We start from the raw sequence: 144179 nt of genomic DNA on the forward strand, positions 1-144179 counted from the left end.
TTTACCGCAGGTGTGTGGTTGAAATGGCAGAACCATGTGTCCAGCTTAAACTATCTCATCCCTTTATTAGGGGCTGACAAACAGATTTTCCCTTGTTACTTAGGCCACAGCTCTTAAGCGACGCGAGCAGGAATGAATGACAAGGACGGCGCGCTGTGCGGCGCTAGGGTAGAAATGCACACTGTCCTGCTGTAAAATATTGCAGGACGGTGTGACAGCGATAGTGCACCGTCCTTGTCATTCTTGCCTGTCAGCGTCGCGTAAGCGATATAGTCCCACTAACTATATGACACGAACAGTCACTACCCTAAATTATGTACTCCTAGAAAGTGTTCCTCATAGCACTAGCATTCTGAGAAGCATGGTATTGGCCAGGGCGCTGTATCTGTTGCTTATCAGAAGTTGTTTTTCGTACCGCGTCGAGCTTGTTGCCTCCGTATATTACTAGAACACCGTGCGAGAGGCTCGAGCGCTGCGCTGAACCTTGCTATCCCATTCAGTGCGTCGTATTCGGACGAAACCACCACTCTTTTTTTTCTTTAAGTTGCACTCAGAAACAATTGCTGTTAAAACCTTGCTAATTTAGTGAACGTGCACTCTGCCTTCGCCAACAAACTGGCGATTGGGGCCATGTGTCGAGGACAAAGAGGAACGTTTTCGAGAGTATAAAAAAGAGAGCCAGACTAGAGCGGAAAGTAGCGTTCTCCACAAGCAGAAAGTTACCTCTCAAGAAAGGGGTTAGGCAAGGAGACACAATCTCTCCAATGCTATTCCCTGCATGCTTGGAAGAAGTATTCCAACTATTAAACAGAGAAGGCTTAGGATGAACGATCAGCGCGAATATCTCAGCAACCTTAGGTTTGCAGATGACACTGTCCAGTTAGCAACCCTGCGGAAGAATTACAACAAATGATTAAGGACCTTAACGGAGAAAGCGTAAGAGTGGGGCTGAAGATTATTATGCAGAAGACAAAGATAATTTTCACATAGCCTGGCGAGGTAACAAGAATTTAGGATCGCCAGTGAGCCTCTAGAATTTGTAAACGAAGAAGTTTATATAGGTCAATTACTCACAGGGGACCCTGGTTGTGAGAAGGCAATTTACAGAAGAATCAAAATGGGTTGGAGTTCATAGGGCTTGCATTGCCAGATCCTACCGCTATATTGAAAAAACTAGGTGCACAATGATTGCATTCTACCTTTACTAACATATGCAGCAGAAGCTCGAGAACAATTTAAGGAACACGCAAAGAACAATAGAAGGAAAAATGTTGAGTGTAACGTTAAAAGACAGGAAAAGAGCTGTAGATCAGAGAGCAAAGGGGTTAGCCGATATCCTAATTGACATTAAGAGAAAAGTTGGAGCTGCGCAGGCAACGTAATGCTTAGGATGAAAAACCGATCGACCATCAGAGTTACCGAAGGGTGCCAAGAGAAGGGAAGTCCAGGGCGCCAGGAAAATAGGTGGGCGATGAAATTATGAAATTCGCAGGTGCTATAGTTGGAATCACTCGGTGCTTGCCAGAGATCGCCGGGAGAGGCCGTCGTCCTGCAGCAGGCATAAATTTAGGCTGATGATGGTTGGAAAAAGTAGTATCCACCAGGTTGGCTACCCTATAAGTGCGAAAGGGCGGAAAGGAAGATAAGAAGGAGAGAAGGAGGAGAGCTATTGGGCGCGCACCCACATATAGACGGTCATTCACGTATCTGTGCACTCGCGATGAATGTTCACTCACAAATGCTCGTATGGTCCAGTTGTCTTCAAAAAAGTGCATCAGTGCCTTGGTGGCCTTGTGCACACTAGTGGTCTGTGGCCTTCATCCCAGGATCTTAGGTGCCGCGAACCCTTTATCGTCTAAGCAGCTCAGACTAATATCCAGAATACGTAGTTCAGATTCATAAGTTGAAAAATGGCACAGAATGTGTTTTAGTCTCATTACGTCGGCAAGAGTTGCATACTGCACTGTTGGCCATACTGATAAGGAATGAATTAGCGTTCGTTAATATGATGCCCTACCAGAGGCGGTGAACTACATTTATTCCACCAAGTTTCATAAAAGGGTCCATTCAATACAACTGCGAGTTGGGAAAATCCACCGAATTACAATGTCGAAGTGTAATGCTATACGTTCAAGTGTATAAGTGCAGTGCCAGTGTAAATATATTTGTTTTTCTTTTTAACCACATTCTTCGGCGAACGCTTAAAAAGCACGATTGCATCATTTCATGCTCAACAAGGGCCGGCGTAATGCATAATTTTGTTTCCCATGCTGCATTCCCTTCTTACCATCCGCCGTTCCCAGCAGACTAATTCCAGTAGTAACAGGGGGTCGGGGACGCCAATCGGATCACTGATCAATCGTTGGAAGCAGCAGCATTGGAATGTGATCGCTACACCATCCCTGCTCAGGGGCGTTATAAAATTAAGCTATATCACTCTGTTTCTATTTCAATTCAGCCATTAGCACCTCAGGACCAGGCCAAAATGTTTGGGAAACGCCTGTTTCAGCTGTCGGTCACACGATGTCACGAAAGCTGCGGAAACTTCTCTTTTTATAGAACGTGTACACACCGATTATGCACGATCATGGCGAGAAGTGAAAAAAAAAAAGGTATTTGCTCTGTTACGCCTATTTCACCGTTAGCCTTCAGCTACTGGTTTAAATTTTTTTCGCGCTGTGCCCCCTAAGCCTGTCGGTCACGCGAAGTCATATAAACGCAAGTACGTCCTCTGTCAAAAGGATGTAGACGCAGTAAAGATGTAACAATATGCCGAACAAAGCTTACTTTTGCGGAATAGCAGGACGCGGTCCCATTCTGAAAGCCGTAGATTTTTCGTGCATTTCCAGCGCTTTAACGAAATAGGAAAAATTAAGAGATTAGGAAAAACGCAGAAACAGGTAGGACGCTGTCCTTGCGTCTTGCTTCTTCTCTTAATTTGTTCTATTTATTTAGAGCACGGAAAGTGCATGCAATTTTAATTTTCCAACTAGCCCAGCTGTCCGCTGTGAGTTGAAGACGCCTGCTTACCGCTCGCTCTAGCGCTCGCTACTCTTAGCTGTGGGCGAGGATGATTTATTTGAGTATATTTTAAAAAATATATATACGTGACGGTATAACGTTCTCGAGCTCTTTCAGCAGTTTTTTGCGACATTTTTAACTTTCCGTTGCCCGTCGCCACAATGTCTGGCCTGCCAGAGCAAGCGAAGGAAGGGGAAGTGCACCAATCGCAGACACTGGCACCACTATGCTTGCCCGTTATCGAGTTTCACGGGTTTTATCGAGTTTCAGCGCCAACGAAACCTTATCCACTTCTTCGCAGTCTAGACCTCTTGTCAACCAATTAGATTTAAAAATGAACTGTCGAGGTAGGCAATGCTCCGCGCTTTTAAAGCTAAACAAAAGTGGCCTCATATAAAAAAGAAACATCTCATTCGGCGGTTCAAACCACGGTGCGGGTCAATACATGATGTTTGCGTAGGCTGTTACGTAACTTTCACGCGCGAGACTAGAACAAAAATTATAATGGAATAGTTTTACGTTACACGGCCCCAGGATTCTACTGTGCATGTTATGTTAGTGCATGTTATTATGTAGAACATGTCATTCGGACACCGTTGGTCTTCCGAATAACATGTTCATTCCGCTCGGTTTATACAGCCCCTCGGGATCTACAGTGTAATCGCAATTCAGAAAGACAGCAATCTACAAAACTTCTGTATTTTGTATTTTAGCGAGACGGCAGCTATGCACGTATAGCGTCTGCTGCGTAGAAGCAGGATGCACTTATTAGACTCATGTTTGTCTTCATCTGAGTTTTAAGCCGGTATATGTAGCAATGTTATGTTTGTGTAGGATTTCCTTCATTTTCTGCTCTTTATATGTTAAGACGAGAACGGCTGGGTAGTCGTGGTAGAGCATCCGTATGCCTGTCGTGGTGATGTTGTTTCGAACTCGGCTAAAGGCGAGAAATTTTTCGCGTATTTATGCTGTCGACGCATTTTAAAACGACGCTACTAGGTAGCCCGATTTATCTATTATAACTGTTGTAGTGATTTTGTTCAAGGAGAATAAAAATTCAATTCAATTCAATTCAATTCGAACCAACCACAAATACACACAATACGTCCACTATAAGGGTGGTAACACTGTGAATCAAAGGATTACGCCATTACAACTTTATTTAGGCTGTTACATTTCACGCCTTGGCAGTAGAATGGAATTTGCAGGTGGTGAACATATAGCAGGTTATCTCATCCATTGCTTAAGTAGAAGAATGAGACGGTGCTTTATTTGAGCATTTTCAAAGCATTTATTTACATATATTTTCCTTGTCTTGTACACAGTCATTTCACAAAGCTTGAAAATATGTTTGTGTGACGACTGTAATGTTTGTAAACGTGCATTTCTCACAGAATTCTCATGATAACTTCCACATATTGGTTTGAAGACAATCGTTAATGTACTTGTGAAATAACAGACTACAGAAGCCGGAAAAGAAATTAAATCGCTTCCACCCAGCTGCGCGGCCGCATGATCGCTCATTGGTCATTGACGGATGCGATACAGCTTCCATTGCGACATTTCTGGAAACTTCGTTGACCGCTTAATTGATAAGCGCAGCTGAATGAAAGTGATTTTTGCAAGAACAAGGAGTTGTTCACTCTATGACACCCCACTGAATATGCTTGCTATTACACAGTTGTCGATAAAGCGCAGTGATAAAGAACAAGACAACTTCTTGGTGAGTGACTAAATTTCTCATTTCTGTGGACGCAGCTAAATGCAGACGTAGGAACCTTGCTATGGTAAGTAATAATAATAATAATAATAATAATAATAATAATAATAATAATAATAATAATAATAATAATAATAATAATAATAATAATAATAATTGGATTATTATTGGATAGTGGTATATTATTATTAAATAACATTCCACAAAATTAGCTTTTCTGGAATGCTTATCAATGTTTTAAAAATATCTTCCGTATTATATCTATATGGAAACTGTTTGTCATCGCCAGGGGGCCTCAACGGCGGTGAAGGATGAGGTAATGCAATTTCTTAGTAAGAGAATTTTCTTTTTCAGTGTAGGACATGTTTGCTTTTACCGCTCTGTTGGAACGTTTTAGCCACAGGGAAATTGTACAATACCAAAGAAGAAATAAATACCCCTGTTGATGAGAATGTCGATATCACTTCTCACATTATTATCGCATATGTATTTTTCGGCAAACTACGCAATGTAGACTATGGCCGGTACAATGAAAGCATTACTTTTGCTCGACTCAGTTACTTGCTGCCCGTCAACCCTTCATGCCCGGGCGATCCAAGTGCTGAAGCAAGCGGAGCCCCACTCGAGCGACTGTCGAAGTGCGCGAAAGTAAAACAAAAATGAATCTGTACAGAGACATTACAGTACGATAGCCGAAGGCTTGTATGGTGTGTCAACGTACCTTGCTAATATGTTTTCGTAAAATATTTTAGGTCATTTTGAGCATGCCGCTGGTCCCGTGAAGCTCACGAACGCTTTCAGGAGACATTTTAAAGAGAATCGTCTGTTTGAACCAGCAGAGCCATATGTGGATGGCGCGTACTGCACTAAGGCAATAGAATACTTGGACACGCTTTTCACTTTCATCACGTGCTGATTGTTAGAGGCTGTGGGCGGCAGCTGATATCTCTCGTCAATCAGTTGAAAATACTGCGCCATAATGGGACGATGCACTTCTACTGTGGAACCAGCACTATTAACCATATATCGGCGTATTTTCCAATACGCTCTGCGGAAAAGTATTGAATTAGGTTTAAATGGCAGTTTATAGTTATTGTCCTTATTTTTTGCTACATCTGATGTACACACATATCGATAGGAGCGCTGCAAGCAGCATTAAACCGGGATTAGAATTATGAGAGAGGAAATAAATAAACAAAACTGCAAATTAAACTGGGAAGCGAGTCACTCCTGTGATTTATGTTAAAAAATATCTTGCACGCGGGCATTAACGCCGAAAGTCTGGTGCGCTTCAATTAATTATAGGCGAAATGGCATTGAGCACATGTCATTAAACATCAAAGCTCAGCAAATCGTTAAGCACGAAAGGAAGTATTCACTTGATATAAAGTGAAGTTAAAACACGCATTTTATTGACAAGGACGCGAAAGCACGAAAACATTTCACCTTCATTGTAAACATCACTATCTCCCTAAACTTCATACTGCGCAGCGCTACAACCATGAAGAATGGACGCTAAATCATTACGATGAGGTGGCACTGGAATGACAAGGCGCAACAGGGACGAATTCCTGAATCTTAAACAGTTGATAAAGCATCACGCTACAGGAGCATAACATGCAGAGTCCTGAAGCCTGTCACTATCAGAGACGATATACTTTTACCCGCGCCATGCCAAGCACAAAGTGCAATGTCTGCACGGAGGGACTTAGGGCGTTAACAGCTGTAACGTGACTCCTCGCGGCAACTTTAAACACCCATTTTGAAAAATCAGCGGAACGTCGCGCACGAGTTCATGGCAACTCTCATTTCTCTTATTTTGTGTCGTAAACCTCCATGCTCATGCATATGAATGAAGCATGTGTTCATCACAATACCATCCGAAATGTTAACCCATGGGATTATTGAAAACCGTGTTTCATATAATCGGCAGCTGGGCATCGCCAATGTTGAAGACAACCGGCCTGTTTCTAGAGGGATGTCACACTCGTTCAGCAGTTGAGAATGACGAAGTGGTTCATCAATTACAGAGCCCAGCATAGCCCTATTCGGAAAGGTGAACGGCACTAGTTCGACCAATGCGTTAAAAATATCAGCTCATTGCGTTTTAGCCAGCGGACTGATAATACTTTTGAATAAGATAATTTGATTAGTAAGAAAATACTAGCGAAATTAATCACGCAGAGGTTCTTATCGCGAAATCAAAGGCTAAGCCATGATTTATAGTTATGCGGGAAAATCTGTCAGCAGCTGAGCTTAAAGCACACGTGGGTGAAACAATACCAGAGAACAGAAGGAAATTGCTCTCTGACAAAAGCTTGACCACATTTCATTCGCATGTGTACAGTGCATAGTCTGCATTAGATAGAAAGAATACAGCCGTAGGATTGTTGAAATGCGTCTCAACGAAGTGAAAAAGAACAATAAGAAGCATTTGACGGGTCTTTATGAAAGAATCTTGGCTATGAGCATGGGTGGACAATCTGGTGCTTTCAGTTCTGCCGTAATATTAGAAGCTGTTGCCAGAAATTGCTTTTGATCACATGCTTCCATTTCGAATAATTTCGGTTTCTACGATGCCATCAACCCGTAGTGAGTGACACTGGACCACTGCCAGCAAAATTTTCAGCATTGTACTGCCTATCCCTAATGTGTCCTGTTGCACGGGACAAGAAATCATGAAACGTAATCAACAAACCTGTTATTGTTTCTAGGTTTCAATTCATTGGGCCAGTCTTTCTTGTTCGGTAGAAAAACTTTACTCTTGGTAATTGATCGAGCAAAGTATGTGTATTCTTATCCTTTCGTTGAAATCTTTTTCGGCGATGTTCACATGAATAACAGATTTCTTCTATTTGCGCAAAGCAATTTACTCTGAAGTTCTAAACGGAGCAAGGCAAAGCAGATCTTATTTTAGCTATATGTAGCAATTTTGGTGGTTTAGGCGTGGAGTATATTAGTAAAAATGTAAAACACTGCGGGAGCTTGACACAAACTACCACGGCACCACGAGTATTGTGCACTAGCAATCTCAAGAAGACGAGGTGTTCCCCCCCTGAGAGCACCACCATAGCGATGTCTTTCTGTTTCTCCATTGTCTGTATGCGCTGTTGAATCCTCCTCACTGATTACCAGCTCTTTTTACTTCTTTCTCGTCATTCTTTTTCTTGTTCTTATTTGTTTATTGTTCACGAAAAGTGCTTGGAGCAAAAACAAGACAACTTTTTTTATCTAATGCTGTCTTTAGTTTGCTTCTTGCTTGTGATCGCGCACCTTGCGGCAACGCAGTCAGACGGTACTGTTGCTAGTTCCACGAGGCCCACATCTCTTTCTCGTATCTCTCTTGAGAGAGAGTGTCCTCTCGTTCTTACAGTTGACATAACAAGAACAGTGTCACAAACACGTCCTGGTCAGATTTGGAGATAAATTGGTCGAAAACAGGCGTGTTGAAGCTCAGAAGTCAGGGTTCGCGATCCCGCCACCAGCTGCCCTAGACGGCGTCGTCTTTTCCCGTCGGCCCAAAGGCACCGTTGCTGAAGCGGTGCGCCGGACCTAGGTAGCCGGCATGCGGAGCAACCGTGGACGTTGTCGAGGCGAAGCTGATGCAGCTCGATCGGGGCGCCCGTCCCTTGTAGAGCCGCCCCGTGTCCCCGTGCGTCGCTGTTCCCGCTCCCACACTGGAGATGGCGCACGACGACGGCCGGCGGCAAGCGACGCGGTAGTTGAGCCCCTGTCGCTTCTGCTCGGCACACAGGGCGCGAGCCGTCCGCCAGCGCTGGAAGTGGTGACGGATAGTGCTTCGTACCTGCAGAGAAGCGGAGCAAACTTGAAGCGCGTTCTGCGAGTTATCGCGGAGAGTATTAGGTTCAGTTATCACATTGGGGGGTCTTACGTGCCAAAACCACTTTCTGATTATGAGGCACGCCGTAGTGGATGACTCCGGAAATTTCGACCACCTAAGGTTCTTTAACGTGCACCTAAATCTAAGCACACGGGTGTTTTCCCATTTCGCCTCCATCGAAATGCGGCCGCCGTGGCCGGGATTCGATGCGAAATGCGGCCGCCGTGGCCGGGATTCGATCCCGCGACCTCGTGCTCAGTAGCCCAACACCATAGCCACTGAGCAACCACGGCAGGTAGAGTATTAGGTACCGAGAAAAGCTTTCTTTATATGGCAGAAGACGCCGACTAGTTTTGCGATGGTCATAGGCTTAGGTCAATAGGCAATAGGTCATAAGGCAATAGGTCATCAGACCTATTTTATTTTATTGTGACAGCAATTATATGTACACTCCAGGCGCATTTCTGCCGTCGCCGTCACCTTGAGGTTTCGTATAAAGTCCAAGAGCGATAAAATCGTCGCAGAGTGCCGTATGCTGCATGTTTCCGTGAAAGCGTGCGAGGGTGAGTCGGCGATCGCAGCTCAGTGTAGGGCAGGCAAGGGAGAGGAGCGGGGCGGAAGCGCACCGCTTCCGTTGCGCGCAAGGCTCCGCAGTGAGATTAGGGAGGGGGGGCCCGTGTTTTACTCAGGGCGGAGGGGGTGGCTTTACAATTTCTATAGTAAGTACAGCGGGATGTGGCATTTCCTGAGGCACAATTCGTTGGCGGGCTAGTTTGTGCGAATCCATAACAAGCCCGCCAATGCATTGTGCTGAACCATCTTGCTTCTGCTGTGGGCCCCGAGTTTCGTATGTCTGTGTCATGTTCGGAACTTTCTGTTCTAAGCGCCTTGTCCTGTCGTCTTTCTTGTGTCCGCTGTTTTGCGCTAAACATTGTAGTTATGGAATCCCTGAGGCGTCAGACGTTTGTGCGCGTGCGCGAGTAATAGAGGGTGCGATAGAGAAAATGTGGGGGCTTCTGCTCCATAGATATCGGACTCTGCCTAGGCACTACGGTGGAGAAGTTTCTTTGCTCGTGTTGTGCGCGTTTGTCCCGAGGCGTGCCGGCATTGCGGATAGGGACACAGTTTCTTTACGTTCGGATGCTGGCTGCCGGTGCGGTGCAACAGGTGCAGCAGTGAGCACTGACGGCTTCGCCTGCTTTACCGCACCGCCAGCCACGCACCTGCCCTATGGACATGCGAATGCTGCTGGCCTTGCCTCGACGCCAGTAGAACTACTTATGTCGCAATTTTTTTCTTTGGTCCCTTTTCCCTAATTAGTATCTAAATAAAGACAATATTACATCTGTAATATGGGCATTGCCATTTCTTTGACGGTGGGGTGGCCGGGCGAGTGCGGTTGCACTTGTCGGTGGTGTAGCAAACGCCCGGTAAAGGAAGCTGTCCTGAAGGGGTGTGCAAGGAGCTGCCCTGAGATTATACCTCGACTACAGAAGCATGATGGGCGGTCATGATATAAATTGATCGCGTTTCTCTTTTTTGTATCGTTCCATCCGAGTTTCGCTTCTTTCTCACTGTCATGACATGTCGTATGTTAAGTGCGCTGTCTCTTTTGTTGCACCCTTAGATTTGCGTAAGAAAAAGAGATTGCGTACGAATGGCGCAGCTCAGTGGATTGCGCGTCTTATAAAGCGTGTAGTTGTATTAATACAAGTATGGCGAAATGGGCTTGTTGGTACACCTTGAATGACGGTAGTTGAGCGCTTTGTAAGGACGAGGGCAAAATGTGGAAACACACGGGCTCTGCTCACAGAAATGAAGTTTAATTCCTTGACAGAGCCGAACAAAATTGCCTTTGAATATACGTGGCCGTTTACGTGAGCTACGTTGCCAACGGGGAGCAAGATGACGTTATAGAGCGTACAATCAAGTGGAATGGAATTTAGTTACACATGCGCATAGAATTCAGTTCTTTGTCGGGCAACGCTAGGGAAGTCTTGCTGAGTGAGCAGATTGACTACCTCTGTGCCTTTTATATCAGCAAGATTTCCTTAGCGTTGTCCGGCAAAGAACTGAAATATTTACGCATCTGTAGCTAAATTTCATTCTTGTTGTTTGTACGCTCCATCTGGTTATCTCGTCGCCCGGTGTCAACGTGGTTCACGAGGTTGGTGAGGTGCGTTCGAAGGCACTTTTGCTGGGCTCTGTCAAGGAATTAAACTTCATTATTGGGAGTGGCGCCCATGTGCCGCCTTTATTCCTTGTCTTTTCTAAGCGCTCAATACCGTCATTAAGATAGGCACGTTGAAAGCGAATTTTCTCTCGGTATTCCAAATTTACTTAGGTCATTTTTGTAACCGTCGCAATGTAATAAGAATTTGGCCGAGGCATTTGCTTACGTTTATTTTGTTTGCTACCTACGCTGAACCTTACTACACACAGTGAAGTAGCTTTTAGCAAGACAATGAAACCAACATGCGGGCTTTGGGATCTTATGTAAAGGCATCTTGCAAATCATGCCTATTATTGATGGTACTCGGCATTCATGATCAAATTATGGTTGTTTTGTAACTTACCTCGCCATTAAAGAAGCAATAAAGAACTGCAACAGTGAAGCCCTGCAAAAGAAAAAAATATAACCACCGTACATTTTAACAGCAACAATCACATTGCAGCGAGTGATATGTGCATGCTAATGCCAAAATTATGTGTTAAGGACATTGAATATTTATTACACAAATAAATATTTTTGCATACAAACCTTTATGGCAACTCATATCAATCCGAAATACGGAAAGTAATTAATCAATCGGTCATTATAACCTAGAAAGCTATCAAAGAAGCTCCGAAAATACAGTAGAAAAAAAGGCGCGGTAGAGAAATCTTGAATCAATTTGAAGAACAAAAACGTCTAAAGAAACTTTTTAAGAGTTCCTGAAGAACAAAGCTTCGTAGCCGATGGCTCGCTGGTCGTATTTACCAGTTGCCATAACGCTGGCATCATCTAGAGATTTACTTTTGTAAACATGTTAATTGTTGTGCTGTGACTTAACTTCCAAAAGAAAGAAAGAAGAACCGGCTGTGAGCAGCGCCGTAGTGCAGCTGCCAATTACATTTGTCTACCCGGTATTCATTCTCGTACCAACCTCTCAGCTAAGGACTCGGTGGGTGATACGTGTACGCAAGCCGGCGCTTATTGCCTTGAGTTTGAAGAACACGAGTGCGTGAACGCGAAGTTCAATTACTGACCGGTTTAACTCTACAAGGGATGCAATAGAAGGTAGGAAATAATTCATCCTGTAAGAAATCAGTAATAGTTTACGCACCGGGAAACGATGCCATCCCTCTAAGCAGTACAACTATTCGCGATATTTCCTATTCCGCTAAGAAGCGCTACCCTAACTGCATGCCTAAGCTAACACTCAAGGTACGTTGGAGTACTACTTGCCTGAGTAGAGAGGAGTGTGATCTGCAAGTAGGTGAAGACAATCTTGGCAGTTTTGTGAGACGGAGTCCAGATCACCAATAGATATGTTACTCCGAGCAGCGGAGTCAAGACAAGCAGAGCCTTCGCGGCTTTTCTGCAACAAATTTCCAAGAATTGTCACGTAAAGTACGCAATGGTCTCAGATGAGAGCCAGACATTTCGCAGGGAAACGGTTTAGGCCGCTGTACTTTTCAAAACTGGTTGTAATCCGAATGACTTCTTTTTTACAACGCTTGATTAAATTAACCCTAAATTAAGAGCTGGTATCGCCTGTCACTTATGCAGGGACAAGGATATGCACGCTTGTTTTACTTTTACAAAGAAAATTTGAACTGATCTTTTAAAGACTGCATGTGGAACTTGTTGATCGAGGGTAGAATTTTTTTTTTTAATGCACCGTCTATTTTGCTTACAGGAGACGCCTTCATTAGATGTCCTTCTTTTGAGCAAGGCATCGTCGCATGGCAAAACCGCGCGTCCCTGATCCAACTTCTAGTTTCCGCCAAAGGGTAGTAAAGCGCACCAATCAGCAGTTCGGGCACAGCTCCCATGTCGCAATTACATTTGTCTACACCTGTGCCCAAGGTTAGCAACTCTCGCACTTTCTGCAAGATCTCTGCCGAATAAAGTGTAATAAACGCGCGTGACGCGTCTTATGACAGGGTTATTGGCTTTCTCCTTTGGTCAAAAATAGCAGAAATCTTTCTGAAAATCTAGACGACTTATGGAACAACCCGCCCGGACATAAGTTAATAGAGGTGAATATATCTGAAAAGCGGTTTTTACAATAGTTCTTTATGGTTTTGATAGATGTTGATATTTTATTTTTTTCTCGAGAGAGAGTACCGAATGCACGATGCGAAACCTGAATATACCGCTGCTTCTCTTTCCCCATGAGCGTAGAAAGCTCGTGGAGAGAATAACAAACGTTACATGCAAAACTAGTTTGTTACGGGGGGGATAACCACGTGGAAAATTTTGTTACCTGTATTGTTGCGTTTCAATTGTCGTTGTGGCTCGCAGCTTTGTAATTAATACCCACATTATTTCTCCCATGAAGAACATGTTAACCTGAAAGCAGAAAGAAGAAGTGCATGTAGGTTATGCTTAGCCGCGCACAACGTTTAGACCATAAAATTTAGTGTTTCCTAATTGACAATTACTAGAATCACTGCGAACAGGTTTAATGCGATTACAGCCACAATGCGAACAGTTACACCTGGTGGTTCCTCGAAACAACGAAATTGTGTTTGATACACCGCTCAGTAAAAGGTGCTGCCGCCTAGAAAGGGGAGTGAGCGCTTTCATTTTAAATAACGCTTGGCATCTCTGACAGAACACAGCTTTTAAAATTGAAATCTCTGACAAGGACGTGCGGAGGATCCAAAAACATAGTTGTGGATCGTCTGCCGGCCACTAAAGGTGTTGGAATACGGGATAAAAGAGAAAAAAATCTCGTTAAAGCCAATGCATGGCGCAGTTATATTGAACAGTGCAGTGCACTCGTTCATGAGCCACATGTCCATGTCTCGTCTCCGCATTCCGGGTTGAGTTTAGGGTTGCAATAATATATTGCTTTTTTACAATCTACATGCTCCGAAAACTAGTGCTGTCGTGCGGAACTATTACAGAAAACAGACTTACTCAGGACGCTAAATTTTTGTGCGTATTTTAAGTAAGCATAAAATACACCAATATAGGCCTCCCATTGAAAGGAGCGCACGACCTTCTAAATTTTTTGTCGAATCTTCAATCTCAACTGAATCGCTCATGTACATGAAGATATCGCTGCTCGTCTTGAAGCTCTTGCAATTTAACGGATTTCGGCGCCTGTAGCTAATTTTGATGGTTCCCAAAGCTGGAAGGTTTTCAGGGTGTTCAATACTTATTGTATATAGTATACAGTGAGATCATTTTCACGTTCTACGGAACTTTTAAAAATCGCCTGTTGCAGATAGCATAATTCTTGTCCTTGAGCTAAATTATTCGGTGAGGCGGACATTATTAGCACGACAAATCGAAACACCTATATTGAACTATTAGTTGACACTCACTAATTAGCTTTTGAATTTGATTACCTTGCGGCACATATTGGAAGTTACGAATTGTAGTCGGAGAGCTTGCAAGAGGTATCCTATCGCAATGAATTTCTAGGATGACACCAGTTTCGAGATATTATTTCCCAAAGTGTGGATGTTTCAGTTACTTCAGTTACAAGGACGTTTCAGTTACTTTTGTGCTTCAATGCATACAGGAGTGTTTTCTCAAAATTTTAAGTTGAACAACGGTTCATTATATGGCATGTTGGATGTCTCATATCTCCAAACCAGCGACATTCTTGAATTTCATGCTAAGTGGATACGTCTTGCAAGCGCACCGGCTACAATTCACAAATTGCAATATGTGCTGTAACGTAACTATTTCAAAATATAACGAGTAATTTTTTGTTAATTAGCTAAGCATCTGTTTAAGTTTCTCGAGCAAAAATGTCCGCCTCTCTGGATAATCTAGCTGGAGGATTAGAATTATCGTATCTGCAACAGACGGTTTTAAATATTCCGTAAACTTACGAATGATCACCCTGTATTTAAGCCTTGCTCTGTATTTTGCATTCGTGTGGGTGCTGATATATTTATATTTAATTTCAAGAAGAAACAGATCATCAACTGGCAAACCTGATAAGAAGACTGAAGAAGTACTTGAGCATAATAAAAAGATTATCGACCGACATCTACGAAACTTCCCTTACGTAAGAGTATTTCCTCAATTGACGGCGTTCAGGTTCCTGTTATTAGAGATATCGATGTGCACGTAAATGATATGATCACCGTGCCAATTGCCAGTCGCGTAAAAGTTGTTTTGTAAATAACGGCCTTGAGGATTTGCGTGATCTTTCAAACCTATTATACTAATGTGCTCTCATTTTCAGACCTCAACGATTGAATTAAGTGCTTTTGCAATGTGGTATTTTCGCCGTCATCCTTCTGTGCCTAGACAGAGGTACCTATCGGTACAGAAATCTTACAATAACTTCAATACAACATGCGTACAAGCGGACATCTTGGTCGTTCTGCTTGGCGCGCTTTTGTTCGTTCTTTCCTCTTCCGTCCCTTTCTTCCTATCTACCGTTTCTATGTTTCTGTCTGTTCTTATCTGAAGAGTAGGCAGGCATTGCGACCCTTCCGGTGGTAGTTACAAGCCTTCTCCTCGCTGTCCTTTTACTGACAGGCATATATATATATATATATATATATATATATATATATATGGTTTTTAAACAAATAATAGTAATATTAAAAATTTGAAATTGGGCTTAGTACTGTCCAATAAAACTGCGGTGATTGAAGCTGAGACGGCGAAGCACCGTGTCCACAAGGCACAAATTCCTCAATGCCGTAATCTTGCTAATTTAGACATATGACCCTATTTCCCCTAAGTTCGAAATATAGCATCCCGACTGCGTGACATTAAAATCAAGTACTGCTTGTCAAAAATCTACTGCCTGTAGCATGGAGAGTTTGAAATAGACCCACTTCACTTACACAGCAGCATCCTGCTGTGTACTATATTGATGACGTTGAGAACTCAGGCTATGCGAGCGGCCAATCCTACCTAGCATGTGCTTTGGTTTGTGCCAAATATGAGGCGTCTACTGCACACCTACCAGTCAGCTTCACTTCATCCACTATCTCAGCGTGAACAGGCTGTCACAAACTAAAAAAATAAAGTTCAAGTGAACACTCTGGTGGGCCTGTTCGTACTGCATAACCTGAGGCAAAGCGCAAAATAAACACGAGCACAATAGAAGCTCTGTGTCTTCGTTTTCTTCTCTTGTCCTCGTGTTTTTTTGCGCTTTGCCTCAAGCTAAAAAAATAATTCTGGAAGGCTTGAGCGCTAGCAGTGTAAACAAATCTTTCAATGAATATCATGCAGCCGCCTACATATCGGCAGACTATGTTTTCTTTTTATTTATGTGATAGTGTACATGGAAAGTTTCAAGTTTCAAGTTTTATTGCTTCATTCATTAGTAGTACATATATGCAGTAGAAGTTATACAGAAAGAGGTCCCACAGTTATAAACTGCAGCGGGACCTCTTGTTCTTAGTTACATAGTAATACATAAATAAAAAGGCGTCAGTTGCGGTTATAAACAAAGAATGGATTACACAATTTATACAGTGTTAAAGTAATAAAACCTATGGCAACACATCACAACATAAAAGAAATTACATAATAAGCAACATAAACCTACTTCAAAGAATAGATGCAGTTTACAGGGTATTAATATAAGCTCTCAGTGAACGTTGGTATGACGATAATGTAGGTGAGGATTTCACGTGAGTAGGTAAATTATTCCACATTTTTACACTAGCAAAACCAACAGTTAGCTTGCCATAGTTGCTGCGTGATTTTGGAAGTAAAAGGTTATTTTGTAAAGAGAACCTGGTAGTGTTAGGATTAGCAAGACTATTCCTGCCAATGACATAATGTAATTGTGGGTTTTGAAGAAGGCGGTAAATGACGATGCTGTGGTTGTACCAGATAATTTTATTTATAGTGAGGATACTTAACTCAGTGAAGATGGGGGTAACATGAGCGTTATAAGGAGCTGAAGCGATGATACGGACAGCGTTATTTTGGATGTGCTGCAAGGGAGCTATATGACAGCGATATGTAAGACCCCAAGAACTGATACAGTAATTTAAATGGCTATAAATGAAGGCATAATACAATGTTAGGAGAGTGTGCTTTTGAAAGTACTGTCTGGCCTTTAAAAGCACCCTGATACCATAGGCAGCTTTCTTTTTTATGAAGCTGACATGCAAATTAAACTTTAGAAAAGGGTCTAATTGAACACCTAAAAATGAGCATTCATTAGATGGTAATATTGGGTGAGAAGCGATGTATAGTGGTAGAAGGTTATGTCGAGGTTTACTGTGTGAACTAAAAACCACAAACTTTGTTTTCTGAGGGTTAATTAGCAATTTATTTTTTTTGCACCAACTACTGACATTATTTAGTTCATCATTTAAAAGCTCGGTTAGCGTAAAGATGTCGTTATGTGAGGTGTAAATAGTGGTGTCGTCCGCGTACAAAAGACATTCTGTAGAAGTTAGGCAGTTGGGGAAATCATTAATGAAGATTAGAAATAAGAGGGGACCGAGTATGGACCCCTGTGGAACGCCAGTGTTAATTATTTTTGTGTCAGACAGCACTCCTGAAATGCAAACCTGTTGCTGTCTGTCGTATAAATAGCTCCGCAGTAGTTCCAAAGATGGACCTGTTATGCCATATGCGCTGAGTTTAGTAAAGAGAATGTTGTGATTAATGGAATCGAATGCCTTCGAGTAATCGATAAATACAGATCCTACGAATCTGCCTCCATCAATTTCCGTTTTTATCTTGTCAGTGAGGGTGATTAAAGCTAGGTTAGTAGAATATCCAGCACGAAAACCAAACTGTCTTGGTGTTAATAATTGGAACTTGTCCAAGTAATTAGATATGCGCTGTGCTAATAGTTTTTCTATCACTTTACTGAAACACGGCAAGATAGATATGGGCCTGTAGTTTGCTAGTAAGGTGATGTCTCCTTTTTTGTGCACAGGAATTATTTTTGACTTTTTCAAGTCCCTAGGAAAAACGGCAGTTTTAAAGATTAAATTGACAACGTGACTGCAAGCTTCACATATGCTGTCAACAATTTCTTTGATATGATACGAGCATATGGAATCTAAACCAGGACTGCTATTTTTAAGATTTATAATTGTTGCTCGAACTTCACTGGGTGTAGTTGGGAACAGATAAAATGATTGTTGTGTCAAGCGTGGCATGTGAGTGTCATTGCCCCCAGGGATATCAGGCACAGTACCAAAAAAGTTGCTGAATGCGCATGCAATATCTTCAGGGTTTGTAAGTGTGCAGTCTTTTTCTTGAATTTTCGTTATTCTATTCCTAGTAGGATTCTTATTCAGAAACGCATTAAGTATCTGCCATTGTTTTCGGGAATCGTTCCCGGTTTCATTTATTACATTTTCATAGTAAGTTTTCTTTGCTTGTTTAAGTAGATATGTCAGTAAGGTGCAAAACTTCTTGTACCGAAGCTTAAGGGATTGGTTAAATGGTCTATGTTTGCATTTACGATACAGGTTTTCTTTCTTGCGCATGCTCTTCAAAACCAATGGCAGCCAGAAATATCTTTTATTTTTTTCTGTTTTTCAAGAGAAACGATACACAAGTGGCTGCTCAAGCCCCACAGTATTTAAAGAAACGCGCAATGTTCACAAAGAGTAAAAAAAAAAAAGAATGAGTGTACGGCGTTGGAAAAATCCGCCGTAATTTGATTTACGGTTTCACGACTTACCAAAAGGACAATGGCGACAGGACAGATAAAGACACAATCGTAAATGTCTTTCAACTGCCAGACGCAGCTGCAAAAAGAACAATTGGGAAATTGCGGATGTGAAAAGGATAAGAGAGGCTCAACGATGTAAGCCGCAAGACATGCAGAAAATAATGAAAGGGCAACATTCCTCTTTGCAAAACATGGTGCAGAGTCAGCAGTCGCATTTATCTTTTCCTTAGGAGGCAGAAGCAACAGCTGCAATTACTTTGCTCAAAATTTCAAGAAGGAAACGAGCTGCAAAGATTTATTGCTAGCATTCTGCGTCACACAACGCGCCTTAATATTGGGTTCTAGTGGACTCAGGAAAAGCAAGACGCTTTTTGTTCTCGAAGAACTAAGGAAGGTCTGTCCCGAGGACAAATACGGCTTGAAATGAGGAAGGAAGTGAGAGAAAATCAGCGTTATTATTTTTCAGAAGATAGGAAAAAATCTGTGGTGGACGTCTTTGAGAAGCCGTTCGCAGGAGAACAAAAGGAAAGATGCCGCAACCTCCCGTATTTAACGAAATCCCGGCAGGCATAGTTCTAGTGCTTTTATTTATTTTCCTTGTGTTTTCTCTTTCTTTCTTTCTTTCTTTCTTTACCACACTGACCTGACATAATAGGCACTTGAGGTTGCTTAATCATTGGCTTAGCTACTCATTTGTCTTTACCTTAAAGTACTGGGACATATCTGCCTTGTTTTTAAACGCTACCGTACATCTGCCAGACAGAAAAGTCGTGCTAAAGCTTGTAAAAGATAATGCGCCAATTATGTCGTTCGTCAGATTTTTTTTTACCGGCACTTCACCTGAAAAAAGGAAAACACTAACACGAATGCACTAGAATGCATTCACAATTTAAAAAAAAAGTGTCACTGATTTCGTTTAATTCGTTGCGTAGCGTGACGCTCGCCCCGGTCTATCGTCTTCCACTTATTTTTAACGTAGGACCTTCTTTAGAGGAGCTTTTGCTCCACGTAAACATACAAAGTTCAGTTTGGACTAATAATATTTAAACGGACATGCGAGCTATCAAAAGGTAGTTTACATAGGCGCCTCCTGGCATCGTGGTAGACGCATTTGCACGGAACCTGAACCTGAGCGGCGGTAAAAAGGTAACGTTTACGAACTTTCTAGATGTTGAAATGGGAAGTCTGCGTCTATACCAGAAGTAAAAAAAAAAGAATGCTATTTCCTGAGGCACATTCGTTGCCGTGAATTTTATGGCAGAGCTCGCGTTTTACATCTCAGGCTTTCTCACTCGGAGTAGCTCATGTGGCATTCTCAGGAGGAATCCCCCAGCAGAAAAGTGCGCCCTCGGGTGACGTAACTCGTCACATTGTCCTTTGTTCATTGCGCCAGAGGAGAGCGAGCATGTAACTTTTATCAACTGTGTCCTCCTTTCAGGCTGGTGCGAATTTCGAAAGAGAGCTACTTCACCGTAGTGCGCGTACTTGAGCCTCTAAGCCTAACTAAAGAATACGTGACCAAGGCCAAATTTATCGACACATTTGTGAAAAGGAAGCACTGCTGAAAAGTAGCGCAAAATTTACTTCCCTCTGGGTACGACCACCTTCAAGTAAGCAAGAGTAGAATCTGAAGAGAAAGCTTTAACGGTTGAGTAAAAATTTAAATGTGTTCGTCAAGTAGCCCGAATAATCTGTGCAAGCCACAGTTGCATTGTTGGCTGAGTGCTTTAAACATAATTTGTGAAACTTTACCTTGGGAGAGAGGTATTTTGTATGTTAATGAAGCTGAGTGTGAATACGAATTGCTTGCAACAGCTTCACAATGCAAAAAAGTAGAAAATTCGGGCAGCATATAATTTACGACGAAGGTTGACATTGATGGAATTAGCATTGAAGTAATGTAGCGGCACTTCCTACTACAACTTCAGAGACCCGTTATGTATGACACGTTGTAGACGGCCCGGTCACTCTCTCGTACTTCACAGTGAACATGCCGTGCCATCTAGCGACACCGACTCCATGTCCTCGCGTGCAGCGTGGGTGAATATGTATTCGGGCAAGATTGCCTGAATACCGTATAGATTAGTCTAAGAGTCACATTATATTTTTTTAACAATTCTGACGAAGGGCGGTCAGTACAAAGAAACAAACCTTTTGGTCAAAATGTTACCGCCGCAGCCGGCTACTTCGGCATGCCCCGGATCCTTGGACGTAGCATTGTATCCAAGGTCAACACGTAGCTCTCGCCATCTAGTAGCGGCACCCGGAAGTGCGCAACGCGCAAGAATTCGCTCATGCGCACGCGTGGCACTGTGGCATCGACCTTGCTTCTCCGTCGGAAATATTTTTTTTTTCAAATTTGGGGATCTTTCTTCAAGTTGGGGGTGCGGCCCTTACACGAGTCTATACAATATATGTGACGCGGATTCGATTCCGCCATGCAATCGAAATATTTTATAATTTTTAATTATTTAGGAGCGGTACATAACCATAGCACGTAACCAGTGGCACATATCAAGTGACCCAACATGGCGTCAAACGTGTTCTTTGATGAGCGGTACATGTCAAATCGCACATACCCAGTAAGCCAAGTTACGTGAGAGAGTTCATTGAAGAGCGGCACGAACCCGAAGACACACACCCCCAAGTGGCCCGACAGTTATCTTTGGACTTTGTTCCCTCAGCCCATCAGCCCGATGACGTATTTATTAGACCATGGACTACCGCGTGATGCAACTTGGCAGAAACATGGTTAGGTAGAATGCCTGTTGAAAGTGCACGCTTTGCCTAAACAATGCTCGTCGCATTAACATTCTATAGAGCCGTATCTAGAGCCTGATTTGATGGCACGGGCCAAGCCAATCCTAGCACACTCCGCACATGTGTGTGAACATAGTTTACAGCGGAGCTGCTACCATCAAAAATTGCATTCACAACTTCCTTAAATGTATGAAACAAAGCGCATTGCGCCACCTATAGTACAACGGGAAGGCGATATGTCAGTGCTAGAACGACACATTTTACGCGTGTTGTATTTCTCATGTATGTTAATTTTTGTGCGACAATTTCTCATAAAAGCAGCTTAGCGTCTCTGTGCACGTGCAATGAAGTTTACACGTACGAACAAAAGGGAAACCTTGATTATGTACATGTCTGCCTGGTGTCCTTTTTATACAGAGCTTTCTTTCTTAGCTGCACCATAATTTTAGAAATTGCCTATTGTAGATCGCACGATTTTAGCCCTTAATATAAATTACTCGATGGGGCGTCCAATGCTTTTACGAGAAATCAAAATCTTTATTTGAATAATTAACCTAACTATACTAATTAATTTTGATGAAATATCCTACGGCACATATTGTAATCTACGAAGTCTAGTTAATGCGATCGCAAGGCCTATCCACTTGGTACGAATTCTGTGAACTGCACCGGTTTCGACATATTAATTCTAAACCTATCCGACGAAACATATTGGTGTTAGTTACGGTTGTGCTTCGAACTGACTGGAACGACAGTGAATTTCATCAGACTTTTTCAAAATGAATATATCGATACTGCTGCAGTCCTGAAAATTCATTTCCAAGTCGATACGCCTTTCGAACTCGGCGACTATGATTCGTTTATTGAAATATTTGCCTTAAGGAAATTATTTAGAAAGTGCGTGCATTACCGGTATTTTGTTATTATGAAGGTAATGATTTCAATTTCCCGTAGTAATTAGTAAATTAGTAGTTAGTAGTAGTCAATTAATTTATATTAAGGGTTGGAATTGGGCTATTTGCCACAGGCAATTTTTTTAAAATAAGCTGCAGCTAAAAAAACCCAATTATGGGTTTCTTGCACACACAGTCAGCGGAGCAAATTAGTAATAAGAAAGTAGAGTGAAACCTTACCGCATAACGCATTTTGTACCACTAGAAAATTATTTTCTGTTGTAGATATTACCAAATGCCTCTTTATTTCAGAAAGACAAGTTTCATGAAAGAATCATTAATTCGATGCTGTCCTCTGTGCATATCACATCATTACAGTAATGTTTCCATTTCCATATCCACAGTGTCTTTAATAAATATTATCAGCAGCTGTACGTCGTATAGTCTTGCAACTTGCGTGAAACAATTTCACAAATATTCTGCCTTTAAATAAGGAAGTGAAACGTTGCTCCTGCTTTACGGTCATATTTATTCAGTTTTCTCTAAAAATGGTTACTTACAAGCCGTCGAAGAGGGCAGGATCATTGCGATTGGCACTGAAGTAAGCTTTTGTAATCGCCCAAATGGTCACCACTAAGGCTGGTAGCCCTGCGCAGAAATATGCATGACAGTGAATGACATTCTGTGAAGTGGCGCACTTGGTTTTTGTTATAACGGTCGCACCAATTTAAATGAATTTAAATTCAGTGTTATGCAGCTGTTAGAATTACATCAACCAGCAACAGACATCAACGCAAGGTAAAGTCTTACGTTCTATAAGCGATAATGCAAGAACATTTTAAAGCCTCAGAAACTTTATCTGTCTTCTGTCAATGAACCCACCAGTAAAATAAATGAACTTCTGGAATCATACAGCCCACGCGCCGTGGCTCCGGGGCTCAATTCACAAAACTTTACATTCGTAGGTGCTGTTTGCCATTTGCCAGCCACCGCCGCCAATAATAAGTAAAACATGACGATTGGCCGGCGTTTATTCTTTGGAACAGTTTTTGTGCAATAAAAGAGCTTTATTTGAGCAAACCATTTTTAATGCCTACGCCATAGTCCATCGCAACTCAGGGTGACGAAGGCACTGCTACAGTTTTAAGGACAAACTTGTGCACTCAAATGGCTGTCACCTGAATTGGTGTTCTGCTTCAAGTGACACTGCCCAGTGATCGTCTGTTTGTGCTCCATCATTTCATTATCTTACTTTCTCCTTGTCCGTTATCTCTCCCCTGCCTCGTTCACTAGCGCAGATTGGAAAACCAGCTGTTCCCTTTCTAACTTCCACGGCTTTCCCCGTTTCTGTCACTCTATCATTATCGCTTGCGTAAGTACTTTTTTTTGTTTAGATTAGGCCAGATTCGTGGGAAACGTTATGGAATTGACCTTGAATAACTTATATGTATCTGTATTTTGCTTAGACTATCAAGCTCACATTGAAAAACCATTCCTTGCAGAATTTTAGTCGACGTTTTCGGTTTCTGTTCAGCTATAAACACACATATATGCATTAGTTCTGGCTGCGCAATTTTAAATACTCTGTTTCTAATATAGCCCCAACATAGTGCTCACTTAGAATTGATAAAACGCTCTCCTTATTGCAGCTCGTATTATAGACCAGTATACTGTTCTGACATGCTGCCACACAGACGGTCAAAAATGAAAGGCAATGCTAGCGCTCATTATGCTAGAGGATCATTAAACAGAAGGTAGCCATTGTATTCCGCGCCGTGAATGGCTAGTAACAATAAGGCATGACTCCTTCAATCTTGTTGCAACAATTAATTTGCCTTCTTTTTCATGATCTGTTAGAGTGATGCAACGTTTGCAAATATTTTCCAAATATGGGATGCAACTTGTTATCTCCGCTATGAACACATTTGCATAAATTACTAGACTTTACCTGACATTACCTGATAACTTAATTCGGCGTCGTTTTTTGGGCTTGCTTTCTACAAAGGCTGTCTAGCTTATTAGGCACTCAGAAGAGATCAGTGTCATTCCAGCGCGCTAATTACGGTCGGCTATGCAAACAAACGAGAGATGCACAGGCTGAAAGGATCTGAACTTGACTTACAAGCGCATACATAGACAACAGGTTTTGGTTCGTTTGAAGTTGAGTGCTTAATTGCTCATGTCGGCTTAGAGTTTTGGAATGAGAAGGGGGGGGGGGGGGAGGGCTTTTGTCTTGGTACCTTGGTTGTATACGCTTGCTGTTCAAAATAAAAATTCTGTTTGAAGTCAGCGCTTGTCTTCGTCGTTCTCTCTGTCCATTTATGCGCTGTAAATCAAGTTTGCAATGTAATACCAACTAGCCCTTGCTCAAACTCTGAACTTGAGCTTGGTGGTATGGCTTCACTATGGGGAAAAGCTCGAAATAAACTAAACGCAAGAAGAAACAACAACAAAACGAGTCAGTGCTTGTCCTGTTCGTCTTTCCTGACCTTCTTTTTTCGCGCTGCTTTCCCGCAATGAAGTGCATAATGACTGTGTCATTCGTTTTTTGGTCATAATCAGCACGACCCTAAGCGCGGCTGGTGCATCCTGTTTGCCTGCTTTAGCTGAACGTTTGCAACCCGCACAAGCTTAGGAGGGTAGCAGCATCATGCAGGCAAATGGCCTGTTTCACGAAGCCGATGCTAATGTGGTAGCAGCGTGATTTTTCAGTGTATTTAATAAAATACCATAACACAACTCAACCACATAAAGCGAATAGATAATTAAACCAGGGAGCGCATAGAAGTTTGATGTAGTTCTTATTTGAGATGTACAAATCATATATTCCAGGGAAACGAAACCGGGAGAAAAAAACATTTTGCTGCCAGTTAGAACCGATCCCACAACCTCCGCATTTCAGAAATACCCTTTGCAAGATAAATACAGAGACGCAATCTCTGCAGTACCTAAGAAGTGTACAAGTAAGAAAATTTAAGCAGTCGTCCCGACACATAATTGATTTCCTCAAACTTTGACTTGTTGAGGCCGTTCAGCGGGGTTTCTGTCCATGTTATCTTTGTCTAGATTACCAAAGACTGTAGCTAAACACAAGCCATTACAGCTGTATACGCTTATACGTTGTTTTAGGTTTGCAATAGAACTCTATGCAGTGAAATCTGAAACATTTTCAAATATATCGAGAGCGGTACCTACATCGCTGCTAATTCAAAACTCCACAATTTTATAAATGCACATTTTCATACATAGAACAAGAAAATTAATCTGCGGCGTGAAATGACTTGCTGAGGAGCTGGTTGGTTCGTGCGTGACATTGTAAGAAAATGAAAAATGCAAACAGACAGGACGCAGCCGCTTGTCCTCTGATTATTACTTTTCCTTTGGGGTGCGTGCACGTGCGTGCGTGCATGCGTGCACTCGTAATTTCTTACGGTCAGTCTGTGGCAGTGATTAGGGGAGATGATCGCCTATACCAACTTAAAATGCAATGTCCTAGAATGCGACGCCGAGGAATCTTTGCGTTCCTAGAAAACCATGCTTTGGGCGATTTTCAATGGTTGGAATGTTGATGACTGCAGCAACAGCCCTCACCCCATCCGACGAAAGCGTAAACGTGTATCCTCACTAGTTCCACAGAGAATGTCTTGACGACGAGTATGTATAAGTAGAGGCCTTCGACGAACATCCAGAAAAAGTTTGTGCCCATGAGGTAAGTGAGAACGATATAGAGGAAACACGCCCCCTGCAAAGACACAAAACACAACGCATTTGAAAAGTGCGGTTGCAGGCAATAGCACTTTAAAATACTCTTCAATTACAAGGGGCTCGGGGCTTGCCTATCAAGATAAGGGTATTTATAGATAACGGCCACGAGAATCCTCCTGTTCCCTTTCAATCTAAGGGCATGGCTAAATATATCTAGCGCAAAAAGAAATTGTGACTAATATAACAATTTACCGCTTTTAAAGAGATTTGAATATAGTTTTGTTATGACGTTGAATTGCTTAAGCTATACTGTGCCGGTTACAGCTGCCTTAAAGTTGAAGGTAATCTTTAAATGCTGAACAAGATTATTTCAAGTTTGAAGTGATGACTACGATAAGAACTCGCATTTATAACTTTCCTTGCTTCCTCTGTACGAATAGTTCTGCAAGGCGGTAGATTGCCTATTGAGTAACAGTTTTCCTGCATTCCAATGGCTCTTGAAATACGCTTAAAAAGCAATAATATGAAATATTGAAATAGATTCTTTCTTCTTCCCTGAATTTTCGCCCTAGCAACAGCATGCGGCGAAAATCCTCGTACAATGCCATCTGTGCCGTCCGAAAAAGCTAGACATGTGTCAGTAGAAGCAAGGCTGGCACGTTATTACTGCCGTGGCCACGCAAATAAGATCAACCTTCGAGGTCATTAAAAAAAACCGAAATTTGTGCTTGATTGTTGTCTTCAGTCGTTTTTATTGCCTTGGCATATCATGTGTGAATTGTATTCCTCCCTATGTAATGCCTTTAGGGGCCTTTAGGGTATTCAAAATAAATAAATAAATAAAATAAATGGTCATTCTTTATTACTGCGCAGGCATGAAGAAGGCAAGAAAAAACTGAACACGGCAATGGATGTGTAGATCCATCTAGGCATGACGGGTCATACAAAAGACACGCAACGCGAAACGAAACTATAGTCGGTCGAAGGGCTCCGAAAAACGGCGCCGTTTGATCCACCGCTTTGCTTGGACAGTATCATCGGCCATGAGAGCCGCCCGTCTACATTACTGATTCTTGCCGCTGTGAGTTTCTTTAGATGCACTGACAATCACTCCGGAAGGAGTTCACCGGACTGCACAAAAGCCTCGTTTCCATTGTTTCTGTTATAAGTTGAAATTTCGTCTGGCCGTTCAGCCTCTGGCACTTTACCGTTCTGTAGACAGGAGATGGTATGGACTGCAGTGTCGCCGTTGTCATCCACACAATCGATACCAGAAAGTAGGTCACCATGAGGTTCACGTGAATGGTATTTCTTAAGCACCGCAGGTCCCTGAAAAGTAGTGTAGAACTCTCACATCACCACCCATTATAATAGACGAATGTATACGAGAAAATTCCCTTCCTTTACTATACTAGATCTGCTTATCAAAGTAGAACCCTTACCTTTTCAAAACAGACATTCACGATTATATTCCCGCTAAATGTCTCTCAATTACAACTGTTAGTGCAGCTACAAAAGCAACAGTATTATTTCTGGTAGCATGGCGTGTGGTCTCTTACACCACAGTTGTGTTGGGTGGAAGCAACTACACTCTACCAGCATTTTATTACGTTTTCGTTTCGTTATAGAGAGATTACTTACTTGTAATAAAGAAATATCCAGAGGGCAATGGTTAAAGCGAAGAGAGACACCCCGTAACCAATATAGTACAATGTTGTCTCGTCCACCTAAGAAAAAGGAAGGCAAATTCACCGCAGGAAACACGGCACAATACACCATATACGACGACTACGTGTCGCGTTCAGACTAAGGCAGTTGTGACAAAAGTAGGTTTTTAATAACTGACAGGATGAATCATCAAGGCAACATTGCACAATCTAATTACTTAGCAACCGACTTCAGTATGTTTCACTTGACAGCTACGCGTGCTTTCAGCTGGCCAAGACGACGAGCGCAGTGATTTCATTGATGCGGTCTAACGTGCCCACACAACGCATCACTTTTGAGAGATCCCGTAGTGGGCTCCTGATTACTCAGCTAAGACGAAGTACAGCGCAGCGACAGGACACGGACACAATGAAACACGAGCGATAGATGGGGCTTCCTTCACTCTGTCCTTGTCCCGGTGTTGCTCTACAGTTCACCCCAGTTCAATATGGCTGACCAACAAGCTCGCATCGCCACCTCCGTCAGCAACCAAGTTATGCTGAACTTGCATTCTTCAACGTGCACCCAAGCGAGGTACTTGAGTGACTTCGCATTCCTACGCAGTCTGAAGCCAAAGCCACGCTCTCTTCATCAACAGTAGAGCGTCAAAAGCCACTGAGCAACCACGGGTCATGAGCTTAGTAATTAGTGGCCGCTGAGATGGTTGAATCGTTAAATCGCAGCACTAAATATGGACGGCTGTATCGAGATTGCGCCAACTGTACAACCTGACAAACCGTTTTAGGATTTGGACCGAGTTCGGAAGACCGTGTCAACTGGTGTCCCTCCGTCGAAGCAAATTTCGCGCTGACGATGTCATGCCGACCCGCTAATGCATACACACAGCACTACAAGTACACCTTTAGATCTTTTTGGAGTCATCGACGCTATGCTTGAGAATATTGGGAACAATGTAAGCACTACGCTATGCATCCCACCACAAGCATTTTCGTGAGAAATGACTCACTGATTAAGGCGCGCACTAGCCCAATTTATCGAGAAAAGAATATAGCATATATTGTGCGCCCCACCAACCAAGCTGCCAGCCAAGCTGTTCATAGAAAGACAAAGCTTTAAAGAATGGTACAAGATACAATCATAAGAACTGCGGTGTTCGGGTCGTTAGAGGTGTGACGGTCGAAGAACGTACGTCTTAAAATTTTATCTTGCACCGTGTTTTTAAATTTTTGTTTGTTTGTCATTGGTTAACGTTAATTGGGACATCCTATATGTCGTACGTATAGATTTTAATTTATAAGCTAGGAAACATTGAAAAACGAACACAAAAATTAAGGTATATTAAAAATGCTAAGCCATGCAATGAGTTTATAAAGCGTACCGGACAAATAACTGACTATTGTAACACTCCGGCATGCTAAGCTACGGTATCGCAGTACAAATATTTGGCAAATGTTGCCTTATACATCTGAGTAAAAACTTCAAGCGCATTCAAAGATTTAGCAAAGGTATGTGTGCCGATGTGTCCTAGATATAAAAGGTGGAGGTGAAAAACTACAAAAGGAACAATCAATTTATCGGTGGCGCTGACAAAGTAGGCAACAAATTGCTTTTGCAGTTGAATAAGGCCAACACCAAATTTCACTAAACCGATCTAGCCAACAAATTATTTTTGAAAAACTACCTAAACTACATTGCTAATGTGAAAAAGCTTTGCAGGCTGCCCATATTCTAAAGTTCTCGCAGCAGCCAATTGTGATATCGTAAACACTATAGCCAAGGCTGCCGCCCAATGGCTAGCAGTACTTACGAACTAGAAGCTTTGTGACTTCATTACCTCACCGAAAGAGGCCCAATGTATGGTGTGGACAATCAATCTATGTAATCTTGAGCTCGGACTTAAACAGTTCGATAAAACTTCTTTAGCTCCTAATTTTATCATTTGTGAAATATATGTGCATTTCCGCCTATTTTATTCAATTAAACGTCGCTGTAACGACCCCCAAGGGATCTTTAACAGCGGGTATAAGTAAGTAACTAAAGCCTAAGAAATTCGTGGTACACTGCATGTAATAAATAAGCGGTGTTACGCTGTAGAGAAAAAAAAATGGCTAATTCAGCACCCCTTAGTTCCCGTGATTATAAACCCTTATCGTTTAGATGAAGCAATAAATCTTTTGTAAACCATAATCGAAAGTTGTGTGCACTAAACGCCGCGACAAAAACGAAGTAAATCGAAATAAAGCCTTGCTTTTAGAGGATAGAGTATCTGTAATATAGGGTACTCAGTGTCATTCGCGATGCATAGAACGGATGACAAACGGTACGACAGAAGGTTCCGAAGTAGAGAACCTTGATGACACGTACTCAACAGCCCTCAAGCTTCGCTAAGGTCAGTTATGAAATATTATGAAACACTTACTACTGCATCCGAACTGCTACAACAGTAATGAAAAGGCGCCGGTGATATTGCGCTCGTTTTAGTGTTCACAGACGGAGTCGTGCAGGATTCTTCCTGACGCACAGAACTCCTTACAAGCGCTTTGCTTGTCGAGAAATCGCGCGACTGGCAACCCAGGCGTGAGTGTTATTCATTTGCGCTGCCAGTTTCCCGCCAACTCGCCCTAGTGCCAAGTACAACATTTTGGAGAAACACAGTGCTAAAACGCAAGTTTCTCTGCGGGGATGTTTCGTCGGTTGTGCTGCTTCTGATTTCGCCATTCCGCAGCGACTAAAAGCCGTATCGCAGAAAGCGTTCGAAAGAAAGATCGATGACGCTCGAGGAGGGATCCAAAACAAACTGTTGTGATTGAAAGTGCACCACTGACTTTTTTTTCCTCTCTGGACCTATTGTGGCGTCTTCCGAATTCCGCATGCGTGATTGGTCATGTGAGCACAAGCACTGAAGGCTAGATTAGTTTCTCGCACCTTGACGCTGACGGAAACGTGGACTGTAACCCGCCGCCGTCAACATGCTGAACGCAATCAGGGCTATAGGACTTAGGTATCTTACGCAAATGTTTCGTACTGATAACTATGTTGAAACGTTACCGCGAAGGACATACCAAGCGTTGTCGGATCTCTTTGCGGTAATAATGTTCTTGGCACGGGATAAAATTTTCTTTTGTTAGAAAAAGAGGCATTCTAGTCAGAATACGTGGTAGCCAACGAACCCTGGAATAACAGAGCTTGGACAGCACACACACTGTCAGCGACACCTTTGCCGTCAGCACCAGTATTAGAAGCACGACTCACCTCTCTCTCGACATCGACGAGTGGCTTGCAGCCAGAGTAGTCCGACCTGTCTGCCCACGTTCCGTTCTCGAGGCACGTCCTCGTTGCGTTGTCTGTGTAAAACATGCAGAAATAGTACTTCTTGTGGGGGCGTCAGCCATGACAGCAGAGGAAATACACCAATTCATATATTTGAAATAAGTGTCCGAAAACATTTGTGTATTTTTCTTCGTTTTTTTGTTTTTGCTGGAATCACAGGTTGATTTTTTTTTTCTGTTTCATAACCTTCAAAGGGCACTGAAACGTAGAATAACATCAGGATTCGCGTCACGCTTATACTTTGAGCCGAAATAAATGCCTATCTGATTTGCAGTTATGTAGCGCAGTCCAGGAGTTAGCGTCACTGTGTTGGGCAAAACAAAGCTCCCTCGTCTTGCTAAATGACGGAATAGGTAGTTTCCCACTGAATTCCATCACTATTTAGTTAAATGACATTGAAATTTGTAGATGTGACAGTGTCATTGCCGAACACTCTATGCCGGCACATTTATTGCATGCAGCGAAATCGAAATATCTGCTTTGGATCGATAATAGAAAACTCATTCAGACCATTGTTGTGACACCTAGTCCGCTTAATGTATGCGCAACAAGAAGGTAAACGATCAAGACTAAAAGAACAGGCTATTAGCCTTTTCAAATGATCAAAACAAAGTGATCACCTTCGCTCATTTTATATAAAAATGAAATCGAGGTTGTCCTAAACAAAGTGCGGAAATCTTCGTATAAGGTCACTAGTATATTACATTTGCCCACGCAGCTCTTCTGGTCTTCCATCAATATTTCGTACGCGTGATCATTTATGAAAAAATTCACTGATTGAATACCGCTAAAAACAAATAGCCACAAAGGAGAATTTGAAAGGACAAACATGGCTACGGCAAAGTAGTGTTCAGGTTGTAACATTAGCGCAGTTCCCACCTCCACTTAAGCGCCTTCATTGATGATTAATTATTTATTCTTATTTTTGTACACGTTGCACTATACATATAAAGTATACATATAAAGTTTCATAAAATATAGATTTGTCCCTGACCAGAGAGCTTAAAGATGAAAAAAAAGAAAGGTTAGGAAATTAACTAGGATACTGTGCAAAGTTGAGGATGTTTTATCGCCTGACATGAATTGAAAGCATGCCCCACAAAAGGAGCACAGCATGAGCGAAAGTCCTACAGCCATAAGACGACGACTGGCACCAAATCTCTTCAAAATGTGGAATTACAATGCTTACATAAAGAGGAAAGATTATTCTCTTATCAAGGATAAAACATAGAAGAGAGACAAAAATATACAGTCATGATAGCAATGACGCCTAATTCTAGCAAAGGAGCTGTAGTTTGACAATGAAAGGACAGCGCTATATCAGTCAAAAATAGCCAACATAGCCAAACTCATTAACGCACGTAGGTGGAAAACTACTCTGTTTTGGAATCATGAGCACCACACCACGACACACTAGGTTTGGCGGATGGTACAGTGTCGGGAGATTGAGGTGCAATTCCTGAGTTTTTCATTGTTTCCATGGACAAAACTGCACTGTTGTGCGAGAAAATTATCAGAGCAAGTGGGGCTATGAAAACAATCGGGAAAAAAAGAACAGGATAACAAGGAGTATTGCGTCTCTCTTGCCAGCCTCCATGTTTAACTGCGAAGTGTAAGGGCTTGTTTGCGTTCCAGCACATGCTTCCATCTTATGACGCTAACGTGCTAACGAGCATGTGATGACCCACGCTAAATCATGGTAACACGTGCTTCTACTTTCTTATCCGTGAAACTTGGGAATTTTGCTCACGCAAGCAGGCGCCTATATCAAAGACTAGATGAAACAACAAAAAGTTGAATAGCTAATGCAGTTACAATAGATAGTCATGCAGTACTCTATAACAAAATAACAAAACACTAACAGAGCATGTCCGAAGGTTAGGAATGCAAATAGAGCAAAAAAAAAAGCTGTAAGTGTACAAGAGCAACACAAGCACGAACATTTCATGGGAACACAGAAAACATCTTAAGGTACCACATCGCCTGGCTATCACATGTGCCAACAGCCAGCCCTTGCATTATCCCTATTTGTTTTGCCAGCCGAGAGATATGCAATAAGGCTGCATTGAGGACCAGCTGCAGTACTTAGTTTGTCATTTAAAATATAATAGTACAATACACGCTGTCGGCTTTCACAGTTGCGAAGTCTCCAGCAGGCTGTACATGTTGTAAGGGCACGGTATATACGTGCGCGTACTTAACAAGTGACTTATCTTTCATGTAACGGGAAAATGCTTTTTTTTTTTCAAATCTACCCTGTTGTTCAATGGGACGAATGCGCTGCTGGTGAAAAATCACTGCTAACCCGATCTTTCTGCTTTGTATGCCTGCAGGCGTCTCATTTGTGATGTCCGTGGCTCAAACACGTTGATTTCCGCGAGCACATCCTGCTAGAAAAGCAAAGTGATGACGTAACTTTTGATTTCCGAGAACTATGCGTCCAAACATGCGCCTCATGTGCTACAGGTGCAGGTAGATCTTTTCAATGCAAAGCTTTATAATGATTGTGCCAACAGAGGCCCTCTGTGCTCTACAAGTAATGGCGGTATTTAGATCGCACAGTATCTTAACGTACATTTACATAGCAAAGAGTAAAATAAAATACTAACCTGATTGTGATTCATAACGCAGCCAAACCTTGACATTGTATACCGATTGTTCCTAGCACTAAGATTATTCTCTTCTATGTTTTCGCTTTCTTCTGAACGCTGTACATGGTGACGTAAATGAAGATTGCCGCTTCGTGAAGCCGAAATGCTTCTATTGGCGGAAAAGTGCAACAAAGGAGCGCCTTTCCTTTCTTTTTCTCTTTATCTTTCTTTCTTTCTTTACTTTCTTTGTTTTCTACAGTGCCAGAACTGGACAAGCATGGTATGAGCACATCGCTACACTTCAGGGAGCAGTGATACGTCAGATGCTCCAGTTCCGCGAAACGGTCCACGAAATTGAGCCAGAGAACTCACAGATGGGAACTCGCGAAACCCACTCCGCACTTTTAGAGGGCGATGAACCGTACAGGAGAGGCCCACGCATAGCAGGCGGAAATAAATACTCATATCCTCTAGGTTGTCGATTCTGTTTTATCAGGTCTGCGTCAACTGTCTCGGCTACGCTAACACAAAGTTATCCGAAATGGTATGGCTATTTTTTTTTTCTTTTCGCTCCTTTCCCATAATCGGCAATAAGTATTTTGACACCTTTTCTTTTCGTTGAGTTAGTTTAGCTCCTGGTTCTTTCGAGTAATTCGTGCTTTTTCCAAGAAGATTCATAGAACAGTCGAGCGCAGCTGTGCATATAGCGCGTACAACTGATGTCACGGCGATCACAATCGTTTACCCACTAAGGTTGTACCTTCGATTGCGTGTAGTACATCACCCGGGCTCATTTCTGTGTTCACTTCGTTTCTGTTCATTGTCGGGCTTATTAGTGTGACATAAGTTATATAGACACTCCATATAATCGGATACTCAATGTAAATTTTCGCCGGCGTCATCGGCATCGCCATGTTATGCCGTAATTAAGGACGGTGGCTTCGTGCGGCGGCGCCTTTTCGCGCGTACAAGTTGAGGGAGGGGAGTGGGGAGACGTGCGCGCGCGTGGAGGGGAGGAGGCCGGGGTAGCGCGCTTCCTCGCCGCTGGTGCCGCTCTTCATCCCTCCAGGGTTCTGACAGCGTGTCATCGATTGCAATGTGTTCACGTTTGCCTGTGCGCTCGTGCCATAATTTCTTAGTTTAGTGAGTAAGCCAATGTTTATAGCACTTATATATATAATTTGTTATCTCAACCAATGCTTCGCCTTTCGAACGAAACTGCAACGTTTTAATGAATCAATTCGAAAAAGCCTTGCTTTCAGTTCTTGTGCGATTTCATAGCGTGCAGTGTTCTGATGCATCAATCGTCATCGAAGCCGTAAAAGGCGACATCTCTAACGTACCCTTTGTGATGAGATAAACGAATTTGCGCTGCTTTCGGGAGTGTATAGATGAGTAACGAGACAACAGTTCTTAAGGTCAGATGGGCGCCCGGTCCGCATTTCACTCGCCCATTCATTATGAGCCGAATCACACTTTGTAGTGTTGCTCAGCAATAAAATTATGCCAAAACAAAATAGCCAAGATGTCAGAAAAAAATAACACATTAAACATCTCTTTGCTACAGACATTTATAGCGTAGATTTTTGCTGCTTACATAATACGAAATTGTGGTCCGTTATACATGGAGAGCCCATTACGTATCTCTGCATGTTATCGGAAAGTACCACATCTTTCTTGTCACTGGTCGCAGCAGCTGACCAAAGTGGCATTAGTAGCGCGGCGACGTGATAACCAATGACGAATAACGAACGCAATAAAACACAAAATACATCGTACCAAAATGCGGCTCTTGGACACTTTCATGGAGAACCTTACCAGCACCGTGAAAGCCAAGATGATGATTGATATGACTCGTTGGTGTTCATTCATGATTTCGTTTCCTTTTATGTTTCTTTATTTTATTTATTCGGGCTGTACACAGCGCAAGAAGAATTGATAACACGCTAACACCTGTAAACCAGCTATTGAATTCAAATATAATTGGACTGTGTTTCATCTTCGAATTTAGCTTTATAGCCACGAAGCATAACAAATAGTTAGAACGACAGACAGCTGAACTAGTTGGTAAGGATTCATGATGCAAAAAAGAGAGGTGAGGCGTGCAGGCAGGACACAAGAGTAGAGAAGTGGACAACACGAACGCCGACTATCAACTGAAGGTAGCACTGAGGCGAAAAAAGAAAGAAGACACAAAACTCGTCTACGCAAGCTCTGGAATTGTGTCACCGCGTGCCAGTCGGGCACATGTGTCGGTCTACTTGAGAGATAACTGTTAATGCACTTAATCTCTTCCTTATGTAAAGTAATCGAAGGCTGACTCACGCATGGACTTCCACCATTATAGATATGCCATGCCTCTACCATAAGACGCGTATCTTCATTCTTATGCCTGTACAATATCGCGCATTCACCTAACTCTGGCGTGCAGTTACAATCCAAGTTATCTCTCAATCCAAGTTATCTCTCAAGTAGACCGGCACATGTTCCCGACTGACACGCGGTGATACATTTCCAGAGCTTGCGCAGACGAGTATTGTGTCTTCTTTCTTTTTTCGCCTCAGTGCTACCTTCAGTTGATAGTCGGCGTTCGTGTTGTCCACTTCTCTACTCTTGTGTCCTGTCTGCACGCCTCACCTCTCTTTTTTGCATAATAACAATACTCTCAACTTTTATAACAAGAAAATAGTGTTTTCGAGATGTACATACCAAATTAAGAAAGATCCCATTGTCCTGCTCAACTGGAGAGAACAGGGCCACACTCCTATGATTATTTAGATATTCTCCGACATGTTGCACGTAGTGCCCAGTCTCCTAACTTCTGGGTTTCTTTTTTTCACTTCCCAAACATTTGTGAACAGAAAAGCAATAAAGCCCGTATTCACAAAAAGCTTTCTCGCTGAAATTTTTCGCCAAAGCACATTTACTTCAATATTGACGCTGTACATGTATTATTAACAAAGGCAGCCAGCCAATAGCAAACAGCACTCAAGGGGGACATGACACGGTCACCCAACAGGTTGCGGTTTTCCGAGAGAAATTGTAGTAGAGGGTCTATTATGCCTATACACGTGTACAAACTGGGTAGTAAAAGCACATTTCTGTACAAAATAATATCTCGATATCGCCGGCTCTAAGCCCCGCCCTCCGGCGCCCACCGCCATATTGCCAAGCCACGTGCGACGTCTTCTGTTGCATGGAAGCTGAATCATCGCCTGCTACAAAATTAGCCACCGCACCACGTGAGGTCGGAGCATAGCTGCTGTTTGTTGCCGTATTTGCACCAGATATCGCCTACGATGTCGTCTACACCGTCAATTTCGCGTGATGAAACAAGTGACGAATCTTTGCGCAGCAGAAATAGCGGTGGCGTAGAGTACTCCGCGCATTTTGACTTCGACCTCATTGCCACCAGCTCAGGTGACGAAACATGGCCTCCGAGATTTGCGCGCGCAAATCTAGGAGGTCATGGACGAACACAGCGTAGTAAACTTGGTCAACACAGATGGCGACATTGGTGTTGCGCGAAATGCTGCTGGTGCCTTTCAGCACTGTTAATGAGTGCAGCACTGCTTAGTCAGCCATCCATGGGGGACAAAATCTGGTGCTACTTTGTGCAATTCAAATTGTTAAGCGCGTAGATTGTTTGCTGGCCTGCATTCCATGCATCCATGTGTCTCGGATCTGTACTCAAGAAAACTACGATCTTGTTAAGCTGTCGCGTTTTCCCACCAGTTATTTTAATTGTTTCCTCTGTAAATGTCCGCGCGCGTGTGCCCGCGGAGCAATGATTTTGCACGATGTACACTTTGACTGAAAGTTTACTTGACCTCACTTTTGTGCACCCAATATTGGTAAAAAAAAAATAGCAAGGCTAATTTTTGCCTGCCTGCCAGATGGGTCGTTGCGCCAGCGCCGTCAGCTTCGCGTCTCGCCGCAGCCTCAGCATTTTCACGGGTATCCCAAACTCGGTGAGCAGGCTCAAATCGTCGTTGTAGATGTCTGGGGTGAAGCGTTCCGAGAGCAAGCAAAAATAAAACGTCAGATGAGCGCCAGTACTTCCTTCCCGCATTCATCTCCCAAGCCTTACGTTTGACAGGCTCCTTGGGGAATCTGAAGTACGATACGGCGCACTCCCCTATCTCTATCTCTATCTAATTATGAGGAAAAACGTAGAGGACGGCTCGGGATTCATATTTATTACAGGGGGCTCTGTAACGCGCTCCCAATGCATGGTACAAGGGCATTTTCTCAATTCACCCCCACAAAATTGTACTCACTTGAAATGATAGTAATCAGTGTCAGTGGGCAGAAAGGAATGACTAAAATATTTGTTCTACCGATATAGGCGCATACAGACTAATAAAAAGCCTTCCGAATGGGCGTGCTGGAGGAGAAATCTCAATCAATCAATCAATCAATCAATCAATCAATCAATCAATCAATCAATCAATCAATCAATCAATCAATCAATCAATCAATCAATCAATCAATCAATCAATCAACCTTTTTTCCCTTGGAATAAAGTTGATTAGGCAAGTCAGGAAAATTGTGACGCCCGTAACGAAACAAGCAAACTCGACTGATCCGTTTGTGCGCAAACACATAGGGACATGTGTTGGCATTGCGCCGCCATTGCAGCGCGACCACCGCTCCCGAGAATGCGGCCGCCGGGGCTTCGTGCTGAGCAACAGAACGCCATACACAGTGATCCGCCGCGGAGGATATGCACTGTTACGAGACAGTCATAAGTTGCAGGAAATACTAGAAAACACATCTTTTGCAGAGACAAACATCCTTGGGCCATGCCTGTCCCACGCATTGCAGCCTCCCAAAGCGATGCGGGCCGTCTTATACAGTTTATGAAACCAACTGGCCACAGCAACCAGTCGTGGGCCTAATGGACAACCGCCCTCATTCGCATTGCTAGCGCATCTCTCCCTCCCTCTACTACCTTTTGATCGCTCAATCCGATTCCCCTCCGTAAATTGGCGAGCAGGACGCAAGTATGGTTGATCTCCTAGCATTTCCTTCCTTATTTTCCTCCCTCCTGCATACATCACACGTAATGTTGTAGCCATGGCTGTTCCGGGGTAGTATTCGTCGGAGCCACGTTTTCATAAGATAAATAAAGTATATTTCACTTCGACCAGCCTAATGAGAAAAAAAGTTTCGGCAATAAAGGAGAATATTGTGGTGTAAACGAAAGGCTGGCCGGCGTTTCGACTAGTGGGTTTTTCTTAAGTGGCTTTGTCGAAGATACGCCCGACTATTGAAACTTGAACGAGCCTTTCGCAGGCACCTTATTCTTCTTTGTAATTTTATACCGCACTCTGCTACTTGATCTGCCAGCCCCCTCGATTGTGGTGGCGAATAATGTGTTAGACCGAGTTGCGTTTTGCTATGGCATAAAATATCAGACACCGCATAGAAAAGGACATCGCGCTTACTCGACGTGTCGTAGAAGAGGTCGTTGAGGAACGAGAAACAGGGCAGTGTGGCCACAGCTCCAGCGTTCGTCACTGGCCAGCAGGACAGGCCATCCCACGTGCGGTGACAGGTGAGAGGTCCCCCGTTGTCGTCTGCGGAAGCAGGAACAGCCGCGTCTTTGTTGAAGTCGCTAGGACTTGGTAACCTCCAAAGAACAAGCGTGCGACATGTGCATCATATTTAGGTCCTCGGTTTGTCATATGCACAAAGACTTCGTGGCGTGCCATTACGTTGTGCGAGCTCCGCAGATGCGCGTGGCGATGGCTGATGAAACTAAGGTTACCTAAGCCAAGACTAGCCACACGTAAAACAGTCCAAGAAAGTACGAGAGAAGTGTTTTAGAATTATGTTTTCCAACTCGCCCGGATCATCTTTGTTGTGCAGTTCACGGATGGTTACTCGGCATCTCTTGCTTGGGCTTGGGAAAGTCCACTGAGTAACCTCAGTGGACTTTCGGCTATAATAGCGCTTTGGATTCTCGCAATATCTGAAACAAGAAATCCACTTATCTTGTCGACAGAGGAGTGGTCGGTCGGAAAACTTCCATTCTTTCGCACTGCTACACGATATGACTGAAGGCGACTTCACCAGGGGGCTGACAAACGCGAAAGAGGAGTAGCCAGATATGCAAGCTAGTGCCGCCAGCGTGCATACAGGCTACATCACGGTGCGTATTCAGCAGCACGTTGTTACTGTGGAATTTTCCGTACGAGCAGGCGCAAGCGAATAGCGATGTTAGACATATTACAAGCGGAAGTCGCGGGCCAAATGTAAACAGTTACTGCGAGCGAACAGCTTTCTGAATTCGGCCGTCGAACTGTAATGTTGAGCCAAGTCCTTGCGTGCTTCTTAGGAACCTTTAGCTGTTCGCGAACGCGTTACTATAGCTCGCAGTTTAAGAAAGGTTGGCAACAGCTCTGTGAAAGACGAGGTTTACCAGCTGCGGCTGTCGCACGCAATGTTTTCTCTGCAGTAGTAAAGAATAACACTGCCCCAATCATCCTTTAGTAGGACAGCGACCAATCATCTCTCAAACACAACAAATCATGATGAAGAACCCCCGTTGGAAGCGCGTCGTCTTCGTCAATCTGTAATGCATTGCCCACCGTTGTTACTAGCAACACTGTGTGCCATTCTTTCAGTCTCTTGTTCTCTCTTTCAGCAGAACGCAACATTATATAAGTTTCCGAATACCTGCTCTACAGCTGTAGCCCGACTCCGAAATACGAGAGCGCTTTGCAGAGATAATAGCAGGAGATTATAAATGACGAGGCGAGACAGATTGGACAGGAGCTATGTGAGCTTATCCCTCGGAACTTCGAATAAAAAGAAGGCGACAAGAAGGTTTCGTTTGATCCGGCACGGCACACTGGAACTTCTTCCATGACCTTGTTTTATTCATGCCTCTTTCGCGCATCACTCCTTTCTTTTTGGATGCCTCCCTACAGCTCGTTGGGTGCCCAGCCTAATAACTTGTTCGGGCGATTGCGCCTTACAATTGTATGCAGTGGAGAATCTCGCAACCTTTTCCTAGCCGGACTTTCGGCGTCTCGCCTTACTTGGCTATTTCGTGTATCGGCTTGCTTCCTCAGCAAGCAACTCATTTCGGCCAAAGCGTGGTTGACCTCGGGCTGCTGATCTGCTTCCAGAAACAGTTGGGAACCGCATTACAGAGACGGCCTATGTTGCAGCACGGATGGTAAAAAGGGATGACGCTACTCGTCACGCGCACGGCGGTACGGTCATTGTGGCAACACAACCGCGGGCACTCTTGAATCACGCAGTCGTCGAGAGAATGCGCGAATGTCAATTTGGTGACAGAAAAACGATGCCCATTGATTAGGTTCTAAAGGACGATCAGAATATTCGCTTATTGGCTACAGTTTGCTCGCAGACTCTAGGGAGCGTTAAGCAACCTTTTTCAAGCCACACGAGAGTAAACGCTCCAACATGCAGCATTCAATAGTGAAGAGGAAAATATGCTTATTGACTTGGATTGAACTGATATAATGATCAAGTAAAATATGCTTATCTTTCCTTGAAAGAAGTTAGTTTTACAGAGGAGCTTGACAATATACATAATGGCCATGAAATGTCCCATCATCATTAAGGCATACTGCAACGAAATTCAACTTTATCTAAACTATAAGTAAATGAGCACAGTATACGCTATCTAAGTAATCTTTGCGAAGTTACATAACCGTTAGTTGTCTGATTTTCTTATCAACAGCCTTTAATAGCGCCTAAGCAAACGACGGAGGAGAAGATGGAACGAGGAGAAGATGAAATACCTGTCGATTCAATCAAAGATGGAGGAGACATAATGCTTGAAAAACTGGCGTCTCTTTATACGAACTGTCTATCGACTGCAAGGGTCAGAGATAACTGGAACAGGCTGGCTTCAGGAAGGGATACTCTACAATGGATCGCATCCATGTGATCAATCAGGTTATCGCTAAATCCGCAGGGTAGAATAACCCTCTCTATATGGCTTTCATAGATTGCGAAAAGGCATTTGACTCAGTAGAAATACCAGCAGTCAAAGAGGCATTACGTAATCTAGGAGTACATAACGGTTACGTAAATACATTGGAAAATATCTAGACAGGTTCTACAGCTACCTTAATTCTACACAAGAAAAGCAGGAAGATACCTATAAAGAAAGGGGTCAGACAGAGAGACACAATTTCTCCAATGGTATTCACTGCAGGCTTCGAAGAAGTATTCAAGCTATTAAACTGGGAAGGCTTCGGTGTAAGGATCGACGGCGGATATCTCAGCAACCTTCGGTTTGCCGATGACTATTCTATTCGGCAACAATGCAGACGAATAGCAACAAATGATTGAGGACCTTAACAGAGAGAGTGAAAGAGTGGGGTTGAAGATTAATATGCAGAAGACAAAGGTAATGATAAATATCCGGACAAAAGAACAAGAGTTCCGGATCGTCAGTCGGTCTCTAAAGTCCGTGAAGGAGTACGTTTACCTAGCTCAGTTAATCACAGGGAACCCCGATCATGAGAAGGAAATTCACAGAAGAAGAAAAATTGGGTTGGATTGCATACGGCAGACAATGCCCGCTCCTGACTGGGAGCTTACCATTATCACTGAAAAGGAAGGTGCACAATCAGTGAATTTTACCAGTGCTGACATATGTGGCAGAGACTTGGAGAGTGACAAAGAAGCTTGAGAACATGTTAAGAACTAGGCAAAGAGCGATAGAACGAAGATTGCTAGCCTAACGTTAAGAGACAGAAAGAGAGCTGTTTGGATCAGAGAGCGAACAGGTATGGACGATATCCTAATTGACATCAAGAGGAAAAACTGGAGCTGGGCAGGTCATGTAATGCGCCGGTTGGATAACCGTTGGACCATTAGGGTTACAGAATGGATACCACGAGAAGGAAAACGCAATCGATGACGACAAAAGACTAGGTGGAATGATGAAATTAGGAAATTCGCGGGCGCTAGTTGGAATTGGTTGGCGCAGGACAGGGGTTCTCGGAGATCGCAGGGAGAGGCCTTCGTCCTGTGAGGGAGAAAACAGGCTGATGACGATGATGACCATGATAAAGCAAACGACATCTGCACCTAGTAGTAAAAGGCTATGACGTAGTTGCGAGAACATCGCATCCAAAATGTTTCAGCGTGCCTCGGGCAGCCACAAACTCCGTCTAATCTCGCAAGTGATGCAGATATTTGCTAATCTCGAGGTCCAAGCTGAGATCTTAATACCGAACAGCGTCTAATGCCGGAGTCATGATCTCAATCTTTCATCACTCCTTGCCAGCAGAATTGGCGGCATACTTCTTTTCCAGCTTTCCTATTAAGAATGCCCACTTTTGCGAGCACATTCCAGCGCATAAATTGGTTATTCAAACGAAAAGTTTTACTCGTAGGCTGTTCTGTATCCTCGCTAGCCTTGTATAGGCTTATTATGCCACCCAAGATCTTGTTGTGGTGTGCCTCTACCCCTAAAAACAAAGGTATAAAAGTAAAGTTTCGACGAACCCAGAAGATAGGCTTGGGACTCATTGAGGGCCGCAATGTAGCAGCGTATCTGCGCGAGGGATAAATTGGCCAAGTAGCTTTCGTCGAAAGGCGCATCCGGCTGCCCTGAGCCGTGGTGTTCAATCGTGAAATTCTCGATGGCAGCAACCAGTGAGTCCAGTGCCGCGCTGTGTTCGCTCTCGGTCCAGGAGGCGCCGCCAGCGTTTCCGCTTCCGCCTTCCATCGTCCGCTCGGCAAACTCGTTACGTCTTGCTCGGTGTTGCTACTGGTACGAAGCACCTGCGTGGAGTAGAAATGAAAGCTGTCAGGCGACAAACACCTGCATGCATGAGCAATGTTCACCGAACTTAGACTATAAAAAAAACTTTTATAATCTACAACGTTTCGCCGAAGCACATTCCCATCACTCCTGATTTTGAGCACATTGTTACGAAGCACCGTCGGAGACGAAACTGCAGACAGCAGCGAAAATGACGACGCTCGCTAATTCCGCGACGACTGTCTTCCATCTTGTATGCCGTTGAACGCATTGCAGATAGCCTCTCAATATATTTTAAGCGGCTCTGCTCCCCGTGGCGATGTATTTAAGCGAATCAGGCCGGCTAATCAAAACAGTGCGAACAGCTTTGTCAATTCTGCTCGTGCTGCTCGTGGTCACGAAATACGCGTGTTTCGGACGATGCCAGTAACAGAAAAAGCTTTTTCTCGGAAACAATAATGCAGTGTTTCTCTCAAGTTCCCGTGAATTATTCTCAGTGGTGCAACTGGTGTAGAGACACGTAGCAGGCCGACAAGACGTGTTTGCCTATTTATTACGGCTTCTCATTGCACGCTGATTGAAATTTAGGACAGTATTCCTGATTTACAAACTAAAACTATTACATTTCTCACAGCTACCCAGCGACATGCAAAAATTGATTGACTGAAGTAGATAATACATGTAGCAGGTACTAGTGACCGTGGAAACAGTAATGCACTTTTTTCTGAAGTAGTAAAACCAGCTGGCGTGTATAAAATTGTACATGTGGACGAGCTCAGCACCTAGGAACCTAACGGCTCTACTTGTTTTATCTAACACAATAGAACATATATAAGGGGCATAAATAATGCACTGCTCAGTCATTTACCCGCTAACAGCGGTATTGCGTCAGTGCAATTATCTTTTAAAAAGTGAACTCTACCGCATAAATACTTTTACATAGCTAACAGTACAATATTCACAGCATTTAAACGTGACCACAAACACACAGTAGCTCGATCGTTGCTGTGGTGGACCCGTTGTTATTCATCCACCGATTCCTTCAATCCCATTTTTCAGTTTTCCTTACTGCTCATGTTCCCCAGAACCGCCAACTACCTTGTACATAAGAATATTTTATGTTTGGTGTCACGCTGAGTGCTCGCTTGTAAAGAAAAAATACAAGTGTGTTTACTTGTGCCAATGTATACTGAAGCGCTGGTAAAAAATTTAAATCAGTATGATTTTCCGCTCTGGCCTACATCGTCCGAATCGACAGTGCGCATCAAAAGCGGTATTCCTGTTTTCTTTTGGATTGACTTTGAATTCCTGCAAAATAATAATACTGATGATGAAAGCCTGATCAATTGGTGAAATGCATTAGTCTGCTTTTGTGCAGGCGCACTTGAGCATTACAAATAAGAAACAGCCGAAACAGAAGTAAATGTACAAGAGTTGAAAGAATGTGTGATAGCAAAGATACAAGACAGACTTCCGTCCCAAACACATTTAGCTCAGTCGCTATATGCCCATGCTCATGCGAACGCAATATTGTCTTGTGTTTGTCGAGCAGCGGAAGCATAGTAAAGAGTTCAGTATTGTGCCAAATATATCCCCGTTTAGGTCACGCTATCGAAAGAAAACAATTTTTTTTTTCGGGAGCGTAAATGCGCTACATATTGACTAACTGGAAAGACTACTTTGACGTACGACCACCAAGAGAATTTACCTATTACATGCCAAGTCGGGAGGAAGTTTAGGTTCATCAGAAATTAGGTGATGCGAAAGCTTTTGCGTCTGGCTGTGCGTGATACACTCCGCTAATAAAGAGCAGTGCCCACGTCACATGAGTCCAAAAAATTGCATAAGATGCTACATAGTTACGGGAAATATTGCCACATTTGACGCGGGAAACAATTGGCGCGTTGTTCGCGACGGACACTGCCAATCCATTTTTCTTACTTCTGGTGTCGCGGTGCTGATCAGGAGCCAGTAAATCAGCTTTGAACGAAAACTTCGTTTCATTAAGCAACGATGCTTCTCAGTGACTCTTCTCTTCACAGCACCATAATGCAGTGTTAGTGTTTGAATTTACGAGCATGAACAACATAAGACGGTAATCGCTGTTTGTAGATACCATAATTTTTGCGAGTGCACTCAGCACGCTAGAACACATGCTATGGGAATGCCAGGGACTAATACGGGACGCTGAGAGCGAGACCTCCATCGACAGCCTCCGCGCGAGATGACCGGCCGTGCTGCTCAGCTCGAACCTGGCAGACCAACTCTGGGCAGTCCATCGGGCCATGGAAGCCGCCTAGAGGCAAGAACTCCTGGCCGTAACCTCGGCGGGTGCCCCAGACCCTAACTCGCCGGACGCGAATCGTTCTCATTCGAAAGTTTTCTCGCTAGCTCGCTCGCTCGCTCGCTCGCTCACTCACTCACTCACTCACTCACTCACTCACTCACTCACTCACTCACTCACTCACTCACTCACTCACTCACTCACTCACTCACTCACTCACTCACACACTCACTCACTCACTCACTCACTCACTCACTCACTCACTCACTCACTCACTCACTCACTCACTCACTCACTCACTCACTCACTCACTCACTCACTCACTCACTCACTCACTCACTCACTCACTCACTCACTCACCACCTTGTTTCTAAGGAAGCAAAGAAGTAAGAAATAAATTTCTTACTTCTAAAGAAGAAATAAATTTTCAGCGGCTTGTCATGGATCCTATCTGAAATAATTGCAAAATAACAACAGAGGAAACAGGAAAATAAAATTAGAAAAACAAAAATACGTAAGAAACTTTGGTGGCGAGTTAACCATACAACTTGACGATCGATATTTCTACCCGAAACACAATACGCAAGGCACTGATGCTAAAGTCGAATCATCGAACAAAACGCAAAACACTGCCTCAAAAATGTTTCAAGAAATCGAATTCTTGTATGTTTCATATCTCGGTGGTATATTGTCCGGTCTCAGTGGTTCTAGGTATCCGACGCGCTTCTATTTTGTATTTCGCAAGACGCATTTTACTCCGCACATAAAGAAGATCAGGCAGTGTGTTCGTGAGTGGTCACGCATCTTATATTCTATGGAATTAATTGCCTCTGAAGGTGAGCCCTAGTCACTGAATATTCACGTGATGCTTTCCGTAACGCATCATTAAATTCTGGATATGGCGACACAAGCTTCGAAACCGGATTTAGTTTCTTTTTACTATTCGGCGCGCACAGGTAGCAAACTGATGATAGACTTCACTGTATACATATCAATATATTATGAAACTTGATGGCCTGGAGCAGAGGTACAACACCGGGCGGCTAATCTGAAGGTCGTAAGCTCGAATCCTCGGCCAGTTCACGACATTTCCAGGCTTGGAGAAGCACCTGACGCCCACAAAAAGATTGCTGATAGCCCAGGGCAATGGACTTGTCCAGGGGACACCAAACAGGAAGGCCTACTAAGATTCAGCACAGGCACACCCTCACCATAACATAAATTGGACTCACTGCCGCAATATTTAGCCACAACCTCGCTGATTATGCCCTCAGTCCCCAGCGGCTGCGGAGGATCAGACCAAGGTGGCGGTCAGACATTCGACGCGGGAGAGGGTGCTAAGAATATCTGGACCTGGACAGGTCGCTACTGGAAACAGAACCTGGGAACGTCTAACACGCGAACCCGCTCGAGTACGGCTAGCTTCGCAGCGCTTATTCAGCAAATATCAGACATTTCCTGGGATAATATTGGCCTTAGTGAGGTTAGAGTAACTGGTGAGGTCTATGCAGTCCTGACAAACGGCCACATCCTCCGCTATAGATGTATTAGGGATAAAAAAGAGAATACGGGGTAGGACCTCTAATGCATAGGGATAAAACGGGAAAAATTCATGAATTCCACAGCATAACAGAGAGCGTAGCAGTCGTAGTAATAAAGCTGAATAGGAGCTATAGAATAAAGGTTGTACAAGCTATGCTCCAACACCCACCCACAATGATGAAGAAATGGAACAATTTTTTAAAGGTGTTGAATTAGCGATGAGGAAAGAGAAAACCTAGTATAGTGCAGTCACGGATGACAAAGAAAAAGTGAGGGAAAAGAGGCTGGGCAGCAAGTAATTGGCAATTACGGCGTAGAGTTTACGAACAATAGAGGAGAGACGTTGGTAGAATTCATAGAAAGGAATGGGCTCCGCATATTGAATACCTGCTTTAGAAAGCGCAATTGCAACCAGTGCACCGCGAAAAGCCCTAATGGAGAAACAAGGAATTAAATAGATTTTATGTTCTCCGGTGATCCTAGCATACTGCGGGATGTAGAAGTAGTGGATAGAGCAAATTGTAGGGACCATAGGTTAGTGAGGTCTAGGATTCACCACAATATAAAGAGAAAAAGAGTAAAATTAATCAAGAAGAAACAGGCCAACCTAGACACAGTAAGAGCAAAAGCAGAAGAATTCAGGCTGGAGCTCGCAAGCAAATATGCGGCTTTAGAACGGGAAGATAAAGATGTCATAGAGGAAATGAATAAAACCACAACTACGCTGATTTTAGAATCTACAAATGAAGTGGGAGGTTAAGCAACAAGGCAACCAGGAGGTAAGCTCTCTCGAGTAACAAAGGACCTAATAAAAGAACGACATAGCATGAAAGTGTCTAATTCAACAGATCAGACTGAATTCGCGCAACTGTCAGAATTCATCAAGAAGGAGAAAGTAAGGGATATTTGAAATTATAACTTGAGGAAGACTGTGGAACTAGTAAAGAATGGTCGCATCATGAGATCAGTGCGAAGAACACTTGTCATAGGACAAGCTAAGATGTATGCAGTGAAATGTTTGCACGGTAATGTCATCAGCGCCTTTGATGATATAGTAAACGCAGCACGGGAATTCTACGCTGACCGGCACAGTACCCAGAGCAGCCATGCTACCTCCATTGGAAGTTGTGATGAACGTGATACAGAGGCTCCTTATTTAACTAGTGATGAAGTTAGAAGGGCCTTGCAAGACATATCCCGTGGAACAGCGACAGGAAAAGATATGGAATAGCACTCGGTTTAATCAAAAATGGATGTGATATCCTTGAAAAGCTTGCGACCCTTTATACGTAATGCTTCACGACTTCAAGTGTACCAGAGAGCTGGAAGAATGTCAACATTATACTAATCTATAAAAACGGAGACATTAGAGAATTAAAGAATTATGGGCCAGTAAGCTTGCTTTCGGTATTGTGTAATGTATTTGCCAAGACAATTTCCACTAAAATCAGGGCAAGAGACATGACTTCAATCTACTATGAGAAGAGGCTGACTTCAAGAAGGGATATTTTACAATGCATCACAGCCTTTTCACCAATAAAGCAGTTGAGATATGTGCACAGTACAATAAACCTGTATATTTGGCTTTCATAGATTTTGATAAAGAATTTCATTCAGTAGAGATACGAGAATTCATAGAGACATGGCGTAATCAAGGTGTAAAGGAGGCATAAGCGAATTTCATGGGAAATATCTACATAGATTCCACAGCTACCTTGCTTCTCCACAAGGAAAGAAGAACGTTACCTATCAAGAATGAGGCTAGGCAAGTAGACGCAATCTCATGAGTACTATTCAATGGATACTTAGAAGGATTCAATCTATTATACTGATAAAAATTAGGAGGGAAGATCAACTCCAAATATCTCAGCAACCTTTCCTTTGCAAATGAAATTGTCCTGCTCAGTGATACTGGGGTTAAATTGCAATGAATGATTGAGGACCTTAACCGAGAAAGTGTAAGAGTGACGTTGAAGAATTATATGCAGAATATAAATATAATGTTGAATAGTCTTGAAAACGAACATGAATTCAGGATTAGCAGTCAGCCTCTAGAGTCTATACGTTTATTTAGATCACTTCCAGGCGACAATGATTATGAGAAGGAAATTTGCAGAAGAAAAAAATTGGTTGAAGCGCATATGGTCGGCCATTAGAAATTCCTGACTTGGAGCTTACCATTGCCGTTAAAACAAAAAGTGCACAATAATTACGCTCTACCGGTGCTAAAATATGGTGCAAACACTTTTGGAGCTGGACAAATATCTATAACAATTTAACGACCACTCAAACGGAGATGGAATGAAAAATGTCAGCGGTAACGTTAAGAGACGGGAAGACAGCGATATGGATCGGAAACCAAAACGGTATAGTCGATATTCTAGCTGACGTTAAGCAAAAAAAAAAAAAAGCTGGGTAGGCCATGTAAACCGTAGGGTAGATAACCGGTGGACTATTGGAGTCACAGAAGGGGATACAAGGGAAGGGAAACGCCATGGAGAACGGTCGAAAACTAGGTAGGACGAACAGATAGAATCAGCCAGTGCAAGGAAGGGTTAATTGGAGATCGCAGGCAGAGGCCATCTTCCTGCAGTGGCCTTAAAAAATATAGGCTGCTGTTGCTGCTACTGCTGATGGTGACATATTAAGAATATTCTTCTGCTGTAATCAAACTTGCAACACTCTATGAAAATTTGAACGAAATTGCAGCCATGTGGCCCGTCCAACTAGACATAGCTACGACAATTCCGTTAAAATAGTTTCTTAATGTGTTTCCTTCAAGTATTAGGTGATGTGTCAAAATCATTCAAGAAGTGTTCACTGACGCAGACCATACAACGGACGACGGAACCTTAACGATTTTGAACACCGCTTAAAGGAATGAAGGCAACGCAAAGTTGAAGATCTAATCACAAAATAACTTTTGCACTCTCCGATCAGGGCATCTTTAATATCACTGGTATTTGGGCAAGATTGAAACTTAACGCAGATGAGGGAATGCTCGCGATGATCCACACGCGAGTAGTTGCAGTAAGTATGACGCTGCAGTCCACAGTGTTTCTCAACTATCGGTGATGATGTTTCTTGAGCGATGTGATTTTCATGTCGGACATCAGTTATGAGAATAATAAATGCAAAAAAGGGGAAAATGGGTCATGTTGGCTGGAGCTTCTGGTCTGCTACTTCACACGGCGGCAAAACCACGAGAACGAAGTAAAGGCGGCTATGACTGCAGTACAGGAAATAATTAAAACGCAACAAGAAAAACACACTGATTTGGAAAACCACAGCCGCCGTTCGAATTTGGTAGTTTTTGGAAATTCTGAGGATCCGAATTAAACAGAAGCAGTACTGCCGGATAAGGTTGCCCGGGATGTCTTTCAAGATGAGTTAGGAATTACCTCTACATCTTTGGCACGAATTGACAGACTTGGGGAAGCACCCACACAAAGGCCAGTCATTGCATTCTTACAGGATTATTCTGAAAAACAAGCTCTCTTGAAGAACGCACGGAAATTTAAGGGAACAGGCATATCGTTGTGAAACCGTTATTGTACAGACACGCTGCGCAAGCGCCATCTGCTTTGGAGCAGTGCGAAAGAAGAAAAATACATCGGCAGGAAAGTTAGGCTTATTCATGATAAGATTCGCGTTGACGACGACTTGTTCTTTTGGGATGACGTACTGCAGACGCGGAAACTCATTGCGAAGAAAAAAGACAGCGCAGAATTGCGACCAAACTACACCGACTAGCAGTCACAGTCGCAGCAGTTTCGGCTGCTTTCACTAAATGCCCAAAGTAAAGTCAACAAAATAGAGAAACTGGAAGATATCTTACTAGTATACGATCGTCATGTGTGCGTTATATGTGAAACTTGGTTGTACGACGGGGTGCATGATGATGAAATCGTTTCGCCAAACCGCCAGCTGTTTAGAAAAGATAGGTCCTCCCGAGGTGGTGCGGCGCAGTTATTGCAAAGAATAGTGGTGTTGTAAGGTAACTAGATCAGATAGATAATCATGAAAGTTTGTTTTTGAGTGTCTCTGTTTGGGGTGTGCTATTCATATCATGTTCTATATATCGGACACCAAATCCTGATGATCACTTTATGCAGAAATTAGATGATCACCTTTTGAAATATAGAGGGAAAAGCTTATTAATTACTGGTGATTTTAATCTCCCAGAAATAGAATGGCGAAATTGGAGTTATGGACAGTCTTTCCTCTGACTTACTCATTGATATCATGCTAACTTTCAGTCTTCAGCAGGTTGGCAATGTATGTACTCGGGGAGGGAATATTCTTGACCTCTGATTCCTCAGTGAAGTTTTTGGTAAAGGAACCGTCGAAATTGAAACTGGCATTTCCGACCATGAACTGATTTCTTTTTCGTCATCGATCGTGAATAATGTCAGACTAACCCGAAACAAAAATTCAGATTAGGGATTAGGCTAAAGCAGATGATGAATGGATTATTGATTACTTGGACCTGCACCTTAACATTGTCCAGGATGATGTCTAGCTTTCATGGCAAATGTTCAGGGACACTGTTACTTATTGTATTGAAAGATTTGTCCCATTGAAGGCGGTCAAGAAACCTCCATCAAACACTTGGATCAACAGAGATATCCAAACTAGGCGGAAGCTGAAAAGAATGAAACGAAAACAAAAAAAAAATGAGTTCACATGTCAAAGAAATAAAAAATGAATTACTGCGAAAAGTTAAAGCTGCGCGAGAAAGATTCTTCCGTCATAGCCTTGCTGATTTTATTTCAAATGCTCCAAAGAAGTTTTGGCGCTATTTAGGTCAATCAAAAGAGGCAGCACATAAAATAAACATCAATGGTAAAATTATTGAAGACGCCCACATAATTGCTGAGCATTTTAATGATTACTTCGGTAGTGTGTTCTCTCACCTAGATGAATTCGAACGATGAAATACAAATGGGTCTGTCCTACGTGATATTACGATTTCCCGAGAAGGTGTCTTGGAAATGCTCCTTAATATCAACGTTAGGAAACCTGCAGGCCCTGAAAAGCTTTCGAATGCGTTTTTACGAAGGTATGCGGGACAGATATGTGTATTCTTAACAGATTTTTTCAAGTTATCCTTACATTTAGCAGACATACCATCAGACTGGCGTAAGGCAAGAGTTGTCCCAGTTCATAAAAAAGGCGATCACCTCACAAGGTCAAATTATCGCCCTGTTTCTATTACAAGCACATGCAGCAAATTATTAGAGCACATTGTCGCAGGCTTTATTCGTGAGTATTTGACAGGTCACAATGTCATATCTCCACTACAGCATGGGTACAGAAAGGGATTATCGACTTCAACTCATCTTGTGTCAGTTGTTCATGAAATCTCTGAAGTACTTGACTGGTCCGGACAAATGACATCATCTTTTTAGATTTTAGCAAAGCGTTCGATCAGGTACCCTAGGGAAAATTAATCTACAAGCTCGAGTGCATTGGTCTTCCATCAGATATTATATCATGGATCCAAGCCTATCTCCGACACACGCAGCAGTTCGTAGATGTTAATAAATGTTCCTCAAGTGTCCGTCAGGTAACTTCGGGCGTACCGCAAGGCAGCGTATAAGGACCCCTTTTATTTTTTTATCTATATTAATGATATAATAGAGGAAATCCCCGATCATGTGCGTGTTAATTCATTTGCGGATGACTGTGTCATTTAGTAAAGCAATGAAGGGACCTAGTTGGAGAACGTTCATGGTTGTATTTAAAAGAATAGCTTCACAAGACGATCACGCATGCTTGCAGAAGTCAGTTATTGCAATTTACAATTGGTGTAAACTTTGAGTCATGGACTTAAATGTACATAAACAGTCTTGCTGCGAGTAACACGAGAAAAGGAACCTACTATATTCTCTTATGTTCTAAACGATTCAAAAATAACTGATGTTGAACAATACAAACACTTAGGCGTCACATTCACTAACAGATTCTCCTGGTCAGACCATATTTCCCTTACATGTTCAGCAGCTTTGCGCAAATTATGGTTCTTGAAAAGGAAACTTAGAAAGGCACCGGTAAACGTCAATATGTTAGCATATAACACATTCGTGCGATCGAAACTTGAATACGCAGTGGTTATATGGGATCCTCATATCAAAAAGGACATCGTGAATTTGGAACGTGTACAAAGGAAGGCCGTTAGATTTATCTTTGGAAAATATAAAAGAGAGGATTCCCCGTCCTTACTAATGCTTAGAAATAAAATCACTTCACTAGATCACAGGCGTAAAGCTAGTCGTCTCCAGCTTTTGCATAACATCAAAAATGGAAAAATCGGGCTTCAGATGCCTCATGATGTAACGCCTCCTAATGCACGAAAAACAAGGCATAGGCCCAACTTTTCCCTAAAGCCATTATTTGCTAAAACAAAATCTCACATGAATAGTTTTTGTCCGCGTACTATAAACGAATGGAATTCTCTCCCTATTGATGTACTTCAATCAGGGAACTTCACAAATGCGTTGGAAAACTATTCGTCGCCGCTCCAATTTATCATCTCTGCTAGGCGTCATGTGTAAATAAGCACACATCAGCCGTAACAGTACGTTTCAAGCAAGATTTTGAAGCCCTTTGCAGCGTCTAATTTATGCAGGGCAAGTAATCCTTACAATGCTATTTCATCCTTTCGAGACAAAAACTGTCCCAAACGAGTACAAATTTTATTGTCAGGAAATGTATTTTGTTTGCCCTTGCTTAAAACGATGAGCGCTATCCATGGTGCATATATTCTGCACAGCTGCTGCAAATAATAAATATCTCACTATATCGAATCAGATACTTGACTTATAATTTACATCGCTGGTAAACTTAAAGCGACATATCCCCATGTTTCACTCAACTTTAGATTTCTATAATGCCTAGAATGACGTTTCCTGCACCAATCCAATTCTTGTGGTTTGTTCCCTCTTTGCGGCTGGCGGTACATTTTTGATGGTTTTATAAATTTGGGGTGGAGGCTAACAGCTTCTGTTTGCTTCCGCACATTATTGCTTCAAAACAGAAATAAAAATGAGTGCTAAATGCATTTGGGAAGCACGACCCATGAAGGAGATATATTGCTACCTTAATCGAGCAGCTGCTTGCTTGATTTGTGATAAATTAAGGTACCATGTGCGGAAACATAGATTGTAAAATTTCAATGCAGAGAAAAGCTCATGTGTCTCAATAACGTATCGGCTGCGTATAGGAACTTTCTAAGGGAAAGCGAATTACAGAGTTAGCAGACTTTAAATACAATGGATGGATGGATGGATGCAAAACTTTAATGAAGGTCCTGACGTACGCGACTCAGCGCGCTGCGGGCCGCTCCCGCGTAGGGACAGTCAGGCCATGCCCGACCACCGCATCGTGGGCCCTCTGGACAGCCCATTGTTGCGCCCCGGCATCGGGGCTCTTAATAGCGAAGAGCCACTTGTCCTCATTGATTTGTTCTGTGCCTCGTAACGAGGGGCAACGCCAGAGCATATGGTCTAGACTAGCGATGTTATTGCAGTGCCTGCAAGAACCAGTGGCATAGGTGTCGGGATAAAGCTTGTGGAATAGAGCTGGGCTGGGATACGAGCCTGTTTGCAATAATCTGAGGGTCAATGCCTGCGCTCTATTTAACTTCTTGTGTGGAAGGGGAAAGTCTCTCCTGCCGAGATAAAGGTGATTAAATGCAATGGGCTACTCTTATTAAACTATCAGACCATGAGTAATGAGTACACACAACCATCACTTCGAGCAAACATTGATGCTGCAGTAACCACCTTCATACGCAAACCCATTAATCGTAGATGGCGGTTGTATATCTCCCGTTACTTTCTTGCCGTCCGCTGAGGTGCGCGCTTCGCTGTCAGCCCCGCTTGCTTCATTCGCATGGAGCTGACCGAACGAGTGCTTTCGCTTCGGCAGCGCTGAGCTTTCGATGGTCGTGCAAAGACCTGCCAAGTTCGCACAACGCGTCTCATACGTCATGCACGTGGTCTGTCGTACTTCCTCAAAGTGGTATAGATGTGCTACTAAAACTGTTAGGAAATCGCGAAGGAAGCAAGCCAACTGCAAGAACGCCCTGTCCGGGTATCCGATGCGTTACATCCTCCTCTCCTCTACATTTTCTCCGTTAGCTTCTCAAGGGAGTACTAGTGCTAAATTGTCTGACTTTTTTTGTCTCCTTCTTAGATAGCTTCCAGCTCTGTAATCGCGGCATGACACCTCCATTCCTTGAACGGGCAACAAATGAAGATTTAGACCATATTTATTTCGAAGGCTTCAAAATGTGTGCATAATGTAGCGCACTTTCTTGGTGTAGGATTTGGTATGCTTGTGCTCAAGCAGAAGTCATGAAGTCATGGTAGTCACGTGGTACTGTTGAGGCAGGGGTCGGCTAAATTATTGAAACCGCATTATGATTGTCTTGTAAAAAGCGCAAAGTGAAAGCAGAAATAATGGCATACATAGCGTGTATCCAGCTTTCGACGACATGGTCATTCTGTGGCTTAGGCTCGGTGCACTACATTGATTTTGGCGCTCGTCCAACGTTCGCCCTACCTCGGGACCACTACCTGGTATTCTTGAGACGTGAGGAAACACCCTGCATTCAAATGTTACAACAAGAAGCCGTGCTTCACTTAATGCAGGTTTCGAACAGGTCGCCAAGAATGGGATATATTTAGGGAATTCTCGCTCATTCGAGCATTTCTGAAACTATCGAGCAGTTGTGGATTTAGAACAATGTAGTAAAATGAAATGTGCGATACGAAAAATTGTGTTAGTAATTCTTTAGAGTGGCTTGCGTTCCTTATCCATACTGTTCATACTGTGCAGAATGAATATATTTAATCTAACACCTCCCATCCAAGCATTACGGTTTCATTTATGTAAAAATTAAGAGGGTGCTTTGCTGTACAAAATTATGTATTATCATTTTCAAAAACTGAATACTCCAAGCTAGCCCAAATTTCCAGAACATGTCGCATCTTCTCGATAAAGCCATAAATTTATAGCCGAATATTTAACGCGAAAAAATGAATAGCACAGTACCTGATTGGGCTGGTTCAAGAAGCATTCTTTTTTCTCGAGGAAAAGCCTTACTTAGTGTACAATTCATACGGAAGAAAGCAGTGCCACAGAGCAGAGCGCTTCCTTTCAGAGCGCTCTGTCCTATCGCATTCCTTCCTTCCGTATGACTTGCTCGCTAAATCTTTTCCTCGAGAAAAATGAAACAAAGAAAGAAAACGTATTCAAAGCATTGATCGATATATAATAGTTTAACTAATGTGTGATGCCATAACGATACCCCTTCCATACCTGCTTTCACTAGGGCGCAGAATAAGCCGCCTCAGAAAGGAGATAATCTACAACACATAAATTTTCAATATCGCTTAATAATAGCCAAGTCGCCGTCAACAAAGCATCTTTCTCTCTTTATTTATTCAATTGTTGCTGTCTCCTCTTGCCATAGAGAACTTGCAAGAAGCCCCAATCACGATGCAGGAGCAACAGCAGTCAGGGAAGGTGCAATACAAACTACAACCCGCGTAGAGGACAGCGCTACCAGTGCGCTACTGGGCCTGAATGCAGCAGATCCACTGAGCAAAAGCAATATATTCTGCAATGACACAGTGTCGGCGTTGGTCTGGCTGGACAAAGCACCACTGGTATGTGCATACTGCGTCAGTTCAGCTCTCCATTCATATACAGCTGAGTGAGCCAGTGCGATCACGGTGGCGAATCACGTGGCTGTTCAGAAGGCATAGCTCCGTTCGAAGTGCATTATAGACGCAAAAGGCTCAGTTTGCTTTCTTATAGTTTTAGTAACGGTGACTCTGGCTGAACGTGCGGTCACGCCCGTTCGGCATGGTTCCTTCAAAAACTCCGGTTTGGCTGCGGTACAAAGAAGGTGGAAAAACCTTGGTTTGCTTCGGTTCCGGTTCAGCCTAAAATAACGGATAAACTCTGGCTTTCGATTTAGTTTAGGTTGCAAAAAGAACAAGCGACATTTAGCACAATGAACTTACCATTCATCTCGTTATCACCACGCATAATCTTTTGGTGGGAGATCCATGCCACAGATTATTCAAAAAGACGTGCAACAACTGGCACTATACCCTATACCCGACTTACACCTTACATCCTCAGTATATCCACGTGTGTACAGACGGACCACGGCATAATAATGTCGTCGCGTCGGCATTCGTCCTACTACATTTGGCATTGTAGCAAACATTCAATCTATCCCGAGTGATATCTTGCGCCTTCGCTGACCGTTTTGCTTTACTATTGGCAGTGCGCGGCACAAGATCATAGAGAATGCGCAACAATTTGTTATTTTAGTGATTGCCAAGCCGCACTCGCCTCACTAAAATGCATACACAAAATTTTTTTTTAAATTCTTATTTATTGTACTAAACGCTGACAGTGCTCGCAAAAGCAACTGCGAAGAGTGAAGTTACAGCGTTTCAGCGGAAAGCAGGTTACTTCAATACTCTTGGAAACAGGGAAGCGGATGCAGGTGCGAATCGGGCGCACAATAACGAAGAATGGTCAAGCTTTCCTTTTTGACGTTGGGAAGTCCGCTCGCTCCTCAAATAATTATGCAGTAGTCTCAACAGAAATACCTTCTTTGATGAACAGTCTAAATGTTCCAATTTATATTTGTTGCGAAATTGTCAAGTTACCCATTGCGCGAGAAAGCCGGAGTCTGTCGTCTGTAGTAACGAAACGGCACCTAAATTCGTATTGCCATTGGCCACAACGCCACGTCACGAGCTGCGCCTCGACGGAGCGGAGCAGGCGATAGGGAACACCTACTACTTCTGCATTAGCGTGAAGGGATTGTCACGACGCCACGTCACCCTCGCTCTCGCTCTCGGCACGAGCGCTCATCGACGGAGCAGAGCCAACGCCTCCCAGGTAGCAGGCCTGTGCACACTGTTTTATGACGTCATGCTACCTGGACAGAAATTTCCGCTGTCAAGTGCGGCTTGGCGAAAGCGGGAATGTCAAAATCAACACGGCTTACTCGGAAACATTCATATTAGGTTTTATGGCATGGCGTAGTGGATTGAAGTGCGCATGCATTGTGCTATCTAGGCGGCGTTGGCAGAGCGGGCGAAAGGCAACAGCTGCTGTGTTAGCGCGCCAGGTATTCTGTGAGGGGAGACGGCATCCCGCGTCGGGGGCGTGCGGCTTTGCTGTATGTGTTGACTCGGGCAGCACGTACCGCTATGGTGCATTACTCGCAGCGCAAAAGTCGAAGGGCCACTCATTCCTGTTACATTTGAAATTAAGGCTTTCGCATTCATAACTGATAAGAAGTACTTAGGTGTCCTCCGACATGTTTTTATATACCGTAGTATAAAATCGGCATTTCCGCGAAAGATCACACACAACAGGAAATTTGACACATTACTGTACCGCCGGCGACTTGGTACAGCATACACACGGCACTTTACGGGCAGGACTAAATGTGCCTCTAGGCCGCAGTACTGGTGTGGCCACCCAGACGCAGATGTGCAGCACCTCCTTCTCGATTGCCCATGCCGCGAAACTGCAAGACTAAATTTGAAGGAAGATTTAATGCTATTAGATCGACGATCACTCACCCTAATATAATATTGAGCCCATGGCCAGCAGCAGGTCTTCAGAGAACCGCGCTTACCGCTTTAAAAGGTTTGTTAGTAAACACCACTATCTTAGGTCCATGTTAAATTTTAGTTTCCGCTGAAAGATACATGTAGGATGTAAGTCTGTGCTTGTAGGCTCGCTATAAGATTATGTAACATATTACGTATGGTTACAGTTACGGTCTGCGCACTCGTCTGCGAAAGTCAACATTTTTAAATCTGAAATTGAACTTCGATATGTTCCAGGGCAATACCAAGCACAGATGTTTACATATCCATGATTATATACATGATGAGCTTCTGTGGCGCAACAGACTCATGTACAGAATATTTCTGACTGACTGTTTTCGTGATTCTTCTTGGTGCATATTGGTAAAGTTCTCAGACAATATTTTTCTTTGCCAAGCTACAAGGAGTAGCCGATGCCACCTAAAGGCACCAACCTCTCCTACTACATAATGTCAAAACAAAGAATTGGGGTACATAGATGGAGTTTCTCAGACATTTGGCTTGCTTTCCTGAACGTGACGTTGTCACTGACGCTATACAGTTGCGAGTTGGCGCTGCCTAGACAAATCATGCTACACCATAATGCACCTACATCCACGAGCAGTGTTTCTTCATAGATGTAATACTCGCTGCGGAATCGAAGAGAACATCGAATATTTATTGTGCCATTGTCATCGATTTCAGTCGGAAAGACAAACATTACCTATGGTATTGCGACGACATGACGAACGGCCGTTGTCTGTGCAGCTGCTACTTGAAGACCGTGCCCATTGCTCATCGGTCCAGAAAGCTATGAAGGCACTTTCGTCTTTCTTGAGGGCGACTCGCCTAGTGAACGCCTTTGACTCGCTCAGGCCCACCGCGCGCGTGCGCGAGCTTACCGCTGGCTTTCCTCCTCTCCTTCTTTCTGTCTCATATTTCTATTCCCTCTTTCCTGTCCCTCAGAGTAGGGCTGCCAACCAGACGCATTTCTGGTTATCATCCCTGCCTGCTCTTTTTATTTCCTCCTGCATGTGAAACATTCTGACCTGCCGCGATGCCATTGAGAATGCACCGCCATCTGGCCCCACTTTATTCAACTGCCCGAATCACAGCCACGGATCCCGCTTTGCCTGTCCTGTCTAGTCTAACCTTGATCAGCGGAAGACCAGCAGCAGCAACTCGGGTTGCACATCCAGCGAGGACTTGACGCGTGCCAGGAACACGCCCTGGAATGAGTGTGTTGCATCCTTGGCGACACGTACGTGTAGAGCTCTTCTTATCAATAACGTCATTGGGCTAGTAGAGCAGCTCTTTACCCTTTAAGGAGCTCTAAGCTAGTCCACTCGATTTATCTGTTAGCGCCTTTATCACTCACCTGCTGAAGGAAAAATAAGAGGAGATATCTGCTACAAACGGAACATGCTTTCCCTCCATGATCTGTGTCACGCAAGGCAGGCTGACCCACCGCCGTCAAAGCGAGACATTCTATCAATGTCTCGCGTTTCTTTGTTTTTTTCATTCAGCTGCCCCTAATTCTCTCATCGATATCAGCAAATATTCGCAGCCCTAGCCGTAGACGAAAAGAAAGCACGAGATAAGTAAAACAAAAAGACGAGTTGAATACGAGAACACAGAAAACGATAGGAACACCACTGTGCGGGTATGTGCTGAGAATATTTCAGCCAATTCTTTGCCAACAGCACTTTCTCTGATAAGTGATGCTCGAAGGCACATTTCAGCAAGCGGGGCAATGGGCTTACAAGCGTTTACGTCTACATTAGTGGGTCCACCGTAAACGTTACCTGCCTATTCATCACGCGAGTGCCGTAGTGGGTACTTTGCGCGCGGGTGCAACTTTTTTCGTAAATAAATGGAGAATTTCTCCAGCATAAGCACTTCGAGTGGCAAAGACGGTAATCGACGTCGGAGAAGGTTCCCCGCGGTGAGCTCAAAGATGAGTATGGAGTGCTATGTGCTTGCATCTCAGCCGCCGGGAAGAGCGACCAAGCGATGCCTGAATCCCATCCCGTGGTGCTTAATCGACTGCTTCTAATATCCTCAAGGTATGTAAGCGTTCTCAGGTTCCCGGAATTCTGTCTCCGAATGAATCGAAGCGGTGTAGCGCAAGATGACGAGCTCGATCAGCGAAAGTTTGAAATATCGCAGTATAGCATCTGACGCTGCATATTTTCTGGACAGCGTTCTGAATTTTCTCTGTGATGACTACCTCTCCGAAAAACAAGATATGTCTAAAATTGACTTGTTTTTTTTTATTCCATGGCTTTGACAGATGACACTTTCTCTTTATATTATTTATTTTTTTCTTGCTATCGCTCCGCGCCAATAACAGAAAGGCGCCTCTTATGCTACTACTTGTAGCATATATATATATATATATATATATATATATATATATATATATATATATATATATATATATATATATATATGTGTGTGTGTGTGTGTGTGTGTGTGTGTGCGTGTGTGTGTGTGTGTGTGTGTGTGTGTGTGTGACTAATAAAAAGTCATGCCCCTGCCTTTCCTTTCTCATCTTCTAGTTCATTACATAGCGAGGATCTTGAATAATGCAGCTTTGACGCTTTCTGGTAGCCCGTGTGGCTTTATTGACCAGCTGCCTTCACCCATGAAGTTCTCGTAGACGTGTCACGTGTGGCAAAAAGGGTGATCCACATCCGCGACCTAAGGCCGTGAGTGGTGGGGCTGGCTATAATACTCCCAGGATGAGTTCTAGACGATAAGCATAAATGCCCCAGAAAAGAGATGGGAAAACGGCGCCGTTATAGCTTAGTTGATAAGAGCGTCGCAGGCGTAATACAAAGACGTGGGTTGGCGTCCCACCTGTGCCATGTTATTTTTTCATCCGCTTTCATTTCCATTTATTCATCATTCCTTCAATTAATTTAACTGCAGGTAATTTCCCCTATGCTGTTCTTGGTGTCATCGCTTGTTGACTTATAATACGACTAAAAAAATCTGGCCCCCTCGGTTTCCTTCTCGTTTATATATATGTGTGTGTGTGTTCAGGTTGTCCACGCTAACTTTAGCCAACGTATAAAATTATGCGAATGCCATGAAGCTAGACAGTACCAAGGTGATGTTTTTTGCCGTCGCTTAGAGATAGTGAAATTATGTTTTTTTTTTATTTTGTCTAGTAAGATAATTAGTCTTAAATAATTCATCAACTTATCAAATAATGAAGTTAGAGATAATGTGTCAATAAGAAAATGGTAAAGCGACATGAAAAACTCCATATACAGCTTTCTGTTGCTCAATACATGCTACATAAAAATGTTTTTTCCGAGCGTGAAAGAAGCTTGAAAATGCACGGAAAGCTACCGCGGGACTGGCCGCTCGAGGCACTTTGCGTGTATTCGCTGGCTTCTTTCACGCTCGAAAAAACACTTTTATGTAGCTCGTGTTGAGCTACAGAAAGCTGTATCGGTAGTTATTCATGTCGCTCCAGAATCATCTCATTTACACTTTTCATGCAACTATAATATTTGAGAATTTGAATAAATAATTAAGACTATTTATCTAATCAGGCTGAATGAAAAAATAATAATTTTAGTATTTCCAAGCAACGGCAAACAAAATTACCCTGCTTCAATCCGGCTACGTGGCATTCGAATAATTTTAAACTCAGGCTAAAGTTAGCTAGGGCATCTTGTGTATCCTGCAAGCAAATGTGTACATTTACAGGCAAGCTATAGGCTAACATATTATGTCGTTTACAGATCGCGAAATATTGTCTCTGCAAAAACTAATCCAGCCAAAAATTTTATACTTGGTTATCTGTTCTGAGAACTTTATTGCTATGAATAGATAATCAGACCATCAATTAACCGCACTTTTTTCTTACAGTGCAGTTCCTTCTGCACATGTCTATATAGCTCAGTGATAAAAGAAGCGACTGAGTTGTCTGTCGCAAAATAAACAGCCATAATGGCAATCTTGTCTTTAAGTCTCACTTGAACAAGGTTCCTGAATGGTGCAGTAAATGGTTAATAAAGCTTAAGATGATAATGCGCAAGTACAAAGCATTCGCTAGAAACACACTTACCTCAACAACTTTACAATATACAAAAGGTTTGGAGTTGGACTGGAGCGTGTGGCTCCATAAATATATATCGGTGTTTATATTTCGTATTGCCGTCACGGAACAGACAAATTGACTACGTAATGAGTAACTTATACTTGACCCTTTCTGTCGTAATTTTTCACTAGCTCTACAGCGGTTAAAGTTGTTTTTATATCGAACACGGGTCCTTCCGAAGCTAGAATATGCGTGTGTAGCTTGTGATCCGTCTCACTGAACTGCCGCCAAATTCAAACAATTTCTTCAGCGTAAACGGGCCCGTTTTATTATTTCCGTAGGATTGCAGCACCGCGAGTATTTCACAAAGGAAATTGATTGTCAACATTTTTATACTTTCAAACGTAGGACAATATCTCAATAAATCGCAGCTTAATTTATTTCAAAACGCTTTCGATCACAATTCATTGAACCAGCCACTGATTTCCCTGCATGTTACGTCTCATGCCTTGCCGATCACAGTAGCAAAGTAGCTGCTCTTCGTTGTTGCAATTTCATGCTCCTGTATTCTTTTGTGCCAAGAACCCATGTTTAGTGGAACCATCGATGTTCCATCTTTTATCGCCCCCATAGCCGATTCGTGGTCATTAAAGACCACTGTAGCCAATTATCTTTCGAGATGACTTCCATTTCCTTCTTTTCTTGATGCCCCGAATAAGCGTTGGTCCGTGGTTCAAATCCTGGACGAGAACGAAATGTTTCACAACTCTGAAGCTTTGTTTCTGAGAAACCAATATGGGTTTCTTTGCAGGTTTGCGCTGAATTCGGGTGGACTACAATTTTCCCTTTGAGCGCACTTACTCAAGCTTGCGAGATTTCACAGAACAGTTTGCCATAATCAGTGCCCCTGTACATCGATTTGCCGATTAATTCACCGTTTCGATGTGATATGCCAACCTCCTGGTTAGCTCTGGTTGTAGAGCGAGCGCAATGGTTCATTGGAGAGCGACATATAACCAGTGGGCGTGAAGGAGGCCCATTGAATAGCTGCACATACCCAGTATCACATACACCGTTACCGAAATTGGGGCGAAGGTTGGTTCCGAACCTATTCCCCTAACACCGCAGCCAGATGCTCTGCCCGTTAAACCGTGGACTTCCCAGTGACTCTAGTTGGCATGCAAGAGAGGTTAGTGGAGGAGAAACATACAAAGTAATATATGGCTAACTCGGTGTAATTCTAAAAAAAGATGCTGATCGGAATTAAAAGATGCCTACAATATATCTGGTCCTGGGCAGAAGCGAACCTGTGTCATACATATTTGGAGAATCTTGTCCGGATATATATTAACAAGTGCGACATGCGGGGGCATTGTGACGCAGCCACCAGGTGGCGCTGTATGTTCAGTGGGAAGCGCGCGACAGGGGTCCCACTATAGGCGTGCCTCCTGCATGACGCGTTTCGTCGTTGGCAAGAAAGAGTGCCGCTACATTGCTCCAATTCTAACCACATAGACGTCGACATCCACCGTGAGATGAGTTCTGCAGGAATTCTTTTTCTTGTCTCTGCTGTGCTCTTTCAAATCATAACTGATTGTTTTTAAGCCATGTCCCCACCTCTATGCGCCTCGAATGTGTCGTAATAAATAAATAAATACAATACGTTGGCGATTTGTCACCAGTTGTCAAAAGCAAGCAAAACAAAATTTCTACACGTCTACCAGAGAGCCTTGAGGCCTGCATTAGCGTAAAAGAGAGCCACTGGAGCAGCCCTCCACAAGTGGACACGACAGAAGCTATTCTGCCATATTATTGTTCAGGTGGCTCATAAGGGTTTCTCAACAAGTGCCTCGTGCAAATTTTAGACCAGCTTTTTTTTAAATCGCGTATACTTTGCCGTCGTCAGTGTTTCTTTCTACACTTTTCACTTAGCGGTGAGGTTATGTATCAAACCTGCCTGTGTTATACGAAACGGCGGTGAAACTTAGCCAGTATAAAGCAGAAGAGAGTGCATACTCACTCAAGCCATAGGTAAAAAATATATTATGTATACTTTAAGCAATATAGAAAGCACAGCGTCTGATATTATATATCACACTTATAGATGGTTCGTTTTTTTCCATAAACGTAATGACCGCTGCTTTTTTTTTTTATACATCGCCAAATGTTAGGTTAGATTTCACGCCGTTACCAGGCGTCATTGAGGCAAGTCTTGCGGCGCTTCTGTGCAAAATATTTTGCCGTTTCTTTCGGTAGCACAACACAATTCACGAAATTACTTAAGGTAAGTATGTTCAAGGATTGTTTTTAATTTAACTTAGACCCACAAAATTACTTCTCTTTTGAATCATTGTCTGATTTTAATTGTACTTTTCGCCACAAATTTATTGCCTTAAAGTTGTATTTTATGTCTCCTTTAGGCTCTACTTTTTGACTTTTGCTTCGTTGCATGCTGTAATACGCAGTCGTCGAGTGAAGGTGTACAACCTACCTAGCAAACAATAGTACACCCTAGCTATAACAGACAAAGGCTGTTAATACCACACTTACTCGAGGCCCGTCCTTATTGAACTCATGAAATAAAATGGTGCCTTGTCTTGTTTCTCGAGAGACGTAATGAACGCCATTTTGTCAGCTCAATCAAACGATCTTTGTGCTCCTAATCCCCGCTGGTGCGATGCCCTCGGCAAATGTACAGGTATCGAAATAAATAAATAAATAAATAAATAAATAAATAAGACAGAACAGTGAAAAAAGGAATAAATAAGGTACGTACGTACAAAACAAATAACAGCAAGGTTTGCTCGAAGTTGATCGCCCGGTGAAAAACGGACACGTTATGGCTTTGCAGCACTGTTTTGTTAGCAAGAGAGAAGTGGTTCTTGAAGGGATAAGGAAAGGTTGACGCTGTTTTCTGCAGCCCTTGCGGGAGCACGGCTCATGACGAGTGTACGTTGTTTGCTAACAACATGCTCTCTCTCTCTAAAAGCAACCTACTGCTTGGATTTCGTCACACCGCCAAAAAAGAAAAAAACTTGGTATTCGACGAAGCAAGAGCAATCCACTGAAAGCGAGCGCTGGAGTGACGCGCAAATGCACCGTTGTTCCCCGTCGGCCCGTCCAGATCGACCGCATCGCTTACGCGCCTGCTAGAGACGCTTTGCCCTGACGTCACCCCAACTGCACCTTTTCAATTTTTATTGTGCTTCTCGTGCGTTTTTTTTTCCTGAGTAGTGAGACAGCATGCGTAAGGAAGGCCCTTTAGTTGTCCTCGTGGTTTGCTGCTGTCGAGCGCATCTCTCTACTGGGTTTTCTTTCGGACAGCTTACAGTATAGTCAACAGCAGCAATACGTATATCATAGTACATAGTGTTCCGAAATAACTCGAGTTGGTTGTTGCAGATGTGCACCGCAGGTTCATGCTTTAATCTTCTTTTTTTTATGTCAGTCAGCAGGAGAAAGACGAGTCAACGGCTCTTACACATGGATCTTTTTATCAGGGAGTCAGATGCAGCAGGAAATGGAGAGATACGTGTTACAGTTCTACAAGTTCGCTGGCAAGCGCCAGAAGATCTTCTAGTGGAGCTTTCTCACCATGAGCGAATGCTTTGAAACCATTCACGAGCGGGCCGACGTCATCCAAATAAAATAAAAGAATGAAAAACAAGAATCTAAGCCTGAATTCCTAGTCCTTTTTTTTATGTGCAACTCGTGCAGAAAAAAAAAGTGAAAGAAAAAGAAGGGGCTCGGAGTAGTTCATTACGTAGTCGGTGCTCATGCCTTCTTCTCCGACCAAATTCCATCATATATATGTTTATATATATATATATATATCCTGTTAGATACGGGACCTTTTTCTGAGCCCCCTTCGAGTTCCCCAGACCACATCGAATCGCACCACAGCTAATTGAGAAGCGCAGAAGCACGGATGCCACATTCCAGAGGCGCGCACGGGCAAACAAGTTGAAGGCCCCCACTTCGTACGCCGCCGGTTGGGCTATTCAATGCTTGACTCTTCCAGAAAGCGAGGGGATAGCCCGGCACTGTTCCAGGTAACGTGAGTCCCGAAGCAAGACGGCTGTGTTGTACCGGGAAGGCCTGGCAGCGTCGCACCGGCCGCCTTTGAAGAGGGCCCTCGGACAATTGGGGCCCAAGCGTCGTCCCCGTTCTCTCGTTGTGACGACGCATTGCAAGTCAGCAAGGCAAGACCGCAAGGAGCCGCCGGGTGTGACACCATCGCACGGGCGCCTTCCATTGGCTGAAAATGGCGTCATCTGAGCGGGCTCTCCCATTGGCCAAACATGACGCGTCTTCCAGACATCGAAGGGCTTAAAAGAGAGACCGGGAGCAGCAAGAAGAGCATTCTGGAGCATTCCTAGAGCATCCCTTAATTCATCTCTCTCGAACTTCTTGCGACGGCCCGCAGCGTCCGAGTTGCTGCCGGCCAGTAATGACTGTACGACTGTTCATTGACGCTCACTTTAAATAATGTAAATAAACCTCCCAAGTGTTTCATCCTGACGTCCGTCCTCAACTCCTACAACAGGCGCCAGCGGTAGGATTTCCTCCAACTCCTACAATCCTCAGACATTTATTGCATGTCGCATAGGGAATATATGAGAGTTACAACTTTCGAAAAAAAGGAAACATTTTGGACTAGTGTTTATTATTTTCTTATGTATGACAGAAGACGTTTGAACCAGATAATGTAGCAACTACATCGTTCGCCAGAAAGTGCGAGAACATAGCGATAGACCAATATTAATACACAAAACTCATAAGAGTGAGTTCCCGCTAAATTTCGAAACAACTCATGAGCTATGCCTTCATAATAAAAAACTCAGCGCATTCAGCAGCCTAAATGCTGTTCGTATGTGTGATGAAAATGAGGCTAAGGTGAAGGCATATTTTACAAGCTCTTAGTTGACGCAATCAGCTAGACAACAAGACATTGTTATTGCCACGCGACATAAAAGGTACGTTGTGAACAGGACTATCACAATAACTACAAACAGCAGACAGAGTATCGGTTCCCTAGTTTGTTGAAAGGTTACTCCCTGTTGTCAAAAAGCAGATAAGGTCACTGAACGTTCCGTTCATACACACTGGTGTGCTCCTGCACTCGGCGCTCTGAAGAATGATGTACACTCTAAACAACAAATTTGTCGTTGTCTCTCACGCAATGTGCCAAAGCTTAAGAAAAACAATCCCTTTTTTTTTTTACTAGGATCCAAGACAATAAAATCCAATTGCAGATTGTGTTTGAAGAATTTTCTATTATATTAAAAAATACTTTAACGAAAGTGGGCATGTGTATTTCATAGTGCAAAACGGTCTCGCGATTTCTAATAATTGGCATCTTCAATAATTTGAGCACCGTGATGATGCAGAGTGGCAATAAGGCGAAGGAGAACTATGAGGTAGACTCAACGCAGCTGAAGGAAACGCAGAACACTCGAAAGAGTGAGTACGGTCCGAGACAGTGGGCGTCGGGTCGGCGGGTAGGGTCTCTCTTATACTGAGCATAAGTCGCGAGCACATGGATGCGGTAGAAGCGTATCGAATTAATTTATCGTATGGCATAGTCACATGCCACCGTTTGCATGAACGCGCATTTCAGGTCCATCAAACTAACGCCACCAAGTGTCCTATATAAAGGTTAGCGCTCTCATTTCCAGTAAGGCTGCTTTTGTTGTAGCATGGTGAAACGCACCGAAAATACTGGCAGGGTGATGGGCTGCACTCCTCAAGTCCTTCTGCAATTCTGCAACCATATTGCATCAGAATAATAAAATTTCTCAACATATTAGCAGTGTTTGCCATGTCCAGTGGTAGCCGAGCACAGCCGTCTCGTCTCGACTTCTGTTGCCTCAAAGCGGACACGGCTACGGTAATGAGGCGGATCAAGTAACTCACGATGTTAATGTCCTTTTATAAACACAAGGTCGACACTCTTTCAACGCGCGTGATGTACTCACGAGTGAAAATAAAGTGCGCGTAGTCTGCTTCGTAAGCTGTCATTTTTGTTTTAATGTTCCGTGGTGCAGCAGCGGCCACACGAGTTGATTGACCGGTTGTCATCCCGCAGCGATTACATTTCCATTATTCCCGTTACGATTCCTTTCTGTTTACATGCGCCGCTGAAATGCGCATTCTACAGTAAAATCAAACCGAACGAGGTGGACGGCACTGAGGGCAGAACGGCGCAGCAACCGTCCTGGTGCCCATCGAAGCTAAATAGCCATAGGTATCGTCAGTAGGCCTTGATTTCACGGAAGGGTTTGATAGCAAAGTAACATCCGCGTACGGGGTTATCGGGGGTGCCAGCGAAACAACACTCTTCGTGTGTGTGGAGATGGCTGTCAATTCTTGCTTCACGACTTTGCGCCAGTAGAAAGCTGGGTACGGACGCCGGCAGCAGGATAACGCGTCATTTATTGTACTTGAAACGATTCGCGGATGATAGTGCGGACGAAAGCGCGTAGACTATAATGAGGGAGTATCTGATGACCACTGCTGCTCTTTCCAAGACGAAGAAGTGGCAGGTCGTCTAGGAGCTTACACGTTGAAGCGATGTCTTGAATAGTAGCCGGATTTTGCACGATCAAGCACAGGATAGAGGCATTGTCCTTTAAGATGTGTCGAAGGCATTCGGTTTCCGTCATGCTAGGGCCCGCACAGTGGCACAGAGCGAACACATCACCTATGCATGAGGAGGTGTAAGACCCATGCGGATGTTGGAGGCGCATGTAGAGCTTTCGCATGGCGACTTCAGCGTGGCCAGATTCTGTGTGCCCGTAAACCGTTTGCACGAAGTCAGGTGGTCGCAGTTGTCGAGCCATTCAACAACATTGTCCCGACCGAGTGCCGCAAAAACAGATAAATCGCGTTGATGGCTCATCACAGTCTAAGAAGGTATGCAGGTGGAGGCGTGGTGTTGAAGAGCTTGAGCCACCAGAAGAAGTTGTTTGAGCTGTCCATCATTGTAGGAGTAGCTGGGACCAGGCGGTGATCACGATTTAGCTCTCCAGAGGGGGGGGAGCGTGAGACGATATCAAAATCTTGATGTACCTCCGCCACTTACAACGCGAAAACCTACCGGGGTTGCATGTGCTTTTTATTTAAAAAATGCAAACATGACAGCTCATGTGGAAAAAAAAAACAATATCAGGGTTGATGATGGCTACATTTTCATGAAAACAATGGAGTGCGTTTCAAGTTCATTTTATTTCCAACAGGTTGGAGGAAGGCAAGAAATAAAAGCTGCAAATAGAGCTCGCAAAAGACCATGACTCCTACGGTTACAAGTTAGGGCAGCTCGTTCTTGCGCCTTCTTGCAACAGTTCAGAACAACCCGCCGTGGTTGCTCCGTGGATATGGTGTTAGGCTGCTGAGCACGAGGTCGCGGGATCGAATCCCGGCCACGGCGGCCGCATTTCGACGGGGGCGAAATGCGAAAACACCCGTGTACTTAGGTTTAGGTGCACGTTAAAGAACCCCAGGTGGTCGAAATTTCCGGAGTCCTCCACTACGGCGTGCCTCATAATCAGAAAGTGGTTTTCGCACGTAAAACCCCATAATTTAATTTTTAAAGTTCAGAACAGCCGTCCTTCGCTTTCTTCGCCCAGCACACCAGAAACACCTCTGGAGTCTTTTTTGTATCGCGTCCTATTTCCGGCGCTTTATAGGTCACTTCGACAACATAGCGTCACCACTGCAGAAGCTGTTCGTCTCAGGCACTCCTTTCACTTTGACTGACGATAGTCAGTCTGCTTTCCATGTCCTCGGGCGTGCCTTATACATCCAAGCCCATTATATGTCATTTTTGTGTATGCAGGCCTACCCTTTTGCAAACTGATACTACTCGTCACGGGAACGGTGCCATACTTCTGCAACTTGACAACATTTGCCGAGAGAGGGTGGTTGCGTAGGCCAGTCGCACACTAAAAGCATACTCGATAACAGAGTAGGAATGTCTTGCTGTAGTTTGGGCCGTACAAAAATCCCGGCCTTATCTTTTTTATTGGCCGTAGTTTCTGGCCATCACGTGCTATGCTGGTTATCGCTTAAACTTTGTCTGGACGCCTAGCGTGCTGGGTGCTCCTGTGGCAAGCATTTGATTTTGATGTGACCTGCAGGTCCGGCAAGAAATTTCGAGATGATCACGCTCTAGCTCGAGACCCGCTTCCACTATATACAAGCGAATTCCTGCACTGTGCTTCACAGGGCCATGACACTGCGTCTTCACTGACGTTGCCAACACTAGCGCCTGTCAACACGTTTCCCCGAAATCGCTACACTCAGTTCGCCTCTTATCAGTGTTCTGACTCATACTGCGAGAGAATTATACAACGTCTATGCGGAACCTGACGTTCGCTTAAAGCCACGCTTCGTCGCCAACTGAACCCGCTCAAGCTCAGGAGCCATGTATCGCGCTATTACATTTACCATTCTGACGAACACCGTCGGCTTCCGGTGCTTCTTCGTTGGCAGCGCACACAGGTTCTCGAAGCCTTCCACCCTGTGCTGACCACTTAGGCTTTCACAAATCCTACAGCCGGATCAAAAGCCGTTCTACTTGTCTAGCTTTTTTTTTCTTTGTGGCTAAATACGTCACGTCTTGCCCGCTGGGTGAACTATGGAAACGGCGAACAGCGCCTCCTGCTGGCTTACTACAACACATCCCATATTCGGAGGTGCCTTTCGAGATCAGTGGAATATACCTCTTGGGACCACTTCCTATAAGGCCGACAAGACATCGATCGATAGTGGCTGCTGTCAACAACCTTACACGCTACGCGGAGACCGCTCCTCCACGCTCTTGCTCTGCGTCAGACGTGGTCGATTTTTAACTGGATGCTACTGTGTTGCACCATGGAGCTCCCCGCGTCCTGTTGAGTGAGTGAGGCAAGTTTTTTGTCGACAGTAGTAGAAGACGTTAACGAGACCTGTCGCGCAGAGCTCATGAGACGACGTTAGCTTACCCGCACGAACTAATGGCCTGACAGAGCGATTTCATCGCACACTAGCTAACATGATATCTATATCTGTCAGGCCATACCACAACAACTGGATCACAATTCTTCTGTTAGTCATGTTTGCTCATAATATTAATGTCCAACCAACTACTGGTTGCTTCCCTTTTCTACCTCATATGCGACCATTGGCAGACATTTACCCTCGTCACCTCTTCCTTCAGAGAACCCACTAGCTCCTCGCAATTTGTGTTTGGACAGTTCGTCTCAAGTCTTGACGAATGTCAATAACGTGCACAATTCAAGACAGAAGTCAGCCAACAAACAGCGCAAACCACGTTACGACAGCTTTCACAGCGAGGTTGCTTTTCGTCCCGGGAATGTGGTGCTGCTCTGGATACCCATTGGTATCCCTCGCTTTTGTGGGAAATTTGTGTCGCGTTTTCTAGGCTTGTACATCATTACAGAACAAACCTTCCCTGCCAACTATCATTTCACTCCCGCTGCAGCTTCTTTTGACCGGCGTTGCCGTGGTTGCGAGACTGTTCACGTTTCGCGTCTCAAACTGCTCGTTCGGCGTTTCGTGTCAGTGTAAGTTACGGCAGGGCTGCCCGCTTCAGCGCACGGGGGAAATTAGTGTGAGCGCTGCGTTTGAATTTTATCTTCCTTGTCTGTGTATACTCATCATCACCACTCGGAGCTGTAATAGTGGGCGGCTCGCTCATCAAAAAAATAAAAATTGCCGCGATTCAACGCAGTTACACCAAGTTTGTTGATTGATAGCACGGTTTTGTTTGCTTTGGGAAAGCACACCGACGCTGCTCGGCGCCGTCAGCAACTACCGCGTCTGCATTGCACTACGAGACAACACACAGGCAGTGCTCGGTGCGGCAGCAGCACCGAGCGCATTGACCTTCATGCTGCGTCTTGCTTCAGCGCGAACTAAGCGTCGAAGGCACAGTGCATACGAAGTTACCAGCACCTGGCGCACTTTGTACACTAGGCAGACCTGTTTCGAGATACTGGTGCCCACACCGCGTACGCAGCAGCCGCCGGTAGTGGTACGCTAAGTCCCACTTTCACCTTGGCTGAGCTTGAATGTCCGATTCACGGAACCAGGTGTTTTCTGGGTTTGTATATAGATACAGTAAGATGTGAAGCACAACTTCGCGGTCATCTTTGGTTTACCCACAAGTTTTTACCCACCATCTTACTTCAAGGGCAGAGGCGCCCTTCTCCGACTTACGCCTCCCTCCATTTTATTTTATTTTCCCACTGGCCTATTTGTCTTACACACATGGTACTCCACCTTGCTCTTGTCCTGCATGGTTGCCAATAAGGCTGCTGTAAAACTGTCAAAGCGCCTACAAAGTGTCAATCACTGTCACCAATGTCGCTTTCAGTTTGATGTAAGGGAGAACTCCGGGCATGCTGTCTGCTGACTTCACTATGAGTGCCGAAGTGCCATTATACAGCGAAGCTTTCTTTGCCTCTTCCTTCTATTTTCCCACTGCTGCCGCTGCTGTTTGGCACAACAAATCGGGGGATGGTTCAGAGCGTGTACATACATGGAAGGAGCGTGTTAGAGAAGGAAAGAGACGCAAGAAGCTCGTTTGGACCGCATCGCGTTGAATGTGCGCAATGCCCTCTGGAGCTGGCTGGCCGTTGCCAAAGTCGCCACTTCATCATCATCTTCATCATCAGCCTGGTTACGCCCACTGCAGGGCAAAGGCCTCTCCCATACTTCTCCAACAACCCCGGTCATGTACTAATTGCGGCCATGCTGACCCTGCAAACTTCTTAATCTCATCCGCCCGCCTAACTTTCTGCCACCCCCTGCTACGCTTCCCTTTCCTTGGGATCCAGTCCGTAACCCTTAATGACCATCGGTTATCATCCCTCCTCATTACATGTCCTGCCCATGCCCATTTCTTTTTCTTGATTTCAACTAAGATGTCATTAACTCGCGTTTGTTCCCTCACCCAATCTGCTCTTTTCTTATCCCTTAACGTTACACCTATCATTCTTCTTTCCATAGCTCGTTGCGTCGTCCTCAATTTGAGTAGAACCCTTTTCGTGAGCCTCCAGGTTTCTGCCCCGTAGGTGAGTACTGGTAAGACACAGCTATGACACACTTTTCTCTTGAGGGATAATGGCAACCTGCTGTTCATGATCTGAGAATGCCTGCCAAACGCACCCCAGCCCATTCTTATTCTTCTGACTATTTCCGTCTCATGATCCGGATCCGCCGTCACTACCTGCCCTAAGTAGATGTATTCCCTTACGACTTCCAGTGCCTCGCTGCCTATTGTAAATTGCTGTTCTCTTCCGAGACTGTTAAACATTACTTTAGTTTTCTGCAGATTAATTTTTAGACCCACTCTTCTGCTTTGCCTCTCCAGGTCAGTGAGCATGCATTGCAATTGGTCCCCTGAGTTACTAAGCAAGGCAATATCATCAGCGAATCGCAAGTTACTAAGGTATTCTCCATTAATTTTTATCCCCAATTCTTCCCAATCCAGGTCTCTGAATACCTCCTGTAAACACGCTGTGAATAGCATCGGAGAGATCGTATCTCCCTGCCTGACGCCTTTCTTTATTGGGATTTTGTTGCTTTCTTTATGGAGGACTACGGTGGCTGTGGAGCCGCTCTAGATATCTTTCAGTATTTTTACATACGGCTCGTCTACACCCTGATTCCGTAATGCCTCCATGACTGCAGAGGTTTCGACAGAATCAAACGCTTTCTCGTAATCAATGAAAGCTATATATAAGGGTTGGTTATATTCCGCACATTTCTCTATCACCTGATTGATAGTGTGAATATGATCTATTGTTGAGTAGCCTTTACGGAATCCTGCCTGGTCCTTTGCTTGACAGAAGTCTAAGGTGTTCCTGATTCTATTTGCGATTACCTTAGTAAATATTTTGTAGGCAACGGACAGTAAGCTGATCGGTCCATAATTTTTCAAGTCTTTGGCGTCCCCTTTCTTATGGATTAGGATTATGTTAGCGTTCTTCCAAGATTCCGGTACGCTCGACGTCATGAGGCAATGCGTATACAGGGTTGCCAGTTTCTCTAGAGAAATCTGCCCACCATCCTTCAACAAATCTGCTGTTACCTGATCCTCCCCAGCTGCCTTCCCCCTTTGCATATCTCCCAAGGCTTCCTTTACTTCTTCCGGCATTACCTTTGGGACTTCGAATTCCTCTAGACTATTTTCTCTTCCATTATCGTCGTGGGTGCCACTGGTACTGTATAAATCTCTATAGAACTCCTGAGCCACTTGAACTATCTCATCCATATTAGTAATGATATTGCCGGCTTTGTCTCTTAACGCATACATCTGATTCTTGCCAATTCCTAGTTTCTTCTTCACTGTTTTTAGGCTTCCTCCGTTCCTGAGAGCATGTTCAATTCTATCCATATTATACTTCCTTATGTCAGCTGTCTTACGCTTGTTGATTAATTTCGAAAGTTCTGCCAGTTCTATTCTAGCTGTAGGGTTAGAGGCTTTCATACATTGGCGTTTCTTGATCAGATCTTTCGTCTCCTGCGATAGTTTACTGGTATCCTGCCTAACCGAGTTACCACCGACTTCCATTGCACACTTCTTAATCATGCCCACAAGGTTGTCGTTCATTGCTTCAACACTAAGGTCCTCTTCCTGAGTTAAAGCCGAATACCTGTTCTGTAGTTTGATCGGGAATTCCTCTATTTTCCCTCTTACCGCTAACTCATTGATCGGCTTCTTATGTACAAGTTTCTTCCGTTCCCTCCTCAGGTCTAGGCTAATTCGAGTTCTTACCATCCTGTGGTCACTGCAGCGCACCTTGCCGAGCACGTCCACATGTTGTATGATGCCAGGGTTAGCGCAGAGTATGAAGTCTATTTCATTTCTAGTCTCGCCGTTCGGGCTCCTCCACGTCCACTTTCGGCTATCCCGCTTGCGGAAGAAAGTATTCATTATCCTCATATGATTCTGTTCCGCAAACTCTACTAATAACTCCCCCCTGCTATTCCTAGTGCCTATGCCATATTCCCCCACTGCCTTGTCTCCAGCCTGCTTCTTGCCTACCTTGGCATTAAAGTCGCCCATTAGTATTGCGTATTTAGTTTTCACTCTACCCATCGCCGATTCCACGTCTTCATAGAAGCTTTCGACTTCCTGGTCATCATGACTGGATGTAGGGGCGCAGACCTGTACAATCTTCATTTTGTACCTCTTATTAAGTTTAACAACAAGACCTGCCACCCTCTCGTTAATGCTATATAATTCCTGTATGTTACCAGCTATGATCTTATTAATCAGGAATCCGACTCCTAGTTCTCTTCTTTCCGCTAAGCCCCGGTAGCACAGGACGTGCCCGCTTTTTAGCACTGTATATGCTTCTTTTGGCCTCCTAACTTCATTGAGCCCTATTATATCCCATTTACTGCCCTCTAATTCCTCCAATAGCACTGCTAGACTCGCCTCACTAGATATCGTTCTAGCGTTAAACGTTGCCAGGTTCATATTCCAATGGCGGCCTGTCCGGAGCCAGTGATACTTAGCACCCTCTGCAGCGTCGCAGGTCTGACCGCCGCCGTGGTCAGTTGCTTCGCAGCTGCTGGGGACTGAGGGCCGGGTTTTGATGAAGTAGCCACTTGACAGCTGTAATTATTAGTGACCCCCCCCCCCCCCAAGCGCTTACCTTCCTAGTAACGTGCAAATCCATTGGGAAACTAGATAGAATGGAAGAGAGGAAGGGGAGAGGAGATAGAGAACAGGTAGAACCGAAGCAGTCGCGAAACGAGTGCCTCACAGCCTTGTCAGTATTTGCTATCAGTTTCCATACAAATACAGCGGGGGAGGAAGAAAAAAGGTGACGTGAGGAGGCAAGGAAAGCTGGATAAACTTAAGTTCAAGGTACGTTACAGTGCGTTTCTGCTATTTCTGCAAAATAAAAGGATGCAAACATATCTAGGGGACAATTTACGCAGGGCGTGCAGAAGCAGAGCTGCATTAATTAAAACGTACCGCAGGGTTTAGATGACCCAACGGAAGCGGTCGCACGGCAGATCAAAACTTGTGTGCCTCCCGCGGTAGCTTTCAGCTATGGCATTGCTCGAGGTCGCGGATTTCATCCTGACCCAGGCAGCTAGATTTCGACGGGGGCAAAAAAAAAAGGAAAAGAACACTCGTGCACTATCATTTAGTGACAGGTTCAAGCACACCATGATGTCCAAATTAATCCGGATTCACCACTACGGCCTGCATCATAATCCGATTGTAGTTTTGGCACATGTAACCCCATAGTCTAATACAAGTTTAATGCTTTTGTCACAATGCGATGTGCCATGTGAGGCAATGACAACGCTCAACCTTCTCAGAGGTTATGAAATGTGGCACATAACTTCTCAAGCAAACACCTCTCCCTTTGTGTTTTGTGTACCACGCAGACAAACAGCTGTGGTGCACGCAAGGTAACGTTTAACATCAACTAACCATTCTCGTGTTGGACAAAACGTTGAAGAAATTAAACATTCGCTGTCGACATCACCGCTAATTATCATCCACCAAAGCAAACAGCACAGAAAGCTTCACTTACATCGATTCCCGCTGTCCGTGGGATCTGCATAATTTTTTTGTAAACCCAGATGAAGATCGGTCACCGGTCGGAACAAGTGAAATTAAATATTTGTTCTGTTCCCTTGTAGCATCGCTCAAGATATAGAGTGTGTTTCAGCGAACACTATCAAAAATGTTTAGTGGTTGCCTGTGGCAGATAGCTCAATTTTCGTTAATGAGCCGGTCTACTCGAAGCAGCAGACACTACTTGCGAAAAATATTAAAATGCAAAATCGACTAATTAACAAGAATTCACTAATTAACTTTTTAGGTAATTATCTTATGACCCATATTGCAACTTACAAATTTTAGCAGTGGACTTCGCAAGGCGGATCCACTTGGAACGAATTCTCAGGCTGACAACAGTTTCGAGATATAAATTCCCGGGCACTGCGGCGTTGGCGTTCCAGTTACTTGTATGCTTCAGTGCATGAAACGACGTTTTGTTAACAAATTAAGTTTTCTGTCAACACATGTTAACAAATTTTTGGGCGCAGTGACAATGTAGAATAAGCTATACAGCAATGTCGATTAAAAGAAATAATCTATCGCTTCCTTGCCTTTTTATTGGTGGAGTTTGTGCCCACACAACAAATAAATGTCTAAGTGAGCACGGTATCTTAGAATAATATGCGTGGAGGCCAAATTCAATTATCCTGCTCACGACCACTCTCTAAGTATATACGCTTCATAAATTCCAAGGCTGTAACCGCACATATTCTGAAATGTACTGCACTATGTTGGTTCGACGTTGAATTTGTTTAGAGAGAGAGAGAGAGAAAGACCCTTATCGATGAAAAAGTAGTATGATGGGGGCCGGAGGGCGAGTCCTCAGTCCAGGACTTCAGTCGCCATCACCATTCACCAGGCCAGGTTCAGGAGGCGCAATTGAGTCTCCAGGTCAGTCCGGCCGAGGATGGTAGCCCAAAGCTCCTTAAAGAATTTTGGGCTAATTGATGTGAATTTGAGTTTGCGGGCCGTGATTTGCACTCTCATGTCAAATGGCACAAAGATGGCCTCCCCGCACACCTAGGGCCTTGGTTGGCATCTATTTTTCTCCAGATGGCATGCCACCACCACAGATTTTGGTGGGTGCTTGCATGGATGCTTCTGTAGAGCCGAACCTTTTCCAATGTTGATTGCGGGTTTGGCGCGGCAAGTACTTGGCGGGCACAGAGTTGATGTTCTAAGTCAGCACACGCTAGTATTTGCTTGTTGCTTTCGATTGGGGTGTTCTTACTTGCTCGGATTGAAGTTTCGCAAGCAAGAGCGTCTGCCCCTGTGCTGCCGGTGAGACCAATGCGCCCCAGACGCCGAACAATGTGTTGTCCTCGTCTTAGTCGGTCGTCCAAGATGTTAAGGTCGCTCCTGGGGATTCTCCACCGGAGGCACACAAAGTGAGATACAGAAAGGAGAGATACATCAATCTCAACTGTGTAGGAAGTCGGCTGGCCACCTGGGAGTCCGTGACGGCAAAGGCGAACCTGTCCTCTCCCTACCGTGTCTTTATCGCCAGGGCTACTGCAGCCGCATTCGCTGTGCTGGTGCAAGCCATGCGGACTGAAGCTGTTGTCGCGATTCTTTGGCTTCCGAAGATTCGCATATCTTGATCATATTGGCAAAAGCGTTCATAAAGTTTGCGATACAGAACGCACACTGACAGCGAGGGCGATGTCATAAGTTTGGCAGCTCCGTTAGCGGCAAAAGGAAATATAACAATCGCATGCATCTACACGGATGAATTTTTGCGCAGTAAAGTCGAGTTCTGCGAATAGATAGCTTTTTTTATTATATGATTTTACTGGAGCTATTGTAAGGTTAGCAGGAACTGGCTACTCATCCTCGAATAGCAAGAAAAGATACGATGGATACCACTGAAAAATAGCGTTAAGTTGATGAGTGTGAAGATGGAGAAAAATACTGCACACAGATATTGGAAGTGGCAGGAGATAGTACAAAAACAGACGCCAGCATATATTCATGCCTAGTTTCATAATAAATGGAACTACTTGGAATAATCAAGATAAGTCCATAGAATTTTGCAGTTTTACAGACCAGTGGACCAACGCTACGACACCTAAAAATGTCGCATAACTGCATAACCTATAGCAAGCCTCAAGTTACAAGACGTACTCGCCACCTGAATCATACATACTTTTTCGCTAGAGCTGGAACCTGCAGATTCAATATAAACTTAAGATATTGGCATTTCCTGACAAAGCTTTTAGAGCAAAAGCTATTTTCTCCGCAACCTGTGCCTTCTCTATAGGCCGATTTTTTTTTTCGGCGTCAGTGTTCGACCATGTAAGGACCAAAATCTGCCCTCAGTGCTCGTCTCGCAGCTCTGTATGTCGCGTACAAGAGAACACGGTGGCGCGCACCTTCGTCTGTATGGTCGTCGGGGCCCAGTGGACAAGGAACACGCCTTATCCAGGACAAAACGTGTAGCTGTTATGCTGTTGGATGCCGTAGATGGGGAAGTAAGTTTTCAAATTTTCTACCGCCACTCAGATTAGTCGGATTTCACATAAGTCTAAAACGAATTACTCGGAGTGATTAGGCTTCTTCTTATCGGCTTACGGCTTCTGTTGGCCACACACTGGAATCTTCGTAGAGTTGCACCACTTTAGCCTTTTATTGTCGTGTATCGGGCTTCGTTGCTAAGGAATTGCTCCAACCTGCAGCATTTTTCGAACGGTACTCACCCTGTAGATGAATTTTTCTCTTGTTTTACCATTTTACCCGAATGTTTGTCGATCAATGATTGCCATCTTACATTGTTTGCTAGGCAGTAGTTAAGCCGGCGCAAAGTGCACATAAGGTTTCACACAATTTAGCAAGACACCAAGGGAAATAGAATAAGCACTGGCAACCTAATTGCCTGCATTACTGCGGAAGTACAAAGAAGACTGCCTTCCAGCTTCAAGATAACCTCAACAGCTGCGGTTTCTCATCGGAAAGAATTGCATTCAAGAGGAGCATCTGTAAGATTTAAGCAACAGGAATTTGCCTAGGACTAATGTATTGTACGTTGACACAAAAGATTGTCTAAGAACTACGAACTATACCTACTGAATAGACTGGTCTACATTTTTTGTCTGTGATAACAAGCACAGGGTATCTTAATAGCTATTATGAAAAGAAGAAATTATGTGCTAGGAAAATTTTGTTTTTGTTTTAGAATGATTAGTTCTATCATATTGCGGGTTCATCCCCCTACGCAATGCCTCTACTAGCCTGTAAAGTTTCGTTAGGTAAATAAAATTATACTGCACTGTGATATGGAAATACCGTGCCTTCTAGGAAACGAGAAAACTCAAGGGGCCCAATCCATAAAGCTTTTTATTCGAAGCAGTTATTTACCATTGGCCTGCTGCCGTCCTTAATCTTAAGTGTAACGTCACGATTGGTTGGAATTTGCTCTAAGATGAAGTACTAGCGTAAGAGCCTTTTGTGACTATGAACAAAGGTTTCTACAGAAATCAATAACTACTGACATGTTTGGCATAGCCGTAATTTGCAGGACGATGGGACCATGCACGGTTCGAATTGTCGTAAGCATAATACAGTTTCTTGAACATAAGTTACACTCAAGGGGACTTTGCAGACCAGTTCTTTATGGTACAACTGGCATATCTCTTGCACTTTACTTATTTAGCCACAAGGCATTACGCGTTGAAAAGAAAAATGTGAGGAGAATTGGCACGCATAATTCGATAGTTCTAATGCAAAGAGAAACCAAGACCATATTCTGGTAATTTATGGGTTCATGAAGCTTAGCACTGCTGTTTGAAGAACTTGTAATGTGCAAGTACGAAGTTGCAAAATAAACTTGTAATTGAAAGCTTGAAACACATGAAGTGGTAAAGGGAGATAGTACAACTTTAAAAAATCTCTTTTACACTGAATCACAAAACACTGAATCATAAAATCATCAAACCTGCTACATTGTTTTTTTTTCATTTTGCTTTACGAAAATCAAAGTCATACGAAGAGGATACGTCAAATTCCTCGGCCTTGTCCAGTTACTTTAACGGAAAGATGTAATGTTCCGCTGTGGCAACGAATAAGAACATGTTTTGCTTTTCTTTCGTTAAAGTCGACCAATCTTTCGTTTTGGCACGTTTTGCCCTTTTTCGTCGAAATTGCGTTTCAAGCTTGTTGCTTTCTGGGCTCCATCCCGATTTCCATAAAAAAGAAAACGCGAAGGAAAATCAACGAATACAACAGTAATCCCCAAGATACAAAGAAACAGACCGTCGTTTGTGTCGACATACAGACATTAGCGTTACATCTCGTTGAGGATATTCTTCACTGTCCAGGGTCATTTATCATCTCGCACCGCAATCACACCCCGGGGCCACAGCAGCGGTCAACAAGCATAGGTACTGAAGAATGAGTGTGTGCAATTATTTCTTTATATCTTGCAAAGGGGAGCGCAGAAGTGTTACGGAAAACAGAAGGTGAAAATAGGAAAGACGCTCACTTGCAACTGAGTTTATGTTGAGAAACAGACCACCAAGAGCCTTATGGCGAGTGCGCTAACATGGAATATATTGTACAAAATCTAAAATTTGAAAAATCGCCTTACACACGAGCAGACATCACTACATCAAAAACGCCAACTAGCGTGGCTTACAGCAACGTCAGCACGTGCAATTGATCCGTATTTTTTTTTACCCACTTGCCTCCACGTAACAATATAATTGCTACCCCTTTTGGCTAAACTTTTGGCGTTAACAAGTAATTTCAAAACACAAATATTTAATATCTCGTAGCATATAGCTAGCCGTATTGTTTAGTAATGTTGGTAACAAAAAACAGAAATATTTGAAAGGCTCGCCATATTAGCAAGGTTCACTGTCACTTCAGTATACGCAATTTCGCGGTGAACCTTCCGACGTCATTTCTTTGCCTTCTATAAGATTGCGCTCATGGTCTGTCGTACATGTGAATACTCTGAAATAGACGACTGAAAAAATTATGTTTATATATGACTTGATGTTTAATGTTACCCCATGTGTTATATGAACTATATTTTTTTTTAGTTTCACGCGGTACTGATTTTAATAAGGTGCATGTTTGTTGACGTTTGTGATAGATGTTGGTGTACAAGGGCAAGACTTTCGAGAACGCAGCAGCATGTGCCTTCGTTGAATCTGTTATGTCGCAGCTAGTTTTCCGCTTTACAGCACGAAGTATACTATGTTATGTATTCGTTCCCTGCTACTACTTAGCGCCAGAAACATATTATATTTAGTTTTTTGTAGTATAAAATGTTTGTGCAATTCCCAAGGAGGTCCTCTAGTGATGAAACAGCCCAGAGTAGGGAGTTACGAAAGCCTGAGTTCAACTGCAGTGCTTTGAAAATATGGTTGATAGTTTTTCCAGTTGAAGCAAACATATCACAGGAAGACTAAGCCATTGATCTATAAGAGGCCGCCTAGAGAATTAGGGTAACTGAACTGTCTTCTCAAATAACCATTACACATATACATGTCCCAGGCTTGAAATTTCTTAACTAAGACTTCAGATCAGATTTAGTACGTGTATCCACACGGTATTTACCCAGTCTTGCCCCAAATATTAATAACATATATCGATAGAATAATGCGACACAGTTATTTACAACACAAGTAAAGAATTGTCAGAATGCAAGTAATTAGTGCAATGCTTCGTCTATACGTCAGGCCTTAATTTCTCATTACTCAGCATTGTTTGCAGATCACTTGAACGAAGTCCTCGCTTTGGTAACAAAATAGTTCATCTATGTAGTTTTAATACAGCGTTGCTTGCTTTCAACCAAACCTTTTTTTCTGCAGCCCACCTTTCCACTCGTCGATACGCACTATACAAAACATATTCCTATACGTCAGCGATTGAATACGCGGACAGAATTTTCTCAGATTAAGCCAACATTCACATTATCATAATCTGAACAAACATCTTCTGTCAATGCTGTAGCGATTTAAATATTTTGTCATTAAATTACTGATTTTTCAGTTCCTATGTTAACGAATGTATCGTTGGTTAGGTGATTATTTCTACCATGTTCAATATTACTGGCATATTTCCTAAATTGGTTTTTGTCGTACCGTATACTACTCGGATATGCTTCGCAGTTGCGCAATGGTATTTGTAATTAGTTCTTTAGTTGACTGATAGGAGGTCACGTTTAGAAGTGCAGTACACGAGACGGCTTTCTGCACACTCCCCTATCCATGTAGTTGCATTAACGTGTGAGCTATGAATAGTAATACAATAATTACATAACTCCTCAGCTGCCAAAAGAACTTCGCTCAGTGTTTGGCAGCAATTATCCGTGCCCCTTGCACTCAGAAGCCTGATGCTGACGAGGTAGCAAAGAAGACACGCAGTGCTATTAAAGTTGATATTTGTTCTACGTATATCTATGGGGGCTTATTGGCAAGTTATTAAAAATATTGTGAAAGCGCGACTACACGGAAGCTCCGACGCATGCTCAATGAGTGCGTGCTTGCAAGACCTTGTGTTCCCAGAAAGGTCAGATTTAGACCGCAAATAATCGTCACGTCTTCCCCTTGTATTTCTAAGAGAGACCGGTTTAATAGACCTGTGGTGAAATACCGCAGTAACATTTAAGAGCCGCTGAGACGAAGCAATCGCCGGCCTTGATAGCCAGGCTAAACCCGCGTGTTGCTGCTTCCCACCAACCCCTGCACGATCCCAGCAGATATCACCGAGCAGTAAGTTAGGCTCTCTCTGGTGCTCCAATTCTCCTCATTTACTGCAAACAAACATTGTTTCCTAACTACTGTCGAATGAATCGCGAGTATATGATTGCCCGTTCAGAACACAAACTAACGAGTCTTTTTGGGCCCCACAAATCATTACTTTTGTCTTCATCCTTAAAAAGACTTATGTTAGAATTTCACGAATATATGACTTATAATATTGAGGTTCTTTTTAGTGTTTGATGCAAGACATCATTCTAGCCTTAGCAGCGCTTTCCGGAGAACCAAAGCCAAACACATGAAATGAAGAGAGCAGTGGCGTCGGTAGTCGATCAAAGACGACAGGCGACGCAAGGTCGCAGGCTGCATCGCCATCTGTGCTGGCGGCGGCTAATTCCCGCAGGGTTCTCGCGGCTACTGACCTCTCGTCCTTTGCGCGTTACGAACTGAGATAAATTGGTTACTATGGCGACACTGTACTGCCGACCAAAGGATGTCAAGGGCACTGAGTAGTGTATCCTTGCTCAACGTCAGTTATACTGGAAGGTGACCTTTGTGGCACCAAGAACTCGCGTCAAGTCTTCGGTGACTAAGCTTCCGTCGACGAACTTGGAATTTCTTTGTCATTTTTATCGAGAAAAGTGGGCGCCTTATGCTGGTGAATTTAAATTGTCTGTAATCTTGTCTTGACGGGGCCACCTCTACTGCATTAGCTTTAGCGTAGACGACAGTCAGCTCGCATATAATAAACAAAACAAAGAGTAACTTGGAACTCACTTTGCAATCACAATGTTCGGAAAACCATTTGATCACTACAACAGCCGTAGCAATGTACTGAGGTAGGGACTCAAAATAGAATACGTTCTTATTCTAGTTGTGGCTTGTGTTCGCTTAGGACACATATCAACATTTGATAGCTGATATAGGCACATTTAAAACATGCTAATAAACTTGAGTAAGACAACTCGAACATCTATCCCCTCTACAGTTGACGCTTTATTTTTAAAAGACTATAAACGCAGGTACAAGCGGTAGTTTTGCTGTCCACTGAAAGCTTGGCAAGTGACCACGTATTGGGTGAGCTGTTCATTACGTCAATTCTGTCTTTATACTTCTGTCGTTGTGCCTACTACTCCCTTTTCTCGAAAAATCGTTAAAGCTAAATACATAATACCCCTTTGAAGTCTGATGCACGAGCCTTGAATGCAAGCATCACTTGGACAAGCGACGTTAATCCCAAACAAAGCGGAGATTTGTCGTTGCTTAATTGAAAATTTTACTTGTCGTGGTATCGGGGCTCCTTCTTATTCGTTATAGGTTTCATGCATTCAGTATTCCGCTATCACCAAAATAAAAAAAAAAGTCAAGCTCTTCAGTTTGTCGTAAGAATGACCTAAGAGGAGTACAACACGCAATTTTAATTAGAATCAATCATGTTGTACATGTACGCTTCGACGACAATGCGCGGCGCAGCCAACACCCCAAAACCATGTAACAGCAACAGCGGGCTTAGCACTGCTATTATTGGAAGTCCCGTATTATAGTTCTTCTTGAATTTAATGTATCATAGTGGTACAAAGGCTTGTAAAACAGAGAGCTAACCATACATTAGATGTCGCATTGCAGGGGCTTGATGATGAGGACACAACGCAAAGAAGGTTTCTGTGCGTAACTCTGCTATAACAGTGAGCCACTCCGCTTGCGGCATTCCAATGCACTGACTGCGCGATTCAAACTGAAGGCGCCGACTAAACAGCGTGGCTTCCATGCTCAAGCGCGAAGCCGTCTAGTTGCACCAATACGTAATCTTCTGCGTCTATTTTATGTCGTCAGGACAGCCATTGGGCCCACTGTGGCCCATAGTGAACGCGCTTGTGCAGCGTGTGGACACCGCCTCAGTGAGTGTGACTGGTGTGACTCTGAAATGCTGCTGCGCACCGCCCGCTCAGCGGAATGACAACCGGTTACAGATACTGCCGACAGATATCTCATGCCAGGCTGCGCTATCGTCTCGACTTCTGCCGGCGCCGCTTCGTGGCGCTGATGGTCACAGAGTCCCGCTCGCACTCGTGTTCGTCTGACGGTGGCGGTACATCGCTAATTCCCCGTGTTGCCACAGGCGGCACGATTGCTTGCAATATCTTTGTATGAGGTAGTTTAAACATTTTGTTATGGCAAATTTCGTAAGGCTGCGTACGGGCACTGCTCACAAAAAAGTGAGCATTTCTTGTCATAGCTCTTATACTGGATTAATCATGTATATTCTCTTAGCTGTACAATCACTCAACCTATTCCTATGAGTTTGAGCCATTGTGCGCCATCCGTTATCCTTTCCCGGGGAGAACCTGATAGTTGTACTTCGAAATAATATTGCGAAAAATGCAAAATGCAGCAGACCGAATGGACCCATGCAGGTAGAAATGACTGATTATCTGAGGACAACATCAAGATAATATTTTCATGTTCGTGCGTTCTTCTAATGAACTGTGTTCAGCAACATTGTCAGTCGTGCTAAAATATGTGACTACACAATTCGCGAATAAACGTTACATCAAGTGATTTTGAGCAACCACTATACGTGGACGTCCCCAAATTTAGCGCTACATTTCAGATATTATTGGTTTTTATTGCAGCTCGCGTCCGTGCGCGGCTGTAGAGCCCCGTGAGATATTTACGCAAATAGATGAACCAAATAACAACATAACTTGATGTGGCGCGATATTGCTGTAATGAAACAACTATGGCAAAAGGAAATTTCAGTAGTGGAAATTTTTTTCTTCTGTTTTGTTGCTTATTAGTCTAAATAAATTTCATTATTTGAGGAAAATATAGAGCGTCGTAAACACTATTTTTTCAATTAATATTATGTTCTAGAAACGCTCGTGTGTTATGCGCTGAGTGTATCAACACTTAATGCATTCGGTAATACCATTCATGTTTCGAAGGCATTCGGCTTAGTTTTTCCGTGACACCTGAAATTTCTTTCGTTATTAATGATATGAAACTGCACGTGGAAAACACTTGGGTTTCAAATACAACCAGTCTACGAAAGAAATTTTATCGTAATTTGAACACTAACAAAAAACTGTAAACTAGGCCGTATTGTGGGCGAAATAACATTGCGAGTCAACATTCCATTCTTGTTGATCTGAGTGGTCGTGGCGCATACCCAAAGTGGGGCAATGGCCCAAATATAGTGTGGGTAACGTAAGTTAACAAGAACAAGGGAATAAAAATTTGGATTTCGAATTCAAATAAAATCTTTTTAGTAACCGTTTACATAAAAAGACAATCAAGACAAAACCAGGAATTAAAGAGCGAGAAAACATTGGTGGGGAGAAGGGGTGATCAGCCGAACATTGTAATTGATTACATTCAATAAGGTAATACCGCTGCCACTTTCGGACAACTTTGTTGGCGCCGGTCCGTTTTATAGGGGAATTAGAAATTGACAATTCCTCATTCCAAACCCTTAGTCAACTTTTGTGTTTTTTTTCCCTTCACTCACGCTTGTACTTATTTTACAATACAGGGCACGCTGGAGAAAAAAGGATTATGACTGCAAAGGAAAAAAAAAATCCCAAGCAATTCAGCGTGTTACACGAAGCATTGAACGGTGTAATACATATTCCAATAACGCTGCATTTCTACACATTACTCGCCTCTTCGCTCTTAGCGTTTCATGATGAGACGGCCTTAAAATCGTTGTAAGAAGTGAAGTCCGTTACGAAATACACGTCTGTGAAGCGTACACATACGATGGAGAAAGCGCTTTTGTGGATGTCAGCCTGAATTCTAATTGCTCAATTGGGCAACCTCTTGTCATATGAATGTGCTCTGGGCTGCCTTATTGTTCCCAATGGGGTACCAGCTTATGTTCACTTGCACCCTCAAACTTGAGCTGATATCAAGACCGGTATCGCTCGTGCATTGAGAAATATGCTAAAGTATGATATGAAATATCTAATTCCTCTTGATTGAAGATCGGTGACCCGAGCCATTATCCGTTGTAAGCCGTCTTTCACTTACATCGTCTGCGGTTTTGTTCATGAGTTCATATTCATGGAAATGCTACGTTCCAGCTTGCACAAACTTTAAAAAAGGCTACAGCGGGTTTCTTTGTGAGATGTAAGGCAGCATGTATTACTGGCCACTGGTGGTTGCTCAGTTCCTAAAATCCTGCGAGAACAGACGTCTGCCTTCGACACGAACTTCCATTCTCTTGCTGCTATAGGACAAAAAATACCATTCAGTATACTACATTCCAAAATCAGGACCTTACACTGACGTCATAACACGCTTTCTGAGTCAAGGTCAACCGCGGAAACCAAACGGAGTGAAATATTGTTTCTTTCTTTCTCTCTATCGGTTAGCTAACTGAAATCTTCTAAGCTGAAGTTTCAATTTCCAACCTCCTATGGAATATGCTTCAAGACGTCAACACATTTGACGTTCCCGGAATGACATTCGGAACAGGGTTTCTTGCGAAATGACGAGGAAATGCTATCGATCTATATGCCAGCAACATTTGCCTGACATTTAAGATGTTCCACTTCGTCTGTCGTGCTAGATATTTAAAATGCAAATTTGTTTGGAAGAAAATAACGACATACGTGTACGATGGCTTCCTGGAACATCCCTTGAGAAGTCACATTAATAAGAACTCACATGCTCAATGCTAAGTTACATAAAATACCCACAAGCTAAGCGTTTGATTGTGGCATGCCACAAAGAAAAGCCGGGCATGAGTCATGCGAGGCATCCTCCTCCGGCGCCATGTTGGTTTCCACTTTCGCAAAGCCCTCTTGGTGCAAATGCGAAAGATGTTCTGATTTTTGTCAAAATTATCGACATTTTCCCGCAGAACGAGAGTTAAAAACCACAGCTTCGTAAAAGAAAGTGCTTGTATCCGCGTTATATTCACGACATTTCTTTCAATATAAAATCAGCCATTCAACAGGAAAACTTATGTGGGAATTCCTTTCAAAAGGCATATGGATATCATTTTTCCCCGCAACCTTGGTAACCCTTTTGAAGAGGTGTGTTGCATATGAAATTAAACCCGACTAGCTGCATGAAATGCGTGCGCACGCGCAAACACGTACGCACAGACACGCAAACACCACACATACATGCACGAACACAAACATGCACGCACGCACGCACAGATACGCACATACACAACAGCACGCACACCCGCGCACCCAACAGAAGCACGCACGTACGCGCACAAATAAACAGGCGCACACAAACACGCGCACATACACATGCTCACCCGCGCACGAAATGTAGCCGATAACACGCTGAAGAAAGTCGTGCGGTAATCAGAAACAGTAGTGCACGACTGAGCTAGAGGGATTTAATATGTCACCGGTGCTTTCGTGATAAGGCGAGTACACGATAATTCCTTTCTCATATTTGCCAAACCGAAAAGTCCCGAGGACTTCTTGTTGTTGGAGAATTTTCTTTCTCGCAATTTGCCCTTGCACAGGTACTTCGGAGGACGACATCATTTGCTCTTCTCGCCTCTCGCCCTTTTACTCGCCGCTTAATGTCCCGTCCAAGCGGGACCATAGCGGCCGATACACTGTCCCAAATGGTGAAGCCGCAGTTTTTGTCGTTGGTTGTGGGTGAGCGTCACTGAGCCACAGGTAACAGAAGGTTTGCCGCTTCACAACGCGCCTTGGGCGCTCTGAGAGGGAGGCTCTCTTTACAGTACGACCCCGCTTTGCATATGCTTCACCCAGCCATGAGCATGAACTTCAGTATCACCTCCAAATAGATATCTTGGCGTAAAATGAATTCTAACTAACATCGTGCCATTTTTGCTTGGCTTGCTGCCCCTAAAATGATATCTATCTAAGCCCCTCCCCTCCCGCAGCGCGCCTGGTTGCTCCGATCCCCTTGGGTGGAAGGCTGCGTGTCAGGCGCGGTGGTGAAGCATGGGATAAAAGAACATCCACAACAGAAGTCAAGGGCAGAAATAATATAACAATGACGCAATAATACCAACCAAAGGACGTCTATGCAGCACGCGAGTCGAACCGAAGCCCACACAGGGACGAGATTCATGCTTTTGCGCGACGCCACGAAGCAGGAACGAAAAGCGAGCTTACTCCGGAGTATTTATCCGCTATTGCATAGCACAGCTCGGCTAGCGACACACGGAACGAACAGCGTCCATTTCCGTAGTACCTCGAGAAATACTTCGAGAAGCTAAAGCTCCCAGATGCCTTTCTCGCAACTCACACATCCGCATGACGGTCGGGAAAACAAGAGAAAGAAGCTGTCGTTGGTGAGGTCGGCGTGAAACAGTAAGTCCGCCCTGAAGAGCGGCGCTGTTGTTGAGGCGCGTAATGCTTGCAAAATTCCTAGCGCCTTCTCCCGGTGGCCATCTGCTCGCCGCTGCGTAGTGTAGTACGTATCGCAGTTTAAAAACAACGACATTTTTTTTTTCGACAAGCCATGCACTTATCAATAAGCATTGGGCTGATATTTGAAAAGCAGTCATTTCGGAACATGTCCGGAAGGTTTCAGCACTGTATACGATAACGCTGCATGGATTCCTGAGCAGTTTGATGATTTCAGTTCGGTTCCACTGAAATAGTCAAACTGCTGAGCGACCTACGCTGCCTTGTCATGCAACGCTGAAAATTTGCGAAGACGTTGTGTTGCGCAGGCACTGTTCTTCTAAGATCAATCAAACCCTATATGATGACTGCATATGTCCAAAGCATTGGACATTTCAATAGCCGTACCCATCGGTTACGTGTCTTCTTCGGCTTCTTAGCGTGAGGCCGTAAGCTCAAAATTCACCACCGCCAACGTTTCTTTTCCTTTTGAATATTTCCTTTCGAATATTTTCCTTGCTATTTTATCCAGGTGTTCTTTATGGAGGATCTCATGTTACGCATTACAGACTGACAGATTCCCTGGGTCAGTTGCCTCAGAATGCTTACGCATTAAAACGTGACTCTGATAGCAGTATGTACCGTGCCATCGTTGGGGCACAACAACAATGCTGATGCCTACTTCATAAAAAAAAGAAAACAAAACATTTAATGAAAACGGCGTACTTCATTTTATGGTACCTTTGTATCTGTTTTTCATATGTGATACTTCCTTAGTACACCTCATGTAGAAATGAAGTTCTTCGGAAGTGAAGAGTTCGCTTAAGTTCATGGACAGTCGCCATGTTCAGTGGCGCACCTGCCTTGTTGGCAATCCCAACTTCATCTGTATTATTTCAGGCGTGCCTGGGAATGATATCACAAGACGGTACGCGAATAGGCCTTCGTGTTTTGTCTTTTCTTTTTGCCATCGTCTCGCAAGAAAAAGCATGCGGCGCGTCAACATTTCATCCCCTTGCGACGATGCATGATTTACCACCGGGTAGCTTAGCTTCTACCTTTGAGCCATTCTTAACTGTAATCAATAGTCTTCACAAACACCAAGCACACTGCATGGTGGCAACGACACTCGTTGCTCGAGCTTTTCCTTGACAATAGCTATCGATTAATCGATGTAAGGCCATCTACGAGCGCAGCACAATGCGTATTCCTTCTACGGCCTTTCAGGGCCTTCTGAATGGCGAATGCAGTCCATAATTTGGCCATTCATGTTCCCTTTTCGCCGACGCTCCCAAAGAGACTGCTGGACGAGACTTCACAAGAGCGCGGATTCCCTTTTATAAATAAATCTGTGCTAACGATCATTTCTGCTATAATTGACTACTTGGCAGTCGGAGGGTGTAAACCATGTCAAAAAAAGCTCTTTGAACCACGGCCGGCACATTCTTTAATTTATTAAAGCAATTAGCTCTAAAATACAGTGAAAAGATTAACATCGATGATCACTTCATTAGCAATTTTCACTCGCCAGCGGGCACATTGTAGTTAACACATACTTTTTAAATACCTTGGCCACTAAGAATTTTTCTACGATGAATTCTCAGTCCTGGTTAACCTCCCTAACTTTCATTTATCATTTTCTCTCTCTCTCTCTCTCTCTTTTCTACGATGAATCAGAAGATATCGTGGTGAAAGCGCAGAACATAACTGTGAAAGCTTAGGAAATCTTTTGCTGCACTTGCCAGAGCACATTTCACTGATACCAGTGGTGTGACTTGTCACAGTTCTGTATTTTTGTGGAAATGTACTAATTCAAAGTGAGACATCCCGACTTTATACTATGACACCAAACTGAGAAGGATACAGGGACAAACCATGTTCCATCTTTTATTATTCAAAGCCAACCAGTCAAACCTTTTGCCTAACTGTGGTCATGAACTGCCATGAACAAGCGTGGATCGGAGACCCTCTTTCGCTTTATGCCTGTTTTGAACATGATATTTCGGAGACATTGACGCCTTTCCGTGGCGCCAACGAAGCCTGATAAATACTGATGGGCTCGTTGGTGAGCCATGATATTGATGCAGCTCACTTAAATCTGACACGTTCACGCACACGTAAATAGGACATACACAGGCGCCGGACTGCTACTGCTTTATTGATCCCGCCAGTGGTAGCGGTCCAGCGCCTGTGTATGTCCTTTGTATGTGTGCGTGAATGTGTCAGATTTAAGTGCGCTGCATCAATATCATGGCTCACCAACGAGCCCCATCAGTATTTATTAAGCCCAGAAACAAAGTATAGCATTCATTTTCTCGTTAAAGCGATAGCTTCACTAACCGCGTAAAGCCGAGTTTCGCCTTCGCCAGCAATTTGACCGTCATTTGACTACAGCTGCACAGCTGCACTGTAGCCTTGGCAACACATCAAGTGACTCGCTGCGCCGAGCTCTGCGGCCGCCGCCGGATTGGCACATGCGCTCTCCGCAGCTGGGTCGCCGCCTGACCACGTGACTCCCCACGCGCCTGGTTAAGAGGAGCGTCGCGCTCGCCTAGTCAGCGCGAGCTTGGTCATGGATGAGAGCGGGGCCGGGCCGCCTCCCTGAGCGTAGCGCGGGAGCGGAAGGCTTTGAGCTGTCGTCGTCAAGGGGTGTGTGAACATATCGCCCGGCAAGCTGCTTCACTGGAGAGGGTCCGGAATGCAACCGGCATTGCACCGTCGGGATCAATGTTGCGACCGCGTTCGTGCCCTGTCCGTTTGTGCTTCGGCGCTGCGCATGCTCGCGTTGTCTCTTTCCATGTCTAGAGACCCGCCGCGGTTGCTCAGCGGCTATGGTGTTAGGCTGCTGAGCATGAGGTCGCGGGATCGAATCCCGGCCACGGCGGCCGCATTTCGATGGGGGCGAAATGCGAAAACACCCGTGTACTTAGATTTAGGTGCTCGTTAAAGAACCCCAGGTTGTCGAAATTTCCGGAGTCCTCCACTACGGCGTGCCTCATAATCAGAAAGTGGTTTTGGCACGTAAAACCCCATAATTTAATTTTTTTCCATGTCTAGCACTTGCGCTCGCCTTGTGGCACAACAGGCATCGCATCGTCGAACGATGCGTGTCTACCTAAGCCTAATCACAGTCAAGTCTAGCCACCGACCTAAGCACAGCCGTCATACCTGGCTTAACGATGATTGCATACCTAAGTAAAATAATTACAGATAGAACAAAGGCTCCCCTCCCCATATGAAACCAAGACTTAACACGGCTAAACCAACCTTTCGCTTTGCATATTTACGGTTAGCTGAGCTAAGCTGCGGTCAATTTATTTTGATTTAGAAACAAGGGAAGTAAAACGTAAGGTCAGCTCACGCATGTACAACAAATAAATATCACTAGAGAGGACACATAGGGCAAACAAGAAAGTAAACGCAGCTCTCTTCAACACATTAATTATGAAAGTAACCGAGTCCGGTCCCGGAAATTCACATAGATTGGGGTACAGATAGATTACAAACTGCAATCAATAACAAAAGTATTACACGCTTCCTTACATCTCTGAAGGGACACTAGCGTGCACCTTTGTAATATATCCGCTGGCCCTGGGCCTCCAATTTTTTTAGGGCGCAAGGGCTGCAATTACGACAGCAGTGGCCAAGCGGTAGAGCATGCGCCTCGCACGGCGTTCAAAGTCCCGGTGCCACCGGCAACCCACCGGCTTTTCGTAATGGGCAGAAATGTTCCCTTGCTTGGCACAAGGCTTCTCCTTGGGGTTCACATCTCGAAATGGGGTCGAGTAGAGATTCGCGAGTTGACTCTGGGCACCTGGTTGTCCAACCACAGACGGCCTTGTTGAAGAGTATCCGCCGCGCCTGTGGGAGGCAGGTGCTGCCGCCGGATACATATCGGTAAAATAGCAGCAAGCGCGCTCTATGCCTGCGGCTCGGCCATTATGAAACCTCAACACTTGGAAAGGGGTGTTTGTCCTTAACCCGAAGGCGTCCCCACCTCAGTAGGTGCACTTGGAGCACCACTTGGAAAATGGCCGCCATAGGAGCGGCCCAAACATCACTTCCTTTTTGTGTGTGCTCAGGAGGGTTTCGACGAGAATTTAGAGTGCAGGCTCCTTTCAAAAGCGTATCACCGCTGAAGGAAGCCGAACCCTGGGCCGGGGTACACTTTTGCCCATTTGAGAATCAGTGGGTGCCCCGCGGCCGTGGGAATCGAGCCCACAACATCCCGTAGCCGAGGCGGGCGCTCTACAACTAGGCCATGGCTGCAGTGATAGACACATGCCACAGACAATAAAGGGAGTATCAAATAGCGTTATTATGTACCATATCGATGGTATTCTGGTAATTGATGTTTATGTCCTCGTCAGCGTGGCATAGAATGCATTGAGGGATATCAGGCCGGCAAGTTACATGCTCAAGATGTATTATAAACGCTGCACCAAACGTCAAGAGGTAAACTGTTGTGTAAGAATAACCTGTTGGCATCTAATGTCGATTGAATATAACAGTCAAGGCAAGCGTCAGTGGCATAGAAAATTCCATACTCTGAATTTTCATGAAAACGTGTATCTCTGCATCTAGGACCTGAAATTTGTCTTAAATCATGACGTAATTAATCTTGTGATAGAGTAAGTTCTGATTTTAGATTGTTGTTACGTGGTTATAGTCCCGCGTAATCGCATGCAAATATTGAATATCACTATAGTAGAGTGGAATTTTAAGCAATGCAGCAGTACTGTTAAAGCCATATGAAAGACATTGCATGTTTCCAGATGGGCAATTACTAAAATACTCCATCATAATACATTTTACCGTGCCTGCAACGGCAGGCACTTTTGGGACCTCCTGCTTGACATGCTGCCTCTTTGGCTTTTATGTTTATCGCTTTTTGCGCGAACGGTGCTTCCATGTCATGTAAACTTGGCGCAACGTGTTCGAGCACTCGCATTACGCAGTATTACGTATATTGGTGTTACAGCTGCCCTCCCTTCCACAAAGTGGCGTACTCCGACCCTTCCTACCACTACGCAGATTCAAAATTAGCAATTGCTACGATGACGTGAACAGTGACGTAAACAACCATGGTCGACCATTGGTACATAGATGTAACCGTACATGCTGTGGGGAAAATGAAAAATACTAAGACGATGCTGGAATCGAAACGCGAATTCATTTTGACGTTGTGGCAGAACTATGTGTCTGAGCGCAATCTCACTCGGACAATCCAAGTGCAGGCGTTTGAAAGTGCACCCTTAGAAAAGATTGTTTTCGTAGTTGAACAAAGTTTTTGTGAATAAGTTTTAAAAATGCGACTCTAGAGACGCAGCAACCCACGCTTATATGGGCATCAGTGTTAAACGAAGCTATCTCTAATGTTTTCGCTGAACGCTCCTGGCTCGCTTCATGCGCACTTGGCTGCTTCTGCCGCCGCCTTATTAAATTTTCCATTGTTGAATTTTTCACTTCATGCCTCTTGTTCTGCTCGTCCATGTGGAAAAATACCCAGTGACAGATTGCCTTTCTTGTTATTGTTCTTCCCTAGTGCAATGACGCAACCAACTCTTGGAGATCGGCCATGAAGTGGGCGGTGAAAAAACTGTTATCAGTCTTTTGAGGAAAGTAAGTAGAAATGAAATATGTATCTTGTGAAGGGTATTGAAGGGCTCTAGCATTACAGATTTGTGTGATCAAATATCTAAGTATTGCAGAAAGAAGTTATGCGAGCATAACAAATATTAGTAAGAATTTTAGCATGCAACTGTTTTTGTCTTACGCAGAAGGAAGCAAAGGGCTTCACAAACGCTCCTGTAGTTGTAACATAGTACGGTAGCCTCCAACCAAAGGATTGCTGGAAGAGCCAAATTCAAGGAAGTGTTCTGGAAAGGTTGTTCTTAAAAGCTTTTCTTTTGAATAATGAACCGCCAGCATGTCAAAAAGAAGCGCTGCAAAGATTCACTCTCATCGCATAAACGACCCAAATGGGATATAGCCAGATCACACCTGTGGAAGTAAAAGTTCTGTGGGGCTACTCGGCACAGTAGTCTCGTAATCGTTACGTTAATTTTTCTAGTGGAACGCCATTTCTTTTTCCATGCAAGAGTGAGATGCGGGAAATAATATGTTGACAACGATGACTGCACGAAGGTATTTGCAGTACTGTATTTTCTTAATCGCGCCGCAGTGATGAAAGCTGAGGTAGGTAAAATTGGAATTATAGGGCCATCGTAAGATGCTACTACGAGTGCATCTGCATAGTCGTCTAAGGGTAGGCCTCTGTGGCCTGGCACCCACACTAAACGAACGAGTCATAAGCGCCTTGGGAGCAGAGACTAAACAGTTTTTAATGAATCTGACAATTTGAACGTTGTTAGTGAAGAACAGACAGACCGACATTCTGGTAAAATTATGGCTGGTGACAGAGATGATCGAAATCTGCTTAAGGCTGCGACGATTGCCAGTAATTTCGCCTGAGAGATATACTTGACGTATGGTAGCAAATGGAAAAAGATCACTCTAGATATGGTGATACAATGCCCACACCTGCCTTCTATTTCCAGACTGAAGCATCCGTTGCTATCCTGGTCTTTGTATCCAGATGTGTAAGGTGATCTTCCAACATACCTTTATTTGATTTATTTATTTGTAGCATACCTAACAAGGCCCTACATGGGGATTGAGTAAGGGGGGCATAGAATCAAGTAAGCAGATACATTCTAGTAGCAATATGAAGGTAACGAAAAAAAAAACACCAGCCAAGTGCACAGTATAAAAATTAGAGAAACATATTAGCTACATACAGCTGTATATGAGTACAATAAAAAAGGAACTCTATAAGTTTGTAACAAACGCATTACAGTGCAATAAAAGGGTACGAAAAATAACAGAAAGCAGTGAGTGTGATATCAAGGGTTAACAAGGGTTAAGCGAGTTGAGTGAGTGCCTGAATTTTTCACGGTCAGTTTCCGCAACTATGTTATCGGGGAGGCTGTTCCAGAGCCGAATGGTACGTGCAATTGCAGACGAGTTAAATCCTTCTTTTTTACCATAGATGCGCGTGAAGCTATGATGATTGTGTAATCTAATGTAAAAAATATCGAATTCAATTTTAGCGACTGGAACAGAGCCATTTAGTAACACCACCTCAAATAGGTGAACAATTAATGGGTCCTATAGTTGAGGGCAACAAGAGCGATACCACGGATGATTAAAAAAATTGGCCGATTCATTAATAAAAACATATTGCAACCTCCTCTATAGTAGTGCATATATCTTTAGGAAAGCTTGTACTGTTTGGATATGATAGGGCATGTAGATAGAAAGAAGGCGTGGTCCTTGATATAAGATATCGATAGTGACAAATTTAGGAAGCCCAAGACATAAACGTAACGCCTCTCGTTCCAATAGAATCAGAGGCCGCATTTTATATGCAAGTACGTCAGTTAACAAAACGCAGCCAAAATCCATTATCGGGCGAATATACATGCAATAGATCATAATGAGAACATGCCAACGCAGCCCTGATGGGTTACTGCTGAGTATACGCAGCCTTCCGACTGCGCATGCTCGCTTTGAAGCCATATGCTCTATAGGCAGACTCCAATTCCGCATTTCGGTGTACATTACGCCTGATATTTAAGCGAATTCAACTGCGGCATATTCTCTCATAGATAAAGAATAGAAATTTGCAATGAAACGGCTTTCGGGGAAAAATTAGGATGGAAATTTTTCTGATATAAGGAGAAAGGTTAATGCCATCAATGCACAATTTTAGGCTACTGATATCAGATTCTAGAGTTTGGTACAAGGCATGTAAATCTGCCGAATTAGCAAAAAATGCGATGTCATCGGCTTATACGTACGCCTGCATATCCTGTTGCTATGTTACAGTACTCATTGAATCATTAAACAGCAATGGCGATTGGACTTATCCTTGCAGTAGACCTCTTGACTGTTTGTACGTTAAGGAAGACAATTCACATTGAGAGCAATAAAGTCCCCTGCTGTTTAGAAATTCATTAGCCCACGTGACAAAATAATTTGACAGGCCTGCATTCTGACGCCCGTTTATGAGGCCTACATGCTCTACAGTGTCATGCGCTTTAGTAATATCTAAAGTGACTAAGGCTGCATATTTTTGCTGACATCGAGCTAGTTGAATACCACTAACTAGGTCGACATGGGCACACCAATTCGAGCAGCCACGCGTGAAGCCAGTTTTGCATGCGCTCAAAATCATGCTCTCTATCAGCCAATTATCTATGCGGTCGTCTAAAATTCTCTGGATGAGTTTTACTGGATTACATGTAAGAAATATTGGCCTAAGATTATCTAATACATGACCGGCACCATGCTCTTTTAATAATGGTAATACTTGTGTAAGTCGCCATTCCGGAGGAATCCACTAATATATAATGGAACGGTATACCATGGTAAGTAATGCATGATGCGATATCATAGTTTTTGTTACCTTCGTAGTAATGCCATCGGGACCTGGCGCTAAATTAGGCAGCTGCCGTAGTACATTTTTCCAGCTCCGAAATTTTAACTTCGAAGTCTTCATGAGTAGGCGGCGTAGCGGGATAGGGAAAAATCGTGTTTAAGCGACAGTCATTGCCTTTCTGGCCTAAAATACACAACACCCCCAATGGCACATGCCCAGCAGAACATGTCCATTAGCATAAGTTTTTGTCTACGCGACAAACAGTACACGAAAAGAGGGAGGCTGAGGCCAAGAAACCTTCGCATTAAAAATACACACATTAGAGGCAACGAAAAGAAAAAGAAAATTGGAGTTTCTGTACTACATGCCACAACTTCTAGTTTCCTTGTCATCTTGTTCTGCCGAAGATTTCAACATGGACTGTGGCTAAACATACGTCCAACGTAAGCTTTCAACTTTTTTTACCCCTACGCTGGACAAATCCGAGTGTTACTTTATTTAGAGAAGCACGCCGGAAGTACGTCGTCGCTTTCGGCATCGTTTAGGTTAAGACACGTTGGCCGTAAGCACTCTGAACCGCTGAATACATACTTCCCCCACTTCAACGCTTATTTTGTGTGTGTCTCGATGCAGTACGCAAAGTGGCCTGCTCGTCACTGCTGCAACTGCCACATCTGCTTGCATAGCGTTGATGGGGTGTCTTTGTTTTTCTTTTCTTCAGAAAGATAACTGCATTCCATAAATGGCCCCTCGACGCGATACTGTGACAGCGTGTGCTATTCGCAAATAGACCAGTGATGCAATCAGCCACCGCTACCCATCCTCCTACGCGATTGGTACAAATGCGTCCGTGTTGCAGCCTCTAACACTTACGAAGATGTCGAAATCAAAGCTGCGATCCACAAATAACACAAACCTTAACTACCGAAGCGGAGAAGCGCAACTCTTCACTAAACAGCTAGCTGCGCTGACCACTCTTGAAGTCGCCTTCAGTTTTGGTTTGCCGACAGGCGCGAGTGAGCCTTCACGTAGCGTCTGCACTGTGGGCTCATGAGCAATTTCTTTTTCTTGACGCTTCTTCGGGAGACCGCTTAATTCCCACCGCTATGCAGACCACTAATAGTACACTTGGAAAGCGGTAGCGCAAGTTGCGGCGTCGTAGGGAACGTCATGGTTCTGCATAAGTTTAAAAGTATCTTAGGGCATGTCCGTTCGCAGTTGCACTGACGCCACTTCATTCACTTGAAGTAGTGAATCTGTGTAGGCGTGGTACTGCGGAAGCGTATTTGGGACTGTATGTTCAGCAGCTCTCCTTAATGGGGTTCCACCGCATTACCTAGAGAAAGAAACGTCAAAAAATAGAAGGCAGAAGTGCATGAATATGTGGATTTCATTGTGTCTTTGATAAATAAGAGGTAACTAAAGTTAGTTAACAGGTTCTGGGGTACGGGAGAGGGCTTTAGTTACAGTGTTCCGAATGTTAACCCCTCTTCTCCAGAATATTTGATGGCGCTGTGCTGCTTTCTGTAATTCACTGATGCCCTATATATGGGCGCATTGACTTTCCGAGTAAATAATGCTACTACCCTTTCTTGCCGTCCATATAGCTGAAATATGCGGTATTTCCTACGCTCGGTATGTGGTGTGACTTGATAATTATCACGTAAACTGGCAAGAGTAAACTTTGGACAGCGGAGCAGCGACCGCACAGCGGCTGTTTCTTTTTTATGTCCATTTGGCATTTGTTTTACGCTGAGCGCGTTGTTTCAATGGGTAGTAACCTGTCCGGCCTCTTGGCTATATACTTTAGATGGTTACGTTATGGAGCAAGCGCAAAGACACTTTGAAAGTTACCATTATTTCGGGCTTTCCATTTGCTAACGCTGGTATGATCTTGTAGAAACACACATAGACGTCCATGGTAGCATTGGGTACCGGTAAGTCAAATTCGGGGTAAAAGTGCACAAACTGGTGCAGTCATTTGCTGCGGCACTGGAGCCGTTTTAACGGAGAAATCCGCGACTTACCGGGCAAAAATCCGCAATACTGCTGCTTGTTTTGGGAATAGGAACAAAGATGGTAATCGCGGTTCTTTCACGAGAAATACGAAAGAACCAAAAAAAAAAAAAGAAATGCTGTAGTTGTTTGTACCACAACAATGGATTCGAATTACGTGACCTGATGGCAAATGGTAAATGCAGAAACTTGTTATTATGCTTCCAGCATCTGGCACACCAGTGAAAGAAATCGCATGCTCCCTACTTAGAAAAGAAAAAAAAAAAACAAAAAATTTAGGATTCGCTAATTTTATCAGTCAGATTATGTAATCTTGTTGTCTTCCGGACTCGACAGCGATCTTGGAATATTTCATTGATTTTAGAGCTCTTAGCAGTAATTTATGATTATTGTATAGCTAGACGGAGGAGTAATATTGTTTTCGAAGAACCGAGTTTGGCAGTTTATATATATGTATGATATATAACCATCAGAATGACGTTGAACTGTTCATTCGTTAGAATCTGTATCTTCAATCGTAGCTATGGCAAATTAAGGGCACTAAAACGTAAAAATATATTTTATATAAAAAACCACCCCATCCGGTTTACGCAGCTACTGAATAGTTCTGAATTCATTAGCCGTGTTTAGGAAGAGCAGTTGAAAGATTATTATGGACTCCTCCTAACAGGAATGCAAAAAAAGCCTCTTTCTGCCTTTCTGAACAAATACTATATTGATCTTTCTTTCTTTTAAGGGTTGCTCTAACTTTGTCGCACGCCTTTTTACTTGTGTAAAAATGCGAGATATTCGTCAGCGCATTTTTTGCCACGTTACACAAATCTGCTGCAGGGGTTTAATAAATGACATGGATCTTTCTCCCGTAAAGGTAGGAAAAAACCCACAATCAAGGGACATTCGTTTCGTTGTACGGTTGTGACAAAGGAAAAGCCAGGCCTTCGGATAGACTTATTTTTCGCTAAATATGTACAGGTAAACGTATAGTGGCAGATAACTTCAGGTTTAACTGTTAAACTACCACGAGCTCTGCAGTTTCAATCTGCAGAATCCAAAATGCTTCGCGTTTCTCCACTTGTCGCTTTCCACAATGAATATGTAAACTATACAAATTAAGTCCAGGGAATTTCTCCCTATAAACGGGACATTTATCGAGCCTTTCGTTAAGGGAGACTAAAACGATGAAGAAAGCGTGGCACGACGGCTTCCTGCTTTCTGCATTTGATTTTTACGTCGTTTTGTGAACCTCTCGCATTTATTTTTCCTTTTCTTTCTGCAATTCCTGCTTCATACCTATACGTATTAGAAGAATATGTAATAATACGCAAGTGCGCAGTAACTTCCAGCAATTCCTTTGTTCATATGGCCGAGTGCATTTCGAAGACGTTCCTCAGTGTGGCCCTCAACGCAGGCAGCGTTATTTGTAACGAGTCAATGCGCTCAGGCTTTCATCTAAAACTAAATGAAACCTCAATGACCGTTAGGGTGCTACTTCGTTTTTGATCACTGTTTGTCATCTTGAACTGAACGGCTTACTGCATCATCTTTTCTGAATTTTGTGATAGCTTTCAACTATGTTCCGTACAACGCTTTACTATATCGGTGAGTTCCTAGAAAAAAAGAAAATATGTGGCAGTAAAAAAACAAACACCATATAACAATAGGTGACCAGGGGCCGACAAACCACTCTTTCTGTCGAACAGGCGAGCAGGTGTTGCAATCAGTGTTGCAACCCTGGATGCACCCCTGATGAACTCATACTCTCGATTGGGACATTTGATACCCAGAACCCTCCAATGGATGCGCGGAGTTGCAAAACCGCGGATGGTACCCTGTGACGAAACCGCCTTTCCTCAATTGCAACAAGCCACTAGTCTACATTCGTTGTTCTGTGAGCCCTTTGCATACGGTGGGTTTTGCTTTCCATCTTCTTTTTTTTTTTCCTTTCATAGACACGCAACGCCGTCTTGATCGCTCATACAGGGGATGCTCTTAGAATGAGAAGTAATTGTACACTGAAATAAAACAGTTGGGCGACTTGAAGCAAAATGCTGCAAAAGTGTTTCAAATATAAACAGCAGTTCCCTTCACTTGCAAGGCTGCATACTGTGAGAACACTACTGTTCTGTAATGCGTACCCATCGGAGAACGATTGGGTGTAGAATGACCCTAAGTGACATAATAGCTAGACGTGCTGCCTATAGGAAAAAAAAAATGTGTGAAAAAAGAAATGTATTTACCAAAGGCTTCAGAGAAATGCCATACGGTAGTTTTACCATATATTTGTAAGGGATCACACGGAATGAAGAAAAGTTTTCGCAACACACGAAGTGAACGTCCTTTCTCATTTTTTTTCAGCGCATCAACAGCATTCGCAGTGAGTTTCGGTACAAAAACGAGTTTGTTAAATGTAGCACCAGCGTCGTTTATAGCATACCGCTGTCATGTTGCTCCGGTTACATCGGCCAAACAGGAAGGCGTATTAACGAGAGGCTCAGGGAGCATAATTATTCAACGGAAACAGATATCACAGCCCTGAAATGTACCTGCGCATCGGGCAGAAGGCGCACCTGAGCCGTGTTTTTCCGATAGAAAAGTTATCCCGCTCACTTCTGACCGATTGAGAACAGATATTAATGAGGCATTTCAAATGCTCCGTTTTCTGTAAGCGCACTATCAACAGCTCTTCCTGAAAAAAAAAAAAAACAACGAGAGAACGGGAAGTTTTTGACGAAGTACGTAATAAACGAAAGACAAACAAAAACATAACCAGCTCAAGCCGACATATTGGTGAAAGAAGTAAGCATTGTCGTATCAATATTTCTGTCAATTTTGTGTGCGTGTGTACGTGTGCTCGGTTTATTGCTCTCAAATTTCTTGTCTTTTGAACTCTGCACATAATGCGCATGTCGTTAAGGAACTAGAACATTGGTGAGTACGTGCTTCACCGCGTCTGTTTTTGTAGCTCCTACCTAACTAGCTCTTTTTTGTGCCTTGACGCAGTGCGTTTAGCCACGATGTTCAACCTACTAGCCAAAGCACTACTAGTGATTGGAAGTCGTGTGCACGCTCACAGTGATTTCTTCGCTTCTGCTTTCCTTCACAGCAAAGAAGCCTATCGCACGATAAAAAGAAAAATAACGAGATGTATGCAGTCTTCCTAAGTGACTGTCTGGGCTCGTAGGATATGTATGGCTCGTTATCAGGAATATATCTCAAAAGATACGTTTCAAGTCTCCTTTGCCCTGTGGTCGACAGTAATTAATAGCACGGATCACTATGGAAACGTTAAATTAAGAATGCGTGCACGAATTATATGAATACTTTGCCCGTGACCCGCCAATATTTCCTGTTGGTTACTTTTACAATAATCGAAGAATGAAACAAATGTTGAGAGAATCTTGTACTTTTCAATATAGCAGCTGGGAGCGAGAGGTAATGTGTACAAGCTGACATGGCTTTTCGTAACAAAAAAAAAATCAGGATAAGTTGAACTGAACAGTGCCGCTGGTCAAGGTTCTTGATGTACTAAGTGGCATAAACGTGGCTCATACACCCCATGGCCTTGAGAAAAAAAAGCGTCGTCTGGCCCAATTGTACAAAAGCTGTCATCGTGAGCAATGATTCATACCCTTCTAAGCAAGCAAAAGAGGAAATGGCCCATCTCTTTTGTTGAAGAGGCTACAAGCACTCGTCAAAGTGAAGCATAGAGTGCGTACATTCATTGCAATCAAGTATACAGCGTACAGAAATGCGGCATATCGTTGAGCCCCTGAATTTGAAAAATAACCTAAATAAAAGTGAGGGATACCGGCACCACCAAGGTATAGCAGGTTTAAGCCAATGGAAAGAAAATGAATAGGGGTATAAAACCCAAAGTACAGAGACGCGAGGTCGAGTCGAGTGGTAAAAAAAAAAAAAAAAAGAACCACGTCACCTTCCCAGTGGCCAACATCCGCGTAAGAAACAGTTCATAACCCCGTAATCAAGCAAAAAGTGCAATGGCTTATGCCCGCGTAAGGCCGAAGCTACTCGTGCTCAGCAAAGTGAAGCATACAGCGCGTACATTCATTGAAATCAGTCATGCAACATAAAGTACACCACACGTTTGAATCCCCTGCTGAGAGGATGCTACATAAAGTCGAAGAGAAACGCTGTTGGCGGGAGTCTGACTTTGCTATTCGAGCGCGCGAAGCTGCATCTAAGCTTCGTAAAGCAGCCGAAGAAGCCGAACTGCCAGGGCAGCAACGCGACCATGCGAGACGGCGCATTACCAAGTGTTCAGCAGGCCTTCGCCTTTACGTGTAACAGGAATGGAACATGCTGCCAATTTCTTTTATTAAACATATATTTCCGCTACTTTAGTTCAGAACATTCTAGATTGGCGAAAAAAATATTGTCTGCGTTTTACCCGTTATAGGTGTAATCTGTTTGGAGATAAAGCCTACAAATAGATGCGCTTAAGATTATGAAGATTTCAGAGACTGCAGAGGTGAACTTGGTTTTCTTTTATTGCGCTGGCAATTACACGGACACTCCATGCGCATTTCTGTCGTGCCCGTCGTCATGATGTTCCGCATAAAGTCCACAGGCGATAACACCATTGCCGCGAGCCCTACGCTGTATGTGCGACTGAAGCATGCGAGGGGAGCCGACGATCGCGGCTCAATCTCGCCCGTAGAGAGAGGAAGGAAAGCGGGGAGGAAGCACGCTGTCTTCCGTCGCGGGCGAGGTACTAAACGTTGCGAAGCACCATGGGGAGGGGAGGGAGGCGGCGCCGTTCTACTCTGGCTGCAACTGTGTATGTGGCGGCTGCGCGCGTTTGCGCGACCGTGTCTTGAGAGCCATCTGCGTTGGGGTACGAGTCTAGGTGCGTCGGTAGCTCGTAGTTTTATGCATGCTGTGTGTTCTCGGCGCTGAGTTCGCGTTGAAGTGATAGGCCGCACGAAGAAGACTCTGTTCTCTGCTGTTGCAGCGGTTCCTCACGCCAGTGTTTTGCCAGCGCGCTGACACCATGCTTGGTAATTTAGTTAGCAAGCGAATGCTTACAAGTTCATACGGCCGATAAAAGTACTATCCTTACATCGTATGGCTGTCTGCTAATTTGCTATCCCAACCGCTGCTCCGCCTTTCGGGCGAAACTGTGACCTTTCTTTCTTTCTAGATTATACGAAAATTTTTTTTTAATTCCCAGCGAGTCCAGTTTTAACTGATGAACTGGAGTACTCAACTAGGCAGACATTTATTCTAGGATAAAGGAAAATGCATAATCGAGTAATTAGGAAAATTTCACTACTTAGGTTTTCAACAATTTAGTCTATTGCACATACAGGAATTTGCAATTTCTAGCCGATCATCTTGCAAAGCATATCGACTTGAAACGAATTCTGAGAATGGTACCAGTTTCAAAATATGATCCGTCAAACTTGCGGTAAAAATGCGCTCTTCTATGACTTATTTTTTTTAAAAAGAACGTCGTGGATATGCATTGAAGCACAAGCTTTACTGGAAAGCCCAATTGTTTCGCTGCACACTTTTGAAATTATTATTTTACAACGGTTGCCATCCTGAGAACTTGTTGCGAATATGCCATGGGAACTCAAGGGCTAGACTTCGTAAATTGCAATATGTGCCTCTTAGTAATTAGTTAGAAACCTAATCAGTGAGATATTGTTTGAGACGGTATTCGCTGTTTCATTTCTTGTTCAAGTATCAGCCTCTCAGAGTAATGCAGTTCTATAAGAAGAATTGTACAATCTGGCACAGGAGATTTTATTAAAATTCGGTATAGTGTAAAAATCAAACACCCGGTATTTCCATTATTTCTCTCTTGTACTTAGTACCTCCTATGGTGCACAGTCAGGCAAGCAAAGAGTACAAGGCTGTTTCACGATTCAGAGATTCATAGAGCCTGCAAAATTTGTAAACGTTATTGAAAACTAACTTCAGAGTAGACGCTACGCGTACGCAAACTTAGGAGTTACCTGTGAGAGTAGCGAGCACATTTTGCCCCCTAGATGCTGTAATAGGAGGGTTCACGAGCCCCGACAGTCTATCCAATGTCTCAAGCTGAACTTGCGTACAATTGCTGCCAATTGTGCAGCCACTGCCAGTGTATTGTAACTTTGTGAGTCTCACTGTCGCTCTGTCTCTCCGTCGCTCTGAAGCAGGAGGTCAAAATAGCGCGCGTGAATAATAAACGAACCGAATTTCTTCAGAACAAAATGACGCGCAAATTATTTCCAAGTCATACAAGCAACTTTTCCAATAAAAATGACGCAGAGAGTTGCCTATATATGTCGGGCCGATTGCATTAAGACCGAAATCAATGCATGCAATACCGCACCCCATTCCTACCCGTAGGCGAACAGTGAAAGTGACACTCCACAAGTCTCACCTGTTGGTCGCATCCCGACAGCTCAGAAGAAACCACGGATGCAATGCCCCATTGCGAGAGCGTCCACGGTGTTCACTTGCTTTTTCAAACGAATTGACGCTTAAAGGCAGGTCTGTTCACTAACTGCACGGACAATGTCGTCACAAAAAATCCAGCGCACTTTCACTCGCACTTGATTCAATTACGTATTGGGGCGCTCCGCGCGAAACTCCACACAGGGCTACCTTTGAGACAAAGTTAATCAAAGCAGAAAAGGCAGAGGAAATCTAATGCAATGCCAAGAGAAAAATGAGACGTACAGTCACACTTTCAGCGCCGGGAAAGCCACGCGAACAACGTGTTCCAAGCGGACGAGCGCGACACGTCTACTCTTTGGAAAGCTTGCAAAGAGCCACCGCGTGCCGGACGCTCCCATTCTGGGCGTTCTGACTCGCTCTGGCCGACGAGCGGCCCGCAGCGCACGCCCGCGCGCGTGCGAAGAAAGCGGAGGGAGGCGAGAGAGGTGAGACTCTCCACGGCAGCGCCTTTCCCCCTGCTGCCCGTTTTGCTCCTCTTTCGACCTTCCTTTATTTTCTCTCCTAGCTCCTTTCAAAAGCTCGCTTCCCTACCCGATCTCCCTTTCACGCTATCCACATCCCCTCCCCCCTTTTTTTCCGCTCTCAGCAGCGCCCGCGAAGGTGCGGTTGCAGCCGCAAACGACAGACGGCGCCACGGTCCAGACAGGATACCATATCCTCCCTTACGCTCGGTCGGCGCCCTTTCGGCGCTGCTAGGGAGCTCACGAAACTGCAGACCTGAATCCTCCTCCCCCCCCCCCCCCACGTACTGCCTTCGTGTCCCCTCCCCCCCCCCCCGCTTTGCTCCGTTACACGTCTTTGTGATTTCATTTTTCGCGCACGATAGCCTCCTGTTTACTGTGCAACCTCCGCCTGGCTTCCTCGAAAGCCCTTTCTTTCTTTCGTTAATACAGCGTAGTAGCGAGTGAAAACTTTCATGACCGATCTCCACGATGATCTATTCGGATAGGCCTGTCCCTCCTGGAGTCTTTAACCGAGGGCCGCCGGCGCCGGCTGCTCCGTCAGGCGGTAAGCGCCTGGAACAGAGAGGCAAGAGAAGGTGCCTCGTTTCACCGCGCAGGTGCCGAGGCGCCGGCAGCGTCGAAACTCAATTATTCAACTTCCCTGGAGCGGCGCACCAGTTGCGCGATCGCGGTTTTCTGTTTCGTTTTGCGTCGTGTCACACCGCTTAAGAGACGCGATGGGAGTCTCAGGAAGCACACCACGGTTTGCGATGAAGGAGTAGGCTGAATAGGAGACGCATATTGTATGCATCCGAGGCGCTACGAAATTTAACACGATGAAGTACGCCAGCAATCGCCTTCGCGGCTGAACCGAAGGTGCCCATTACGCGACGACGAGGGAAAGCCCTACGGATCAGCGTTCGGTAGAGTGAGTATATATACATATACATATACATATATATATATATATATATATATATATATATATATATAGCAAATAATGACAGCAAGTAAAACATTGAGGAAATTACTTCCAATTACGAATTGAATTACACAAATGATAAATGAATGGAAAGGAAAGTGGTTCACAAAACTTCCCGCAGATGGGAAACGATCCCAGGTCTAACCAATCGAGCTACCACGGCGACGTTTTCCTATCCACTTTCTCGGGCATTTATGTTTTACTACTAGAAGCCTGGGAGTGTTAGCCAGCGCCACCACTCAGACACTTTGGCGGCGGATGTGGAACACCCTTTCTGCCGCAGGCGTCTCGAGTACGTGATCTTTGTTGCTGACGCGGACTGGTCAATAAACCCAATCAATTGTCAATGAAGTACTTATTCATTGACATCTGCACATGTCCATGCAGCAGTTTCTTTATTTATTTATACTACAGTATAACGGTATTACAGTATAAAAATATGAATTGGTGCAATATTTAGATTACACACAATAGATAGGTAAATAAGAATGGCAAACAATATCGTAGACAGAAATAATAAAGTAGTACATTGTAATCACGTTACGAAAAACAAGAGGTAATCAGAAACGTAGACAATTGCCAAAGGTGAACAAAATGGCATGCATTAAGTGCAAGATAAAACATGGCTGTAAAAAAAGAGGAAATGAAATAGGCTGAGAATTAGCGATGATGGTAGGGAATAATCATAAAATATTACAAGGCAAATGGACTTAGCAATAAACAAGAGGAAATGAGGTAAATAATTAGAATAAATGAAGAATAGTACTCAGTAATGAAAAGTGTAATACAATATATTAAAGTTAGCTTAACACAGGAGAAAATAATGTATGAGACACGTTTCATATGTCGGTAAACAAAATAGGATTATGTACACAATGTAATGAGATAAATAAATGGCACAGAAATAAATGATGACACAGGTAGGTCATAATGGCGAAGCATATAATTCGTTTTCTAGTTGTGTTAAAAAAGGAGATAAGGTTGGGCCGTGTGTAATAGTAGGATCCCGCTTGTTCCATACCCGCGTCATTAAAGAAAACAATGAATGCTCATGATTTTCCGTATGAACCGCGTGTTCGCTTAATGATAGTCAGTGTTTTTATTCGTTATGAATAAGTTGGTGCATCATTTTTATTCGCGCAAATTTAGCTCGGTTTTGTAAGGTGAGGATACCAGCCTGTGTTAGCGATTCAGTGGGTGAGTCTGTTAACTCATCTTTATAGTAAATACACCTTAGTGCCCTACATTGAACGGTGTTTAATTTGGTAATATGTTTTTGGTAAAAGGAAACCAAGCAACGTTACCATATTCTAATACTGATCTAACAAATGTGTTATATGCAAGTATTTTTGTGCTTGGGGGTGCTAGTCTGAGACGTCTGTTTACAAAAAAAAAAAAAATTTGTGCGGTCGAGGTAACCTTAAGTACATGGCGGTCCCATCAAAAGTCGTGTGTTAATGTTAGACCAAGGTACTTGTACTCCTTGACTGTGTTAAATGTAGCGTTATTGATAATGTAGTTAGATTCTGAGCTGCGCTTGTTTCTCGTAATTGATACAGTCGCCAATTTTCCAATGTTGAAAGTCATTTGCCATTCGTTACACCATTTGCGTACTAATGATAAAGCGTCGTTGTAAGCTAGATGGTCATCATAAGAATTGATTACGTGATGTAGAACACAATCGTCAACCAAATATCGAACATTAACAGAAATACTAGAAGGCAGATCATTAATTTATATGAGAAATAAAATTAAAGCGACAACGCTTCGTTATTGGCACTCAGGATCTTACGCTAGATTGAATGGAATATTGCTGGTTCACTTCCACAAATTGATTGCTGTTAGTAAGATAGTCTTTCATTCTGTCGAGAGTAGGTCCTTTTCCCAACGTAAGTCTGAGTTTATAAATTAATTAAATGTTTAGTTTATAATAAATTATAAATTACTAGAAAGATTAGGTCAATTCATTTCTGTATGCCAATGCTTAATGATACGTCGTGAACAAGCTCCATTATTTCTGTGGCCGTGGAAACGCCTTTGCGAAAACCATGCTGACGATCTGGTGGTATTTCTTCCTATTCAATGCGTTCGGTTAAGTGCCTTAGAGTAGTGTGCTAGTAGCTTGCAGATTGTGCACGTTAGTGCGATTGGCCTGTAGTTAGAGAGGGCGCTGTTTTACTTCCTGATTGATGAATGGGCTTTACTTTAACTACTTTCCAATTCTTCGGAAGAGTGCCTGAGGACAGTGATATGATAAAAATTAATTATATGTACTTGGACATCCACCCAGCGCATAAAGGCATGCATTTAGTATGCTATCAGGTCCTGGTGATTTCTTTGGGTCTCAGTTCCGTAGAAGGTTAAGTATGCGTGTTTCGGTTAGTGTAAGTGGCTCCAGTGTTTTCTTTCTAGAGGAGCCTGCTTGTGGTAGCGTGCCGTCGTCGTCTATGAAAACGGAGCAAACGTAGTCATTAAGCAAGTTAGCAGAGTTTCCATTACTTTCTTTTGAGGCTCCGTTGTCGTTAGGGTTCCTTGGGTTAATGTAGCTCAAGAACATTGGCGGAGCAGTTTTAAAAAAGTTGGTCATTGTATTAGTAAAGTAGAACTGTTTTGCTGTCTTAATTTTTGATTTCATATATTGGATAGCTCAGCTAATATTGTGACGCGTATACTTTAATGAGTTAGTTTTCAGCAATTTTCTCATTCGGCTTACTCTACGTTTGACATGTATAACGTCAGGCGTAATCCATGGGTTACGCTTGCCAAGTTTCTTTCTTATAGATGGCCTGTAATTGATTATGAAATGGGATATAATCACTTTAAATGCGGGTCACAGGGAATCGATGTCCGTACTGCTGTTATGTGTGTGTTGCAAGAATGAGTCGTATCCATTAATTAGGTAACGAAGCACACTAGTGTCGTTAGCTTAACTGTAGTTAGGGTAAGGGACGATTTGCTGAAAAGTAACGGTGTCATGAAGGGGTGTAGTGCACAAGGTGACCTTGTGACCACAAATGCCATCTATTAAACTAAATTTAGTTTCTTCGTTTGTGAAGTGATTGCTGCGGAATATTAAATCTAGTATGGAACAGCTTCATCCGTGACACGTGTAGGTTCAGTTGCAATTTGCGTAAGGTCGAACGACAACATAAAATAAAGTAGCACATCCGCAAAGAGTGAAGGACGGTGCAATGTCTGGCAGTTCATTTCAAGAATATTAAAGTCACCTGCGATGCTTGATCAGGACACTGGTGCATATTGCTCCGCGTATTCAAGCAACCGGCGCATAGTGTCAAGGCCGGAGGAAGGACTGCGACAAACGCAGCGTACGACTACAGTCGCGGAACACAACCTACAAAAGATAGCCTGAAAGTCAGCAACATCGGGTAACACTTAAAGCGGGGCTTCCTTCTTAACCAGAATGGCAACGCGTCCGCTTCGTGTCGTCCGGTCATTCCGAATGCTAGCGTAGTTGGGAGTAGCTATCTCAAGATCTTTAATATCCGCTGTTAGCCATGTTTCAGTTAGTGTTAGAAAGTCTGGTTCATGCGTAAGAAGCGAGGCTTCAAGGGAATGTTTTTTTTTCAATATGATACGGGAATTTATCTTCAGAAAGCATAAGATGCAATATGAAATTCGGCAGGGAACTCAGGCTTCTAGAGCCGCGTTTCTAGGTTTTTGCACCAGAATTGACGGAACCATATTTCCAAGAGGCTATATTATTATTTTCCTTGTACCAGTAGAACACATCGTCATTTATTCGAAGTTTGTGGTAAGTTAGATTTATTTTGTAACCAGATTCTTCCCTTCATTATTCAGAGTTCCAGAATTTTCTCCCTAAATGTCGTACTCGAGGCGAAAGGTCTACGGAAATAAAAGAATAACCTGACGCCCTTGGTTAGAGAAAAAGGAGAAGCAAATAAGTTGCATTGCAATAGATCACGCAACGTACGCGTGGCGTCTAGGAACAGTGCATCGTTGTTATGCTTTGCACGAATGTCTCTATCTACAGAAAGACCGTCTCGCGTCACCGTGCTATGCCTAGAGAACTGCGGAGTGAGATTAAACGTGGTGCCTGCTGTTGCAGACGACGCGGTTGTCGACACCCTGTAAGCAGCGGTGGGTGGGGCGGACATCACGGAACCCTCGCCAAACTCTCAGCTTAGCCCTCAACTTACGTTTGAGTTCCCGGTGTCTCCACAGGTGTGTCATCAGTTTGCTGTGCTACAGTCTACTACGTAGCTACGCGTGGCTGTGTTTTTTTCGAACCGCGCAGCGGGACTAGCACATTTGCTTTTGCGCTTATATCTACGGCTATCCCAGAATTTCCCAAGGTCGAACGAAACATTGTCTTTAAGTTCGCTTGTGCGTATACGTCGGTGGCGCGTACATGTAGCCTGGCGTAAAGCGAACTAGCACCAGATGCAATGCAGTTAAGCTCATCCGACAGTTTGACCGGCGTGCTTCGGTGTCTTCGGCATGACTGGCCCGGGAATAGAACATGCACACTCTCCCGCCGGGATACTGCTTCGCCAGATTGCACCGTGCGCTAGCTCAGGCGGCCGGCAGCACACTGGCTAACAGCACTAACAGTTCGGGTGCACTTAGGCGAACGTGTGAGTTAGCGCCTTTGCCAAATACAAAAGTGTTCACACGCCGCATTGTCTGCTATCTTGCGGAGGCTCAAGTCAGGGCAGTCAACTATTTTGTCTGGCCTAGCTGACATGCGCCACCGGCATCAACTTGTGGAACGAAAAATTAAAAAAGCCTTTCGAAAAGAATGCGCTGCTTGGAAAAAAACGAACCTTTGGCGATTTGTAGCCGGTCCACCCCCTGTACCCACATTACCTATTTTTTTTTTGGGGGGGGGGGGGGGGGGGCGAGCTGGTGTTCGCTGAACGACGTGATGTTGTCACGCAAAAAACGAAGTGTAGCGCCGTCTCTCGTTCCCTTTTTTCTGTCCTTTAGAATGTTACTTTTTCCAGATTTTTTTTTACTCCACAACACCATGTCGCCCCTGTTCCCAGTCTGCGAAATAACGTCACTAAATCCTTGCGCCAACGACACGGAAAATATACTTAGAAAGAATAATCTCCTCTTCTTCGGTTTCCCAGACAGTCCTTCACAAATACAGAAGCAAGCAGAGGGAACCGTTATCACATTCTGCTCCGAAAAGTTTGGTATTTCGCTTGAACCGCTAAATGTCGAGCGCGCTCACTCACACGGTTCCTTTCAGTGGAACAAAAACCGCCCGATAAGAGCGCGTTTCGCTCGGTTTGAGAACAGCAAGCTTTTAGGAATGGTTTTAGACGCAAAAGATGAGACACGGTCAACAGTATAAAACACACGGGCAGACGCACACTCGCAAGTGATTTTTTTTTTATTTTCCCCTATACTTCACTTATACACCATCAGGGATGCGAACAGTAACATATATAGGTCAGGTCACAAGATATAGAAACCAAACCTAATCACATTCCATCAGCCAGGAATATAAACTAATTCTCGTGAAGAGACAATGACGGAATGCTGTTACACTGGTCAAAAAAACAATTATGGGGTTTACTTGCCAAACACCACCTTGTAATTTTGAGGCATGCCGTAGGTGGGGGACTCCGGAAATTTGGACCTCCTGGGGTTGATTAACGTGCACCTAAATCCAAGTACACGGGTGCTTTAGCCCCGCTCGAAATGCGGCCGCCGTGGCCGGAATTTGACCCCGCGACCCCGTGCTTAGCAGCCCAACCCCATAGCTCCTAAGCAACCGCGGTTGGTACACCGGTTACTAAACTTTCTAATATACATCGCCTCTGCCAGTTCCCATGCCACCGTATCCTTACTTTTTCGTAATATGCATGCGTTTTCCAGCAATGGTTCACACGTGCACACTTTGCAGTGAATGAGGAAATGCGAGCCCGTCCCATTCTTGATTGATAGAGCATGCTCTCGCATGCTGTCATTTCTACAGCGTCCAGTTTGGCCGATGCATACTTTGCTGCAATCTTATACACGACGCCAGCGGAGCATTTGTTCGAGAATCACTTGACGTGGTTGTTTACACTGTCGGTCCTTTTTGCGGAAGACCGGCGCCCACAAATGCGACAAAGTTTCCGAGGAGTTGAAAACACTACCGGTGCATCGTCACTAGAAGCAACATTCCTTAACGAATGAGCAACTTTGTGCATATGCTGAATGACAACAGGGCGCGTTTTCCGTTTCTTTTCGCATTCCTCTGAAGCATTGGTAGGCTGACGCCGAAATTTCTTCAACAAATCTTCGCTCACCGAAACTAACAAACAAACAGGACAGCCTGCCGAGCAAAGCCTAGACACCTGCTAACTAAAGCTTTCCTGAATGACGTGGGGGCAACACCTAGTTAGACCGAACTGTAAGGTAGTACTGGCAATAGCTCGTTTTACTGTTTTCGTATAGTCGGGATGAAACGGCAAGAATCCTTTCTGTGCACGGGGACGGCACATCCAACCAACATTGCTTTTGTGAAGGTTGAAATGAAGGTCCAAAAATTGCAGCTTGTCGAAAGTAGGAAGCTCCTGGGTAAACTTGAACCCTTGTCCAGAGAAGCTATTTTTGCATCTTGCTACTAGTTAAAGGAAACTATTTTTTTCTGTCTGAGAGGATATTGATCGTTCAGTTCGTCAAACTCGTCGTGAGCTCACTGAGTTAGCCAAAAAGCAGAATTCACAATTTAAACTAAGCTTTGACAAGTTCTTCGTTGATGGAAGTTGCTACGTTTACATTACCAGTCTATGCTGTGGTAAAAAAAAGAAATAAAACTAGTGATCAAACCTGGCAAGTTTCTTTCCCAGCCTCGTAGTAACCCTTTGCCACGGTATACAACATATTCTGATAAAGTTAAAATAACAATTATTAACTGCTGTAGTACGAAAAATAAAAGCGATGCACTTGAACTCCTTTTGTCTTTTCCAGATTCAGATATGCTAATCGGGATAGAATCGCGGTTAGACAGAAGTATCCTCAGTTCAGAGGTGTTCCCCGCAGGGTACAACTCCCATCAAAACGACAAAAGTACGCACGGAGGAGGCGTGCTTTTACTTGTAAAACAAACTATTACTATCTGTTTGGTTGATTTTGGTTCTACAAGATGTGAACCCATCCGGTGGGAAACAGTCCTTTGAAATGAGCATTACAAGATTGGGTCATTTTACCATCCATCCAACGATAATAGCTCTTCGACTTTTCTTGTGTTTCTGACATTTTATCTAGGATATCCAGTGTATATTTCATACTATGTGGTGATTTCAATGTACCTGCAGTGCAATGGTCAAATAAGTTACGTGTGCTTTCCACGCAGTCATTATTGCGCAATTAATTTTTTGTTCTCATTGCTACTCATGCTCTTTTTCAGTTTGCAGATTTACCTACTCATTGTCATGGAAACATTGATTCCATAGTTGATCTTTTGTTCAAAAATTCTCTTAGTCTGCTTCACTCCATCCATACCATACCTAATATAAGCGACCACGAATGCGTCGTCGCATAATTGTCAAGTCCTAGACCGTATGCACCAGTTCAGCGACCTAGAAAAGTTCGTTTAAAAAAAAAGAGATAAGGATTACTTCGAAATAAGTTATGCACTCAGACAGCATTTTGACAGTTTCTCAATGCTTAGCCTTACAGTTACTATATCTGAGCTATGGACGATATTGAAGTAGGAGATCTTAACGCTTACTGACCTAACATTCCATCCAAGGTGCTTTTCAATAAGAAAAGGCGAAATAAACCATGATTTACCACTCAAATTAAAACATTTATAAACAGAAGAAAACACTTATACCAGAGTCCCAAAGACAGTACACAACCACTGATTTTTGACAAACTAAAACAGTTGGGTAGTATAATCAGGTCGAAAATTGAGGGGCGAAGAACAGTTTTTTTCAATACGTAAGATTCACGTATCAAGAGAGCTCCAAACATTTATGGAAACTGGTAACAGCAAACAGCAGAGATCATGTTGTGATACCACCCTTACGCTGGAGAAGGTAACTATAAGCGATGATGGCGAAAATGCAAACTGCTTCAACAATTATTTTATTTCTGTTTCTTTTTCTCGATCTATGCTCAATCCCGCCCCGGCCTGCCAGATTAGTTTAAACGAATTCAATACCACGCGAAGCGTTACTATCGACGACTATGCCATTATGAACCTTCTCACAAAATTAAAAACTCGGCACCTGGTCCTATCGCTATCCCCAACTATATCCTCAAATCTTGCGCTGGCATCCTTTCTAAATATTTAACATTACTATCAGGGCTACGGGACAAGGTCTTTAACTACAGGTTAATATCCCTGACTAGTGTTTGTTGCAAGACACTCGAACATGTATACATTAATATTTTTCCTCACCTTCAGCATAAGAAGTTTTTAGTTAATTTTCAGCATGCTTTTCGTTTTGGTCATTCCTGTGTCACTCAGCTAACCGAATTCACCCATGACTTTTTCAGTACATTCTATAGAACAGTCTATAGAATTCGAGTAGACAAACAGAAACAGAAACCTTATCGACTCTCTTCTATAGACAGTCTATTTACAAATAATAGACAAAAGTAAATAGAGACTTTATCGACTTTGGTCTATAGGTAGTCTATAGAGGGAAAGTATGCAAAAAGAAACGTATCAACACCTTACCGACTTTTTTTTACAGACCGCCTATATAATTCGAGTAGACAAAAGGAAATAGAAACTCTATCGACTGTCGTCTATAAATAGTGTATAGACAAAGAATGAACAAAAGTAAATGGAGACTGTACTGACTTTCGTCTATAGACAGTCTATATAGGGGACATAGACAAAAAGAAACAAACGTTTTATCGACTTTTTCTATAGCCCGTCAATAGAATGGGAGTAGACAAAAAGAAATAGAAACTTTATCGACTTTGGTCTATAGACAGTGTATAGACTTCGTATCAACAAAAGACTAAATCTTTAGAAAGGCACGGTCGTCTATAAGAAGTCTATAGACTTTCTATAGACAATCTAAACTTATTTTTATAAGGGATCTCCTCCTCGGTCAGAGCCTCATCCCCTGATCGGCCGCGGTTAATGAGTCCTCACGCAACACGATGGGCAGACTCGTTAAGGTTCGGGGTGGTGGTGGATTCGCAGGCTGTATGGGTTGGGAACCAGATGATTTTCTTCTCGCGAAATTCATCAGATGATATGAGTTTGGCTTTGCTGTTCCGGTGGAAAGATAAAAGAATGTCGCGGCATTTAGCTTTATTCATGCGGATTAGTGGCAGCAGTATCGGCTTGAGAAAAGGTGTTTAGCAAACGTTAATAGCTTTCCTTTTTCCCATTCTGCGTTATTCTCCCATTTATAGTTTTGCATGGTAACCTTCCGATAGCAGTACCTTGTGTGTTAAGATACACGATACATTATTTCATGTACCGGAAATACAGATACAAATACAAGATACCCAAAGAGCATCTAAGATGCATTTATTTTCGATACTGCCCAGCACTGAGCAGGAATACAGTCACTAATAAAAAGGTTCTTTCTTATTTATTTATTTTATTGCATTTGGAAAATACTGCAGGCCTTCTAGTGGTCCTTGCAAAAGGGGCAGAAGTACAGTGAAAAACAACAATAACAGGGAAATGCAACAAGCCTTCATGTCGACATCGGCGAATGGCGATGCTCTGTGGGAATGTGCTCGCTGACGTCAAGGGTCAGCTGCTCGCAACCCGAGTCGGAGTAGGAGAGGGCCTTTGTTGAAAGGAAATCACATTTGAGAAAAACGTGTTTCGCGCTCCGCTTGTGAGCGCCGTGAGCCACGCACGAGTAAAAATCGTGGTTGAAGTGTTCCCAGGAACGTATGTCATCCCCGGAATGTGCTTTTTCACCAAGCCCGAGCTGTAGTCCAGGGCGCTTTTATTGTGCGAGGTAGTGCACGAAAATATCAACTAGTAAGGAACGTGAAGAGAGCTGGAATGCCGCAGTAGATGAGGTCTTTACATGGTCTAGTCGTACTTACCCAAAATCCACAGAAGAGATGGATATACCCGAATGGAGAACTATAGAAGCCAGAGCGCTATGTGTCGCTGGGCCCCCTTGCGAAACTTTGTGTCTATGCGTGCATGTGTGTGAGGGTGTGCGTGTTTGCGTGTGTCTGTGTGTGTGTGTGTGCTCATATGTGTGTGAGCGTGCGTACGTGTTTGGGGAGGAAGGGGTCTTTCTTGCAGGTAAATATTTGCCGTTTATGGAGGGTAAAATGTACCAGCGCAAAAAGCGATCGCTCCCTGCAAGTACGGTGGCACGCTCTCCTATATAATGGACGAAATTTCAGATTTACCTTATTTACTATTTTTTTCTAAATACATACATACATACATACATACATACATACATACATACATACATACATACATACATACATACATACATACATACATACATACGTACATACATACATACATACATACATACATACATACATACATACATACATACATATTTATATGAGCAGATCATGCGTGCATGCTTGCCTAGTAGCGCGGAAGTTCTTCCAATTCCTCTCAGGCTTTTAAAAAACTTGGAATTTTCTCATTGGCACGTTTGCTCTGAATATAGTAGTTCGCGAGGTGATCAATAATAAGTAATACATAATTGTGCGAAATACAAAAAGGAATAATCTGAGTTGCTCCAAGCGACTGCGAACAAGATTATCTTGGCTCTGCCTAGCTACGTGGCACATTCATAATTCTAAATTTTGGCACAAGTTTCGCGGGACACATGGCATATAGGTACTGTGTGTGTGTCTAAACCGACACGAACGAGAAGAAAGGGAGTTAACGAAGGGGCCCGATTTTTATTATTCATGTCAGAAGAAGCCAACAAACACTGACACCAAGGACAACATAGGGGAAATTACTTGTGCTTAATACATAAATGAAATAAAGAAACGATAAATTATTGGAATGAAAGTGGGTACGAACCAACACAAAGTTGTGTGCTGCACGCGGAGTCAGAACTTCGGGCCCTTTCTTCACCGAACGCAATGCGACGAGGGAAGAACTTACTCTGGAACTTCAGCGCACAATAAACAACGTCACCGAGACACAATACAGCGTACTTCTGTGCCACATTGCTCCAACGCACAGTACTTGTGGGCTTCTAGCGTACATTTAGGCACCGTATAAAAAGCGAATGAAGCGATGAAAAATGCATGAAACAATAATTAGGGCACTCAGTTCCAGCGTTTATGTGCCTTCTTCAAACAAGCGATGTATAGTAGATTTCATAACATCCCAAATGATGCATCGGAATTTTGTTTTTTTCGCGAACCTTAGCATGCATCGTTATACTCATGAACACCGCCCGAAACATAAGCAGCGTTTGTCTTATGTCACAGAGAAGGGGCCACACTCTTATTCAACCGCAAGGGAGAGCTTGGTGACTTCCAGCTGCAGTCTAATGACGAAATCTAATGACGCCATAGCGACAAGTGACGCCTATTGTTCACGTTCACTAATGGAGTTGGGCGTATGACTTCACTTAGCCGACTGCAACGCGTCGCGCTTGAAGGGAGCGAAGCACATTTACTAGTTCTTCCTATGAAGCTGCTCTCCAGGCTCCGTTGCAGCATATCCGAGCTGTGCCACCGAGATCAATTTGGTCTTCCTCGAAGAGTACAGGATCCGCAGGGAGACCGACGTTCCACAGACGGCAGCGGGGCCGCGCTTGCAGAAACGACCACGCGGCTTCTAGACAATAGCGGGCGACTTAGGATGTGGAGTTACCGCAATAACTGTCAGAAGGAAAGAAATAATCAAGAATATTGAAAACAAAGAGGGCAACAAATTATTATTACTTTCTTTAATATAAGCAGCAGTACTGCATCCTATTCGCTGGCATTCCATATTCCTGCGAGCTTTGCACCGCAGCAAGCAGGAAGCGACGTGAAGTACACGTAGGCTTATAGTTGTCTAGAGTACACTATGTGGTCAAATCCTCTAAGATGTCAGATCTATATTATCTGTAAGGGTCAGACACAGAAAATGCGCGGCCATGGACCAATGTTGCGTAAAAAAAGAACGTATAGACACGACAATAACGATAAAAACTACTAGCATAGGTAATTTGATGCTTTTAAGAAAATGTAGGTAATACATTTTCAAAATACATAAACGCGTTCGTCCTACGTATCTTGGTACTAAGAGCTGCAGCGTGTGTTTGAAGCCAAAGCAACAAATGTGCTGACTCGCGGGCGACCTCTCGACGTCGCAAAGATGAAGAATTAGATTTGACACGCCGGAAACCACTTAAAAACCTGCTCGCCATTTGCCAAGATAAAAGCAAAAATGGAGAATTGTAGTTCGGTCATCACTGCAAAAACACAAAATACAGGCATAAGACGGACATTTTTCTTAAAATAAAAAAAATGCGGGAAAGTGTGTCAGCAAAGTATACTGGGTAACGATTCCCCCCACCCGACTTCTCATGGAAAAAAAAAGGACATGAAAGTGCTCATTGACCTCTTTGAAGCGAGTTCTCCAAGTCCAGGCCGTTGACAGCGATAGTGGATCCACGTGGCAGATTTTCTCGAGTACGTGACGTGCATGACGTGAGGTGGGCAAGAGAAGGGATTCCTTTGTTCGGGCTCTGCTAGGCAGATTAGAAACACTCTGATAAAGAATGAGTTTAAGCCACATGTTATATTATTGCAAGAAACGATGACTGATCAGGTTTCACACCCGGGATACAAAGCTCTTGCTCTCCGTGGGGATGGCAGAGGAATCTGCACATTAGTCAGCAGCAAGTTCACTTTTGTCGCACACGATCTAGGGCTCCGGCCTAGCAAGACGGAGACCTCCCTAGTAGAAGTCATCCCAAGCCAATCCAATATCTCTAGCATTTTTATACTTAACGTATATAGCAGCCCGAGCGATCACAGACAACGTTTCAAAACCATCATCACTAGGGCAACGAAACTCGCCGGAAACTCTCCCCTGGTTGTGGCCGGCGATTTCAACGCCCCCTTTCACGCGTGGAACTACACGCACGACACGGTCAAGGGTAGAAGTTTGTGGCAGGAGGCGGGAGATGCGGGACTCTCTCTATTGACGGACCCAGCCTTTCCCACCAGACGGGGCACCTCCTCGACCAGGGACTCTGTCCCGGATCTCGCCTTTGTTAAAAACGCTGTCTCAGCCATGTGGTCGAATCTGCTCATAGACCTCGGTAGTGATCACTACATCACGGTCACCAGCTTACAAGTGGAGCAGAAAAGAAAGAAGGCATTCTCGGTGCCTGACTGGGACAAATTCCGTGAGGTTCGCAAGGCCCGCGCCGCCCGTGGAGAAAAGCCGGAGAGTCTCGTCCAGTGGTGCGCACTAATTCGGCAAGATGTCTGCTCCACCACCAAAACCATAGAGACGGATCTACAGACAGACAAAATGGATAGTAGGCTAGCACACCTTCTCGAGGCTAAGCAATCACTTCTCGAGAGGTGGAAAAGCCAACGCTTGAATCGCAAGCTCAGAAAAAAGATAGCCGAGATCAACAAGCAGATCGACGAGCACTGCCAAGCCCTGTCTAGGCAGCAATGGGACGAAATTTGCAATTCAATCGACGGGCAGATGCGCACGGGAGGGAAGTGGAATCTTCTCAAACACTTGCTCGACGACTCCGGCACCAAGTCAAACCAGAGAACTGTCCTGGCTAAAGCACTCCACGAAGCCAAGAAGTCGTCTTCGGAAAAGGACATGCTGGAGATCTTGGCTAAGAAGTACCTGCCGCTCAAAACTGTGGCCGATGAGGCGGCATACCCAGTATACAAAGGGAAGCCGAACTCCGCGCTGGACGAGCCTTTCAAGATCAGTGAAATCCGCCGCGCCCTACACGACCTCAATGGTAGGTCAGCACCCGGCCCGGATAACATTAACAACAAGGCTCTCAGAAACCTAGAGGACGCATCGATCGAGTTTCTTACAGATGAGATAAATCGGATTTGGGAGCAGGGAATTGTACCTGAAGAATGGAAGTTGGCGAAGGTCATACTAATCCCAAAGCCCGGTAAACCGCCGAGCCTGGACAACCTCCGCCCAATCTCGCTGACGTCATGTGTAGGAAAGGTGGCCGAGCACGCCATCCATAAAAGAATTGCCGAGTATATCGAGTCCAACGACCTTTTCCCTCACAACATGATAGGCTTCAGGCCAGGCCTCTCCACCCAGGACGCCATGAAGCTTATCAAGATCCAAATCCTGGAACGCTGCACTCGGGACACGAGAGCCATCCTTGCTTTGGACCTGGAGAAGGCCTTTGATAACATCCGTCACGAGTTCGTCCTCGACGCCATCTCCAAGCTCGACCTGGGCTCGTCCTTCCATGCCTTCGTCAGATCTTTCTTGAGCGACCGATGCGCCATCCTCAAGGCTGGAGATTTGGAATCGGAGAAAATGGAGCTGAGCAGAAGAGGCACCCCCCAGGGGTCAGTCATCTCACCACTCCTCTTCAACATCGCAATGGTCGACCTCTCAAGGTATCTAGGCCAGGTCCAGGGCATCGGTCACACGATCTACGCGGACGACATCACTGTCTGGTGCGCGGGTGGCAGTGACGGACAAGTCGAAGCCGCTCTCCAGGAAGCTGTCGACACTACAGAGCGCTTTCTAACCGGCACGGGACTCCGGTGCTCCCCAAAGAAATCGGAGCTCCTTCTCTACAGCCCAAGTAGAAAGGGCCGCAAGCCACAGAACTGGAAACCCCCCACTGAAATTGACATTAATCTCTACACCAATTGCGGAGATCCCATTCCCAAGGTCGCGTCCATTCGAATCTTGGGAATGACACTCGAAGGGGCGGGCACGAATAGCATCACCATTCACAAACTAGCTAAAAAGACGGATAGCGTCATCGGTCTAATCAGGCGGGTAGCTAACAGAAGGAGAGGCCTGAGCGAAGAGAATCTGTTAAGGCTAGTACACGCTTTCTTGCTGTGTCTTTTACGTACGTAGCGGCCATGCACGTCTGGAAGAGGGCCGAGCGAGACAAGCTAAATGCCATGATAAGGAGGGGGATCAAGAGCGCGCTCGGGCTACCAAACTACACACGCACCGACCGACTCCTGGAGTTGGGTATTCATAATACCCTGGAAGAGATTGCAGAAGCACAAGAAAGGGCACAGATTCTCTGGCTCTCCGGCACCAGGGCGGGCAGACGACTCCTAACTGAGATGGGCGTCCCCCCGGCCACTGTCGAAAACGCCTACCAGGGCCTTCCAAAAGAGCAGAAAGATAACATCATCATATCGCCCGCCCCGCGCAATATGCATCCCCAGCGCAACGTACAAAGAAGGAAGGCCAGAGCGGTGGCGCTCCTACGCCGCGCAACAGAACTCCCTGGCGGCTGCTGCTTCGTTGACGCGGCCCAGTATGGCAACAGCAACAATTTCGCGGTAGTGTCAATCAACCACAGGGGTTCGACCGTTAACGCCGCTTCGGTACGAAGCACGTCGTCGCATGCGGCCGAGCAAGTGGCCATTGCCTTGGCCCTCCTGGACGACGGACATTCCAATATCTTTAGCGACTCCAGGGCAGCCATCCGCGCCTTCAGCGTTGGCGCCGTGTGTAAGGAAGCCTTTCGCATCCTCGACGGCAAAAGCATCGCCACCCACACTCTCACGTGGTTCCCCGCTCACATGGGATCCATCATGGGAGGCCCCACAAACCTCAACGAGCTGGCCCACTCCAAGGCGCGAGGTCTCGCTTTCCGCGACCATGGAGAACTCCAACGCCGGCCCGCAGTGGTGGAGAACAGAGATCAACCGACCACATACAACGAAATTGCGCAGCACTTTTATCTCGGCAGGAGAGACTTTCCCCTTCCACACAAGAAGTTAAACAGACCTCAGATTATTGCAAACAGGCTCATATCCCAACCCGGCTTTATTTCACAAAATTTATCCCGACACCTATGCCACTAGTTCTTGCAGGCACTGCAATGACATCGCTAGCCTAGACCATATGCTCTGGCGTTGCCCCTCGTTACGAGGCACAGAACGAATTAATGAAGACAAGTGGCTCTCCGCTATCAAGAGCCCCGATGCCGGGGCGCAACTATGGGCTGTCCAGAGGGCCCACGATGCGGCGGTCGGGCAAGGCCTGACTGTCCCAACGTGGGAGCGGCCCGCAGCGCGCTGAGTCGCGTACCTCAGGACCTTATTAAAGTTCTGCATCCATCCATAAGCTTCCATATCTTTAAGGCTCTTTTTTTTTTAATGGCACGAGCATCAAGTGAAACTCTTGTTTCTTGTGCAGCACTTCTGGTTTACCGCCTGAGATGACCCGGGGGGAAGTTGAAAATAAACCAGAAAAAATAGGGCAAAAATGGTACAGTACCAAGTTCATAGGTTTCCTTGTAGATACGCCATAAGAGCATAAGTTTAGTTACAAGTTAAGTTACTGAAGTGTCTGGAATAATTAGATTTAATTAGAAACCCCTAATATCGCACACCAAAGCACAGCATCGTAGACTTTAGAGCCCCGCCACGTGCGCCCGACTTTGGCGGAATTCTAGGAATCCCGGAAGTAGAAAGTGGAAGTAATGACGCCACTAATGACACAAGAATGTGACATTATATTTAACCGTATAATTAATGAAAAGCAGTTGCCTCCGATTTCGCTTTGTGTGTTGCGTTCGCCTAATGCTAACCTAAGGAACACCAACCCCGAAATGCGAGTGCCAATAAGAGACAGCTAAGTCAAAGATTAGGGTCGCCTACCATTTTTTTTTTTCACAGCTCAGACTTTCGCCCTTGGTTTTTACCTCTTTTTTTTATATTTATTGACCCCGTCGCTTTCAATATTCTAGGATAATGTCACTTTCCTTCGCTGTTTCGAGAAAGAAAGTAAGCCTTTTCTTCATTGCAATTTTTCTTTATAGTATATGTGCGTAGGATCATTCGGTGTCACGTTTGAGGCCAGTTACTGCCTGTCACTTAGTCAATCCGTGCATCTCTTAAATAAACCGTCTGAAACCAATAAAACACAACACAAAATGAAATAAACTGTAAATAAATGTCAAATCTCACCCAGGCACTTGACGCCGAAAGTTTAGGTAGGTACACGAAGAAGAAGTAGCGATAGAGAACGCCTGTGTTTTCGGCTGTTCCACTCATCTGTAGTTTTTTTTTTTAATATTGTGTGTACACAGTGATCACATCATCGTTCGGCATGGCAGGCACACGTCCCGAGCAGCTTCCCGTCGACGCAGTCGACCAAACTGCTGCTCGGCCGGTTGATGCCTTCTTTGCTACGGCCGCCACCGACGTGGAGTTTCCACACTCGGCAGATGACTCCATGGTGGCTGAGATAGATGCCGACAGTAGCAGCTTCACGCCTGTTGAATTGCGCCTCCTGAAAAGGAAGTTGCGCCGGACATCAACAGCTGGTGAGTCGGCTATAAATACTGTTGTCAAACCTGGAGGGTTGCGCCGGACATCAGCAGCGAGGGAGTCGCCTACAGAGAATGTTGACACACCTGACGGGTTCTTTGTGGCTTTTCTAGCCACAACTGAGACGGCTAATTTGATTCTGTTTGCAGAATCAACGCATGGAAGAATGTCCTTACTGTAGATGTGAAATCTCGGGCGTCAGAGGACAAGCTGAAAGAAAGTGGAGTGTTAGGCGGTATGCCGGTCCGCCGCTATCTCTCTCATGGAAAACGGACTTCCGCTGGAGTTATTACATGTGTAGACCCTGAAATAACTGACAGCGAGCTGCGGACACTCATCAATTCTACGGCCAAGATAGGCGACATTCATCGTTTCGGCCGATTACGGTGTCTTAAAGTAGATTTTGAAGCCGACTCTATCCCATCCCACGTCAAGGGGGGGCTATGTGCGGCATCCTGTCCGTCTGTATGCTCCCAGGCCTGTTCAATGCCGCAAATGCAACAAGATTGGTCATGTGAGTGCTGTTTGCAGAAATGAAATATCCTGCCGTCAATGCGGCGGCTCACACCAGCATGATACTTCCAAGACGGAGACTGTCAAGTGTACCAACTGCTTCGGCGCTCATGAGGCGACGGCTAAAGACTGTCCTATGATGAAGAACGAAAAGCTCATCCTGAAGAAGATGGTAAAAGACAATTTAAGTCACCAAGAAGCGGCCGCGTCTATTCATCGCCGCAAACGTCATTCCTGACGCCGGTGCCCAGGGTCACACGCCACTAGTCTGGCACAGCCACCGTCACAGCAACTCTCAGCTCCATTGCCTCAACTTCTTGAGCCGCAGAATGATAAGACGCCACCTGCTGCAGCGCCCCATGTTACAACGGTGGTACACAAAGATGCGGGTATATTATCCACCTCCTCTGATGTGGTATGGCCTGCTCTGTCATCCAAGGTCGCCGAACCAACGCGTCCAACATACCATGCCCTTCCAGCGGACAATATGGAGAAGCCGGAAGGCCAGCAGGTGAACGTTCTTCTGAAACAACTTGTACACTCCATGCGCACGCTGCTTTCAGGCCTCAATACGCCAACAGCAAGGGTTGTTCTTTAACTTTTGGACGCAGTTGAGCCGCTCTTGGCGGCACTGCAGTAATTCGTTATGGCGCTACCACACAGCCCCTCCTATGTGTCGATGCACATATGTCGCAGTGTAGTGATGCAGTGGAATGCCCGAGGCCTGCGTGGTCACCTGAGAGACTTCCGACAGCGCGCCTAGAAATACCGCTTCCCTGTGATTCTGATGTGTGAGCCCAACATGCCTTCTGCTTTCCGCCTTTCTGGATATGTATTGATGTGGTCTCGTGAAGCTGATGAAAGCAGCAAGGTGTTAGTGTGCATACGCCGAGATATTTCACACTACCGCCATGTCCTCGAGCCCCATAACACGAACCACTACATTTGGTTGACGTTAACGCTTAAAGGACGGGTCTTCTCGATAATCAGCGGCTACATTCCACCCAGAGATCACATTGATTTTTCGTACCTGTCTTCAGCAGTCCAGAGTTGTACAGCTCCTCATCTTACTGTGGACGACTTCAGTGCTCATCACCCCCAATGGGAAAGTGCAGTAATGAATAACTGAGGCAAAGCCCTGTCCGACTTTATGTACTCACAGGATTTCGTCAATATTAACGATGGCTCTCCTACGTTTCTACCTGACACGTTATATAATATAGTTGCTTGGACCTGACGTTTGTTTCCTCACGACTACAGTCCTCTATTAACTGGTTCAATGATGTAGAAACACGTGGCAGTGATCACATACCAATGTATACCTGCGTGAAGTGATTCACACCTACTACTTCGTCTCGTGTGCGGTGCACAGACGGGCCACATTTAAGACATTCGTGGAGAATTCCTGTGCGGATCTCGAATCACCAACCCAAATAGAAGACTTGATCACGTCCGCCCTCGGTGAGGCCACGGGGAACATATGTGCACCTACACCAGGGTTTCCTATCGACGTGGAATTCGAGAGGTTACGAGCAGTGCGATGGTGCGCTCAAAGGAAATACAGAAGGACGAAATCGAAGTACGATCTCGCCCTTTGTCACCGAGCTCAACGACAACGAAAGCGCCATCTCGAGAAATTAGGGAGGAAGCGCTGGAGAAAGTTATGCTCATCACTGGATCCTCGCAAGCCGCTGTCACGTATTTGGCATGTAGTCAGAAGCCTACGTTTCCCCCAAAAGAAAGTACCCTTTCAGTGCTCTGGCCCTTTACCAATGCCGCAGTGATGTAGAGGCAGCGGACAATTTCTGCAAAATGATTGTGGGCACAACTCAGCCAGCCTCAATCCAATTCGAAGTTCTTGCGCCACCTTCCCCAAGTGACCACTACGACTTGCTCTTTACGATGCTTGAATTAGAGGCTACTCTGGCGTCGTGTCGGCATTCATCTGCCCCAGGCCCTGATGGGATCTCGTGCTCGTTTCTCTCTCACCTTGGCAGGGCTGCTCGCACTGCGCTGCTCAATTATTACAATGACACATGGGTCTCCGGTATTGTTCGGGAGCAGTGGAAGATAAGCCGCCTGGTTGCTCTCTTGAAGCCTAGAAATAGTCCTTATGAGCTTACCTCATACCGCCCAGTAGCATTAGCCAGCTGTGTTGGAAAAGTTATGGAACGAATGGTCCTGGCGAGGCTGGGCTGGTTTCGGGAGAGAAGTGATCTTTATCTGAACATGATGACTGGTTTTCGGTGGGGTCGTTCTTTTATTGCGTCATTGAGCTCATTACGACAGTGGAACACGAAAAACATCGACGCCGACTCGTCGCCGCTGTTTTCATAGACATCAAAGGGGCCTACGACAACATCCTTCACGAAGCCATTCTCGATGCCCTAGATGACTTGGGTATTGGCGGCCGGCTCTACCTGTGGATTGTGAGCTACCTCAGCGGCCGTTTCGTTTACATGACCACGCCTGACGGAGACTAATTGTTACCAGCTATACCGTGGAGCTCCTCAGGGAGGAGTTCTCAGCCCAACATTATTTAATGTGGCACTGATTGGCCTGGTGAGTGAACTTCCAGCTGACATCCAGATCAGTGCATACGCAGATGACATCTGCATCTGGGCTTCCGGTACAACACGCCCACAACTACGTGCGAAATCACAACGTGCGGTGTCATCTACTTCACGATACTTACGGTATCACGGTTTGCTCTTAGCTGCAGAAAAATGTGCTGTGATTGCATCCACGCGCAAATACGTCGGCCGCTACCCGATCTCCATTATACCTTGCGTTATAATACCTTATGTCTCCCACCACAGGTTCTTGGACATTATCATTGACCGCGGTTTGTCACGGTCGAGGCACGCTAATATGTTGAAGCAAAAACTTAATCTGTTTTGCCATGTTCTTCGCTTCGTAGCAGGCATGAAATGGAGCCCCACGGAAGGCTCATTACTACGACTTTATCAGGCTCTATTCGTAGGCTACATTCGATACAGCCTCCCGATACTATCAAACTTGAACATTTCCTGCTTACGGACATTAGAGAGCGTTCAAGCCCAGGCACTCAAAATATGCCTCGGCTTGCCACGGTGCGCTTCCAACAAAGGCACAATTGAGGAAGCCCGCGTATGCCCATTATCGGTATAATTGTCCCACGAACCACTTGGTGTATATTTACGCTTACTGACACGACACCATTGCCATCCATTGACGTCGGTTGTGCATGAACGGCCGGACAGCAGTTTCACAAGTGCACTCCACTGCCATCTACCCCACATAACATCAGGCTATGCCCTTCCATATCACCCTTTCAAATCACCGTGGGTGATGGTTCAACCTTGTGTAGGTGTGCATGTCCGCGGCATAATAAAGAATCATTGGTTCCCGTTAGCGGACTGCAACAACTTGTTCTGGCATACATCTGGTCGGAATACCAGACATATGTTCATGTTTACACAGACAGTTTCGCGTCACCAAAGGCATCGAGAGCAGCTGTTGTGATAGCAGCCCAACAGATGACTCAAAGTTTTATTCTAGATCATAATTCTAGATCAACCGCTGCAGTGCTTGTGGCAATTGGGGAAGCGATTCGTCATATCTGCGGGGAAAGACCTCAAGAATGGTGCATTTTCAGGGACTCAAAACCCACGCCGAAAATTTTGGGACGCTTCCTTCCTTCCTTCCTTTGGAGGTTCTGGCACTGCCGATCACCGAGCTACTTTCGTGCGCTCAAGCAAAATACCACCGCATAATGTTCCAATGGATCGCGCGACACTGTGCGCTCAATGGTAATGAGATGGCCGATGCTGCAGCAACGCACGCCCTCAGCAATGACCTGCGAACTGTAGTGCCATTCTCCAGACCGGACATCACATGCCTCATGTCGGAATTAATGAGGAGTGCGAAGAGAAGATAGTCGGCCCAGCCAGGCGCTCGTCACGTCCGCTTTAAACTGATGGATCCCGATATGTAATTTCCTGTTCTGCGTAAAGTTCCACGCTCTCATACATGCCTGATACACAGACTTCGATTAGGCGTCGCCTTCACACGCAAATACTTGCGCATTATTGGACGGACAGACTCCCCGGACTGTTCAGTGTGTGGCGTTGTAGAGACTATAGACCACGTACTCGGGTTGTGCCCTCAGTATGTGCGTGAAAGACTGACAATGGCAGCTACCTTATGACATATATACAATAGGCCATTGTCGGAGGACCACTTGCTAGGCGCATGGCCACAGGGTTGGCAGACGATAGAGACAATGCGTGCTCTTTCATGTTTCTTAGGTGACACGGGCCTGGACTCACGCTTGTGATAACATTTATGCAATGTGTCCTTCACCTCGTTCCTACCGTTATCATACCCCATTGTAACCCTTTTTCTTCCCCTCTTCCCCTTCCGTTACGTAGAGTAGCAGGCCAGTTGCTCCATTTTCCGGGCGAACTCTCTACATTTTCTAATCAATAAACTACTTCTCCTTTGGTAGGTCCACAGTGTGCCAGAAAAAAAAAAACCCACACATAGCATAGCAAGCACTCACAGCGAATCGAAGTAAGTGCGCTATAGGTCACCAGAAACTCATTTAGCACACCAAGTAATCATAGTGCTAGGAAAAACGACGCAGGTTGAACGCACAAGTTGGAACCTCTGTGAAGCGAAGCTTTCGTGAAGCGGTTCCTTAACTGCTTTAAAGCTGAAACCATGGGAAAGAATTGTCTTTATTGCCACCCGTGAAACGCGGTACCGTATGCAGTTTTTTTTTTTACATGATGTGATGCAGCGGATATGTTTATGCGCCACACCTTTCGCAATGTAAGCCGAAACTCCAAGAGCAGTTTGTGCTATTGAACAACCACGAGACGTCGACGCAGTGATGCCACGGGAGCGGAGACGACGTTTGTCGAGGGAAGACGGCCCAGGAGAGATGTCTGGTAAGCTCGGAGTACGACGTCATAGAAGGCGGTAACGTTGACTTTTTATTGTGGCATTTCAATCATGCGCCCATGGCCAAATGGAAACAGGGGCGCGCGGAGATAGTCTCGTGCGAAAGTGGTCCCACGAGCGCGCGCTTAGTGACGTCAGGCACGCGCCATTTTTTTTTTCGGCAAGGCAGCACCCACGGCCTGGAAAGTTTCGGGAGATACGCGTAAGAGCGTTCGCTTCAAAAGAGAAGTGAAACGAAAGGAGAATTGAAGCCCAGAGACTGTCAGTTCGCACGAAGTTTGAGCAGGAGTGCGTATTTTTATCGTGGAGACTCTTATATGGAAATTGTGCTGACCTCTTTTGAGCACAACAAAATGACCAAATGAAATCAAATCTGCGTGATAAACAGTGGCCGATGCTGATTTACGTTGCGGAGCGGGTGCTGCATCTAACCCGAAGATGGCATATAATTAACATCTCGGTCCCTCGTGTGCTTACTGTAACTAGTACAAAAGTGTCACGTGCCCTTCCAATCCCTCCCCCCCCCTTTTAGAACTGAAAGGGGAAAAATAATTATGTTATGTTTCACCGGATTATCTTCGTTTATATTTGAGCGATAGACAACTCTATCGTCCATCCAATGTTTTTTTTTTTAATCAATATGGCTGTTTAGCTGACTACCGTGAATACTTCTTTATGTGAAAATGCTGCTCTGATATAACAGGGCACTTAAATTTTCGAGAGCTTTAGGAGCTAAAATGTCTTCCGGAATAGCAATACAAACTCTAGTAGGCTGTTGCAGCGTTATATTCAGCTTTAAATTCGTTCCAGACCAAGTATAATTGAAAAACTTCTTAGAAGACAGCGTGAACATCATGAAAAATCTATTTTAATTTGCGCTGCAAGAAAACAAGCGTTTTCACAGGTTACTGTAAGCGTGCAGAGGGAGCACTTACTATTTCCCTTCATTCATTAGAAAGATAGGACAGCTCAGTAAATTTCATAGACGAAAGTTATGCCAACCGAGAAAAACAAATGATAAGCGACTGCAGCAATCCACAGCAGCACGCCAATCACAGGCGATGAAGATCCGCACACTATGTCGTGCGCCTGCCCCGTCTCGCTTGCCATGTGTTGTCTTTTTCGGCGCTACAACCCTCTTCTGGAAACTATGTCGTCCAGCTGTCGTTGCTTCGCAACGCAGCTGGCTGCAGACTGGCATGGGTGTTTTTCTCTGCCATTGCATGTATTGGCATTTATTCAGCTTGTGTTTCTTTGATTTCGGCTGTGTTTCGAGACGCCGCGCTAGCGGCTTTAGCCACACGCTGGGAGGGTTGCTTATGTTATTGCACTCTGCTTGCACCTATAGCGTCTGCGAACACTGAACACAGGCTGCGGAGAACTGAAGAAAGCAGCCCACGGAACCAAATCCGTCATTCAACATAGTCATCACGTCAGCCATCCGTTTTCCCAGCACATATATGCATGGGCAATCTCACCCGCGTATTATCATTTCGCACACTCGAAGCCAGAATCCAACGCCCACAGAGCAACCACAGTTCTCATTAGTTGCGTGCGTTGAACTTTATTATCAGCTTTGGCGAACAGCCACTATTACCGGATCCTCAAATTTTCACATGCGACGTATTTTATTCCCGACGTTACAAGTCCCGGGCATTGTATTGCAAATTTTCAGGGTGCAATTTTTCAGGGTGCTTAGCTCAGGTTCTAAGCGCGATCGAGTCGCTGCAAAAAGAAGTTAGGCGTATGTTTCAGTTTCAAAGCAGTGCGCCTCTTACGCATGTCATCCGGACAGGTGTAGAAAGGTGTGAAACCCTGCGGCGTGGGCTTCGTTTATTATTGGCAGCGCGGTGAATTTAGTTCATTAAACTATGAAGAGTATTGTTGCATTCCAGAGTTCTGAATAGGTGCAGGGTAATGATGGTGGCGCCTTGCAACAAAGAGCCGCCTCGCAACTACGCCCACAGCAAGATGCCATCGTTGCCAGCTGACCATGAATTTTGAATATTCCCTATTAAAACACATACTTAGAAAAAAGACACAGACAAGACGAGCGCCGCGCCCAACGGTTTTAATTTGCGTACCACTTCTGACAGACATATTTCACGAACTAGGCAAACAAGAAATGCATCTCAGATTGCTCTGTACATGTGCATCGGTACTGCCTTTTGTATTAAGTTTATTTGCTGCCTTTGGTATTAGAGAGTAGCTTGCCTTGCCTCTTCTCCCTATTTTGCCGGCGCTGCTGCTGCTGCTGTTGCTGCTGCGGTCTTGCTCGCGCGCACCGCTTGGAACACCACCAGGTGGCGCTCGCCTCCGCGCATCCGACCGGTGCCGTCGCGGCAGCGTTTTCCAGTTTGTACGTATGGCACGTGCTTTGCTTGCTGTCCTATGCGACAAATATGCTGGTGCTGGGCTGTGTAGGTCAGGTGGTGGGATGTGATAGTGTAAACATTACAATCATCCATAGTCGGAAAAGACCTTGGAACTGGCGCCTCAACAGCGTGCGGACCACGTATGCAAAAGGGGCATGTAAACACGCGCCTACAAAATGGCTCTAAGGCATTCACTCAGCGTAGAGGGCACCTAGGCCCGAAAGAAGCATCGCGCGGAACAGGAGCGTCTTCGCTACGCAGCGAAACGTGGTGCAGACCTATACTTACAAAATGTATACATGCTATGATAAAATTATTTGAATTACATATATCCCCATAATTCAACTAAAGTTTAGCACTTCCACCAATTCAGTCAAAAGAAACAGCATACAAAGCTTCGTTTACATCGATTCCCAAAGTACGTGGGATCTGTCAGTATTTTATAAAGGCATAAATAATCATGCAATCACAAGAAGTGTTAAGTATGCAGGCTGTCCTAGCTAACCTTGCACAAGGTTTAAAAATATACCGAATGATCATAAGAGCACGCGATAAAGTGTATGTTGTTGACTATGATAGGGAGCAAGTCAGACAATATTTCTTATTGACTATTCAATAATTAGTCTGTATTATTTGACCAATGTCAGAAATGTAGTGAAGAGGAATGCTCGGCGCTGCAGCTACATCGACAGTTCTCCGTGGAGGTGCAAGCTCGAGTTTTCCTAGCCTACTGTGGTTGAAAAATGCTGAACCCTTTCGCTAACAATCACTCTCTGCAAAACAGGCCAACTATACCGATTTTTTCATTCTCCTAAATAAATGTACATGCAAAGAAAAAGCCTAAAATATATTAGCAAGAGGGCTGAAAAATATTAAGAAAACTGAAAGCTTGCTTAACCTCAGTAGCAATAAAATTTCACTGCGAAGTATCATTGTATAAGCTGAAAAACTTGGTTCTTTGCTCTTAAGTAGAGCGCTTCTATCACTTTTACAAACACCCATATAACTTGGCTTCCACATTTCTAAAATATGTACTCAGTATCATGATCACCAACCTATTTTAAGTCCACTGTAGGCCGGAGGCATCTGCCTCCGATCTACAGTGAACGATCGCCAAAGTATTCCAAGTTGCGCCTGTCAATTCCCTAAATTAATCACCCCCACTTATTTTTCTGCCATCCTCGACTGCATTCTCTTCTCTTGGCACCCATTCTGTAACCCTAACGGTCCACCGGCTATACTACCTGCGTATTACATGACCTGCCCAGCTCAATTTCTCTCTCTTAATGTCGATTAGAATATCGGCCATGTCCGTTTACTCTCTGATCCACACTGCTCTCTTCTTCTCTCTTAACGTTAAGCCTATCATTCTACGCTCCTTTGCTCTTTCTGCGATGGTTAACTTGTTTTCGAGTTTCTTTGTCAGTCTCCAAGATTCTGCTCCATATGTTAGTACCGGTAGAATGCAATGACTGTACGCCTTCCTTTTTAGTGATAATGGTAAGCTTCCAGTAAGGACCTGAGTATGCCTGCCGTATGCGCTCCAACCCAAATTTATTATTTTGTAAATGTTCTTCTCATGATCAGGGTCCCCTGCGAGTAATTTTCCTAGGTCAACATATTCCTTCGCATACCTTAAAGGCTGACTAGCGATCCCGAACTCTGGTTTCCTTGCCAGGCTATTCATCATTATCTTTGTTTTCTCAATATTGACACGTCTATTTGTTCATCTTTAGCGGCAACTACGTTTAACCGCCTAACAAATGTTATCGCACAGCGCAGGATGCGCCTGCATATATCGGAAATTTCTGGAATGTTAACGATGATTCTATCCGCTGTCTGTGACCGAACCTTGTGTAATCTGATTACATGTGTGCGCGACGCGAATGATGTTGAATTTTGTGGAAAACACGCCGATGCCAGCGATTAGTCTGGAACATTCGACGACTCATGTATAAAAGCCGGCGCGCTTGACCCGCTGATCAGATTTTAACCATCGCCGACTGTGTACACCGCTGTCGCCGTTCTTTAAGTGTAGCCTGTTTTTGTAGGTACTGGCTCGCCCAATAAAAGTTAGTTTCGTCTTTTACAGTATTGCTACTGCGTCCTGTATACGACACTACCACGTGACATCTGGGGGAGGTGCTTTTCGTTCATGTACCGGACGCCCCCTGAAAAAGCCGTGATCCAAGCCAGGACCGCAAAGAGAAAACCAAAGTTGTCCCGGACCATCGAGGAAGCCGCCGACTACAACAGCTGCCCCCGGAGCACGGACTTCTACCTCAGAGGACCAAGAAGTTGTGGCCAACACAACCTAAATGGCAGCCGAAGCGTCTGCTATCGTTCTGCAACAGCCCGGGGGCCACCGACTTTCCGTGGATCATCGTCTGAAGACCCAGAAACCTGGTTGGAGACCTGTGAACGAATCACGAATTTCAACAACTGGGACTCCGATGACAAGCTGCGGCATGTATACTTCCCCTTAGAAGACGCCGCCAGAACGTGGTTTGAGAACTAGGAGTTGACCCTGACAACATGGGACCTGTTCCATAGCGGCTTCCTGTGGATATCTACAAGCATCATGCGCAAAGAAAGGGCCGAATCTATGCTAGAAACCCGTGTACAGCTACCCAACAAGACCATAGTGATCTTCACCAAGGAGGTGACGCGCCTGTTCCGGCACGCCGACCCGGAAATGACCGAACAGAAAAAAGTGCGCTTGTTGATTCGAGGCGTAAAGCAAGATATTTTCGCCGTACTTATTCGCAACCTACCGAAGACTGTAGCTGAGTTCTTGACAGAGGCAGCGACGATTGACAAAACTCTAGAAATGCGCACTACGCAATATAACCGCCAAATGCTCACGCCACAGTGCGCCATCCAAGCATTGGGCTCCGGTGACCTGCAAGAGGGCACCAGGGCCATTGTACGCGAGGAACTCCGCAAGATGTTTTCTTTGTTGCAACCTTAGGTGTCCTCAGTCACTGACATCGTCAAGGACGAACTTCGACGGTCACTGAGCGTTACCGAAGTGCAGCCAGAGTCGTCGCTTCCCGTGCCAGAAGCGATGCCTTAAGCCGCCGTAGCCCGTCGTCAAGGTCCCCCTCCGCGACCACGCCAGCGCCCTGTAACGCCGCAATTCCGCCGTCTAACGCCGCCGCCGCAAGCCCGCCCGCCCGTCGACCAGCGCCGTCAACCGAGGAAGACTAACATTTGGCGCGCCCCCAACCACCACCCACTCTGTTATTACTGCGGGGAAGCCGGCCATGTCTACCGCCGGTTCCCATACCGCGAAATGGGACTACGAGGGTTCTCCGTCAACCCTCCGCGCCCGCAGCAAGGTTGAAGCTCTCGCGATATCGCCGACTACCTCGCCGGTACTCACTTGAGCTCTCGACGACCATCACCATCGCCATCACCAGGCCGCTACCTGTCGCCGCAGAGCCGTCCATACACTGGCTCAGCCCGGGGCCGCTCTGCGAGCCCATATCCGGAAAACTAAAAGCAGCAACCGATGGAGGTGCGGTTGCTGTTCGTCGAACTGAGGAAGATCGTCCGCCGCCTACGAAGACGCCGAAGAGACTATCTCGACGACATAATAATGAAACACCACCGTGACGAAGAAGTCTCTGGAAACAAAGAATACGCCGACGAAAGACGACCTGACGACGCCACGTACTAGCCACAGGTGAGCGCGACGCCGCCGTGATCCGACGCCAAGACCTAACGCAAGACAAAGAACCACCGACCTCGACATGCTCTTCGACGGCCACGTAGTCGCCGCCTTAGTGGACCTAGGTGCTGATTACTGACTTACCCTGTCACCTTCGTTATCCTCCAACAGTGTTCACGAGACGTCATTCTCCGCATGGACTTCCTGAACCAACACGGCGCATCATCGACCTGAAGTCGAAACCGATAACGCTGTCGGAAGATCAAGCGATACTGCCGGAGAGCTCTCGTAGTCACCACGCCTTGAGTGTTCTCGAAGATCAAGTGACTATCCCGCGGCGCTCCAGCATTATTATTTCCGTCGGTGCCGAAACATTATATAACTTTATTTTAACCTTAATTTTACGCAGCAATTCTGTCGTGATTCAGGGTTTGCGGATTTTCGAAGAACGCGAAGGTTTGGTACGAAGTGGGAAATGTATTTTGTAGCAAGTTCGAAAAGTGTGCAAGAATGTTTCTTAGCTAGCATCTGCATTATCTGCAGCAAAATCATCCCCCCAGTTAATCAGCCGTATTTCATTTCGGAACTGTGCAAGCTGGTGTATTGTAATTGGTGGATAAATGAAGTTACATTTGTTTTCTCTTTTATTATTACGGATGAGACTTAGGAAGATAGGCATGTGGTCGCTTAAACCATACGTTAAAACACCGGCTTTTATGTCAGCTTGGGGAAAGCTTGTCAGAAAAAGGTCAATACAGGTAGATGTGTTAGCTGTGACCCTGGTTGGAATTGAGATAGTATTATGACAGCCATATGCTTGCAACAAGAGCAAAAAGTCACGACTCGCTGCAGTATCAGTCAACACGTCAATGTTGAAATCGCCACCGAAAACAGCGAGTAGGAAGTTAAAATCGACGTAATTCGAGGTTTTCCAGAATGCTCTACGACTGTCTATGAGGAAGTTTGGCTTAACGTTAATACTCGCCAACGCAGTTTCGTTATTCTTGTATAACCGTGCAATACAGCAGTGTACAAAAATATAGTGTGGCTTGCTTCATATACAATAATTAAGAACTTCTTGATCGCACTATGCTACAGTGGTTCAGCATGTCTTATGTATCTGCTCCTGTGTCTTTTTTTCTTGGACTGTTTTTGATGCTCTCGTTCAAGTGCTCCCGCGCTGGGCGAAAATCCATGTCAGCAAGTCTAACGCCCATTTTGCATTCCATTATGCCGTGCAAGGCAAGTGATATAATGAGTCCGAAAGTCGGGCTATAGTCGGTTTCCACATACGAAAAGCGGATTCCCTGAGGACTAAGGGGGCAGTAATTTGTTAATCGTGCGCGGGAGCATATCCCCAAGGAGAACAGCATCCCAGCATTCGCGGAACATGGACTCCATCGTTTCATCAATCTTGCGTATTAAGCAATGTACTCCCCATGGTACGAAAGATCTTTTCCCTGCCAAGAAAAGCTTGGCGGTTAACGTCCTAATGCTCAATCCGAAAAAAGAAAGTCTTAATTATCGTTAAAACAACCACCTTCCTCACTGTTTTAAGGACACCTTTTTTGTGGGCCTAGACAATGCATTAATGGGTACCGTGGTTGCGGTAGGACTGAGTCACAGATCTTCCCATAGAACGCCTTGATTGCGGTTATTGTGACTCACTATATAATAAAGTGAGAACTGTATCGTCAGAAATTTTGTAGAAAAAAAACTTTTAAACGCCTTGTATTCTCCCTGGCTTGCGGTCTGTCGGGATGACAAATTGTAGCAATGCTGTTCCTAAGCGCTGCTGGCATACAGAGCTCAAAAATGGGTCTTTCGCATGTCTAGTAAGGATTTACCTCCTCACGTAACAATGTGTGCGCCGATCCGAGTGCGCTATTGCGTACTCGCAGGAATACATTTCTGTTACTAGTAATTTCCAAGGTGGATCACAATTGAAATATCCCGAATACTCTGTATATCTTTTGAATATTGGCTCTGGAGCAGCATAGTACTTGAAGTATTCACCATGCGCTTGCCAATGAAAGCAGATTGCGCACTCCGATCAAAGTACAACGCTCGGTACGCTAGTGGTCTTACTATCACCTCTTTGGGTTTCTTTATACTCAGTACCTTTCTCTTTAGGCAATATCAAAAATGAACACCTGTGAGGTTTAAAGCTACGTCAAGCTCAAGGTGAGCTTTTAGCTGACGCGGAAGATATCGCTAGATTTTGTGTTGATTATGAGAGTGCTCTGCAAAAAAAAATGGAAACAAAATTGTGTTGCCAGGGGAAGTGCTATAAACCGGGGAAATTGCCTAGGCTTCTGGCATGGTGACTGGCCTACCACCCCTGGAACTTTCGCAAATGCGAGTTTTGTTGTAACCCGAAGAAGTTACTCAGGTGCCTCTTAACAATTCTATGTCGACAGTAAGCCGTGGTCGCCGACGCAAGTTGGTATTACACGCGAAAAAAAAAACACACACAGAAGTGGACAGGGTCTCCGTGGTCGATTTTATTGCGTCATGGACGGATACCAAAGAACGCGGAATGAAACACCCTCGCGAATTGCCGTCGTGCAAGCAAGAGCTTGCAGATGCGTTAGTGGCCCTCCCACAGCAACAATTTTCTTATCAAAACTGACGACGCGTGCCTTCTAGCTCACGGTGAAGATCAAAGTTACGGAATGCGTTTCGTTGCCGAAAATCGCTACGCTACTCTCGTCTTAGTGTGACACTGCTGCACATTTATACGAGGTCCAGCACGTCGTTTCCCGTGAATCAACGAGTTTTATGTTTGAGGGAAACTGCCACATACCCTGGAAGGTCCGCCATGGCAGCTGAGCAAATCCGCTGCGCGTCTCCCATCGTACTGTAACGCCGTGGAGCCGGGGTACTGCAATCTCTAAAATAATGTACATGCCATGGTCTGTGCTTCAATAATGTATTCTCCAAAAGAAAGGAAGGTTTGCCTAGATAGACAGACATCAGGGATGCGTCCTGCATGATATTTTACCTATAGGTATGCCCTCAATCCACTGTCGCTCACGTTTTTTTTTAATGAAAAGGGCAAATAAACGTTCTTGTTATATCAAGTTGATTACTGGCCTGAGACTTTCTTTTAACAGGATATCACGCTGTGCGCAAGTTTTCCCTTGGTGAAACTAACTCTAGCCGCAAAACAGAGACGCGCTACCAAGTTAATTATCCATTGCTTTGCAGCCGCAGTAACGCTAAGTGATGATGTCGTTCTGCTTAGCGCAAGTGCCCAGGTTCAACTCTCGGCCGCAGTGGTGGCATTCCAATGTGGCCGAAATACTTAAAAAGCTACAGCACATTGCGCCTCCTGCATATCTGTCAGACGACTTCACGTGCCGAAAATTATTGCGCAGTCACATAGTAGCGCATCCCTCAAAGCTCCTGCATATCCTGGCACCATGAACTCCATAAATAAATTAGCTGACGGAATTTCTTATTAAAAAATGAATTTTAATTATGGCGCCTAATGTCCCAAAACTTCAGGCAGGTTCAGACAAAGCTTCTGGCAGTTAAGGGCTGTGGAATAAATTTGACCATCTGGGGCTCTTCAACGTGCACCGAAAGCACAGGTCACGAGCTCTATTGTTTTCCGCCCCCTTAGGAATGCAGCCGACCCCGCTGGCAATCGAAACCGCGACCTCGGGCATATCAGCACGACGCCGGAGCCCCCTAGCCGCAGCATTTGGTGAAGAAAGCGATGATTTAATAAAGGACGGTGCGAATCAAGTTGGTGACATTAAGTTCTGCAGGTTTCATCGGTGTGTGATAAACGCATGCCATCGGACGTATGCGTATACATCTTCCAGGCTTCCGGGAAGGAAACACTTGAATCTGCAGTAGCTCTGCTTTCCTTGTTCGTTGTGCGCCAAAATCAATTCCGGTAGCACATATGTAAAAAAAGCATTTTCCTACTTGCTTTAAGTGCAGACTACTCAAAGCAGTCATGTGTATTGAGAGAGAGACGTAGTGCATGGCTCTGAGAGAGAGAGAGGGTCCAGTAATAGTTAACAACGCCCGCCCTCCTACATGCAGGGCTTGTCGCTTTAGATGGAGGCGAGTGAAATAAATTAAAGGAACACGAATAAACGTAAAGAAAACATAATGATAACAGAACTGAACCGATACAAATAGTGATCACATACTGCCAAATTAGTACAATAGCACGAACTTTCTACATACTGCATAAAACCAAGCTGCTGACGTTAATATGATTCACGACAAAGCGGCAACAAGCAAGAAATTCCCGGTTGAAATAATATTTCAGAGCAGAACGCTATGGCAATTGGCACTTCAGCACATATTCTCCTAATATACAGTAGCCGTTGAATGTATATATAAAATCGCAGATGCGTCGTCTAAGGTGTCATTGTACTCAGGTGAGCACGGTCTACACTACTTTATACGTAATATGTAATTGGCTAGATACCCCTATTAGAGACGCCCGTGAGCAACGACTTGTTCTTGCACTTCTAAAGTTACGAACACCATTGACGTCTGCTATAGTTGATCGTACGTCGTATACTTAGACAACGTCATTTGGGACATATCGAGCTCCCCAATCTCGCTGTGAAACGATGTTACAAGCCAAGAGTTTTTGCAAGGTTCCACCATTCCTACATATATATAACTTAATCCCAAATTTGAGCTGCTGGTCTTGACGGCGCTCCATAAGAAAGTGATTGCCGCTGCTAACTCTAAGCAAAGCAACAACGTTAGGACTAGAGTTTAAAGCGCATTACATGTATGAAACGTTCATTGAGTCGCTATCGTGATCTAAAGGCTTGATGGCCTCCTCTGTTGGTGCGGATAGGCTGGCTATTGCGTAATATATCTTAGCTTACGACGACAATATTTTCGTGTCTGGCACCCGTGATTCCTTAGCGCACTAAAGACATTATATTGTACTGTCCGGTCCACTTGCGTGCTACAGATGCGGCAAAGTCTCAGTTGTTTTCTCTGAAGCGGAATGAAGAAACAAGCTCGATATTCGCACCCACCAAACACCATTTTAGCCGTTACTATCGCTGACTTTCCAATATCAGCGACACTAATGGATATCCTGTGTACAAGATTGCTAGGACTTTATTTCCGCTTGTACCGCTAATGAACCTTGATAAGCAGGAGACGATTTCTGCTTATTTCCTCGTCGAGCCTTAATCAGTAGAACAGAGCTATCCGTGCTACGTTGAACAAAGAATAAAAGTATAAGTAAAATTTTCTTCGGTATACTCTGCTACTGCGCCGTCTGTAAATACCGTTTCCCGCGCTACGTCAAGATAAGCAGCAATAACTACTGTATTAAAAATAAACCATCTTCTTTCAGAAGTGGTACTGCATTACTTATATCCTAATGCTTTTTCTCTCCTTGAGATAATCAAGAAAAGCTATGGCTCCAGGGTTAGCCCATCCACGGAAGACCTGCCTTCGTGTACACTCATTTTGGGCAATGCCAGCTGATGGTAGCTTGTAGTGTACAGCGGCTCCAACCGAGGCAGTGCCGACTGCCCTCGCCTTGTGCAACTGAAACTGTTTTTATTGAAACAAAGAAAGTTTCATATAACTTAACTGAAAGACAGCGAGAAACCTCACCTTTCGGGTCTGCGCATGTATAAACCTTTCCTGCAATATACGGGGTGTTCATTTTGAAGTCTTACGGAAGTTTTAAACATTGCCTGTTGCAGATAACGTGGTTCTAGTCCTTGAGCTCGATTATTCGGAGAGGCGGACATTACGTGTATCGCGAATGGAAACGCACACTAAACTAATTAACGACGGTTCCGTCATTCACCTCCTAATTAATTACTTCATGACACATATTGCCATTTAAGAATTGGAACCGGTGAGTTTGCGAGGCGTATCCACTTGGAATAAATTCCTAGAATGACACAAGTTTGGAGATATACGTCACGAAACTCTTCGTAAAATGCACCGTTGTTCCGCTTAATTTCCTTTAACAAGAAGCTCACTTATGCGTCGAGGCACAAAAGTAACTGGAACGCCCATGTCATTCGTCCAAGCCTTTGGGAAATAATATTTCGAAACCAGTGTTATCCTCGAAATTCAGTTCAAGTGGACGCCTCTTGCAAGCTCACAGTCTACATTTGCAAATTATGATACTATTGTCGTGAAGTAATAAATGAAGCAGTTAATTAATATTTGGTGAAATAGTTTGAATATGTGTTTTGATTTCTCGTCCTGCTCATGTCCGCCTCTGAATAATCGAGCTCAAAGATTGGAATTACGTTGTTTGTAACAGGCCAGTTTTCAAACGTAGGGGGGGGGGGGGGGGGGCGTAATGCTGATATATCATCACGCCGTATATAAACTTCATATGTATACATGCGGTATGCATACATATACACCAAAACAGATCGTTTCTTTCGTTCAGCTGCAACATTCTGGAATGTCGACTTCCGATGATCACGAACTGCGTGTTCCGCATGGCGATTGCCGTCTACGCACTGGCCAAGTAGTTGCCGGGTCAAACATTGAGCGGAGCTGCCTAAATCACATAACTCTTGCAACCGCTGGTGCCGCCACACGTTTGGGCGAAATTCCA

The 144179-nt window shown here is 44.4% G+C and overlaps 1 protein-coding gene across 1 annotated transcript; it reads right to left on the reverse strand.

Annotated features, from left to right (window-relative positions):
• Positions 1-6126: 6126 nt before the first annotated feature.
• On the reverse strand, positions 6127-107606 carry LOC126540931 (diuretic hormone receptor-like). Its single transcript, XM_055076457.2, has 14 exons — positions 107148-107606; positions 42870-43148; positions 38819-38950; positions 30700-30791; positions 27421-27506; positions 26988-27108; positions 25666-25816; positions 22635-22722; positions 19125-19173; positions 18431-18667; positions 13055-13140; positions 12031-12163; positions 11159-11200; positions 6127-8546 (listed from the first exon to the last, which is right to left on the reverse strand). Exons 2-14 carry the CDS (start codon positions 43090-43092, stop codon positions 8232-8234), a joined length of 1755 nt encoding a protein of 584 aa, XP_054932432.1. The 5' UTR covers positions 43093-43148; positions 107148-107606; the 3' UTR covers positions 6127-8231.
• Between the last annotated feature and the right edge of the window lie 36573 nt (positions 107607-144179).

The sequence above is a fragment of the Dermacentor andersoni genome, chromosome 2 (genome assembly GCF_023375885.2).
Source record: "Dermacentor andersoni chromosome 2, qqDerAnde1_hic_scaffold, whole genome shotgun sequence".
Taxonomy (NCBI): Eukaryota; Metazoa; Arthropoda; class Arachnida; order Ixodida; family Ixodidae; genus Dermacentor; species Dermacentor andersoni.

Bases quoted from the DNA above. Each gene is read 5' to 3' on its own strand.
- LOC126540931 (XM_055076457.2), bottom strand. From the start codon at position 43,092: ATGGAAGGCGGAAGCGGAAACGCTGGCGGCGCCTCCTGGACCGAGAGC. The intron at 27,109-27,420 runs GTAAGTAATCTC...ACTACTTTTCAG, and splicing joins TGGATATTTCTTTATTACAA to GGACCTGCGGTGCTTAAGAA. The intron at 19,174-22,634 runs GTAAGTAACCAT...TCTGTCTGGCAG, and splicing joins CCTGCCCTCTTCGACGGCTT to ATGTACGGTAGCGTTTAAAA.